General features: G+C 53.7%; 3 protein-coding genes and 1 long non-coding RNA gene across 11 annotated transcripts; 1 reads left to right on the forward strand and 3 right to left on the reverse strand.

The window, feature by feature from the left end:
• On the reverse strand, positions 2139 to 25958 carry ESPNL (espin-like). Its single transcript, XM_018040314.1, has 9 exons — positions 25595 to 25958; positions 24245 to 24435; positions 21829 to 22015; positions 19118 to 19300; positions 14449 to 14580; positions 8153 to 8267; positions 7052 to 7164; positions 5952 to 6149; positions 2139 to 3728 (listed from the first exon to the last, which is right to left on the reverse strand). Exons 1-9 carry the CDS (start codon positions 25925 to 25927, stop codon positions 2139 to 2141), a joined length of 3042 nt encoding a protein of 1013 aa, XP_017895803.1. The 5' UTR covers positions 25928 to 25958.
• On the reverse strand, positions 26916 to 56928 carry SCLY (selenocysteine lyase). Of its 6 annotated transcripts, none has more exons than XM_018040336.1 (12): positions 56775 to 56928; positions 53681 to 53793; positions 49073 to 49173; positions 44188 to 44368; positions 40718 to 40845; positions 40372 to 40536; positions 39184 to 39290; positions 33170 to 33206; positions 30507 to 30590; positions 29886 to 29985; positions 28551 to 28626; positions 26916 to 27847 (listed from the first exon to the last, which is right to left on the reverse strand). In XM_018040336.1, exons 1-12 carry the CDS (start codon positions 56837 to 56839, stop codon positions 27694 to 27696), a joined length of 1311 nt encoding a protein of 436 aa, XP_017895825.1. In that variant the 5' UTR covers positions 56840 to 56928; the 3' UTR covers positions 26916 to 27693. The 6 variants fall into 6 exon arrangements, with proteins under 6 accessions (XP_017895825.1, XP_017895816.1, XP_017895850.1 ...); XM_018040327.1 differs by having other exon boundaries at positions 53681 to 53796; XM_018040361.1 differs by having other exon boundaries at positions 56755 to 56890.
• On the forward strand, positions 57247 to 69434 carry LOC102173359. The gene is made up of 2 exons (XR_001917247.1): positions 57247 to 57409; positions 69149 to 69434. It is a non-coding gene; the product is annotated as an uncharacterized LOC102173359 (long non-coding RNA).
• On the reverse strand, positions 69259 to 115055 carry UBE2F (ubiquitin conjugating enzyme E2 F (putative)). 3 transcript variants are annotated; one of them, XM_018040378.1, is made up of 10 exons: positions 114922 to 115055; positions 110148 to 110281; positions 100824 to 100853; positions 96899 to 96964; positions 85448 to 85515; positions 78104 to 78174; positions 76266 to 76323; positions 74992 to 75024; positions 71965 to 72027; positions 69259 to 69976 (listed from the first exon to the last, which is right to left on the reverse strand). In XM_018040378.1, exons 2-10 carry the CDS (start codon positions 110263 to 110265, stop codon positions 69926 to 69928), a joined length of 558 nt encoding a protein of 185 aa, XP_017895867.1. In that variant the 5' UTR covers positions 110266 to 110281; positions 114922 to 115055; the 3' UTR covers positions 69259 to 69925. The 3 variants fall into 3 exon arrangements, with proteins under 3 accessions (XP_017895867.1, XP_005678827.1, XP_017895881.1); XM_005678770.3 differs by lacking the exon at positions 114922 to 115055 and adding an exon at positions 113986 to 114140 and having other exon boundaries at positions 69338 to 69976; XM_018040392.1 differs by lacking the exon at positions 96899 to 96964 and having other exon boundaries at positions 69338 to 69976.

Genomic DNA, 131128 nt, shown 5'->3' on the forward strand with positions numbered 1-131128 from the left:
GGGAGACCAGGCTCCCCTTCTCCAGTATCTTCCTGACTCTTCTGGAAGCCCCTGGTTCTGCACCTTGTGTCTGGTCACCTCACTGAAGTCTGCACACCCTCTGGATCCCTAGGTAGGGGCTCTGGGATCCTCAGTGGGGTTTTGACAACTGAATGCCAAGGTTAAAGGGCCCTACAGCTGAATGTGGCCTTGAGGGGCCAGCCCCCCCCCACACACCCATGGCAGTGGACACCTGCTTCCCACAGGTGAGTTGCTAGTGGGGTTCTGAGGTCACTGAGCATCAGAATCACTTGGAACATCTTTTAAATAGCAAACCAGTTTTCTCTGGCCCAGCCCAAGGGACTCAGGGTCCCTGGGGTGCTCTCAGGATACGGTGTATTTATAAGGAGGCTCCCAGGAAACAGAGTGCCTGCAGAAGGACATTTGGGCAGTCACCCGAGAATGCCCAACAGAGAGGTCCTTTCCCTGCGCCAGGCCTCACGCTGGGGTCTGAGCACCCCCCACCTAACCCTGGAGCCCCGATCCTCCTGGAGTCCTGGATGCTTGTGGGAACATGAGGCTCGGGGCCATGGAGGGCCTTGCCCAAGGCCACAGTGAGTGGGGGTCATGCCCGAACTCGGGTGTGCGGGCCTCCTGCGCAGAGTCTCCTGAGCAGCCCTGGCCAGCTGGCCACCTCTGGGACTGGGCTCTGCATCTGCTGCCCACCCTGCTCCCGCCTCCTCGGACAGCAGGGTCCTGTAGGTGGCCCAGGGGAGGGAGGCCTCAGAGCGCCCAGCACCTTCTGACCCCCCACCTCCAGGCTCACCTTGCCAGCCCGGGCAGCAGCAGCGTCCTGCGGACCAGCCCTTGTCCGGCTCTAAATGTCAAGCTTCAGGGCCAAGAGCCAGGGCCTCAACACCATACAGGATGCTTGTGGCTGCCTGAGGCCAGGGCCGTGCTCCTTAAAACACTGACACAGCTGGAGAGTGTCACGGTCATCCCAGGACAGAGACCCCCGTGGGGGCCTCAGTCCACCCTCGCCAGGACCCTGGGGCTGGGCGGGTCCACACCACACCCCCATTTCACAGATGAGAACATGGACGCCCCGTGGGGTAAGGATGCTGCTCTGGGGCTTCGGCTAAGCTGAGCACTGAGGTCTCAGTGTCCCCCCAGCAGGGCCCTCTCTGGGCTCGGGGCAGCAAGCACACATGGGAAGGTGGCAGGAGCGGGTCTTTCTTTAGCAAACTCACGTCCAGTGTCGACCCTGCAGGAGGGTTTGGAGCCGGAACCCAGTCCAGCACGGCCCCCCTGACTTGTCTGGGGAAGCCCCGACAGCCTGACACCCCCATCTTGTTTCTTCCTGAGCATTCCTCTCTGAGACATTGGGCCAGCGGCATGGGAGGACTCCCTGGTCCCCCACAGCTGGCCTGAGCCCTCCAAGCTCTGCAGGAGGGGAGGGACAGCCAAGAGAACTGTCCCGGGGGGCTTCTGCAGGGAGGTGAAGGCTGCGGAAGGTTCCTGAAGCCTCTTCCCCACTCCTGCCTGTGGGGCCATCGCGCAGCTGCAGAACACCTCTCCCTGAAGCTCCCTGGACTCCGCACGCTGACCTGGAAAATTCGGGAGGGAAGCCCAGTCTGACAGGAAGGCCTCCTGCCCACCAGATCCCGTTTTCCTAGCTCCTCCCTCACGTCACAGGACGGGGAGGGGGGCCCAAGGTCACCAGAAGGCATGGAGGCGGCACTGGAGGAGGGCAGACAGAGGCTCAGGACGTGGCCAGAGCCACAGGCACAGAGGCGCCGGGAGACGGGATGTCCTGGCGACTCAGCAGGGACTGGAGGGTGGCCAGTGGGGAACAGGCTGGCATCACAGGCGCCCAAGGGACGCGCAGGCCGAGGGCACGGGCGGGGCTGGCGAGTCATCCCAGGGCAGGGCGACTGGGGTCCTGAGAGGGCTTCTCGGACGCGGCGGTGACAAGGGGGGCTCTGAATGCAGTCTTGCAGCCTAGGAGGAAGCCATCGGGGGGGCAGACATGGATGGCGGCACGCTGAGTCCCTGACGGCCTGGCCTCAAGGCTCACCTGGCCACCAGGCGGGCGAAAAGGAAAAGAGAAGAGAACCAAAACCAGCCCCAACCTGCTCCGGGAGGAAGGCAGGCCCACGTCACTCCCCAAAGCCGAACATCTCGGCTTCCTTCTCCTTCCAGAAGGCGAAGCTCCGGTCGATGTAGCCACAGATGTCTTCGCTGTTGAAGCTGCCCCGCTGGGGGCCGGACCCCAGCCTCTGTGCTGCAGGCTCGGGGCCGCGGGGACCGGCGTGGGGCAGGGGCCTGAGCGGGGTCAGGCCCGACTTGCGGCCAGGCTCCGCGTCCCGGGCGGGACCGCGGCTGGAGCCGAAGAAGCGGGCTTTGATGTCCTCGAAGCCGTCGGTCCAGGCACGGCGGCCAGCGGCCACCTCATCGGTCACGGCCTTGTGGAAGGCGCGTGCCGCCTCCCAGCCGTGGGCGCCCAGGTGCTCGAAGACCTCGAAGCACAGCAGGTGGCGTGTCTTGCGCTCCTCGGCCGGCAGGTCGCACTCCAGGAGCTGGAAGTAGCCCAGCATGAAGAGGTCCAGCGTGAGGCTGCTGTAGGGCACGGGCGCCCCGTCCACGTGGGGCAGGAACTGCTCCGGGGACAGGGGCCCGCGGGGCCGCCGGCTCAGCCGCCGCAGCTGCCGGGCGGGCACGTGGGCCAGGATGGCCTTCCAGTGGCCCAGCAGCTGGGCGATGACGCTGCGCTGCTGCCAGAGGCGGCCAGGCCGCGGGCTCTCGCTGGGCAGCGGGGAGGGTAGTGGAGGGCCACCGACAGCCTCCTTCCCCTGCAGCCCTGCACGCTGCGCCTCCAGGGTCCTGCAGGCCACCGTTCTGAGTGCCGGCATATAAGCCGACTTCTTCCAGTGGCTGAGGAAGAGGGTGACGATGCGCTCCTTGCGAAGGCTGGCCAGGTCCGGGCCCGGCACAGCGCCCACCTCTGACGGGGCCTCCTCACAGCTGATGCCGGAGTCGCTGGCCTCCTCCGTGTCACCTGGCCCAGGGTTCTCTCCAATCGGGCCGCCGCAGGGCGGGACGGAGGCAGGCCAGCAGCCCCTCGGGCATGACCCCGGCTGGGCCCCCAGCTCGCAGGGGCCAGGGCTTGGGGTGCAGGGCCGGCCGGGGGCTGACTCAAAGTTGCCACGGAGTGTCCGCACAGACACCCCACTCTCTTGGATCTCGCGCTGGGCCTCGCTCCTTGGGGGGCTGCCCTGGGCCAGCCTGTGGGCCTCCCTCTGGGCCTCCAGGGGGCCCCTCTCCTCGCCCTGCACCAGCCCGTTCACGCCCTTCAGAAGCAGGGACAGGCTACGCACCAGCCGGGCAACGTGGCTGCACCAGAAGGGCAGGGGCTGCCCACCGGGTGTGGCCTGCGAGGCCCCCTCCTCGGAGCCCCGGGGCTCGGCCTCTGAGACCTCCAGCCCGGGCCCCGGGGACAGGAAGCGGCTGTTGACGGTGATACTGACCAGGGGCGCAGGCAGCAGGGCCTGCAGCTCGGCCGCCAGCCGGCCCAGCTCGTTCTCGTACTCCTGGCAGCGGCGCCGGAGCTGCAGGTCGGCGATCTGCTTCTCCAGGTACACCAGGTCGTCCTCGGTCAGCAGCTCCCCGAAGGGGCCCAGGATGGCCTGGTGCGTCTGTGAGTACCGCCAGGCCGCCTGCTCCATGGGGTCTGCGCGCCCGCCGTCGTCCTGGACACAGGGAGGGCAGGTCAGCGGGGACGCAGCCCACATGGTGTTCTCCTGCTGGACATGAGCTCCCCTGGGTGGCCTGGCCCCAGGGAGTCCTGGGGACCCTGGCTGGCCCCTGCCTGGGCTCAGAGGGTAAAGGAGGTGACAGGCCAGCCCCAGGCCGCAGCCCAAGGCTCAGGGCAGTTCTCACCCCGGGAAGAGCCAGCCTTGCCCTCAGAAGAGGCAGGGGTGCCTCTGTTCTGCCACCCCCGAGTCCTCCTCCTCTCCTCTGTGGTGAAGTCAAAGACTGTCCCCAGAACCCTCTGGTTCCCTGCACAGGATGTCCTGAGGGTGGGCAGTGTCCCCAAGGAAGGGCAGCCTCCGAGTTCTCATGGCGTGTGGCCAACTTCACCCCCAGAACATCACCCCTCAGGGCTTCCCTGACACCAGGATATAGCCCGACTCCCATGCTTGCAGTCTGTGGAAGACAGACACAGAGCCTCCCAGCTGGGGTCCCCCTGGGTGGCTCCGTGCCCACCCGCTCACTCTCCCGAGACCCCTGAGCGAGGCCCTGTGTCTTCCCCATCTCACAGGTCAGGGGCCTGAGCTCCTGCCTGGTTGCCAAGAAGCCAGGTGGGCACTCGGTATAATGAGCCCCCACGAGGCCCGGGGCAGAGAGGGGTGTGTTCGGACCACAAGCATCAGGCTGGGAACTCGCAGCCAATGGCCAGGCTGTGTCCAAGCCCATCCCCTGCCCCTTCGGCCTGTTTTCTGTTCTGTGTTTCCCTGAGTTCACACATCCTTGGTTCTGCCCTAAGGTCAGATTCTGAAAGGCCTCCGGGTTGTGGCAGGATGCCCCACCCACTCCTGCCTTGCTCCACCCCCAACCCCACGGTCGTCCTGACAGCAAGGACAGGCTGGGCCATTAGACCAGAGTCGCCCAACACTTCTGAGGGGGGAGGCATGCCGAGAACCCTGCAAGAGCCACTCCTCAGAAGTGCAGCTAACTCCGGAGCAGGGGGTTTCATTTCATTTGAAATAGCAGCTTTAAATAGCTGCAGCTGCTGGGACAGATTGAAGGCAGGAGGAGAAGGGGATACAAAGGATGAGATGGTTGGGTGACATCACCGACTCGATGAATATGAGTTTGAGCAAGCTCTGGGAGTTGGTGATGGACAGGGAAGCCTGGTGTGCTGCAGTCCATGGGGTCGCAAAGAGTCGGACAAGTTTGAATGACTGAACTGAAATAGCCACACATGGCTGGCCTTATGGTACCGGCAGGGCAGCTCTAGACCAAGGGTTGCAGAATACATCATTCAAGACAAAGCCGCACCCCGTCAGGGTACAACTCTAGAAGAGCTGTCCAGAGGGCGGCCAGAGGGAGCCAGTTAAGATCCAAGTCAGACCAGAGCCCTTCCCTGCGCAGATTCTCAGCGGCTCCCGGAAGGTCCTGTGATGCCTGCCTGTCCCCTCTCCGATCTCACCTCTTCACCACCTCCCTCTGCTTCCCACTTGAGCCCGTCCACCTTGCCTCTGGAGCCTCGTTCACTGTTGCCTCTACTCAAAATCGCTTGTCCCTCACCCCCGGAGGCCTTGCCTTTCACTTCCGCCTGACTCCGGCTCAAGAACACTCTCCAGAGAGGCTGCCCCCGAGCACCTGGACAAAGCAGCCCCTCCCCTTTCCACTGTCTTCTTTCCATAGCAGTTGGACCCTCCTCCCCCTTCCCACACCCCCAGCACAGTTGCCCAGTCACCCCGCCTTCCCTGATGGAATGGAAGCATTAAGGGGCAAGGCTGGTCCCCTTCACTGCCGAGAACAGAGCCTGATATGCGGTGGGCACGACGTACAGATCGTGAGATCAAAGAGCACTTGGGCAACACATCCCCAAGGCAGGTGAAGGGGCCCTGCTCACAGCCCTCTGATCTGGTTCAACCTCATCGGCAGGCAGAAGAGGAAGCTGAGGCCAGAGGGAAATGCAGTAGGGTACCCGGGTCTCAGGACTCGAGGTGTGGTCTCAGGAACCCACCTTCCACGTCTACCTGCGGGTACTAAGCCTCCTGTCCCGCTTCTGCCCTCTACACACTGGTCCCACCCGGGCCCCGCCCACCTTCCGCGACGCCCCGCCCCGCCCCGGTCCCGCCCAGGTGTGGCCCCGCCCCGCCCCGCCCAGGTATGGTCCCGCCCCATGCCTGATCCCACCCCACGCCTGGCCCCGCCCCCTCCCTGGCGCCACCTTGGCGGACCTGGGCCTCTGGCGCTGCTGGAGCTGTACCCAGGCGCGCCTGCAGCTTCCGCACCATCACCTGCCGCTTCCACTCAGGGATGGGTCGGCCGCGCTCATCCCGCGTGGGCACCAGCCCGTCGAGGTCGCCTAAGGGCATCCCGTCCAGCTGCAGCACGACCAGACTGTCCGGAGCGCCTCCCGTCGCCGTCTCTGCCCCCTGCGTGCACGCAGGCAGGTCACTGGAGGAGGCCCGTAGGAGCCTGCAGTTCAGGAGCAGCGGAGGGGAGGGCGGTCCCGGAGGAGCACAGCTGCGTGCCGCGTGGGGGCTGACCAGGGAGGACAGAGGAGCTGACCACTACCGTACCCCCAGCCTGTTCAAGTGTGAGGATTCGGAGCACAAGGGCCTCCTGTCCCTGTAGGACCCCGGTATGTGTGGGGAGGCTCGCAGGCTGAGAGTCCCCCCTCCTTGGTACATGACTGAGAAGAGGTTGCTCAGAGCATGCCACGTGGATGGGGAAACTCCTTTGGGGAACAGCTGCATAGTCTGGTGGTCAATCGTGGACTGCAGGACTTGTCAGAGCCTTTAATGTGCTGTGTGCTGTGACTGCACTTGCCAGACTTGCACAGAACATCGCGGGGTCTGGGAGCTCCCAGCCCCCGGTCAGTGAAAGGTGGGCTGGATGCATAAGGGACTGGTGCCCAGAGAGGAGGAGGAGGTGTGGGCCAGTGGGAATTGCCAGGGGGTGGTGGGGGGCAGACAGCAGTGGGCACCAGGCCCAGCCTTCCCGTGGACGGAGGCTTTCCTGGACAGTGGAAGCAGCATCTGTCAGGGTGAGGGGCTTGACCCACTGGGACCCCCTGGGATCAGAGACAGTGGCACGTCCACTCTGTTGGGTGGACAGTTGCTCATGGCCTTGAACTTCCATCTCCCCAGAAGCTGGGTTGTGCCCCCCACCCCAGGCCAGCCAGTCACTCCACGGGCCTCGTGGGCTCCACCTGGAGGGAAGGGCCTGGCTGCCCCCAGAGTGACCTGGCCAGGGCCGGCATTGGTGATGCTGAGAGGCCAGCTGGGCCTGGGCTGGGGGCCCTGGAAGACAGCAGCACGGCGAGGGCACTCACCGTGGGGACGGCCGTGGCACTGGCGGTGACTCTCGGGGTGGCCGTGTGGGCTGTGCGCTCCCTTGGAGGAGGCTGGTCTGGCTGGCCGGGCCAGGCCGGGCTGAGAGATGCTGCTGCCAGGAGGAAGTGGGAGCTGGTGTCGGAGAGGCCAGGGTTGGGGGGCAGAGGATCCCAGACCTGGGCACAGCCAGCCTTCCTGAAGGACCACTGGACTGGGGGCCAAAGTGGCCAGCCCCCTGACCAAGTGCCCTGGGCAAACTCACTCATCGCTGCGATCCCACGGATGTCCATGGGGCCAGCTCCAAGCCCGGCCAGCTGGGGAGCCTGCATTTTCCCTACCTCATCCCAGCCACGGCCTGTCCTGCCACCCCCTCCCCCCCCCAGCTGTCCTACGGCCTGGAAGGAGCTAGAAAGGGTGTAGGGGTCGGTAGTCTGGGGACCAAAGGCAGCCCCATCAGACGGCAAACCTGTCCTTTTATGACTCCTCCCTCCACTGCACACACAAACACACACACACACACCCCACGTGTGACTACATAACCACCACCCATTGCACCACACTTATCCTCACTACACATGGGGCCTGCTGACATTTTTCACGCTATCCCATTCTACTTCATTTTGATAAATGCTGGTCAGAGCCCCCCTGGTGGGTGGTGACCTGCCGTTTGAGGACCGCCCCCCCGCCCCCTGCTGGAGTCGCAGGAACCGCAGTGGACAGAGCCGACCTCCGCGGTCCCTCCGGGTGAGCTGAGGCCCAGAGAAGGGACGGGCTGCCTGGAGCCCCAGCGGCAGGAGAGCTGCGCTGCAGGCGCTCGGAGCTCACAGAGATGCCGAAGGACTGCGCAGGAGGCGGTTTACCTGTGGTCATGGAGCGCTCTGTCCTCACTTTAGCAAGGTGGCAGGACGATAATGGAATCCTGGAAGAGCTGAGGGGCTGGCCCCAGCCTGGGCCTTGGTGCTCTCTGTGCCCAGCTGTCCAGCCTTCCTGCTCCCCGCACCCCAGGCCCCCTCGGAGGACCTCAGAGGGGAGGCCAGCAGGGCCCAGTCCCTGCACCCCTAACCTGAGCCAGCCCCCACCCCTGGGATGCGTTTACTCACGGGTGGGGTTCCCGAGGCCTATGCCCCCACTTCTGCTTTCCTCCGGGGGATGTCTGGCAGCCAACAGTGGAGGAGGGGGGAACGGCGGGGGCGGGGGGGTCATCAGGAGCGGCACCTGGGGGCAGACAGGCCTGGTCAGCGGGAGGCGGGGTTGAGGGGGCCTTGATTTGGCCTGCCATGCGGGGGTGGGGGGCACCCAGCCCTGACCTGGTCTCCCTGGGGTGGGGCTAGGAAGGGGATGTGTGCGGGGGCGAGAGGTAGTACCCCTGGAGGTTATGCCCCCTGTGTCTCTCCACCCTGGTGGGCACACACACCTACCCCCACTGGGTGAGCCCCCATCTCCAGGCCCAGCTCGTGAGCTCCCTCTGGAGGCAGCTTAACTCTGGGCTCTGGGTCAGAGGCTGGCGGCCCCCTCATGCTCAGCACTCCTTGGCCTTTCAAGGGATACGTGCACACACGCACACCTGCGGGCACACGTGCCCATTCACGTGCACGCACACACACACCCCTTTGCCAGCTGTCCCGACAGCGCCGAGACAGACTGCCCAGACTTGCGCCCGTGCTCAGCCCTGGGCACAAAGGGAACCCCAGCAAACCTGGACGTGTTCTCAGCCCTGCACCTCAGAGCAGTGGCGCAGTGCCCAGGACCCACCCCGCAGTCCTGGGGAGCCGGAGGCCAGGGAGGTCCACATCTGGGCTGCAGGGGCCCCCACAATGCAACCCCACGTCTGCCCCAGGTCTGGGGCACCTCCACCATCCCCCCTGCCCCCAACACTGACTGGTGGGCAACCAGGAAGAGTCCTAGACCTGGAGGCATCCAAAACCTGTCCCCCATCCCCAGCGCAGCCCTGCGAGGCCTCCGCTCTGGCCTCTGACCAGCAGGTGCCAAGATGGCTGGCCGGGCCTGGCCAAGCAGAGACTGGGGTGCACAGGCCGCCGTGTGCGGGACTGCCCTCGCTGCCTGCCTTCCCAAGCCCCGCCTCAGGTGGCAGAGACGTTCTCCACAAGGACGTGAGCCGTCCTCCAAGGACTCTAGAGCCAGGCTTGCTGCCTTTGGGTTTAAAGCTGAGCGTCGCAGGCGGGCTGACTCCATCTTGCAGGTGGCTTGTCTCCTGGCTGCCCCCCTGGTAGCCCTGATGCCTGAAAACACACGCCCGCCCCAGCTTGGGGCTCCAGCAGAGGGCCACCACTCACCCTTGACCGTCAGACCGAAGCGCCTCAGCCTGCTCCCTCCCGTGGGCAGCGATGGTGGGTGAGGGCCTTGGGGCTCCCAGGCGGGCGCTGGAGAGAGCCCGGGCCGGGCGAGGAGCTGGATCAAACCTGCCCCACAGGGACGCGTGGTTTGGGCCCAGTGCAGGCCCCACTGTCGAGCGGGTGGCTCGATCCACAGCGCCATTCAATATCCTCTCCTCTCCCTGTCCTGAAATCCTCGATCAGTTTCTAACAAGAAGCCCACGTGTCCACTTTGCGCGAAGCCCTGCCTGTGACGACGTAGCTGGCGCTGCTGGGGTTAAGTCCCTCGGCCGCCTGAGTGTCCCCAGCTCCCTACAGGTGGGCCGGGTCTCTACCCCCCGGACGAGGAGGCGCAGGTGTCGGGTGGCTGCCCCGGCCTGGGGAAACCCCTCAGAAGAACCCCTGTGGCTACAGCCACTGCCTCAGGGCCCTCCGTCACATCCCAGGACCCTCTGCACTCTGGGGCCACCAGGAGGGGAGCCTGGGGCCCGAGCGCTTATCTGCCTGTCGCCGGCGCCTCCTACCTCTCTCTGCAGACACTGGTGCCCGGAGCCCAGGAGCCCGGCCTCGGCAGGAGCGTCTGCCAGCCCCCAGCCTGGGAGGACCCTTGGAGGCAGAGACTGGGCCGTGAGTGAGCACAGGGAGCTGAGCCGTCTGCAGCCGTCGGGGAGGGGGGGGGGGTGTCACAGCGCCCGCCCCCCGGAGCAGGAGGCGTCACATTAATATTTGAAGGCAGAGGTGTCAGGTGGCCTGGCGGGCTTTGGGCTGGTGTGGGATCCCTTACCACCAGGCCTTAACCCTCCCCCAGACAGGGGCCGGGGAAGCAGACCCTCCGGAGAGGGAGGGGAGACCAGAGCTCCTTGGTCGCACAAAAGAGACAGCACAGAGGGGTCAACCAGGGCAGCGCTCAGGCACGGCTGAGAAACAGATTCGGGGAGGCAGGGTGCCTTCTCAGGGGTCCATGGCAGGGACGGGGCAGGGCTGGGACCAGGATCCTACTTGAGACCACCCCCCCTTGCTCCTGCCAGGACTGAACCCCTCGGGTCACTGCTCCTTCAGTCCAGGACCACCAGCCTGGAGGGAGAGGCAGGCGAGTGGGCCTCTGGGGGAAGCCCGGCACCAGTGGGGTCCCTGGTACCCCCGCCGAGGATGCCAAGCCCTGGCTGCTCTCGCCCGCCTGCCTTGGCACAGGGGACCCAGAAGGAAGACGAGGCTGCGCACACTGGCTACAAGTCGGGGGCTCCCCGGCTCGGGGTTCTGCACTGTGACACAGATCTGCGTGCAGCGGCCATCTGCGCTGGGATCGGTCACCCCGGGACTTCAGGGGCGGGGTTCTGACAAAACACGCCGCCTGCTCCCTGCCATGTGCCACAGACATGGGAATCTCCGGTCTTCCAGCGTCCACAACGCAGGCATGAGGTGGCTTAGGAGCCTGAAGGAGGGTTGAGTCAGACCCCAGACCTGACGGCTGGGGAACCCGATGTGGATGGTCTGACGGACAGAGTGGGGCTGAGCCCCAGGCGCTGAGTCAGACAGAGCCTCCCCGGCCGCCCCCGCCTGGGAGCCCTCGTGGCGCACCATACCCCCGGCACCCCTGTTTGAATCTGCTCTCTGGGGTGAGGGGAAAGGGCCTCCCATTCCCGGCAGAGTGCAGGGCTCAGCTGGGGTGGAAGGAATAACGGAAAGGGCAGGATGTTGGTCCAGGGCCCAGGGGAACGGACCTTGGCCCCAGACCACCACGCCAGCAGCCTGGGGGGCCACATGCCACGGGTCCCTGAGGCCAAATTCTGCTGTAACTCTCCCCAGGGAGAAGCCCCGGGGAGTCGCTCAGCATCCCACAGGCCTCAGTTTCTCTGCCTTTGCTGGGACTTACCAGGAGCCCCTGGCAGGGCCTGGTGTACTGTGGCACACAGACCTCCTTGCCGCTGTTAGCATGGTGTCACGAGGATCTCTGAATTTTAAGCAGGATGGGGGTCTGCTGTGGCGGCCCCTGGTAACGGGAGTATTCAGAAAACTAGCCGAGTCTACGGGACCTGCGGGAGTGCTGCTGGTCTCTGGGTCCTGACAGCTAGGCGTGTCCAAGGCTGGTGGTCAGCCGGCCTTGGGCTGGTGACCTGCCCGTGGTCTGGCGTCTCTTTTTCTGTGTTTCTGATGAGATTTGAGCAGCGCCACGCCTGCTATGCATTATACATGGAGGACCGCTGTGGCGAGCCGGGTTACAGGCCTGTAACGCCACCCGGGCCGAGAAAATCATGACCCACAGATGGGTGCTGGACACCCAGGCACCATGGCTGAGATTGGGTTACGGACTGCCCTTCCCCCAGGGGGGAGTAGTCTGCCTCGGGAAGCCCCTGGCCCTCTCTGGGCCTCAGTTTTCCCATCTGGAGAGTGAAGGGGTCTGAGGGCCCCTCTGGACCCCAAGCGGGTGCAATTAGCCACTAAACCGGGCACTCAAGGCACCCCTCTAACCCCCGGCGAGGCTCCTCCGTTACGTCACACAGATGAGAAAACCGGGGCTCACAGGTGTTCAGGACTTGGGAGTGTTGCTGGGCCAAGAAGGGTCACTCCAAGTCTGGTGGGCGTGAGTACAGGGGTGGGGGGCAGCGAGCTGAGAGGCTGGGATCGCCCCTGCGTGGAGGGCTGTGCTCACCCCTCTGGGCAGCTGCTCCTAGCTGCGGCGGCCCGGCCGGTCTGCCCCTCACACACAGCCCACACCCTGGAGGTTTGGGGTGCAGGGAGCCCCCTCTAGCCACTGCCCAAGCCCTCCTCACTGTGCGGAGGTGACCCCAGGCCTGGGGAGCGGAAAGACGTGGCCAGGGTCAAGGTGGGGCGGCGCAGGCAGCGGGGGGAGCACCTGTCCAGCCTCACCCCCAGGCTGCCTCTGCCGGGACCCATGACACCCTGGGGGCGGAGGCAGGTGGCAGGGTTGAGAGGAAAAGACAGGCTTTCACCACCTACTCCGAGCCCAACACAGGAAGAGGCCGCGCGGGCGACCTCTGGATATCGCGTTTCCATCAATATTGCATCGGCCCCCGCCTCCCCCAGTCCGGCGGCCCCAGCTGATGGCCTGCGCTCCTGCGGGGCCGAGACTGAATGTTGGGGGTCAAGGGTGACCCCAGACAGCCCCGGGTGCAGCGGCTCATGGGGAGAGCTCATAGCCTGATGAGCCTGCCCCTCCGCCACACGGGCAGGGCAGGTGGATGGGCTGGACACTGCGGGCCTGCAGGCCGGGTGGGGAGGCTCCACGGACCGCCCAGGCTAGCGTGGGGAATCCCAAGTGGATTGCTGCCTCGTACCCCGCGGTGACATGAGGGGAGACCGCCAGCACTAGAAGGAACTCCAGGAAACCCGATGTGGGCTGGTCCCCACAACCGCCAGCAGAGGGGTCAGCCCAGAGTCCCCACCCCTAAAAGAGCCGGGCAGAGTGGCCAGGAGGGGTGAGCTGGTGTGCCAGGGCCTGGGGAGGGGGGCTGGGCACAGAGATCCTGCTCGGACAGAAGGCCTGGCCGTGGGCACTGCTGCGTGGGCTGGGGGCAAGCCAGAGACCCCCGGACACGGGCCAGGAGGCACCTCCCTGCTAGCAGAGGGGTCACCCAGCCCACCTCCAGGCTGGCCCCAGGGCCCACAAAGAGGCCGAGGACGTGGGTGCCCGGCCATCCCCAACCCGCAGACCATGGAGCTCTGTCCACCACACCAGGAACCCGCACAGTTCCTCCAACTTCTGGAACCCAAGCCAGAAAGACAACTCTTGTCAAGCAATAGCCAATCCAAAGAAAGTATGAAAGTGAAAGTCGCAGGGACTATACGGTCCATGGAATTCTCCAGGCCAGAATACTGGAGTGGGTAGCCAGCCTTTCCCTTCTCCAGGGGTTCTTCCCAACCCAGAGATTGAAGCCAGGTCTCCCGTATTGCAGGCGGATTCTTTACCAGCTGAGCCACCAGGAAAGCCCAAGAATACTGGAGTGGGCCGCCTATCCCTCCTCCAGAGGATCTTCCCGACCCAGGGATCGAACTGGGGTCTCCTGCATTGCAGGCGGATTCCTTACCACCTGAGCCATCAGGGAAGCCCATAGCCAATTGAAGGGTCAGTAAACAGTAAACAGATTGCTTCAAGCAGTGACTGCAGTTCCTGTGTCTGAAACTAGGCTACCGAGACAAACCAGGACTCTAATGCATGTGCCCTGAAGCACGCCCAGCCCCCAACCCCTGGCCACCCCGGTGCGGGTGTTGGGCGGTGGAGACCGGCTCTCTCAGTGGTGGCCGGGTGAGGACCATCCCACTGGCCCAGGGCCGGGGAGGAAGGCGGCTCTGCCTCCGTTGTCCTGGACAGTCCGCGGGAGACGCCCCGAGGGAAAGGGAGGCAGCCCGGGGTGGGACCCGGCGTGGGGGCACGGTGCCCCCGTGGGCCTCAGTGTTCTCACCTGAGGTGGGGGCCAGCCAGTCCCAGGGACACCTTCTGAAGGGGTGGCCAGTACAGAAGACTGCGGCAAAATCTGTGCAGGTTGGCAAGAGTCAGTCACTGCCCGGGGCTTGGCGGGGGCGCACTGGGGGGGGCCTGGACCCCACGCTGACGGAGCTGCTGGGCTCCCCCCTGCACACCTGCACACCCACTGCTCCACTGATTCAGCAAACACGTGCGGCCCGTCAAGGGCGGGGGGGCCGGGTACACGGGGTCCCTGCCCTTGCAGAGGCGAGGCTGGGCGAGGTCACGTGCCCAGATGGGAGCCCACCTGAAACTGTCCCCTTCTGGGCTGCACAGGGCTGGCCCGCCCCCTGGGGTCACACCCGCCCGAGGATCTGGGACCCCACTCCCACCCCCGGGGTGTCCTCAGTCTGACCCAGCCGTCTGGCCTCAGTGTGAGCTTGGGCTCTGTGGCCTGGGTGGCGGGCAGATCTCAGCGGAGCTCCAGCCGTGGCCCAGCCCTGGTCCCCCTTGTAGCCCCGGCCCCCTCACAGCCCAGGGCCAGGCCCTCCCCTGCTCCCTCCCGACCATGCAGTGTCCAGGTGAGCTTCCCGGCCATCAGCACAGGGGGGCCCTGGAGGGAAGGGGCCGAGAGGCTCACCGGCCGGGTGCTGTCCCGCAGGTACTGGGCACAGTCGCGGTGGCCGTGGTACTCCGCCAGCTCCGCAGCCGTGTAGCCATCATCATCCCGCAGGGCAGGGTCCACGCGGTGAGACAGCAGGGTCTGGCAGCACTGCAGGAGGAGGGCGGACACGTGACCACCGCCAACACCCTGAACCCCTCAAGCTGAGCCACCGAGGCCTGAGCCCCCGCCTGACCCGGGCCGCCCCTTCCTGGCGGCATGGGGTCCCGCAGGCATCAGCACTCCAGATCCGGGGTAGGAGCCCCAGGTGCCCTTGCTCGGAGGCTCGCTGAGGGCCCAGATGGTAAGCAGGCGGCACAGCAGGATCCCAGCCAGGCCACCCGACCCTGACTTTGCCTCTTTAGCCCAGGCCTTGGGTTTAAATATGGAGCTGCTTTCCATCTTTACAGCAACTCCTGTAGGGGTGTCCGTTCTCACACTAAGAAACTGGGGTGCAGAGGCTAAGAAAGATGGCTCCGCCCCCAGGTCTCCGGGCGGTGCCCTCGCCCGCCTCGCCCGGCCTGCTCCCTGGCCTCCCGCTCAGGCCTGGTGCTCAACAAGGCCCTCCTCTTGGCTCCGAGCCCAGGGTGAGCTCCAGCGGTCCTCACTCCATCTCCAGTGTCTCCATCTCTGACCGTCCCGCTCCTGCGCTGGCCTCACATGCCCCCTCCCCGGGTCAGGCTGGCGCTGGGCCCCCAGTTTCCCTCCTGGCTGGGCCCCCGGGACCGAGAGGAGAGGAAGGCGGGAGGCTCAGCAGCGGGGAGCAGAGGAGAGGATGGAGCGTGGAAAGCGAGAGGAGACTGGGCATGTGAAGGCCCTTTGTGAAGGAGGCTGCGGTGGGGGGGTATGCACCGCAGGAGCGGGCTGTCTATCTAGAGCCTGGGGGGCAGGGGTCACAAGAGAAGCAGAGTGGAGCGGGGGGCACTGTGGTGTGGGGCCTGAGCCTAGATGGGTCTGGGGCAGCAGCCCTGGGGACAGGGAGAGGAGGACTTCACCGCAGTGACGGCCACCAGAGCGGGTGGCTGTGAGCCAGGGGCCGGAAAGCAGATGTGGACCTGAGCAGAACGGTCTGTGCCCGTGCCTCCATTTTTCTACAAATCTGAAACAATTATAAATTCTTCTAAAATAAGAATTTATTTTAAAATACAGAGTGGGCATTATCAGAGAAATGCAAATCAAAGCCATCATGAGGTACCATCTCATGGCAGTCGAAATGGCTGCTATCAACAAGTCTACACGCAATAAATGCTGGAGAGGCTGTGGAGAAAAGGGAACCCTCTTACACTGTTGGTGGGAATGCAAACTAGTACAGCCACTATGGAGAACAGTGTGGAGATTCCTTAAAAAACTGGAAATAGAACTGCCTTATGACCCAGCAATCCCACTGCTGGGCATACACACCGAGGAAACCAGAATCGAAACAGACACGTGTGCCTCAGTGTTCATCGCAGCACTGTTTGTAACAGCCAGGACATGGAAGCAACCTAGATGTCCATCAGCAGATGAATGGAAAAGAAAGCTGTGGTACATATACACAATGGAGTATTACTCAGCCATTAAAAAGAATGCATTTGAAGCAGTTCTAACAAGGCGGATGAAACTGGAGCCGATTATACAGAGTGAAGTAAGCCAGAAAGAAAAACACCAATACAGTATACTAATGCATACATATGGAATTTAGAAAGATGGTAATGATGACCCTATATGTGAGATGGCAAAAGAGACACAGATGTATAGAACAGACTTTTGGACTTTGTGGGAGAAGGTGAGGGTGGGATGATTGGAGAGAAAAGCATTGAAACATGTATATTACCATATGTGAAACAGATCACCAGTCCAGGTTCAATGCAGAGACACGGTGCTCGGGGCTGGTGCACTGGGACGACCCAGAGGGATGGGATGGGGAGGGAGGTGGGAGGGGGTTCAGGATGGGGAACACATGTCCACCCATGGCTGATTCATGTCAATGTCTGGCAAAAACCACTACAATATTGTAAAGTAATTAGCCTCCAATTAAATTAATTCAAAAAAAAAAAAATTAAATAAAATACAGAGTAGCATGGGGTGATCATGTTTCCTGGAAGAACATAATTTTCTGGAACTGTTGACAAATTTAATACCCAAAAGGCGATCAATAACGTGTGGACTCTGCTTCTGTCCTGGCTACAGCACAACCAGAGACATGGATATGAGACGGGTATTGGACAGGCTGGAGAGTAGATGGCATGGAGAAGCTATCGTGGGGCTTCCCTGGTGGTCCAGCGGTCACGAACCCACCTGCCAAGGCAGGGCAACGCGGGTCCGATCCCTGGCCTGGGAAGACCATGTTGCAAGGCAACTAAGCCTGTGCGCTGCAAGTACCGAGGCCGAGTGCTGCCAGTACTGAGGCCTGCAAGCGCTAGAGCCCGGGCCTGCAGAGAGGCGCCGCCGCGATGATGGCTAGAGCCCGGGCCTGCAGAGAGGCGCCGCCGCGATGATGGGAAGGCTCTGCCCCCCAGTGAGGACCCGCTCCCACTCGCCACAGGCGGAGGAAGCTGGAGGGGTGGGGGGCAGCAAGGAGGACCCAGCACAGCCAAGGGCCGAGGGCTTCCCGCCAGACGAGGACGGAGAAGGAGGGCGGCTCTCAGCTCTGAGGCTTGGGTTCCCTTCCTCTCCCACCGAGGGAGCAGGGTGAGGGCCTCAAGAACCCTCGGCTTATCTGCTGAACCCCCTGGACCCCTATAGAACACTTCATTTGCAAAAAGACGATGCTGCTTAAAAATGAAGTTGGCAGGGCGCTGCTCTGGCCACCCTCAGGATTGTGGAAGCCGTGGCTGGTAGGGCAGGACGCTGTCTGAGCTACATCACACTGGCTCAGGGCCCTTCCGGCCACCCGCGGCCTCCCATCCCAGACCCCTCTGGACACCACCCCCATTATCTGGTCGGGTACAGGACACCAGGGACCACCCCAGGCCCCTCTGGACGCCACCCCCACCGCCTTCTCAGGTACAGGACACCAGAGACCAACCCAAGCCCCTCTGGATGCCACCCCCACCGCCTTCTCGGGTACAGACGTGAGAGACCACCCCAGCCCCTCTGGACACCACCCCCATCGTCTGCTCAGGTACAGGACACCAGGGACCACCCCAGGCCCCTCTGGACGCCATCCCCATCATCTGCTTGGGTACAGGACATGAGGGACCACCCCAGGACCCTCTGGACGCCACCCCCACCGCCTTCTCAGGTACAGGACACCAGAGATTCAACCCAAGCCCCTCTGGATGCCACCCCCACCGCTTTCTCGGGTTCAGACATGAGGGACCACCCCGGCCCCTCTGGATGCCACCCCCACCATCTGCTCAGGTACAGGACACCAGGGATCACCCTAGGCCCCTCTGGATGCCACCCCCACCATTTGCTCGGGTACAGGACACCAGGGATCACCCTAGGCCCCTCTGGATGCCACCCTCACCATCTGCTTGGGTACAGGACACCAGGGATCACCCTAGGCCCCTCTGGATGCCACCCCCACCATTTGCTCGGGTACAGGACACCAGGGATCACCCCAGGCCCCTCTGGACGCCACCCCCATCATTTGCTCGGTGAGCCCACAGGGCTGAATGCTGGCCTGCAGGGTGAAAGGAGGGGGTGTGGCAGGGGGTGGGAGGAGCAGGAGGGAGCCCTCAGGCTCCTGAGAGTCAGGAAGAAGTATTCAGCCTTGCTGCTGGGCACGGGGGCATCGTGCCTCTCTCAGATTTATCAAAAGGACCGCGTGCCTTCCCGGGACTTTGGGTGGCTGCCCTGTGCTGCTCATGGGCCACCTGGGCCCAGTAACACTTGAGGTTCCAGCGGGAAACAGCTGTCCAGAACCGAAGTCCAAAATGGGATACTGGGCTGCACCTCGATAAAACACCCGCCCCCTGCCCCTCGACTAGCCTCTCCGGGGCCTGCGTGGACAGCGACCAGCTGATCCGGGGGCTGTGGGAACGCCGTGGGAAGATCCAGGAGATGGTGCGGATGCACTGACCCACTTTGGAGCCCTGCCGGGTGGTTCTGGGGTGGGCGGGCAGAGGAGTCATCCCACTTGTTCGCCTCAGATGCACTCCACTCAGACATGGCCTTGCCTTTGCAGGAGGTCTGTGGGCAGGTGGCGCCAGTGCAGGGCCAGTGGCTCACGGCCGGGTCCACTCCCAGGGCTGGCCCTCAAGTGTCGGAACGCCGACCCCGCCTACTCCAGGTTTCCCGATGCTGCTTCCTGGGCCACGTGCGCCCCTAGGTTTATCTGGATCACAGCGAAGGGGCTGACCTCACACCCCCGCGGGGCTCTGCTCCCAGGCTGCTCAGAGCAGGGGGCCAGCAGACCCCTTCCTGGGAGGACTAGCGGGAAGACTGACCCCTGAGCCGGCACCCGGGGAGTCTCTGAGCGAAGGGAGGCATCCCGTGCTGAGGGCAGAGCGTGGGCTTTATTCCCAGAGAGATCTGAGTCTGAGTCTGCATCCTGGGCAATGGCTGCCCCTCTGGGGCTCGGTTTACCTGTCTGTAAAAGGGGCTAATAATGTGTATCCTATAGGGTTGTGTTGAGGGTTCGGTGACTCATTCACAGGAAGTGGTCCAGGACTGCCAGCTCCCGGAGGCTCCTCTGCCCACCCCCCGCCCCCCAGCACCTTACCTCCATCTGCCCGTTCTCCGCTGCATCGTGGAGGGGGGTGCCCCCCCAGGAGTCTCTCATGATGGGGGCGCCCATCAACAGGAGCCGGTCCAGAATAGGCGTGTGGCCGCCCCGAGCGGCGAAGTGCAGGACGGTGGCCCCCTCGTCATCCCGAGCTGTCAGGCCGACGTCGGTGAAGGTGACCTGAGGGCAGAGGAAGGGGGAAGGGCCAGCTGAGGCCGGACGGGGGCAGCCACTCCCTCCTCGGGGCAGGGGCCCCTGGGGACACGGCGGGCTCCTCTTGTGCGCCCCGGGCAGCCTGGGTCGGGGGGCAGCAAGCTTGGTGGTTTTACTGCGAGATTCCACAGCCCCCAAACTTGCCCCAGCCCAGATCTTAAGCTGAACACCCCCAGGGGCGTTCCCACTTCAAATAAAGAACGCCTTTGGGCAGCACCCCAGGCCAGTAAACAGGTGTTTGCTGATGAAGGGAGGACCTCCTGGCACCAGGCCTGTTTGCGTCCTGAGCATTACAGCTCCAGTGCCAAGATGCAGGGTGCTGGGGGGCAGGCCCTGGCCAGCCTTCCTCAGCACGCTGTGGCCTGGGCCCCATCCCAACGGCAACCTTCCGCCAGCCCTCCTCACAGCCCTCGTCGGCCCCACTGTGAGGGCACCCGTGGGCTCTGGCCAGCGGCCCCCAGCCTGGACCGCATGCCCCCAGGGCAGCCACGTGACCCCTGCGAACCCAAGGCCAGAAGGGGCTCTTCTTCCCGCCTTCCCGCCGGAAGGGCCGGTGCACGTGGCGTCACCCCCTTTTTCTCCCTCTTACTGCTCTGAATGCAGCCAACCTTCTCCATGAAGGCGAGGCCAGGAGAACAGCAAGGATGTGACCGGGTGTGAACGGCCTGCTGTGTTTCCTATGTGGAAGGGATAACCTTTCAGTGGTTTAATTCCCAGGGCACTGCAGCCAAATGCTGGCTGATTTGACATTCAAATGTGTCTGTCAGAAAAAGGACAGCATGCTGGGAGGAGAGCGCCTCCTATCAGCCAGCTCCCCCAGGGGAGCGGGACCCCAGCCCTGAGTGGGTCAGCCAGGCGCCTGTGGTCCATCCTGCAGGAGGCGGGGTGGGGAGGCCCATGTGGAAGAGCCTTTCTGGCCCTGGGACCCTCGGCCACAGCTGCTTCTTCCTGGGATGAGCCCCTGTGAGGCTGCCCTGGCCGGGGGGGGGGGGGGGGGGGGGCGGGGGTTGGGGGGGCGGGGCGCTGTGTGGACCTGCCTGCCACCCTCCGGCCCCTGGGCACCCCCACCACTCTGAGACGCCGCGCGTCCCGCCGACTCACTATGTGTGCTAAGCACATGCCGCCTTTGCACCCCGAGGCCAGACCAGGCCAGGACTCAGGCTCCCGCAGTGCTGGGAGTCCAGGTCTGGGGACAGGCACCTTTCTGAAGTTCACCATCTCAACTACAGGCGAGAGGGTGTAAGCACAGCTCCAGCTGAGGGCCAGGGCGGGGCCAACGCTGGGAGCTTTCTCCCGAGAGTGGGGCTGGCCCGGTGGGAGCAGCTGCAGAAGGGCGGCTGGGGGGCGGCACAGCCGGTGCAAAGGTGGGTGCCGGCGGGTGCTCCAGGGGCGAAGGGCCAGCCTGGGAGAGGCGGTGGTGAAGGCAGGCTGGAGTCAACTGCTGGGGGCTTCTGAAGCCAAGGGGAGTGGCGTGGCGGGAGGCCAGAGGAGATTACTCCTTCTTCCCTCACGCAGCACCCCACAGCTCTCACCAAGTGCCAGGCGCGAGGAGCGGAGCAGCCAGACTGAGTCCCTCCTCAGCCACCTCTTGTCCATCTGCCCCTCCAGGGAGAGACTCCCCACGCTGACCCTTGACCGGGTAACGGAGACCCTCTCCATAATGGAGACCCTCAGAGCGCCCGGACACCGCACAGGCCTGGTTTTCCAGGGCGGAGGCGGCAGTCCCCAGCCCTGGAAAAAGTCTTAAGAAAGCATCCTCCCCCATCTAGGTCACTCTGTGTTCCTTCTGGAAAGAGGCCCAGATGGTGCCTCCATGGGTCCAGAGGGAAGAAGCGTGGGGCTTGTGGGGCTCCCCGCCAGGGTCTGGGTAGCCGGGCATGGACAAGTGGCCAAGCAGCAGGGCCAGGCACTGCCTGGGCCGCCCACCCTGAGAACCCAGACACACCTGGACTCCTGGGGGGGGCCGCCCACCCTGAGAACCCAGACACACCTGGACTCCTGGGGGGGGCCGCCCACCCTGAGAACCCAGACACACCTGGACTCCTGGGGGGGGCCGCCCACCCTGAGAACCCAGACACACCTGGACTCCTGGGGGGGGCCGCCCACCCTGAGAACCCAGACACACCTGGACTCCTGGGGGGGGCCGCCCACCCTGAGAACCCAGACACACCTGGACTCCTGGGGGGGGCGGTCGGGAGAGCCCGCAGAGGGTGCTGCACACCCTCAGGGTCCTGCAGGGGCGGGTCCAGCCCACGGCCACCCCTAGTCGAAGCTCCCCGCTGTGCCCTAGACTGGGCCTGGCACGTGGGTGCTCTAAGGCGCGGCAGGCACATCTGATCCGCCCACCACCCCGTGGTCTCCGAACTTCCTGTGTGCGATCCGAGACCCAGGGCGTGGCGCCTCCGCCCCAGCCGGCCCCGCTTGCTAGGCGGGAGCAGGGGCCAGCCTCCGCGGACGCCCCTCACGACCCGCGCGCGCACGCGGCGCCCCCTTACCAGCCAGACGACGAGCGAGTAGTGGCCGCGGGCGGCGGCGGCGTGCAGCGCGCTCATGCCGTCGAGGGCGCGCAGGTGCACGTCGGCGCCGCAGTCCTTCACCAGGAACTGCGCCAGGTGCAGGTGGCCCTCCTGGCAGGCCAGGTACAGCGGGGAGGCGCCGCTGCGCGTCCGCCGGTTCACGCCGCTGCGGGGGAGGCCGGGCTTCAGAGCGCGCTCGGCCGGGGGTCGCGGGGAGCCGCTCCGACCTAGGACCCAGATCTGGGCGAAGTGGCCCGGCACCTGGCTCTTTGCGGCCCCCCACTACCCGCCCAGCTTGTGCGCACTCCAAGGAATCCAGCTCCCTCAACTCGCCCTCAAGCTGTGCGCGCCGCCGGGGGTTGGCCGGCAGGGGTCTCCTCTTAGGGTGAATGGCCCAGCAGGGCCCGCCGTGGGCGGCTCAGGGAACCTCCAGACCCGGGGCCTGCTCCGTGCAAGGGACCATTGTGAGCAGGACACTAGTCCTTCCTGGCGCTCGCAGGCATCCGTATTCCAGGCACCCCGTGTGGACAGACTGGGGTAGGGTAGTCAGGTTTCCGCATCCTGCCTTGCCTCCATGTGGTCATGGGGTCAGGTGAGTTCTCTGTCCCCTCTGAACCCCTGCAGGGAGCGGGAGCCCCCTCCCCCAAACCGGACCCCACCCCTGTTGAAAAAGACTTCCTCTCCGGCTCCTGTGGTCTCTGCCCCTGGGCATGTGGGCCATGGGCAGCGGGCCATCCCTGTGCTTGTGTGTGTGTTAATGTGAAATCACCCGGATTTCAAATGGCAGAAAGTACTTCTGATACTCTGGTTTTTCCAGTGGTCATGTATGGATGTGAAAGTTGGACTGTGAAGAAAGCTGAGCACCGAAGAATTGATGTTTTTGAACTGTGGTGTTAGAGAAGACTCTTGAGAGTCCCTTGGACTGCAAGGAGATCCAAGCAGTCCATCCTAAAGGAGATCAGTCCTGGGTGTTCTTTGGAAGGAATGATGCTGAAGCTGAAACTACAATATTTTGGCCACCTCATGCGAAGAGTTGACTCATTGGAAAAGACTCTGATGCTGGGAGGAATTGGAGGCAGGAAGAGAAGGGGAAGACAGAGAATGAGATGGCTGAATGGCATCACCGACTCAATGGACATGAGTTTGGGTGAACTCCGGGAGTTGGTGATGGACAGGGAGGCCTGGCATGCTGCAATTCATGGGGTCGCAAAGAGCTGGACACGACTGAGCAACGGAACTGAACTGAACTTCTAATACAGCCGGTCTGAGAGACACCCTGCGGCCGGCCAGCCCCGGGCAGCTGGTGTGGACTGTTTGGGGAAGACAGGCAGAAGCGAGTCTCAAAGGCCTTTCTTAAAGGCCTTGGAAGGGAGAGGTCGGGACGGGAAAGCCCAGGAACCGCAGCACTGTCACGGGGCGGCCAGGACGGCCGGCCAGCTAACAAGAGCCCCGCAGGAGAAGAAGTGTGGTCAGAGGCTCGGGGGAGAAAGGCCAGCTCAGGTGAGGGGTGGACAGAGTCCCTCTCCCAGCCAGGACAGCCCTCCTGCGGACAGTCGGCTGCGGCAGGCCACAGACGCCGCACCCCCAGACGGCCAGTTACACGCCCGGGTGTCTTCCGTGGGGCCAGGACCGCAGCCGGGCCCAGGACGGGGAAGGGGCGGGGGGCAGCAGGCCCTTAGCTGGGCCTGTCCCCTCCCTGCCTGTCGGCCTCGCCCATCCGCCGACTCGCGCCAGTGGGACCGGGCGTGTGGAGGGAGAATCCAGGTCCCCACCTGGGGGGCTCACTGCCCTCAAGCCCAGGGCTCACTCTGCTCCCTTCCGGACGCGTGAGCGGTGACCTTCGCGGCCCAGCGGGAAACGTTAGCCCCTGAGACGCCACCAGGCCGGGGGCGCGGTCTGAGCCTGCAGGGGCGCTTCTGCTCCAGCTGCGGAAGCAGCTTCCGGGCTTTCACTGTTCGCTCCGGCGCCGAGCCCACCCGGGTCTGCTCTCCGCCCGCCCCTGGCTCCAGGCCTCGCCCTCCGCCCCTCCCGGGGCCTGTCCCTCTCCCCTCCCCTCCCCCCTCGTCCTCCCCTCCCCTCCCCCCTCGTCCTCCCCTCCCCGCTCCGTCCCCACCCGGGTCCCGCCACCCCTCCCCCAGCCCTCCCCTGAGGCCGGTCCCCTTCCCCTCCGCCCACCTCTTCCCCCCACCCCGCCCTCTCCCCTTCTCCCACCCCTCCCTCTCCCCTTCCCCCACCCCTCCCTCTCCCCTTCCTCCACCCCTCCCCCTCCCGAGGCCCCGCCCTTCCCCCTCCCCTCCCCTTCCCGGGCCCCGCTCCCTCCCCTCCCCTCGTTGGGCCCCCTCCCCTCAGCCCGCGCCCCCGGGACACCCCGCCAGGCGGCGCCGCAGCCCCTCACCTGCGGTGGGCGGCGGTCAGGAGCTTCAGGCAGGTCAGGTCCCCGCTGACCGCGGCGTGGTGCAGCGGCAAGGCCCCCTCCAGGGTCTCCAGCGTGGCCGCGTGGCCCTCGTGGAGCAGCCACTCCACCAGCGCCGGGTGTCCGAAGCGGGCGGCCAGGTGCAGCGGGGAGACGCCCGACGCATCCTGGTCCTACGGAGGCGCAGGCGGCCGGTGAACGGGCGGCGGGCCGGACCGGGCCTGCCGGGCAGCCGCCTGGGACCGCACCGCGCGGACCCGCCGGAGAGCTCCCACCCCTCCACCTGGCTCCAGCGCGGGGGTGCGGAGGGGTCTCCTGGATTGAGCCAGGCCACCGGCTCCCAGTCAGCAGCAGGGCCGGGACCAGTCAAGGCTTTTGGGTCCAAACCCCTGATCCTGCACATGCGAGCCCCCTCCAGGCTGCAGTCCCGCCCTTCCCGCTCTCTGCTCGCCGTCGGGGAGGCACCACTAGCTCAGCTTGCTCGCCCAGGGCTGGCAGCCTGTCCAGGGGTGGTCCAGGGGCCTCTGCTCCGCCCTCACTCAGCGCCCACCCTGCGTCCCGAGTCCTCTTGCTGAGGCGCTTCTCCATCACCGGCATCGGCACACCTGGGTGTTCTCCCGGGCTCTGGACCAGCCCAGCTCCCGCCCTTGGGGCTGTGGGAAGAGCCGCTGAGGACGGCGGGGCTGCGGCTGTTGGACACTCAGGCTGTGTGACACATGGGTCTTCCCTCTCCGGGGACCCAGCGCTTCTCTGGGCTCCGGGAGGACTTCCTCTCTCCATCAGAGCTCGCTTGCCCACACCCACTGGGCCGACAGGGAGAGGGAGAGGCGGGCAGGAGAAATGTCTGCGGGGAGACCCTCACTGAGCCCCGGAGCCCCCACCGGGGTCCCCCAGCACCCGGGGTGGGCCAGCACCTCCTGAGCCCCGGTGCCTGCTAGGATTCTGTTTGCCCGGACCCTTTTCTAGACCCTTTGAAAGCAGGCCCCACGGATCAGGCTTGATAAGAAGGAGACCCAGGAGACCCCCCCCCCCACCAGCAAGGCCAGCTGCTCTTGGGTGGGGGTACTGGGTGAAAGGACGAGAGGGGCTGCTCTGTGCTGGGCCTTGGGGAGTACCAGGTGGTTCAGGGGGTGTCCGTGGCTTCCGAGGGCTTTGCTTGGGGCTGGGGAGGGCGTGGGGTGGAGACAGGCCACTGTGTGTGCTGTGGGAGTCGTGTGGCCATCCCCCCTCCCCCGCCGCCACCCCTGAGCAGCAGCCCAGGGCCCTGGGGAAGCCCGGGCTCCAGACCTGGCTCTCGGCTCGCGCCTCCCTGTGGACCCGGGCCCCGCTCACCTGCAGCCCGCAGCCGCCGTGGCGCACCAGCCAGCACAGCTCGGCCAGGCTGCCGGTGGCTGCGGCGTCGTGCGCGGGGCTGGCCCCGTTGTGGGCCCGCTGGTTGCCGGGCAGCTTGGCCCGCTGCACCAGGAACCTCACGCAGGCCAGGTGGCCGGCCCGGGCGGCGTGGTGCACCAGGCCAGCCCCCAGGGCGTCGGTGACATGCTGGCCCAGGGTGCCCGCCTCCAGCAGCTGCTCCAGGGTGTCCAGGTCCCCGTCCTTGGCGGCTGTGAGCGCCCGCTGCTCCTCCATCCTCCACCCCGGCCGCCCGGCCAGCTGTCCGAGGCTCATGCAGGCCCGGGCTTCCTGTTTCAGGATAGGACGCAGCTCGCAGCTCCGGTTACCCGATAAGCGCGCACAGGGCAGATGGGAGGCGGCGGGGGTGGGAGGGGGTCAGGCCTTCGGGACCGGGCCTTGCAGCCCTGCCCCAGCCACTTCTGGGGCACCCAGAGCAGGGGAAGGGCCCACATCAGGTTTGGGTAGGCGGTGGGCACTGCCCTATGGCTGGACCATGCCTCCCCTTCATGTGGATTGAGGGCTGGGACGGACTTCCCACATCGAGTGGGTACTCACAGTTAGTGTCTTTTCCAGGAAACAGTCAGAGAGTCTGCTTCCTCCGGTCGGGGGACAGCCTCCGAGGGCCGTGGTGGGCTGTGCAGAGGCCGCCTGGGAGACCCTCCCCCGGGAGGGCAGACCCATCCAAGCAAAGCCCTTTCTGGGCGTCTTACACCAGGTGCTGTAGTCTAAGCGTTTGGGCTGTGTCACCCACGGGCACCCAGGCCTGCTGCCCCCTGGGAACGCTTTCCTGGAGCCTGGCCTCAGCTGGCACTGGGGGCTCCACGCACCTCTGGGCAGCAGTGGCTCTGCAGACCAGTGATGGGCACAGGGCCTGGCACCGGACAGGAAGGCCTCTGAGAGGAGGGTGAGGGTCTCAGGTCCCCTCCCCAGCCCACCCTCAGCCACAGGGACCGGGGTTCATGGTCCCAAGCTCAATTTTCAGAGCTGCCCAGCGTCTTTTCCCAGGCTGTTATCTGCAGTGGGGCTGGACACCCACAGTGCTTGCTGGTGAACTCGGGGCACCCCAGCCTCTGCCTGGAGCCCGCTGGATGCTCTCATGTCAGGGAGCTGCTTTGTGGGGCTCCCGCAGACACAGTCTCAAGTTGAAGTCCTGGAGATCACGTGGGATTATTCCGTGACCTGTTGGTCTGGCCCCACCCCCACAGCAGGCACAGACGCCTGGTGCCCCCAACAAAGCGGAAACTAGAAAAACAACACAATGTACAAAACAAGATCGGCATCTTTTATTAGTTCATCTCGTTTCTGACGGTTGTTTCCTCAGTGTCATCATGAAGTTCTCTGCCCTTTTCAGTCACACATTAAATGTGTTGTTCAATTAAAAAAATCACTCCTATGTAAATGTCTCCACAGATGACATCTGACGTGAATCAGACATCACAGGGCATCTGTGGGGATCCGAGAATCCTCCCGAATACACCTGGGAGGGAAGGGGCATGAGGGATGGGGGCTTGCCCGCCCTGGGGATGACCCAACCACAGGGCGCCTGCGGCTGACAGAGGAGCCGAAACCCTGAGCACATGATCAGAGGGAAGAGGCGGCAGGGACCCGGGGCAGTGGGGAGGCGCCCAGTGGCCGATGGCCGAGGGACCGGCAGATGACCAGGGGGATGGGCAGGGCAGGAAGTGCGGGGTGCCCCACGGGGAGGGGGCCTGATCGCAGCAGCCTCCGCTTCTGGAAAGGCCTTGAGGAGGGTCCGGGGGTGAGGCAACACTGCCCTCTCTGCAGACAAGTGTGGGGAGGCCAGGACAGCCCCTGAAAATCACGCTTCCTATGTTCATGGTAGCAGCTGGTGACAAATGCTAGGATTTTATCTTTCGGATAAAAATGCCACCTTCTAGGAAGGGGGTGCCCGTGACAAGCTCGCTCTTCTTCCCAGAGGGGAGCAGGGAGGCGGCCACGGCGTTTCCCTTTCCTTGGGTGCCGCGGGGTGGCGGTGTTGGCGCCAGGCCCTCAGCACAGGAAGGGGGTTCCCGTGGGCACTAGGCCTGGCCCTCCAGCCGGGCCACCGCCTGCTTCAGGTCCTGCACGATGAGGTCCACCTCGGCCCGGGTGCTGCTACGGCCCACGCTCAGCCGGATGGCGTTCCTGGCCACGTCGACGGGGACGCCGCAGCTCAGCAGCACTGGGGACGGCCTGCGGGCGGGAGCCGGTCAGCCCGCAGGACTCAGCTCTCCATGCTGCCAGGGCGGTGGGGCAGAGGGGAGGGCTGTCTCCCTGAAGACAGCCACAGGCCCCTCCCTGGGAGAGGCCTCCCATCCCCGTGGAGTTTAACGGGCTCGGTTCTCAGAGGGGCCGCGCGGCCGCTGCTGAGGCTGGGGGCTGGCCTGCTGCACCGCGGAGGCTGCGGCCCCTGGTCAGTGGCGTGTGGTCTCCCACAGCCCCAGCCTTCCTCGAGTGAGGGCCCCTGCTTGTCAGGACCCCAGTCCTGCTCTCTCCAGAGCACAGGCTGCCTCATCCGGTTCCCCTCCCACCTGCAGGCCCCCTCCCTCCCCCCTTCCTCCCGCAAGGAAACAGACCCCCTTCCCTTCCTCCCACCAGGCTGCTCCCAGGGCCTGAGCCCCTACAGCAGCCCCTCCTGTCTCTGCCTGCTCCTGGCAGGGGGAGCGATTGGAACTCAAATCTGTTCCTGATTGTCTTGAGGCCCTGGGCCTCCAGCCCGCCCCCTGCCCCATACTGAGATGCTGCCCCATCTCCAGGGCCAGCCCCAGCACCCCCAGCCCTCCAGAGCGCCTGCGATGCCCCCTCACCCCCGGTCCCTGCCAGGCTGCAGAGCTCCGCGGCGCCTGGCACAGGGACGCACCCCAGATGCTGAGGCCACGCCGTGCGGAGTACTCACCGGTCCCCGAGTTCCGAGTGGCAGGCGGCCCCCACGCTGGCCAGCAGCGTCCGGCACTGAGCCAGCAGCGCGCGGCCTGGGGAGACAGAGCACAGGCCGCTGAGGGCAGGCCGGGCGGCACAGCCTCTCTTCCCTGCTGCCACCTGGCGAGTCCCAGGGCACAGGCCCCTCTGGCCGCGGGGTGGGAGGCCACCGTGGGACCCAGGGGAGTGCTGCCTCCTGCCGCCTCCTCCTCCTGAAACCAGCCTCGAGGGCGTGGCATCCTGACAAGGCTGGCATCCTGACCAGCCGCCTGTTGAGTGCTGTGTTGGCCTGGTAAGAACGTCCATCCCGATGTCTCTGTGTGTTAACAGTGGAGACACCGGGAGCTGCCTTTGTTAAGCTGCCTTTGTTAAGGCTTTCTTAAGCCTTCTTCCTTCACAAGCACGGAGATTTAAAAAAAAACCACACTGATGGAATTTCCCAGCAGTCCAGTGGCTAGAACCCCACGCTTTCCCTGCCAGGGCCCGAGTTCGATCCCTCGTTGGGGAACTAAAATCTCACAATCCACACAGTGTGGCCAAAAAAAAAAACACACCGATGACAGCTGATTTAAGGAGCCTGTCTGCTTTAAATTAACACAGGCCCTCAGGAAATATAAAGTCTGCCCCAGAAAAGGGGGAAAGGTACTAGAGGAACTCCCCTCCCACAGCCACCTTTCCAGAGAGGACACGTTCAGTCCAGCGACGGCCGCCCCAGGGCTCCTGCATGGTCCAAACATGCTGCCCGTTCCCCGGAGAGACCCAGGAGACCCTTGAGGCAACGACCTCAGCTAAGAAGTGAAAAGTGAGCTGCAGTTTGGTGTTCTCCAGGCCCCTGGAGTCCCGTCCCAGACAGACAGGATGCTCCGCGCTCTGGACTCCAGCCTCAGGGACTCGGGCGTCTGGGGGACGAGTCATCTGAACCCGAACCTGAGCCCCAGGGTTTCCGCCCGGGAGGCGGCGATGGCAGGAGCTGAGGAGGCCCGCACACCTACATCAGCTTCACCCCCAGCCAGGGTTCAGCAGCTCGCCTCTCCTTCCCTCACCCTCTCACAGCGTTCTGTAAAAACTGCAGCAGAGCTGGGCCCAGCGGCCTAACCTTTGGCTCACCTGACCTTCCCTTCCATCTTTGGCATGGGCCCCTGCCGCTGCTGAGGACCTCTGCGTCTGCGGTCTCAGTGCCCCGAGCCGGTCAGCAGCTGTGATCAGAGCCCCTCAGACAGCGCCCGGTGGGCCGATCCTGCCCTCAGCCCCCGACCAGCCCCCCGATGGCCTGAGCCAGGCCCGGCACCGCCCAGCCTGCCCCCCTCCTCACCTTGGAGCTGGGGTCCCTGGATGGAGAAGTTACAGGTGTTGGGGAGCCGCTTGGCACCTGGAAACTGGCTGTTCAGATGGAGTCTCTCACCAAATTCAGCCTGAAAAATGCACAAAATGTGTCATGTCTTCAAAGCCCCCCTCCTCAAAACTGTTTCAGACTTTCTGGAAAACAAAGCCTCACCCTCAACACGTAGAATGATTGTTTTTTCTTGTTGTTTAGTAGCTAAGTCCTCTCCGACTCTGTGGGACCCCATGGACTGTAGCCTGCCAGGCTCCTCTGTCCCTGGGATTCTCCAGGCAAGGATACTGGAGTGGGTTGCCATTTCCTTCTCCAGGGGGTCTTCCCGACCCGGGATGGAACCCACGTCTCCTGCACTGACAGGTGGGTTCTTTACCATGGAGCCCCAGGGGAGCCCCACAGAATTATTATTTTATCCGTAAGTATCTCCTTATAATACTCAGAGAGACTGAGTGTGAAGGGCAAGGTAAATTGGAAGAGAAAGATTCTGAGCACACTTGGATCTTCACAGGAGCATCCAGTGTCTTGTCCCTGGTATGTTTCGGTCCTGCCTCTGCATCCCCTGGGGGTCCAGGCTCCGGGCGCGACGCGGGCGCTCACCGCCAGCCTCTCCTCCAGGTAGTCGCGCACGCCCCGCATGTGGGCCTCGTAGGCATCACAGTTCTCTGCCACCAGCTCGGCTGCCTGCGGACACAGGAGGGTGTGGGGTGATGTCAGGGGCGGTGGGGGCGGGGCCAGACAGCAGTGGAGGTGCTGCTTCCTGAGGGCAGAGGTGGTCGCCTCCGACTGCTCCTCCCTGGACCTCACAGACACGTGCCGTGTGCCGACTGCCTGCCCTTCACTTGTCGACTGGCATCTGACAGCTGTCAGGCTTCCTGATGCCCGGGGCCCTGTGGAGTCCCCAGTCGGTGACCGGAGGCTCTCCCGGTCCACTCTAGAGACAGACGGACAGGACGGAGGAAGAGGCGGTCATGTCTGCCCTCGGGTGGGTGCCGTGAAGAAAGCGCAGAGCCCGGGGAAGGGCGCTCCAGGCGGAGGCCCGAGGAGGGAAGGGCGAGCACTCCTGGAGCGTTGTGAGCAGGAGGACGGTGCCGGAGGCCTAACGACGGCGGGCTCTGAGCTGAAACCTGGATGCTAGAGCTGGGTCTGAGCCGCCTGATCTGTGTGTTCACAGCTGGGTGCTGTGTGGAGCATGCGTGAGGCATCCATGCAAATGGTGGGGGTGGCCTGGCCTAGACTCAGTAGAGACTATGGACAAGGGGCAGGTCTTCATCTGTGGCGGAGGCTGGATGGATGGGACCAGCTGCCGCGTCAGGTGTGGGGGCAAGGACGGGGAGGACCGAGGGCACCTCCTGGGTTTCTCAGCAAGAGCCTGGGTGGCAGGCGGCACCTCGAGGAGAGAGCAGGGCACGCTGAGGGACGAGGAAGCTGGTGGGGACCTGGGTCTCCCCGGAGGTCAGGGTCTGTGGAAGACCGGAGCCCAGGCCAGTGTCAGACCCTCGGGGTGGGGGGGTGAGCACCAGGCCAGGAGAGGAGGCTGACGGGAGAGGAAGCAGAGAAGGCGCCCAGCTGGGGCGGGGGCGGAGAACTGGCCCCACATCTTCTGGAAGTCACAGGGCAACTGGGGGCCTTCTCTGAGGCCTCAGGGGAGCAGAGCACGCAGCAGACCAGGCCTCAGGAGCGGGGGGACGCATGCAGGCCACTCCATGGGGCGGAGGACACAGGAAGGGGAGCATGGGGATGGGAGGTGGGAAGGGGGCGACAGCAGGAGGGGCCTGCCTTCAGGCGCGTGGGGAAGGGGCAGAGAGCGCCAGGAGGCCTGGACTTGGCCTTGGTGGGTGAGGACACACACACCTCCCAGGGAAGGCGAGCAGTGTGTGGGGGGTCCAGGCTGGGCGAGGGGGCAACAATGGTGGGGCCCCCGCCCCAAGTGATGGCAGGGTCAGAGGGGCTGTGTGTGGCCAGGGAGGGGCAGGCTGCTGCTGGGCCGCCGTCTGGTCCTCAGAAGGAGCCTCCTTAAGAGGCTGCACTGTGCCCCCATCTTCAGGGGAGGGGCAGCCAGGTTCAGGCCGGGGGTGGGGGCTGGGGGTGGAGGGGGCGAGGTGTGTGTGTTGGGGGTGTGTGGGGGGGGTTGCAGCGAGCTGCAGGACCAGGCAGGAGCAAACCTGCGGGAATGATGTCGCTGTTTTTTATGTTAGAAGACTCGAGAAGAGAGTCTGTTCCTTTCAAATGCTAGGCATGTGAAACTCACTCCACGGATCCTAAAAAACATGTCTCCAGGTTGATAAATAAAATTCGAGGTTTCTCTTAATACATTGGCCCGTTTATTGGGGTCACAAATGTGACCTTCTCTGAAGCCCGGGCCGCCTACTGGAGTGGCTGGGAAACTGCTGTGAGCCCACAGAATGTGCCCTCTGGTCTGCCCTGGCCCTGCACTGGGATGGAGGCCTGGGAGTCTCCAGAGTCACCATGGCAGGAGGGGGCTGCCGTTATTCTAATTTTGGCCTTGGACTCTTGGTTCCTGATGCCGAGCTCCCAAGTCCCAGGAGTTTCCTGGATGACAGGAGTGCCTCCTGCTCTAATGAGGTGATTCTGGGTGGGCTTCTAGGTGGGGGCAGGTCATGGAACCGGAATTAGAAGCGTGGGGTTTTCAGTGCCCCGGCCCCACTTCCAGAGAGCAGAGAGGGGCTGGAGACGGAGTTAATGATTGAGCGAAGCCTCCACTAAAACCCCGGAAGGATGGCTTCAGAGAGCTTCCAGGTTGCTGAGCACAGAGGTGCTGCGGGTGGCGGGGGGCGGGGGTGTTGCTGGCAAGGGCATGGATGCCCCTTCCCACATCCTGCCCTTCTGGGTGTCCACCTGTGTCCTTTATCACACCCTTTCATGATAAACTGTTTATTGGGGTCAGTGGTCTAGTTCCTCTGAGTTCTGTGAGCTGTTCTAGCAGACTCACTGAACTCGAGGAGCGGGCCGTGGGAACCTCAGATTCACAGCCAGTTGGTCACAAGCACAGGTGACAATTGGCATCTGAAGTTTTCGGGGGTGGGGGGTCTTGTGGGACCGAGACCTCATCCTGAGGGTGGACAGTGTCAGGATGGAGCTGAATTGCAGGACCCCTGGCTGGTGCCACAGGTCCGCTCGGTGGGGACCCCGTCCCCGCACATGGGGTGAGAGTGAGGAAGATACGCAGGAGGAAGACTGAGGTTCGCCTGCACACTGACGCACAAAGCGAGCTGCATCCGTCCGAGGTCCCCAGGGCTTACCTTCCCAAGGCCGGCAATCATCGGGGTGTTCTCTGTCCTGTAAGAGACAAAGGATTCAGTCCCGTTTCCACGCAGAGTAATTAACCAACACCCTTGGAAGAAATCCCAGCCATATGAAAGTCAGGTGTTGGAGTAAAGACAGTGATGCCAACACCTCTCCTCCACGAGGGCAGCTGCCAGCCCCCAAGCCCTCCGAGGTTGCGGCAGATGCGGTGCACTGTGGGCAGTCTGCCCTGGCTGTCACTGGCCAGCCACATGATAGTTCTGTCTGGACCCTTACCCTCCCCACGAGAAACCCCCCTCCGGCCGCAGGCCCCAGAGCCCGTCTCCTCGGTGCCCCTGCCAAACCCGGCCAAGCTCCAGGGACTCAGTCCCCACCCCACTCCCTGCAGCCTCTCAGCTGTAATACGGGGTGGATCTTTGGTGACTAGAGATTTGGGGTGTTGTGTGTGTGTGCGCGCACGCAGGAACGTGCATGGCTGTGCAGGAGGGGAAAGGAGAACCGTCCCTCGTGCTGATCTAACTAAAACTAAGACGCTTTACTCCATTTCAGAAAAAACCAGAACAGTAACAACTTTCCGCTTTGGCTAAATAAACCTCTGGAGCTGTTTCCTGCTCGTTTACTAACAGAGCAAGATGAATGGACTCAGGTGAGCAGCACAGACGGTGTAGGACACCAGGTCCCACTGGCCTTGCCTGGACAAGCTTCCTGGTCAGGTCTGTCCCTGAGACGGGCTCTGACATCTAGAGGTGGTGCGGCGGGGTGGACTGGGAAGAGCCAGGGGCTCTGGGCTCCATCCAGGGCTGTGCGACCTCTAATGTCACACTCCTCTGTAGGACGACAGGGTTGGACCTGACGCATCGCTCAAGGTCTGACCTGGGATGAGCCCAGCCCCGTCCCCGCCCCGCCCCAGCACTCCACCCCCACCCAGAGCAATGCAAACCTGCTCCCACACCTGTCCACCCACGGAGCTGCCCTAAGACTCTGGCACAGCTGCTCTTTCGCCTCTTCTCCCTCCCTACCTTTTCCCTAGTATCTGTTTATTTGGCTGCATCAGATCTTACTTGTGGCATGTGGGATCTTTGTCAGGGCGCACACTCTCGAGCTGTGATGTGTGGGCTTACCTGCCCTGTGGCATGTGAGATCTCAGTGCCCGACCAGGGATCGAATCCATGTCCCCCACATTGTGAGGTGGAGTCTTAACCACTGGACCACCAGGGATGTCCTTCTTCTTCCTTTGTTTCCCCTCTCTCCCTCCTTTCTCTTTTAATTAATCTTTTTATTTTGAGAGAACATAGATTCACATGTCACTGGAAGAAACAGCACAGAGGCACTCTGTGTATCCTGAACTCAGTTTCTGGCACTGCAGGCCAGAGTCCCAGCCTGGACACTGACCAGACGCAGACAGGGCCACTGCTGCGAAGGCCCTCCTGCAGCCCTTCGCTAACCACGCCCACTCTTCATCACCCACACCCTCAGCCCCGTTCCCTCCTTAGCCCCGGAGGACGTTTCAAATTTTGTCATGTAAGTGATGTCACAGAGCTCATAACTTGGAGGGCTTGGCTGTTCGCCTTCGCCAAAATCCTCTGGAGGTGCCTCCGGGCTGTCGTGTGTGTCCGTGGTTCCCTCCTCCTCACCCCTGACAGGAGTTCCATAGCAGGCACGTGCCCCTGCTTGTTTAACTGTTTGCTTGTTAAAGGACATCTGGGTGGCTTGCAGTTCATGGCTGTGATGAATAAAGCTGCTAAACACTTCTGGGTACAGGTTTTGCTTGTGAACACAAGTCTTCATTTCTCTGGGATAAATGTCCAGGAATGAAACTCCTAGGCTGTATAGTAGTTGCATATTTAGTTTTTTGTTTATGTATTCTAGGTACCAGCCCTTTGGCGGATCTGTCATTTGAAAACATTTTTTCTTAATGTGCAGCTTGTCTTTTTATCCTCTTAACAAAGCCTTCTTCAGGGCAAAAGTTTAGATGAAGTTCATCAACTTTTCCTTTTATGGATGATTGTGGTGTCGAGTCTAACAACTCTTTGCTTAGCTCTAGGTTCTGAAGATTTTCTCCTAAAATTTTTACGGTTTTATGTTTTACATTTCAGTTCATGCTCTATTTTCAGTTACATTCTATAAGGTGTGAGACCTGGGCTGATGTCTGTCTTTACCTGTGGATGTCTAAGCGTTCCAGCACCAACGTTGTAAGGCTACCTCATATTAGGGGAATTACAGTAGCTTTTATTTTTTTGATGAAGTAGTCTACTCTTCATATCAAACTCATGTATGTGAGGTTCTTTGTAGCATTCCTTTATTCTTTTCGATAATAAAAAGAATTTTATTCTGTGGGCTCTTCTAGGGCCCACAGTGATATCTTGTTTCATTCTTGATAATGGCAATTTGTTTCTTCTCTCTTTTTTTGTCAGTCTTGCTAAACGTCTGTCAATTTTATCCATGTTTTCCAAGAGCCAGATCTTCAATTCGCTGATTTTTAAAAGTGATTTTTGTCCATAGTCTCACTGGCCTCTGCTCGCGTCTCTGTCACTGAATTCTCCCTGTTTGTTTTGGGGTAACTTGCTCTGCGCTCTCGGTGCTGCGGGTGGGGGCTCGCTGACTGGAGACGCTCCCCTCTGTCTGACATGCACTCAGTGCTGCAGGCTTCCTCCCCGCCACCCTGTGTCCCACAGATGTTGGTAAGTGTATTTCCATTCATTTCAGTAATCTGCCCCACGGATTACTCATAAGTGGGTTGTTTCTAAGTGTTTGGAGATTTTCTTATTATCTTCCTGTTATTGATTTCTAGTTTGATTCCACTGTGGTTAAGGAAAACACTCTGTGTAATTTCAGTGCTTTAAATGTGCTGAGGTTTGTTTGATGGTACAGAATATGACTTATCTTAGTGCATATTCCGGGGCACTTGAAAAGAATGGGTATCTTACTGGTGTTGGGTGGAAAGTTCCAGACGTGTTGATCAGCTCCTGTTGGTAGGTGCTGCTGAGTTCAGGCGTGTGATCAGCTCCTGTTGGTAGGTGCTGCTGAGTTCCTCTGCATCCTGGCCGGTTTTTGTCTAGTCACTCTCCCCACTGTTGAGGGATGGGTGTTGAAGTGCCCATCTGTACTCGTGGGTTTGTCTTCTTCTCCTTTCAGTTCAGGCTTTGTTTCCTCGCACATTTTGAAGCTGTGCTGTTTAGCGCATCCACGTTGGGGTTGCCATGTCTCCTTGGGGAACTGACTCTCTATTCCTTTCACCCTCTGGTAATTTCCTTTGCTCTGGAGTCTCCTTTAGCTAATGTTATGTACACAGGCCTGCTTTCCTTAGATTAAGATCTACATGATACACTTTTCCCCAACTTGTTATATTTGAAGTGAGTTTCTTAGAGACAGCATATGGTTAGATCAGTTTTCAAAAATTTATTCTGCCAGCCTCTGCCTTTTAATGATACATTTATTCCATTTACATTTAATGTAATAGTTGGTGTTCAGGATTAAGTCTGCCATTTTATTTTTTTGGTTTGTTCTATTTTTTTCCCCTGTTTCCTTTTTCCTATTTTTCTGTGTTACTTAAGCAGTTTTCAGAAGTTCAAGTAAAGAATAGAAAATGTACCTCTTTATATATGTTATTCTTCCCCATTCATAAAATAATCATCGTAAATATTTTTTCCACTTACATTAAAAAAAAATTATTTGTTTTTGGCTGTGCTGGGTCTCTGTTGCTGCACAGGGGTCTTCTCCAGCTGCCGCGAGCAGGGGCTGTGCTCTGCCGCAGCGCTCGGGCTTCCCACTGGGACGGTGTCTCTGCCGCGAGCAGGGCTCTAGGGTGTGCAGGTTTCGGTAGCTGCAACATGCAGGCTCAGGAGCTGTGGCACACAGGGTTAGTTGCCCCACAGCATGTGGGATCTCCCTGGACCAGGGATCAAACCCATGACCCTGCATTGGCAGGTGGACTCTTAACCACTGGACCACTAGCGAAGCCCCCTGCACATCAGACAGTGCTATGATTTTTGCCTAGGCCATCAAACGTAATTGAGAAAACTCAAGAGAAGGAAAGTCTATTTTATTTACCTATATTCTTGCTTATCAAGCTCTTTTCTCTCTGCTGTTCTAAGTTTCCTTCTTTTACTGTTTCCTTTCTGTATAAAGAACTTCTTTAGTCGTTTTTAGCATTAAGGTTTTCTGGTGACAAATTCTGTTAATTTTCTCTTTCATCTGAAAACATCTTGATTCCTTCTTTGTTCCTGAAGGATATTTCTGCTGGATGACATGACTGATTGACAGGCCTTTTCTTTGAGCACTTGGAAAATTTTGCCTTACTTCCTTAGGCCTCTGTGGTTACTGATGAGTAATCCACTAACATTTGAATTATTTTTTCCCTATAGGTAAGGAGTTGTTTATTTTTTTCTCTGGCTCTATGGAGGATTTTTCCTTTGTCTTTCATTTATGGAAGTTTATATTTTGTGTCTTAGACTTCTTTTGGTTTACCCTGGTTGGGTTTTGTTCAGCTTCTTGAATCTCTGAATTTGTCTCTTTCCAAATTTGTCTCTTTGCCAAGTTCTTTTTCCTCCCATCCTCCTTCTGCTCGCCCTCTTGGACCTCAGTGAAATGAATGTTAGATCTTCTATTGGTCCCACAGGTCTCTGAGGCTCTGCTCAATTTTTTCCAGTCTACTTCCTCTCTCTTTTTCATATTGGTTAATTCTGCTCTTTCCGCTGACCGAGTCTTTTCTGTTGCCCCTATTCTGCTGGTGAGCCTGTGTACGGCCTTTTTTCTTTGGTTGTTGAAATTGTTTGTTCTAAAATTTCAGTCTTGCTCCTCTTCGTCTTTGCTGACACTTTCTTCTGTTTCAGGTGTGTTCATAATTGGTCATTAAAGCATTTTATTGTTTTTGCCTTAAAACCTCTTGTCAGAGAGACAGTCTCTGTCGTTTCAGTGTCGGCATCTATTGAGAGTTTCTTTTCTTTGGTTTAAGATCTTTCTGGTTCTCAGTACGATGAGCAATTTTTAACTGAAACCTCAATGTCTGTATGCTATTTTATGATTCTTGATGTTTGTTAACCCTTCTGTAGTAGCTGGCATTTTCTGACCCTGCTCATCACCGCCAGGCAGGGTCAGACGTCTGGGCTCCCAGCTCAGTCCAGGTCAACACCTGAGAGGAACAGGCACCTTGCTGGTGACGGGTGTGGGCTGAGGCCCAGGGTCCCCATGGGGTCCAGCTGGTACCGTGGTGGGGGCGCACTGCTGAGGCGGGGCAGACGTCCTGGTTCCTCACTGGGCCCTGTCTGGCGCTGGAGGGGGTGGGCTCCTGTCACAGTGTGTGTGGGCGGGAGTCTGGGCCCCCTGGCACCTCCGTGGTGCAGGTGTGGGTGGAGGCAGGTGCCCATGGTGACAGCTGGAAGACAGCACGCATTGTCTAGAAGCCCTCCGTCTTGCTAGGGTGTCCTTTCCCTGCCCCCACCTGGAGAGTGGGCTCGTTGGGCTTTCTTTATCAGCCCTTACTGGTGTTTCTGAGTTGCTGGCTTCTTCTGCTCTAGTTCTGGATTAAAGGAGGCAAAAGAAACGCCAGGGACCCAGCGCATGTCTGGTCTCTCCCTCTTGTTATCATGTTTCTGACAACACATGTGGTGCTAGCCCCGCCCCCATTGCCTGCAAGTCTTGAGCACACAGGAGCTTTTGGAGAGGAAGCCAGATGCTCCCCTGTGGCCCTGCGCATTCCCACAGTCAGGGGGAACAGCACATCTCAGCCGGCGCTGGGGCGGGGTGCAGCAGCCCCTCTACTGTCAGCTGGGCCCAAATAACAGAAGGAACTTGACGCACTGAAGCAGCCACAAGACAGATTCCTTCATCTGCTTTGAACCCTCTCCGGCAAGATGGTGCGTGCGTGGGTCCCAAGTGCAGAGCCAGCCAGTGGGGCCATGTCGGATCAGCGGAGGCTCTATTGCAGCGCTTCCAAGAGGCGGGAGGGCCGCCGCCCTGCACACGCACGGCGCAGCCGGTGCCCAGACAGCTCGGTCACCTCCTGCCTTACCCTGGCCGGAAGTTCCGCTCCTGTCCGCCTCCAAACAGCATCGGGTACAGAGGGGTGTGCTCACCAAGCCCTCGGACGTAGAGCGCTCCGATCCTGGGGCCGTAGAACTGAAAGGAAAAGCCAGTCACTCATCCAGCAAGAACCTTCGGGCACCTTCTCCTGCACGTGCTGGGAGGGACACGGAGATGTAATGTGAGGGCCCTGCTTTCTGCAGTCTTGTGGCCGGGACCCGTCCAGACACGGGTGCGGGGCAGGTGTTGGACGCTGGGCCCCAGCTCAGGGGCAGAGGGCACCTGCCTGCCACAGGGGAGACTGATGGATGGGCTGGAGCCAGAGGTGGCCGAGGGCTATCCTGTGGGCGGCTCCCGCTCTCACAGCCTCATTAGGGAGAAGTTTTACGTGCCGGCGTGTCAGGTGGGCACACTCACTCCCTTGGGAACCAGCTGGGAAGAAAGTACTAAAAATACTCCCGGTTCTCTTGGCTGCTGGAGAGAGACACAAGAGCTTCAGAAGGGTCTTTACTGCTAACTATTAGTATTTCCTCAGCACAGCCTAGAGCTGAGGGTCGCTAAAACCACACCTTCGCTGTCTGAGCTGCCCTGTGAGTCAGGTTAGACAAGCCCTCCCTGCTGAGCCTGGCATCTTCCGTCCCTGGGTGGGGGTGGGGGTGGGCTGGGAGTGCAGAGAATACTCTGCAGCTGCTCAGTCATCCAATCGTGTCTGACTCTGTGCAACCCCATGGACTGCAGCCCGCCCGGCTCCTCTGCCCATGAGATTCTCCAGACAGGAATATGGAGTGGGCTACCGTGCCTGCCTCCAGGGGACCTTCCCGACCCAGGGACTGAGCCGCGTCTCTTACGTCTCCTGCACTGGCAGCCAGGTTCTTGACCACTGGCGCCACCTGGGAAGCTGTAGAGAACACTCGCTCCCGGGCTAAGCCCACCTGAGACCACCCCCTGACCCCCTTCCTCCCTACCTCCCCAAACCCCTCCCTCTACCCCCTCCACAGCCTTGCCTGGCCACAGGGCCACAGTCCGCCTGGCACCTCGACCCAGGGCCTTGCTGAGTGGGCACACCGGGCATGCCAGGTGAGGGAGGGTGAGTGGTGCCCTGGGCTCTGCTCAGGGGTGAGCCTCACGGGTGTTGAGGAGCCTCCCTGCGGGAGGGCAGGGGGTCAGGCAGACGAACCTTGTGACCCACGATGGTCAGGAAGTCCACGCCCAGGTCCCGCACGTCCACATGCTGCTTCCCCAGGGCCTGGGCGGCGTCCGTGTGCATGAGCACCTCCGGCAGCCCCCCTGCCGCCCGCTGCTGGTTCAGGGCTCGGACTCGCCGGCTGATCTCAGGCACCGGCTGGAGAGGGGAGAGCAGACAGCGGGCGGGTCACTCTGATTCCACAGAGCCGGAGTCAAAGAAATGAGCAGCCATGAGCAAGGGTGCGGCAGAAGTTCCCAGACTAAAGAATGGAGGAAAAGGGGAGGCTGGGCCAGAAGCCCACGTCCCCATCAGTCTCCCCAGGAGGACAGCGACTCACCATGACGACGCCCGTCTCATTGTTGGCCAGCATGATGGTCACCAGGCACGTGGCCGGGCGGACAGCCGCCAGGATGTCCTCAGCCTCCACCTGCCCATTCACCTTGGACACGGGGACGAAGGTGACCTCTGAGGAGTAAGACACAAACGTAAGGTCAGCCCAACAAGGCCTCCTCTCTGGATCGAGACACAGTGAAAAAGCAATTTATTGTGAAGTTTCAGAAGACTGAAGGAATATGAGCCACTCTTTGTCACCAGGCCTACAGACAGTGGCTTGCAGGCTTCACCAATGAGCCTCAGTGGTGGGGTCTCTCTGGGGACCCTCTGTTCTCCGCTGAGGGGCCTGTGAGCAGCTGAGACACCTTAGTTCACAAGAGCATCTTGAGGTGCCAGCAACGTGACCTTCACTCACTTGGCACTGACCCAGCCATCCTTAAGCCCCTCCTGTACCCAGCACTGCCCCGGCGCTTAGACCCCTGCTACTGCAGGTGGAAGACAGGCAGGGTGACTAAGCCCAGGTTTCTGGTGCAAAATGCTGAAGACGACATACCCGCTTCCCCCTCAAGATCCCACTGAAACGAGAGAATGGATATATTTCTCAACATGGGCAGCACCTTGCAGACGAGGAATTCTTAGCCATGCCCAGAATACACAGAGATGGTGGCATCAGGTTAATGTCAACAGGGAAGCCCACCCAGGTTGCGGACAGGTGAAAACTAACTCCACAAAGAGTAGGAAAGCACCCAGACGTCAGCTGAGTTCAGGGTGCACACGCGGAGAGCGGGGCAGGGGGCTGCCGACTGCAGAGGCAGGTGGAGGACCAGGTTCTGACACCCGAGGACCCCACCCCACACTCACAAGTGGGTGGCAGAGGCGGTGGCCTGGCCAGCAGGCCCAGGCGGGCTCCCGGAGTGGGGGTGGGAGGGGGCGGGGGGGCAGCAAAAGACGGCTGCTGCTGGTGCCTCCACTGTGGGACTCAGAGGGGAGCGATGAAAAGGCTACTCCAGCCAGGAGTTTTGTCTCTTTATTACGTACATGAACACCCGCTCCTCATCGTCAGTCCTCAGGGAGATGCAGATTAAAACCCACCCATTAGAGCCACCTGATACCTGCTAGGATGGCTGTAATAAACACTGACAGCAGACAAACGTTGGCAAGGACCCGGAGAAATCGGAAGCCCACCCCCACCCCAGGCACCAGCGGTGAGAATGTAAAATGGGGCAACTCCTGTGGAATACAAAGGTCAGGGTTAAACACGCAGAGCCTTCAGAAGGTGAAACACAGAATTACCACGTGACCCAGCAGCTCTACTCCTGGTAGATACTCGAGAGAAACAAAAACACACATCCAGACAAACACTTCTACACAAAAGCTCCCAATGGCATTATTCATAATATTAATATCAAATGTTCATCAATGATGAACAGATAAAATGTGAGTATCATTCAGCCATAAAAAGGGAGGAAATATTGGCACAGGCTACGATGCGGGTGAACCTGGACGACACAGTGCTATGTGAGAGAAGCCAGTGACAAAGACCACGTATCCGATGATTCCCTTCACATGACAGTCAGAATGTGCCAGTCTCCGGAGACGACTCTGTGGACCAGCTTGCCCAGGGGTGAGGGAAACAGTTACAGCCACAGGTAACGAGGTCCTTTGTGGGAACAGGAAAGGCATCATAAACGGTCGTGGTGATGGTCACACAACTCTGAATGCACTTTAAAGAGACTGAGATGCACACTTCAAATGGGCTCAGGGTATAGTGTGTGAGTTCCGCCTCCATAAAGCAGACATTCACGAAAGCAGACCCACTTGCACAGTGTGGAGGTGGAGGGGTGGGAGACAGGCAAGGTCAAGTCCCCGTTTCACACCAGGGAGTCGACAGACAGGTGCTTGAGTGACAAACCGAGAAATGGAGATGACATTTCTAAGCGCGTAAGTATTCAAGTGGAAGCAGCTAAAATGATAATACTGAGCGGGAGAAAGTATTGAAGGCAAACTCGAGGGCGGCTGCCTCAGGGCGAGGTCTGTCGGGGAAGAACCTTTGCTTTTCCTTGAAGCCTTTCTGCAGATCTTCACATTATTTCTATCCCTTCGTGTCTATACTTTGTAAAAACTTGTGTAATTTTAAAGGAGGTAACATGTAACAGTAACTAATAACAATGTATTACATTGCCTTTCCCTGCACAAGTGCAACAGGGATGAAAAGGAACTACAGTTTAGACAAGAAAGTCAGACCTGACTTGTTTCAGTTAAAGTGGTCCACTCAGGGAAGACCACAAAGAGAAAAACCTTTCCAGTAGTTGAACAGGAAAACAGTTAAACAGGAAAACCAGTAACAAGGCTCCCAGTCAGACCGAGCAGTTCTGTCCCACTCCTTGTCCTTAAGATAAAAACACTTTCCCTGCTTCTCCCTGGGTTTGCAGGCAGATCAGGTAATAAGGTGAACGCTGAACAGAAAAGCACTGTCTTATTCCAAGCAGAGTTCAACCTCTGCTGTTCTGAGAACGATGACTTTTAAAAACTGGTTTCGAGAAGCTAGTATTGACACCCTATGTCTCGGGATGCCATTTCACAGGAAAAGTGGAGGAAGGGCCGGAAGTGACCAGGACCACTGCCACTGCTGGGCAAGCCCCACCTGCCCTCAGACCCATGGGCAGGGGCACCTCCTGGGGGCCCTGGACCACCCCTGCCCCCCACCTGGGAGGCCCGAGCCTCTTCTGTGCCAAGAAGGGCTCCCCGCAGGAGGGCACTGGTTCTTGTTTTTGCCACCAGAAGTCATGTCTACTGTGTCCTTTTCCTTTCTACCAGATGGAGGAAGCCAAGATTTAATGATTAAAATCAAACAATGAAAAGCACAGTTAGCGTTTATAGATGTGCTACTAAATAAGCATTTACTTATCGTACCCAAAGGGCTTCCCTGCTGGCTCAGTGGTAAAGAATCTGCCTGCGACGTAGCAGATGCGAATTTGATCCTTAAGTCAGGAAAATCCCCTGGAGGAGGAAATGGCAGCCCATTCCAGTATTCTTGTCTAGAGAATTCCACAGACAGAGGAAGTGCAAAAAGTTGGACACCACCACCATACCATGTAAAGAACGCAGAGTTCATGGTGAGGTGGGCTCTGGATTGAGCAAAATGGTAATTCTTTGCAGGTCTTCAGGTCTTATGAGGCACTGGACTATGGGAGAGTAAGCAAGTTGGCAACCAGGAGGTGCTGTGTGTGTGATTATACATAAGAGTCTATGTATCATTAGATGATAAATGACCAGTCCTACACAATGATTATGGTGGTGTGTGTCTGTGTGTGTGTGATCACACACAAGAGTCTATGCATCCTTCGGTGATAAATGACCTGTTCCACACACTGATCGATTTGTCCCTCAGGGGAAATCTGGAAGAAGCACAGGCCGTGTAAGCGTCGCACCACAGCACGGCCGGCGGGTGGGGGCCAGCCAGCGGTCACTCACCAGCCTTGCGCTCCTCCCCCAGGTGCTCCAGCGGCAGGCGGATGGAGTCGTGCTCCACGGTGCAGGTGATGATGTGGGGCAGGGCCCCGTCCACCAGGCTGGGATGCCCGCCTGTGTCCCCGTTGGCAGCATGGACTTTGTGGAAGTGCTTCACCATGGACTGGATTACTAAATTATTTGACTGCAGAGACAGAGCAGAAAGGTCACTTACAATAACCACTCGAGGGGACCCGTCGAGTAAACAGCTGCTCTCATTTGTAGTTTCTTTTCTGGCTAATGTGGGAAAAAATGGGTCCCAAAGAAATTCAGCTCCTGAGCTGCGTCTTCTGAAAGACCCAACTGCAAAGATCTGGGGCTTTTCAATTTTCAGAAATGTTTCAGATTTTTGTTACTGTTGTTAAGCAACATTATACATTTAAAATTTTCTAAATCTGTTAAAAAAGCATATTTTGCCCAGGCACCCATCGCTGGTGGGAGTGTGAACTGGTGCAACCCCTGTTAAGGGCCGCCTGGTGCATCCATCAAATAAGCCCTCTGACTCAGGAGGTCTACTTCCTGGACTTGATCCTACAGCTCTGCTTGCACAGAAGCAAAGCGATGGACGTGAACTTGATCAAGTGTACAAAGAAGAAGCAGCAAAATCTTAGAAGCGCCTCAATGCCTATCAAATAATGGGACTTGGTAAATAATTACACATTGTTTAGTGAACACCAAGCAGCTGTAGCATCGAGGGGCCACTCCACAGGCTGATACCAAAGACCTCAAAGGCACTTGTTAAAGGAAAAGGTAGCATACACTGGAACCAGCATCCTACAGTCTGTATAAAAAGGGCAACACACACACACCCCTCCCCACCACATCCTTCCTTGAAGAGGCAAAAAGGGAAAGAGAGAAGGTAAAATTATCTACACCCATAGCTGCTTTTAAGGCAGAGACTGTCTCTGCAGGACTCGACAGAAACTAACAGCACTGGTCTCCTGTAGGGACAGGAAGTGGATCACTGAGGAGATGAGGTGGGAGATTTTTGTTTTAAATCTTTTTCTGTTATTATTATTATTGTTCTCATTATTATTATATATGGGCTTCCCTGGTAGCTTAGCTGGTAAAGAATCTGCCTGCAATGCAGGAGACCCCTGTTCGATTCCTGGCTTGGAAAGATCCGCTGGAGACGGGAACAGCTACCCACTCCAGTATTCTGGCCTGGAGAATTCCATGGACTGTATAGTCCATGGGGTCGCAAGGAGTTGGACATGATTGAGCGACTTTCACTTCACTCTTGTTATTAAATATAACGTACGTACATACCGAAGAGCATAGAAATGTTAAATTTAATGAGAAAGTATGACAGTGAACATCTGAGTAACAATAACCTGGATCAAGAGGAAAACCACAGCCCCCACTTAGGCGCCCCCCAATCACCACCTCCTCCACCCCAGCTAACACCACCCTGATTTGTATGGTAATCATTTTCCTGCTTGTCTTCCTTCCTGCGTAAGCATTCCTAACCGATTTTGCTTATTTGCCTCCTGACCTTCATATGAATGGAACTGAACTGAACTGATCTTTTTCTCAGCTGAACATCCAACCTATTCAGGTATCCGAAGGCACCGCCTGCGTGAAGGCAGGGGCTGCGCTTGCTCGGTGGTGAGGAGCCTTGTGCACTGTCAGGGACTGAAAGGTTCTGAGAGTATAAACAGGGGGCTCTGCAGGAGAATGAGGCAGTCAGTGCAGGGACCCCAAGGCCCGAGACGCGTCAAACTGGGTGGCTAGGGGAGAGGGCCAGGATGGGCGGCTTGGATGCGCTTCTCTGAGTGGCGGGTGGTTCTTTATAAAGTCCCAGGTCACCCCTTCTGAGAACACTGCTGCCTGCAGTGGTCCAGAAAGGGGGGCCCTCAGGTCAGAGCTGATCCGACCCACCGAAAGCTGACAAAGCTGCCAGGCTGCCTCCACTTGCGAGTACCGAGGGGCACGGGACCCCATGCCGAGTGCCCCGGAGGTGCTGGGAACACGACAGCCCCTGTGCAAACCAGTCGGCCACCACTGAAAATGCACCTCGTGCCTTCAGGTCAACAGGCTGCTTGGCACCTGGCCTCAGACGAGATCAAGATGGCCACAGGGCCGCTGGGGCAGCTGCTTTCGGGCCATCAGGAGTCTGGACCTGGTGTGCGGGGGTGGTCACTGCCCAGAGGCCTGTCAGCAGCCCCCCCCGCCCCTAACCAGGCCCCTCTGGCAGGGGTCAGCTTAGTCTTGGGCTGGCACCCTTGATCCACACCTGAGAGTGCTCCGGCTGCCACAGGGCACTGGCTGGTACCCTCCACCTGGGACTGCCCAGAGACATGAGCACCCGTCCGTGCTGTGTGGAGGGATGTGCGGGCCACCCCTGGTCTCCACCTGTCACGAAGGCGGCACGAGCGGCCCCACCTGCCCCTGGTGTCCACACGGCCCGTTCTTGGGCATGTTGCCAAGCGGAGCAGCTGGCTGACAGGGCGACACGGCCTCAGCTTCGCCAGGCGGTGCCCGCCCACCTTGAGCATGGTTTCCAGCCTGGGCCGCCACCTGCCCTGTGCTCGATACCTCCTGCCGTCGGACGTCTTACTCCTTCCATACTGACAGGGGGGCAGAGGCGCCCATGTTGCTGTTTTCCTTCGATTCTGACCAGCTATGAGGCTGAGAACCTTTTCCCATGTAGAAACCACAAGGGCATCTCCTCGGTGCACGGTTTAACGCGTTTCTTGCCCGTTTCCTCCTGGGTTGTCTGCAGGTGTGTTCTGGATGCGAGTCTTTGTCAGTTATTTGCTGCAAGCGTCTTTTCCCAATGCCTGGCTGGCCTTCTGATTTCCCTCAGGGTTCACTGATGAACTACAGGTTGCTTTGTGGTGGTGGGAGGATTTATCAATCTTTTATGGGTAAAGGTTTTTGTATTTAGGAAATCTATTGCTCTTCAGCATCACAAGGGCCAGGGCTCGCCACGGAACAAGGGCCCACTTAGGTGTGGCCGTTTCTGGCCCGGTGTTTCTCACTGCCCTAAGGCCATCTGTCTTAATTCATAGAGCAATTCACCGCATTCTTGATCTTCAAGAAGCCTTGGCTGTTCTTGGCATTTTGTATTTCTATACAGTGAGGCGCCATGAAAAAAGGAGTCAGAGTTCTGACCGACATCGCACTGAATCCAAAGATCTAAAGAGCTGACGCACTTACACCGAGTCTTCCCATCTGTGAACGTGGTACATGCTCCAGTTATTCAGAACTGCTTTGAAGGCTCTTGGTAATAAATTCTTTTCCTTTCCCAGTGTGTGTGTGTACTGGAGCAGGGAGTGGTTTACAAAATCTTTTTTACTAGATTTATTTCCTAAGTATTTGATATTTTTTGGTACTTTGATAAATATGCATTGTTGCTGATACATAAAAATACACTTGATTTTCTTAATCTAATAACTTTGTTAAATTTACTTAATAATAATCTAGCTGCAGATTCTTTTTTTTTTTTTTAATGTGGACAGTCACATCACCTGTGAAAGACCCTCAGGAAATGAGGTGGTAAGAATGACTTGAGTAGAGGACTTGATGCCATCATACTATCATTGAGAATCTTCTATCTGTTTAAAAAGAAATACCTTTCAAATGGGTCAAACCTCACACTCTTTTTTTTCAAAATCGGAGTATGGTTGATTTACAATGTTGTGTTGGATTCAGGTGTTCAGCAAAGTGATTCTGTTATACATACATTCTTTTCCATTACAAGTTATCACCAGATGTTGAATATCGCCCCCTGTGCTGTGCAATAGGTCTTTGTCATTTATCTGTTTTATACATAGTAGTGTGCATATGTTAATCCCAAATTCCTAATTTCTCTCTCCTTGCCCCTGCTTCCCCTTTGGTAACCATAGCTTCTTTTCTAAGTCTGTGAGTTTACTTCTGTTTCATAAATCACTTCATTTGGATCATTTTTTTTTAAAAAGATTCCATGTATAAGAGATATCATATAATACTTGTCTATCTCTGAGTTACTACACTCAGCATGTATTATATTTATGTACCATATCTTCTTTATTCACTCATCTGTTGATGGACATTTAGGTTACTTCCATGTCTTGGCTATTATAAATAGTGCTGCTGTGAACACTGAGGTGCACGTATCTTTTTGAATTAGGGTTTTCAGCTTTTCTGGGTATATGCCCAGGAGCCCAGGAGTGGGATTGCTGAATCATATGGTAACTCTATTTTTAATTTTTAAGGCACCTCCATAAGGCTTCCCTGGTGGCTCAGACAGTAAAGAATCCACCTGCAATGCGAGAAACCTGGGTTTAATCCCTGGGTCAGGAAGATCTTCTGGAGAGAGGAATGGCTACCCACTCCAGTGTTCTTGCCTGGAGAATTCTATGGACAGAGGAGCCTGGTGAGCTACAGTCCATGGGGTCCCAAAGAGTTGGACATGACTGAGTGACTAAGCACACACATTCTGTTCTCCATAGTGGCTGCATTAATTTACATTCCCACCAACAATGTAGGAGGGTTCCCTTTTCTCCAAAACCTCTCCAGCATTTGTTGTTTATAGATGTTTTGATGATGGCCATTCTGACTGCAAACCTCTTAATAAGGTAAATTTGGGGATATAAAGGAATGATTCCAGGGAAAAACGACGGAGAAGCTCTCTTTATTGAGACAGCAATGCAAGCAAGTTAATTCATATGTTAGGTAACAAATATCCTATCAGCCCCCTGGAATTCACTTATAGGATGAATGGTGCCTAATAATCAGGCTAATTTGCAAAATACCAGGACAAAGCATTACTCTTTCTTTAAAAGACATAATACCAAGAGGGCACCACCTCATCTTTTTTTTAATTACTGACAGCTGAAAGAACACAAGACTCTGGACTATTTACCTCGGTGCCCCCCGAAGTGAAGATCACGTCCTGAGGCTGCCCACCTATCATCTTGGCGACGTTCTCCCGGGCCGTGTTGATAATCTCCTTGGCCTTCCTACCTGGAGGAACCAAAGTGGAAATTCAGTAACTTTGCTGCACCAAATCCAATCAACACACATTTAAAGGAACGACCAGTCATGAGGGAGCGGGAGGGCTGAGTGGGCGGTTCTAGGACAACACATGTTCACCAACGTGAGTGACAGCCTAGATACCACGTGGCGAAGGGACAACAGGAAGAGGCCAGCAAATCAGGGGGACCCACTGAGATTCAAGGAACTTGGGAGGAGCTAGAAACAGCTGAGGGAGGAGGCCGGAGCCCTGAAATTCTGAGACGTGGCTTTCTTCTTACTCGATGCTACGAGAGAGGATCTGTGGCCATCTAACCCACTTCCCATTCGGGAAGATGGGAGAAGGAAAGGGTGGAGTAATAGATCTCGCTGCAAAACAACAAAAATAAGCAGAAATAGAGCCCACGACTGCTCGATACAAAGTCCAGCGCCGTATATCACAGTGCAGTCCCCTCGGTCACTAGTGAGATCACAGTCCCAGGGACACATTTGCTTTTAAACCTGGGCTCGGAGCCCAGCTACCCCTAGTTTCATGGGAGAGCAGGAAGCAGGAACTGAGCTTCACATGGTGGAGAAAGAAGGGCTCACGGCAGGAACTGTGGAGATGTCCATGATCATTCATACTTCGACTACAGACCAGTAGCCTCCAGGCCTTTTGACCATTCAGTCCTATTTATAAAAATACTTTTTTGAGCAGGTACCACTATAAGAAATATGTAAATAAGAAAACACACATAAAGATAGACAGGTAAAAAGATGAGGTAAAAATACATATACGAAGTCATCCACACACTCCCTAAGACTACTGCGTTAAGTTTTCATTATAAGTTAGGAAGGTCTGCGGTGTTTAGGAGACCGAGTCTGTTCAGTTAGTGATACTTGAAAGGCTGTGATAGCGTCGGTCAACACGGGCAGGAGCACCGCGGGGCACGCCGTGAGCCCCTCAGGCATGCCGCTCGGGCCCGTCCACCTGCTCCCTCCCCATCCTGCCCCAGGATTCTGTTGAGAAGCCCCTCAAAGGAGCCTCTGGGCTGATCCTCGGCCCACCCTGCCTCCCCTGCCCATGTGGTGTGTGGCAGCCTGCAGCCTTTCCCGACGCACTGACAGACTTTCATCTAAGCATTTCTTTTCTTTTTCCTTTTCAGAAGTGGGTTTCATAATTTACATACTGGTTTGCAAAAACTCCCCCTTCCACTTATCGACAAAGTCTTAGAGACCTTTCTTCGTAAGGATTCGTGGGGCTACCTCTCTACCGTCATGTGCCTATTAGAGCAGCTAAAATGAAAAGACTGGCCAGTCCAAGTGGTCAGGAGGTTGCGGAGGAAATGCAACTCTCATCACGCCGGTGGGAACACAAAATGGTACAAGCGCTTTGGAGAGAGGGCAGCGGTCTGATCTCCACTTCCCATCTGATCCCACCATCCCACTCCTAGGTGTTTATGGTGAACACTGTTTACCCGAGAAGAAAGAGGCGATGACCGTGACTCGTGCACGACATTCGAAGCAGTGCCATTTGCAGTCGCCAAGAACCGGGGACAGCTCACACGCCTGTCAGCAGATGCGAGCATGAACACAGCACAAGAGAACACCTCTAGGCAGGGAAGACAAACAGCGGCTGACAATCACACAGGTCAACCTCAAGGTAACTACGGTAAGATCCCATTTTCACACAAACACAGAAAATGCCCACCGCTCACAGGGCAGGACGAGAGCCTCTTCCTGAGGGTTATTCCTAAACCTCTTCATGACAAATGCTTTTTATTAGCACTCAATTGTTTTCCACATTCTCCAGTTTTATGCATGAGAAAGTTCAGTTTCTCTAGAGGAAAAATTAGCTACAAGGCAAAGTCCAAAAGATTAATCAGAATACAAGTACAAAATAAACCAACAATGAAGTTAATGAATGACTAGTATCTGATTTTGAAAAGGCTTTTATTTACCAAGTTTACTAAGCAAATGGACATGAAAACCCACAAAAGCCGGTAAATCTGTACACAAGTATTGCTAAGTCAGAGGCTTCCCTGGTGGCTCAGCAGCAAAGAACCTGTCATGGACTGAGGAGCCTGGCTGGCTACAGTCCATGGAGTTGGAAAGAGTCAGACATGACTTAGTGACTAAAACAACACTGCTAAGTCAATTCTAAAGGAAACCAACCTTGAATATTCACTGGAGGGACTGACCCTGAAGCTGAAGCTCCAATACTTTGGCCACCTGATGCAAAGAGCTGACTCAATAGACAAGACCCTGATGCTGGGAAAGATTGAAGGCAAAAGGAGAAGGTGACAGCCGAGGATGAGATGGTTAGACAGCATCACTGACTCAATAGACATGAATCTGAGCAAACTCCGGGACACTGGCTTCCCTGATAGCTCAGCTGGTAAAGACTCTGCCTGCAATGCAGGAGATCCTGGTTTGATTCCTAGGACGGGAAGATCTGCTGGAGAAGGGATAGGCTATACACTCCAGTATTCTTGGGCTTCCCTTGTGGCTCAGCTGGTAAAGAATCCGCCTGCAATGCGGGAGACCTGGGTTTGATCCCTGGGTTGGGAAGATCCCCTGGAGAAAGGAAAGGCTACCCACTCCAATATTCTGACCTGGAGAAATCCACGGACTGCATAGCATACAGTCTATCAGTACATGGGGTCGCAAAGAGTTGGACACTACTTAGCAACTGAACAGCAACAATTGTTAAACCCTATCCTATGAACTGAGGAGCCTGGTGGGCTATAGTCCATGGGGTCGCAAAGAGTCGGACACGCCTGAGCAACTTGGCATGCATGTGGCATGCATCCCTGATAAAACTTTAAATAAGAAGGCACAGCTTCAGCTCACCATCTGCAAAACACAATGTGACTCAGCCAAGTAACTACTGATCTAAAGCAAATCATTTTGTAGAACCTCCAACTTAAAGCTCTACATGGAAACAACAATAAATGAGAAACATATTTCCAACAGACTGTGGAAAATTCTTAAAGAGATGGGAATACTAGACCATCTGACCTGCCTCCTGAGAAATCTGTATGCAGGTCAAGAAGCAACAGTTAGAACTGGACATGGAACAAAAAACTGGTTCCAAATTGGGAAAGGAGTACATTAATGCTGTATATTGCCACCATGCTTATTTAACTTATATGCAGAGTACATCATGAGAAATGCTGGGCTGGATGAAGCCCAAGCTGGAATCAAGATTGCTGGGAGAAATATCAGTAACCTCAGATATGCAGATGACACCACCCTTATGGCAGAAAGCAAAGAACTAAAGAGCCTCTTGATGAAAGTGAAAGAGGAGAGTGAAGAAGTTGGCTTAAAACTTGACATTCAGAAAACGAAGATCATGGCACCCGGTCCCATCACTTTATGGCTAATACATGGGGAAACAATGGAAACAGTGCCAGACTTTATTTTTTGGGGGATCCAAAATCACTGCAGATGGTGACTGCAGCCATGAAATTAAAAGATGCTTGCTTCTTGGAAGAAAAGTTATGACCAACCTAGACAGCATTCTCAAAAGCAGAGACATTACTTTGCCAACAAAGGTCCATCTAGTAAAAGCTACAGTTTCTCCAGTGGTCATATATGAATGTGAGAGTTGGATTGTAAAGAAAGCTGAGTGCCAAAGAATCGATGCCTTTGAACTGTGGTGTTGGAGAAGACTCTTGAGAGTCCCTTGGACTGCAAGGAGATCCAACCAGTCAATCCTGAATATTCATTGCGAGGACTGATGCTGAAGCTGAAACTCCAATACTTTGGCCACCTGGTGCGTAGAATGGACTCATTGGAAAAGACCCTGATGCTGGGAAAGATTGAGGGCATGAGGCAAAGGGGACGACAGAGGATGAGATGGCTGGATGGCATCACCAACTTGATGGACATGAGTTTGATTAAGCTCCAGGAGTTGGTGATGGACAGAGAAGCCTGGCATGCTGCAGTCCTTGGGGTCGCAAAGAGTCGGATGTGACTGAGCAACTGAACTGAGGTGAAAGAACTTTAATTTTTAAAAAAGGAGGCCAGGATTCTATGTGATCCTGATTATGTAAAAGATCTAGTTTGCAAATTTTGTAAGGATGGATGGAGACAGATACGCGACAGGGTCTTATAAGTACTGTTATTACAAACAACTTTTTTTTTTCGATTGCACCTTGCAGCAAACAGGGTCTTAGTTCCCTGACCAGGAATCAAATTCATGCCTGCCCCCTGCATTGGGAGCACCAAGTCTTAACCAGTGGATCATCAGGGAAGTGCCCTACAAGCAGCTCTTAATAAGACATCTTTTTCATCTGGGAAAGGGGGACAGGAGAGCATGTTAAAGATGAAAGATGATGGTATCAACGAAGCTCAAATTTGGTCTTTTCAGGAAAAAAAACTATCCAGAGTTACAGCTAAAGACGTGCGGTTAACAGAAAATCCACTCAAAACCGAGCCATGCCATGTGGTGTAGAGTTCCTGCAAGAGTTCCCCTGCCCCTCATCTCAGATCTGGGCACGTCTTCTAGAATTACCTGCTGGGTAAGAGCTACTGGGATTTCCCCAGGCTTCCCGCATGGCCTCCGTCATGGCCTCAATCACTTCTGGCTCCAGGGGAGTGGTTGCATTATAGTCCATATACACTTTCCTGCTGGAGAGAAAACAAAGACGTGCCTCTTAAGGACAAGAAGATGAAATGTGGAAAAACAGCTGCACTGAGTCTATGCCGTCAGCAGCAGCAAATAATGTCAAGGTCAGGGGCTTTTCTGCAATTATGCTGTGTGCTTAGGAATGCCCACGTCTGTGTCACTTATGGAAAATGTATACTGATTTCTGATTATCTAGCATCCTTGCCTGGAGAATCCCATGGACAGAGGAGCCTGGTGGGCTACAGTTCGTAGGGTTGCAGAGAGTCGGACATGACTGAAGTAGCTTATAGGAGGAGGAGTATTTGCTTGTTTTCTTTATCACTGCTAGGAGACTGTCCACTTAGACTTCCAGAGCTTCTTTCCACCCCATGCTGCTTCCTTCTGATGGAAAAGGGGAACCTTGCAGGCCCAGGGAGTCACACATTCCTGAGGGCTTTTCCCCTGGTGTTTGAACTTCACCACTTCACTGGCAGTTTTCCTGTATTTCCTGGTGGTGTCTGTGATGGCCATGAGGCACGGGTAACCTAGGCTCCCACAGTTCCTCTCGCAGCCCCTCTTTGTCCCCCGCACTGCAGTCTCAGGGGTTCCTCTCTTTGCATTTTCCGTTTTCTTTGCCCATAATGAGGATGCCCTCTATCACTGCCTTACTTTTTAGGTCTTTGCTCAACTTGACCTCATGAGGCTAGTTTCTAAATGAAACTGCAGCTGCCCCTGCCCTCCTCTGCAGGGCTGTGTGTTCCCCTGCTTTTCCGCAGCATCCCATCATCTAACACGAGACTTGCCCCTTGTTAATTCTCTGCCTTGATAGAATGTAACTGAACAGCAGCTTCACGAGCTCCCATCTTCCTCCCAGGTGTGTCACCAACATTGAGGACAACAGCTGGCACACAGTAGGGGCTTGACATTTAAGGCGACGAATGTCATAAGAAAGTGCACAGCCCTGAAAGATTCCTAGGTGGAATTTACCTGTGTGTGTATATACATACACATATATATAAGGGGGCTTCCCTGGTGGCTCAGAGGTTAAAGCGTCTGCCTGCAGTGCGGGAGACCTGGGTTTGATCCCTGGGTTGGGAAGATCCTCTGGAGAAGGAAATGGCAACCCACTCCAGTATTCTTGCCTGGAGAATCCCATGGACAGAGGAGCCTGGTGGGCTACATTCCATGGGGTTGCAAAGAGTCGGACACGACTGAGCGACTTAACTAACTAACTATATATTATATAGTTATCAGAATCAAAAACTTTCAAGCACAGGGAACTACTTAATACTCTGTAATGGCTTATATGGGAAAAGAACCTTAAAAAAAAAAAGGAATGGACACATGTATATATATAACTGATTCACTTTGCTGTACACCTGAAACTAACACAGTATTGAGAATCAACTCCAATAAAAATTTCTGAAAAATCTCAGAAACGTTCATGAACGTATACAGCAGACAATCCTGTCAGATACTATTCATTATTTTACCTGATTTTTAAGTCAACAATAGTGTTTAAGCCAATTCACAAGAAAATTCAAACACAATTACCAACGGTGGCTGCTAAACACATTTTTTAAATCCATGGAGTGTTTGAATGCAACATCTTGTCTCTAACATGCCCAAGTACAGGGCTTTGGGGCTTGGGAAATCTGACCAGCATTCCTTGACCACCCTGGGATTAGGAATCCCTGCTGCTGAGAATTGAATCTGCTTGTGTCCATAATTTTGCTCTCACTTCCGGTATTTCGAAGTTCCTCATACTACTAGTGACCACACAGCTCTTCAATCTTCTGCTTGGCTGAGTTAATTCACAGCTTGAATTTCAGAGGAACGCACCACAGATTACTCTTCCCCAGTATATGCTGCTTCCTTAAAGTGTTATCAATATTGCATGGGAAAATTAAACTTTCCTTCCTAGCTCCCTTTTCTCCGTCCCAGGCAAATGAAACCGAAAGAGCGAGCAGTCAGATTTAGGCCTAGACCCAAAAGTTAAAGATACACACCCATTTCTCACACTCCGGTAGAGAGGATTACCCCCTCCCCCGCCAAAGTATTTAACAAATTCCTCGACTGAGGATGAAGACTCTCTCAAACACACGCCCAAAGAAAGCATTTCCGCCGCGCCCCACCCGCACCCAGGGGAAGAAGGTCCCAGCATCGGTGGACTGAAATATCTCCCAGTCTTGCTCCCCACTCCGCCAGCTGCTCAAGCCTGGGAGCTTCCTTCTTAACACTCCCACCCCGACTCCTTCCCTCACCCCACCTAACCCCCAGCCCACGCTGGGAGTAAGCATCAGCAAGTCGGGCAGGTTTTATCAGGTACATTCGGACTTCGCCACACCTGCGCCCGCTGAGGTCCACACCACCTCTGCCTCCCAAATGACAGCAAATTCCTAACGGGTTTTCCTGATTGCTGCAAACCCTGACTCCCTACCAAGCAGCCAGAAGGAGTCCTGTAAAATATACAACAGCAACCTATAATATAATTAGATTACATCACTTCCCTTATAATATAATTAAATTACATCTGCTCAAACCTCCAGGAGCCCCATCGCAGTGAAAATACGCCCCAAGTTCCCCGCCCCCCCGGGGTTCTGCCGGTGGACAGCTGCCCCAGGCCATGCGGTCCGCGGCCCCCGCCGCCCGGGACCCCGCGGGCAGAACTCGTGCTGCGGACTCCTGGGTGTCCCTGGGGTTTTCGGCCCGATCGTCACCTTCCCGGAGCCTTTCCCAGGCCCCGCCGTGCGCCGCTCGTCCTCCCGGCGGTCATCGCCGCCTCCTGCGCGGACTCTCCTGCGCGCGAGTGACCGGCCAGCTGGCGCCCCGCTCCCAGGGAAAGCCCCGTTCCGCCGACAGCGGCCGCCTGCCGCCCCAGCGTCCCTCGGGGAATGACCACCCGCCGGCCGCCACCCTCCGCCACCGCCACGCGGCGCCTGGAGGTCTTCTTGGAGGAGCGCGCCTACGGCTCTCCCTACCTTCCCCTCTAGGAGCGCACCTCTCGGGCGGGCTCTTCTCCGCTCGGCCCCGCGCGTCCCTGTTCCGCGCCCCGGCCGCCTCCATCCCGACCCCACCGCGGCCCGTTTCCAGCCCGCCAGTCCCCTCAAGCGAGGCCCAGACCCGCAGAGCCTGTCACGGTTAGGAGCGCCGCCGGGAGGGGGCGGGGCTGCGGGCGCCGGAGCGCGTGCGGATTGGCTGAGCCGTGCAGCTCCGGCCAATCCTCGCGCTGCAGCGGCGCTCCGCGGGGAGGCAGGGTCCCCGGTCGCGCGCAGCGAGGAGACGGGCTGGGGGCGGGGCTTCAAACGCGTCACGGGGGTGGTCACGTCGGCGGCGCGCGGGCGGGCGGGCGGCGCGCTAGGGGGAGGTGCTCCGCGGGGAGGCGGGGTCCCCGGTCGCGCGCAGCGAGGAGACGGGCTGGGGGCGGGGCTTCAAGCGCGTCCCGGGGGCGTGGTCACAGCGGCGGCGCGCAAGGAGGAGGCGCCCGACCCGGGCTGGCGGGGCTTCGGTCGCCGGTTTGACTAAATCCGCTCGGCTGGAGCTGGATCCGCGGTCAGCCGAGGCCGGTAGGCCGCACCCTGCGCCTCCACCGTGACCCGACCCTCTGCGTGGTGACTTCGGGCTCGTCTCGCGAGGGTGGGTCTGAGGGGCTAGGCGAGACCGGAGGAACACTGCGCGGGGCAGGGGTCTGGCGGGCCTAGGGAGCGGGGGCGCCACCGGGCACGCGGGAGCGAGGGGAGGAGTAGCGCCGGTGCGCGGACGGGAAGGCGCCCTGGCCGGCGGAGCACGACCTGTCGGATGGGAGTGTCTAGCGTTCGTGCATCCCGCCGACCGCCGCGGACCGTAACGCGAGTCGGTTGCGAAAGCGGTGAGAGGGCGACGATGCAGATTCCTGAATGCTAATGAGCCACCCACCGTCTCTTGCCCTTTTGGCAAGTTAACAGTTTCTGAGTTTGAGCGCCGAGCGTGTGCCAGGCGGTGTTCCAAGCGCCTTTCGTGTATTCACTGGTTTCGTCTTGGCATCACCTTTATCCAGTAGGTACCTGGTAGCTCCACCTTACACGCGAGGATGTCCAGTTAGAGGAAAGGCCAGCATCTTGCCCACCTTCACACGGGGAGGAATGGGGCCAGAATTTGAACTCAGGGATGCTTTGCCAAGAAATTGAATTTTAGCTGGATTTTTCGTAGGCTTGCACAATGTTATCTCCTGGCAGGATCCCGAAGTTGTCTTTTGCAGCTCAGCAAGCCTCTTTCCTTTCTGGATTCTTTATTTCCTTTCATTCCTGCATGCAAACCGAGCTCTTGTCTTGCCAAATGCAGTCTGGAGCAAAAGACGCATGAAAATTTAAGAAGCAAATAGATAAACAGAAGCTCAGGGCCAGTGAAAAGAGGAAACAGAATGAAGAGTGTCAAGAGCACAGGTAGTAGTTGAGAGGAAGTCTGAAGTGTCTACTGTATATAACGGGCAGGAGCTACTCATGGTTTTGTGAAAGGAAGTTCATGAGAGCTGTGGGGGAGGGTGAGAGTGCAGTGCCGAGGAAGCAAGGAGACAGGAAGAGGTGGAGGATGTAGTCAGCTCTTAGAAGGCTGAGGACGGCGGTAAGAAGGGGCACAGGATGACGGGGCTTCAAGAAGGCAGCTAACAAGGAGGCTGAAGATGAAGAAGAGGTAGAAAGTCCTGGAGACAGTGAGCAGCTAGGAGGTTAAGAGCAGAGGTGGGTGGAGAAGTTGACAGGTGGGGGGCAGGCTTCATTCTCTGTATGGAAGACTGTCAGGATGGGAGCTGGAGGGGACTGATCCAGCCCTGCTTGGACTAGTTAGGCAGCAGTTAGAGGTTTGTGGTTCCAGATGGATACATCGAAGGTAGTGATGGAGACTAGAGTTGAGAGTGCCCCGCACTCAGGACCATGGCCTGGACTCCACTCTTCCTAAAAGCGGTATCAACCACATGATAAGGAGTGGGCTGCTCACACACGCAGCAGATGCCTGCAGAGGGAAATTATGAAATCAGTGTCCAGTAAAGATCAAATGTCTGAGGAAATGCCATCTCCGTGGCAGTGAAATAGTAAATGCAGCAAACAGAGCTCACACCCGAGGGGGAAAAGTCATAAAGCAGAGTAAGTCCTCAGAGAGGAAAGGTCTACAAGGAGTCAGTTGTTAGTTCAGTCACTCAGTCATGTCCAACTCTTTGCAACCTCATGGACTACAGCACACCAGGCTTCCATGTCCATCACTAACTCCCAGAACTTACTCAAACTCATGTCCATCGAGTCAGTGATGCCATCTAACCATCTCATCCTCTGTTGTCCCCTTCAAGGAGTTAAGGGAGCATCTTATTTCTTTAAAAAGGCAGTCATAAGAACAAGCAACAGTTAAAAAAAAACAACTGGTTGAAAGCTATAATAATTGAGATTTAAAATTTCAATAGGGGGGACTTCCTTGATGGTCCAGTGGTTAAGAATCCGCCTTGCAATGCAGGGGATGTGAGTTTGATCACTGGTGGGGAAACTAAGATCCCGCATGCAGTGGAGCCGCTAAGGCCGAGCTCTGCAACTGCTGAGCCCGTGTCCCACAACAGGAGATCCTGCGTGAGGCAACACGGATCTTGGACTACAACCAAGATGTGACACAGTCACAGAAATAAATAAAAATTTTAAAAAAGAAAGTGTGAAAAAAAAACACTCAATAGGGTTGCCAGGGATAGGGAGTCAGACAAACATGAACAGGCAGAGCACAGAGAATGTTTAGGGCAGTGAAACCACTGTAAATGATACTGTAACAATAGATGCATGTCATTATACGTTTGTGGAAACTCATATAATGTCAGACACCAAGAGTGGACCCCAGTGTCAGCCAGGGACTGTGGATGATAATGATGTGTCCGTGGAGGTTCAGCGGTTAACAAATGTCTTATATCTGTGTGACGTCACTAATAGAGGAGGTAGACGGGTAGGGAATAGGGTGATAGGGGGACTCTGTTCTGCTCATTTTCTCTGGGAACCTTTAAAACTGCTCTGAAAAATAAAGTCCGTTTTTGAAAAAATCAATAAATAGGCTGAATAGAACAGGCATAAAGAGTGAATTAATGTGTTAAATGCCCAAGCAGAGGAATTCTGTCAGATCATTGGTCAAAAACACAGAGATGCAAAATATGAAAGGTGATTCTCAACCAGGAGTGATTTTTTTTTTTCCCCTCTGCTGCTGCTGCTGCTAAGTTGCATCAGACTTGTCCGACTCTGTGCAACCCCATAGACGGCAGCCCACCAGGCTCCGCCGTCCCTGGGATTCTCCAAGCAAGAACCCTGGAGTGGGTTGCCATTTCCTTCTCCAATGCAGGAAAGTGAAAAGTGAAAGTGAAGTAGCTCAGTTGTGTCAGACTCTTAGTGACCCCATGGACTGCAGCCCACCAGGCTCCTCCGTCCATGGGATTTTCCAGGCAAGAGTACTGGAGTGGGTTGCCGTTGCCTTCTCTGTATTTTTCCCTCTAGGGGACATTTAACAATGTCTAAAACGTTAGCTGTCCCCCATCACTGTGGTTGGTGCCTCTGGGATCTATTAATAGCTCGTAAGTTGACTCATTGGAAAAGACTCTGATGCTGGGAGGGATTGGGGGCAGGAGGAAAAGGGGACGACACAGGATGAGACGGCTGGATGGCATCACTGGCTTGATGGACGTGAGTCTGTGTGAACTCTGGGAGTTGGTGATGGACAGAGAGGCCTGGAGTGCTGCGATTCATGGGGTCACAGAGTCGGATGCGACTGAGCGACTGAACTGAACTGAATTAGACTGGAGGCCATATGTGCATTAACCACCCTACAATGCACTAGACAGTCCACCTGGGAGCCACATCTGGCCTAAGCGTCAGCTTAGTGTTGAGGTTGAGAAACCCTGATGTGGTTCCATATTCCCACTTGATCCCATGTCTGAGGACTTTGTTCAAAGTTCCTTGCAGTGTTCATCTGCTGGCATGACTCTCAGCTTTTGTACATATGAGAAACATCTTTATTTTGCCTTCAGCTTTGATACCTTCCCCAGATACAGAATTCTTGCTTGAGATTTTTCTTTCAATAAAGTTTTTTTTTCTCCACTGTTTCCTTGCTCACATTCTTTCCAACGGGAAACGTGCAACCACCCTTTTCTACGTTCCTTTTTACATGATGTGTCTTTAATTCTTGACTGCTTTTTAATATTTTTGCTCTGGTACTGATTTTAAGCAATGTAGAATGTGATACGATGTAGTTTCCCTCATGTTCTTGTGCTTTGAAGTTGTTGACCTGGTGTCTGTGGGCTTGGAGCATATATCGATTTGGAAAGCTTTTGGTAATTAAATCTTCAAATGCTTTTCTCTCTCCCCTGCTCCTTTGGAAACTCCAATTACAAGTTTGCTGGGCTGCATGAAGTTTGCGCACAGCTTGCCCGAGTTCTGAGTGTTTTCTCCTTAGGTATACTGCCACTCACCATCTTTCATTTTTTTCTTGCCATCTTCCAGTTCATAAATCCTTTCTTCAGCAGTATGTAACCTGTTGTTAAACCCATCTGGTATACTTTTCATCACATCTGTGTTTTTCTTCAGAAAACTGAATTTGTGTCTTATATTTTCCACATCTTGACTTAACACGAATAGTCTTTTCTTTATCATCTTGAGTTGTTTTAACGCTCTGATCCATTCATGCTATCATATTTGATAGGCTCTGTTTCTACAGACTGACTTTTTTCTCCCCTCTGACCATGGCTGTTATTTACTTGCTTCTTGCATACCTTGAAGTTTTGTGTTGAATACTAGGCATTGTAAATTTTACCTTCTTGGGTGCTGGGTGTATTCAGTTCAGTTCAGTCGCTCAGTCGTGTCCAACTCTTTGCGACCCCATGAATCGCAGCACGCCAGGCCTCCCTGTCCATCACCAACTCCCGGAGTTCACCCAGACTCACGCCCATCGAGTCGGTGATGCCATCCAGCCATCTCATCTTCTGTCGTCCCCTTCTCCTCCTCCCCCCAATCCTTCCCAGCATCAGTCTTTGCCAATGAGTCAACTCTTCGCGTGAGGTGGCCGAAGTACTGGAGTTTCAGCTTTAGCATCATTCCTTCCAAAGAAATCCCAGGGCTGATCTCCTTCAGAATGGACTGGTTGGATCTCCTTGCAGTCCAAGGGACTCTCAAGGGACTCTCAAGACTCTTAAGTAAAAATTTTATTGGGACCCTTACAGGTTTACATGCAGTTGTAAAAATGTTACGAAGTCCTTTAACTCAGTTTTCCACAATGGTAACATCTCCCCAGACCAGAGTAATCCACTCTGCAAATCTTTGTCTTTTAGTGTATTAGACCATTTACATATAATTATCAATGGTAATAAATCTTAAATCTACCATTTTATTATTTATTTCTGTTTGTTTCATGTGGTTCTCAACTCTTTTCTCTTTGCTTGTCTTCTTGTGGATAATTTGAACATTTTACAGTATGACACCTTCATTTCTTCATAATGTTCCATATACCATAAAATTGACCCTTTTAAAGTGTATGGTATTCCTAGGTTATGCAACTAAGTACATCTAGCACATTTTCATCACCCCCAGCAAGAAACACTGCACTCATTAGCAGTCAGTCTCCATTTCCTCTTCGCCATAGCCCTAGCAACAACTAGCTACTTTCTATTTCTGTAGATTTGCCTGTCTGGGTATTTCATATAAATGGAATCATAAAGCCTGTGGCCTTCTGCGTCTAGCTTCTTTCAGTTAGGATACTGTTTTCAAGGTTTCAGCCCATGTTGTAGCATGCATCAGTAATTCCTTTTTGTTGATGTTCACTGTTCCTTTGCCTGGCTATTCCATATTTCGTTTTCCCATTCATCACTTGATGGGCATTTGCAGTGTATCCAGTCTTTGACTATGATAAATTGTTGTGGTGCATGGGCTTTCTGTAGTTCCTATGCTCAGGCTCTAGAGCGTGCAGGCTCACTGGCTGCCTTACAGGCTTTGTTGCCCCTTGGCATGTGGGATCTTAGTTCCCCAACCTGGGAGTGAACCCGAGACCCCTGCATTGACAGGCACATTCTTCACCACTGGGCCACCAGGGAAGTCTCAGTGTGGGTCCTGTATATTTAACCTGAAGAACTCCCGGAATGTTTTTAAAAGGAGCTGCCCCATTTGCCATTCTAATCAGCAGTGTATGAGGATTCTGATTTCTCAACATCCCCAGCAACATCTGATGTCTGTTTTTTAAATTTTATTTTAGCTGTCCTCAGGGATGTGAAGTGGCCCTGATTTGCATCTCCCTAATGACTAACTGAAAGAGATGGGAATACCAGATCACCTGACCTGCCTCTTGAGAAACCTATATGCAGGTCAGGAAGCAGCAGTTAGAACTGGACATGGAACAGACTGGTTCCAGATAGGAAAAGGAGTATGCCAAGGCTGTATATTGTCACCCTGCTTATTTTACTTACATGCAGAGTACATCATGAGAAACTCTGGGCTGGAAGAAGCACAAGCTGGAATCAAGATTGCCAGGAGAAATATCAATAACCTCAGATATGCAGATGACACTACCCTTATGGCAGAAAGTAAAGAGGAACTAAAAAGCTTCTTGATGAATGTGAAAGAGGAGAGTGAAAAAGTTGGCTTAAAGCTCAACATTCAGAAAATGAAGATCATGGCATCTGGTCCCATCACTTCCTGGCAGATAGATGGGGAAACAGTGGAAACAGCGTCAGACATTATTTTTGGGGGCTCCAAAATCACTGCAGGTGGTGATTGCAGCCATGAAATTAAAAGACGCTTATTCCTTGGAAGGAAAGTTATGACCAACCATGAAATTAAAAGACGCTTATTCCTTGGAAGGAAAGTTATGACCAGCATATTCAAAAGCAGAGACATTACTTTGCCAACAAAGGTCCATCTAGTCAAGGCTATGGTTTTTCCAGTGGTCATGTATGGATGTGAGAGTTGGACTGTGAAGAAAGCTGAGCACCGTAGAATTGATGCTTTTGAACTGTGGTGTTGGAGAAGACCCTTGAGAGTCCCTTGGACTGCAAGGAGATCCAACCAGTCCATTCTGAAGGAGATCAGCCCTGGGATTTCTTTGGAGGGAATGATGCTAAAGCTGAAACTCCAGTACTTTGACCACCTCACGCGAAGAGTTGACTCATTGGAAAAGACTCTGATGCTGGGAGGGACTGGGGGCAGGAGGAGAAGGGGACGACAGAAGATGAGATGGCTGGATGGCATCACAGACTCGATGGGCGTGAGTCTGGGTGAACTCCGGGAGTTGGTGATGGACAGGGAGGCCTGGCGTGCTGTGATTCATGGGGTCGCAAAGAGTTGGACACGACTGAGCGACTGGACTGAACTGAACTGAATGACTAACTGAGACACTGTGATTTATGGTAAGGAATGTATTTTTTACCTTTTTCCCTGTTCCTGGCACAGAGAGGAGGTTAATCCATCTTAGCCACACGGACAAACCCCTCTGCCCTGTTGTCGTCTCTACAGATGACTTTTGTCTCTTTGTGTCCTTCCTGGAGAGCTAACCAAGTTTGTCTCCACATCACTGATCATTGTTGATCTATTTTGCCAGCATCGACCTGCCCTGTACCGTTGTGCATTTATTACTTTTTAAAAAAAAACCTGCTTTTGACTGTGCTGCGTCTTCGTTGCTGCGTGTGGGCTTTCTCTAGCTGATGAGCGGACGCGACTCTGCTGTAGCGTGCAGGCTTCTCGCTGCAGTGGCTTCTCTCGTGGAGCACCGGCTCTAGGTGTGTGAGCTTCAGTAGTTGCGGCGCATGGGCTCAGCAGCTGCGGTTTGCTGGCCTTGGAGCACTGGCTCGGTATTTGTGGGGCAAGGGTTGAGTTGCTCGGCTGCATGTAGACGATTCCCAGATCGGAGATTTGAGCCCGTGTCCCCTGCACTGACAAGTGGATTCTTAACCACTAGGTCGCCTTAGGACTTTTTGATTTGGGGTCAAAGGTGCCATTTACTGCATTTTCCTAAGGAGATGGATTTTTTTGCCCCCTGGAAAAGTTTCTTTAAATCCTACACTTGGTTTCCATTACCATGTTTATCCCAAGTCTGCTGGACATTATTCCTTCTTCCTCAGCAGGATTTTTCCAGAGGCCCATTTACTCAAGCAAAGCAAACTGTTGAGATGGCACCTGTCACTGAAGGTTGGGGGGTCTGTTGGCCCGGCTGGCCTGGGCTGGCCGGCATTTCCCGCCCCCAGGCAGGGGCCTGCGCCGAGTAGGCTTGCCTCTGGCGGACTCATGCTCTCAAGCTCCCGCTGCACCCACCTACCATCAATCATCATATCATAAGACTCAGTCACTGCCTGCAGTGAAGAGGAGGCCCTGTGCTCCAGGAGCTGACTGATGCTCGCACAGGCAGAAATGGACACACGGGCCGGCGCAGACCTCCCCTGGTGCTTCTGGAAGCCTGGGCGAGGTGAGGACACTGCAAGACTGTCCACCAGCCTGTGAGACCGGCCGGCCACACGGGGCACCACCTGAACTGAATCCAGAAGGAAGCCCCAGGCGGGATGCTGAGGCTGGGGTGGGACGGGCCTCCCCACGGCAGTAAAGCCAGGGTCCTGGGTGCAGCAGCAGGCAGAAAGATGGGCCCAGCGGCCGTGGGCTCTGGATGCCAGGCCGGTGCCTCTTCTGGAGGCGCGGGAAGGCTGTAGGAAGCCCCGGTGGCCACACGTGGGGCCACAGCCTTGCATCTGCTCCGGTCTCAGTGGGTGTGTGGCTGCCCACCCCCCCACCCCCCCCCCCCCCCCGCCACTGTTCTGCAGGGACTGCGGTCTGTGTCACACCCTGGTCACTGGTGCCGCCAGACACGTGGCCGTGACACTGTGCTCACCCAGGACACAGGCGTCATTTCTCAGACTCAACTTGAGGCCGAAGCTGTGTAGGAGCAGGAAGCAAGGCTCTTTCTCCTGAGCGCTGCACCGAGCTCACGGCACCCACCCTCATCCAGGTGAGGGGAGGGGAGGACGCAGATGAACAGGTTATTGACGGAGTAAATTCCATTTTTATGTTTTTATTTGGCTGCACTGGGTCCTAGCTGCAGGTGTGGGATCTCTGATCTTCATTGCGGCATGCAGGACCTTTAGTTGCAGCATGTGGGATCTAGTTCCCTGACCAAGGATCGAACCCAGGCCCCCTGCACTGGGAGCCTAGGGTTGTCACCAGTGGAGCACCAAGGAAGTCCCGGAATACATTTCAGAAAGAGCTGTCAGATAATGAATGGTTTACGCAAAATGATCTTTCGCCATCAAGCACCATGCATGGCCTGTGGGAGCGACTGCAGGGCCTCCCTGGGGCCATGCAGGGGTGAGCATCCTGGGCCCTGAGCTGTGGGGATGCCGACCCTCTCCCCGGGCCCCCAACCACCACCTGGCCCGGTCTGCAGAGCACAGCCCTGTCCGTAGTCTCCTCCAGCACTGGGGACTCTTGCAACACCAGGGATTCTTATAACTGCCCGTAAGTTTAAAAAGACAAAAACCAGAACACCAATGAACTTACCAGAAGAACTCTGGCCCAGTGTGACTGGTGATCAAAGTGAAAAAGCCCTAAGATGGATTTTAAAAAAGAGATGGTAATTCAGTTGTTTATACAGCTTGACATGAGGAAACAGATATTCTTAACAGTGCAAGGTCCCCAAATGCCTCCATCTCTGGGTTTTTTGAAGAACATTTGCCCAACCACAGTTCTTTTGGTAAGTCACTTTGGTAACCTGTGGAACCCCAGGGCATGAGTGAGAACTTCAGCGGGTGATGTGGACTCCTCTGAACTGGGCCCCTCCAATCTGCTGGATTTGTTTGAGGCAGGGCTGTAGGAGCAGGGAAGGAGAGGTTCTTCAGCAAAGGAAAAGGAAAACATTATTTTACTATGTATCAATAGCATTTTACTACACACACTTTATGAAGAAAATGAACTTGGAGCAAACCTGACTTTCCAAGATTAAACATTTTTAAGTGGATGGAAGTGAAATGATCCTGGAACAGACTATACCAGCCGCGAAGGATCTTGTTAAAGCTGCAGTTGTTGGTTAACGCCTTGTTGGGCTTCTTGTATGAAAAAATTCTGCTTGACTTGATCATCACAGCAAAACGTCCGACGGCAACCGGAATTTTTTTCCCACCCGCAGTTCAAGAAAGAAAGGGTGGGGTAACAGAGCAACCCAGGCTTGTCCCCTGAAGACACGTGACCCATCATGGTGGTCACCACCGCCTGGGAGTTTGGCCTCTGAGATAATTTTGCTAAGCTTCAGAGCCCAGCAAGTCGGTTCAATCTGTTTCTGGTGCCTCTGCCGCCAGATGTCCTGAGAGCAGACTTGGGACTCTGCTGAGACTGGCCTGGCTGTGGCCACACCGTGGGGAAGGCCTGCTCCCTCCTGGAACCGTGACGTCTTCCTGTGAGTCCCCAGGCATGGAACAAGGGCGGAGGAGAATACGCATGGAACACCGAGACTGGCAAACATGAAGGGACGCGTTCCTTCCAAAGACGACATTCCAAGTGTTAGCTACTGCAAACAGTCTGAATAGCACAAGGCCTTCCCACAGATCTCGTACTGCAGGCTTCTCCAGCATGTGCACCACCCGGCTTGGTCTGAGTGCCAGAGGTCAGATAGGCAGGCCTCTGGGGCTTTCAGGACTTGGAGAGGAGGGCAGGTAAAGCAGGGCATCTCGTGAAGTTACCCAAGACTGCTCCCTGAGGCTGGCATTGGGCAACACAGACACAGCAGCTGAAAAGCACACCAGGACACGTGACATCCTGGGCTGCAGGGAGAGACACAGCCAGGAGGTCAGTGCTCAGCACCTGAGTAACGCTGGCCCTGGCTCCTCCCAGAGGCAGCTGGCAGGCGGTCTGTCCAAGGGAAGGGAAGAGGGGAGATGCGAGCTTCTCCTCCTGCCAGGGCTACCCTGGAGCCATCTCCACGTAAAGTGTGCCTGAAAACCACGCAGCTGATGCATGCGATCCTAAGCAGCAGCAGCATGGGGACACGGCACCACCCCAGCTGGCTCCAGGGCCGTCGGGGTGCCCAGAGCCCAGCAGCCCCACCCCTGGCAGATGAGACATCACCAACTGCCCTGGGTTGGCAGGCACAGGCACTATGGCCAGAAATGTTTCTGTGGCCTAAGCGTGCGAAAAGACCCCAAGAAGCCAAAGTCCCAGAGATCAGTGTCCCACAGGCACCAAAAGCTGTTGTGGGGCCTGCTGGGCAGGCACCCAGGATGGCACCATGGGCCATGGGCCAAGCTGGGTGAGCTCTTTAACAAGATGGGGTGGGGTTGGGGGTAGGATGCCTCTGAGGGAGGGCCACCAGACAGAAAGGGATGATCCAGAATGTGGGAGTGTCACTTTTGAAGAACTGCTTGACCCCTGATGAGCAGAGACCTGTGTGAGGTCAGAACCGACAAGGAGCCTTATCCCTTTCACCCTGTCCAGCGAGTAGTGTCTGCCCCACATTACCCATGTTTCATTTCTTCCACCTCCATCTGCACCACCGGGCGGACTGGCTGGACAGCTAGGGGGTGTGGCCTAGGGAGTTGGGCGGGAGCTGGCAGGGAGCAGTGTGCCCGGGGCAGGTGGACCACCGGCTGCTGCTCTCCTGACCCACGTAGCAGAGGGTGGCTCTGTGGTCTGTGGGGGAGTTCCGTGATACTTTGGGTTCCAGTGAGAAGTATGTGACTGGGCTCCCTCTCCCAGGACACTTGTCCTGACAGGCCTGGTCAAAGATGCCACTGCGCGCCCCCCCCAACCCCCTGCTCCGTGCACCAGACACAGTGGCCCAGTAGCTGGGTCACCCTCCTGTCTAACGGGCAGGGTTCCTAATGACCAGTGGGAAGTGTGGCCCCAATTCCTTCCTGGACAGACTGATCTCATAATCAGAGATAATGTTATAAACTAAGAGGAACCAACCAGACCAGGCAGATGGCAGACGGGGCAGTCCAGAGGCCTGAGGAGGCTGTCAGTTAAACCTGAGCGTCTGGCAAGCAGCATAGGAAACTGATTCCAGTGGTTCTGATGCCTAACACCGCAGTAAACCCACTCACCTCTCTTCCCTGTTCTTACTTTGAAAGTGTGCCGCCTCTGACTCCTGGTTCGCCAAGGCTTAGGAGAACCACTCCGGAGACCCAGGGGCCTGGGAGCACGGGAATACCCCCTAAATCTTGCCAATACCTCAGAGGGCCACAGGTGCAGTGTCAGGGCCTCAGGCTGCTGCCCGAGGTCTCCCTCCAGGTCCCAGAACATAAGGCTCCCTGCACACTGGCTCACAGGCGGGTCACCACGCAGGAGCACCTTAGCCCCTGGGTGGGCTGGGCTGCAGCCAGGGTCCTCTGGGCAGCACATGACTTTGCTTTTCTTTTAAATCTTCCAGATCTAGCTGCAAAGGATCCCGAAGCTTCTTTGCCCCATCTGGACCTAGAAACGAGCTGATTTTTTAAAACCCAGATTCTTGGTGTATTTGGACACAATGAATACTGTGCCTTTCATATTTTCTTTGTATTTCTCCATAGTTGCTTGACCCAACATCTGTCTGCTCTATACAATGAAGATACAAACTAAATGAGAATAGAAAAAAATAATTAAAGCATTAAATTGTACAAATTACAAATCTGTTCCAAAATATACTTACATTAAATAAAATACGCATTTCAGTAAGAGATCTACAGTGAATGACTGCATTCTGGGAAGCTTCACGACACCTAGGCAGGGCCGACATTCGTGGGAGGAGCTAAGAGACTTCGCACCAATCACAGTTTGTAGCGGGTTTCTGACGGCCAATCTGCGGGCTACACTGAGCATCAGCATCACCTGCGCGGGACTGACGGGGGAGGGGAGAAGCAGCTCTAGCCTCGACGCTGAGTTCATTCTCATCAACAGCCTATACAGTACAGTTTCAAAAAAGTAAACATGTTAAGGTAAGCAGACAACTCTTTAGAACCCCAGACACATTTTCTGGCTGTATTTATGTGGAACTCTCCGGCTACAATGGGCGGTCGTGAAGAGGTTCTTCCTCAGGACAACACGGTCACAGGACTCGGAGGAGCCGGCGGGACTGAGGGGAGCTGAAGATCGGGGAGAGGCTCCTCTGGTTTCGGGTGGAGCCCATCTTCTCACGCACAGTCCGCGGCCCTGCAGTCCTCTCCCCGTATCATCTGGCATAGCGCTTAATGTAGTCCTCCACTTTATTCCGGAAGTCCTCCTGCGGGGTGGGAATCAGGGCCGTGAGTTATGGGAGAGTGACTCTCTGGGGACAAGTGAGGCACCCCCGAGCCAAGGGCCCCCGTGAGCTCTGGGGAGTGTGTGGAGGGCCCAGCCTCATCCCCCGGTAACCAAGGGGCAGGATGCGCAGAGACCCGCGGGCAGAGTGCTGCCTCCCTGCCACTCGGGGTGCCGGGGTGGGGATGCCAACACGCTCTGGGCGTAAGGGAACTGAAGACCCTTCGTTCTGCAGACGGGAGAGATGCCCAGTGCGGTCAAGGTCCCCACATGGGTCAGGCCAGTGCTCTGGACCGCAAACGGGTTCCGGCTGCTGCTCTCGGGAAGGCCCTGTGTCCAGATCCGCCTTCCCAGGACCCTCCTACCTACCATCCAGGTGCGGCGGGCCATCAGGGTGCCCACCCTGCCCGAGAGAAGAGGGGGCCTTGAACAGAGTCGCCTCCTTGGGCAACAAGCAAAAGCTACCTGGCGCCGGACTGATCCCTCAGGTGTAAAAAGGCCGTATGGACGCAGGCCCCTCCCAGGCCAGCACGAGCAGGAAAGCCACCTCCCATCTGAGCCAACGCCCCAAGTGTGTCCCTAGGTCTTCTCTCTCTAAGGTTAGGAGCAGAATTCCCCGGCCTTGCAGGACTGGGAAGGGCCCCGGGACTGTCTGAGCCACAAGAGTACTTGGAGCTCGTTCACCTCAGAAGGCCTGCCCGCGTTTGCTGGGGCAGCGTGTGAGCTCAAGGTGGGTTCCCAGCTGCCCTCCTCCCCGCACTGCTGCCCACAGGGTGCCCCCCTTCACCCGCATCCAGGGACACACACAGCCCGGGGCCTGACGAGCGCCCTCTACTGGTGACCAGGAGGCCTCAGCAGGGGCCACTAGGGAGGCCGTGAATTCACTCTGCAGGTGGGGGCGGACTCTGGGCTGAGGAAGGGGAGATCTGTGACCGGCACCAGCTGGCCCAGGGCTGCGCATGGAGCCCCTCACCAGCCCACAGCCGACACAGGCTGCACGGGAGCCCTGGCCGCCTTCAGCAAAACTCACAAGATCCACGTCCACAGCGCCCCGAAGCCCACAGTACCACCTGCTCCCGGGGCCAAAGCTCTCAGGGTGGAGTGATGATCCCACCGGCAGCCCCGCCCTCAGTGTGACCGCGGGAGCACAGGTGCCCCGGCTGAGCCCGAGGCCCTTCTGGTCTCCACGCCCCCCCAGATGAGCAGTCCTCCCCAACAGGCCCTGCAGCCCGCCTTGCTCCTCTGTCTGAGGCTGCCCGAGAAGGCCAGGAGCTCCGGGCTTAAGTCCCGAGCTCTGCCCCCTCCTGGCGGGTCCTCTCCCTTCTTTGTGGCCTTGCTTCCTCACAGCAAATGAGGGACAAGGTTAGCCCCTCCCGCGTGGAGCTGTGGGCCGAAGGAATGGGTCTTGGGGCAGGCGCGACAGAGCCCGCAGTGTGAGGGTGAGGGCTGGGGGCCGCCTCCATCCTCCCGCCTGCACTCCTGCACTGTCACGGGGTGAGGCAAGAGTTGCCTGTTGTCAGTCACTCACTGAACTCTGCTAGGAAATCACACCTTATAGGAACACCCCTGTCTGACCTGGGATCAAACACTTTCCTGAGACCAGGCACATTGATTATAACACATCAATTATAAATGCTTTAAGCTCCAATCCTGGGTTCCACCATTCTCAATTTCATCCTTATCTACTCAAGGGGCAGTTAATTCTCTTTTCAGGCTTCCCAGGTGGCACCAGGTAAAGCATCCGCCTGCCAATGCAGGAGATTCAGGTTTGATCTCTGGGTCGAGACTATCCCCTGGAGAAGGAACCGGCACCCCATGCAGTATTCTTTCCTGGAGAACCCCATGGACAGAGGAGCCTGGAGGGCTACAGTCCATCGGGTCACAGAGTCAGATACAACTGAGCGTACGCTCGCACACGCAATTATATTTTCACCAAACGCATCAACCTAGAATCTTCTGTGAATAGCTTACCTTGTCTCGCAAATGATGTTCCGCAGCTTCAATATTCAGTGGATCATCAAAATTCAACAGATCCTTAAAAAGAAAGTCAGAGTAAACAGTGGAAAGAACCTGTTTTTCTGCTGTTACCATTCTTCATTTTATGAAACAGGCAACAGAAATTTAATCAGCAAATGTTAGAGTGACCCAGAGAGTTGAGAAAACTGCCGAGAAATAAAGTTCTTTTGATGCAGAAGCATTGAACGTGAGACATTTTTTCCAAAATGGTGATTCATGGTTGACTGAGAGAAGGGTGGAATGTGTACAGATGACTTTCCACAGTCTGGTGAGGAAATAGCAATCACCTTAATTTCTAATGCTATTTCTTATAATTGGGGAAGGACAAACCACTCTCAATATGAGCATTTATAAATAAAAATTGCTTTTCCTTAGAAACTCATTTTCCCCTTGATTTTGTGATTAACAGCTGTGCCTGCTATGCTTTCATTCTGGTCTTGCCTGGGTTCCCCTTCATCTTTTAACTCATCTCCACAAGCACTGTACTCAACCCAGGAGGAATGATGTCTGGACCCAAACTGGACAGAGGACAGTGCCGTTAGGTCAGTGTTCCCTGGCCTGAGGAGGAAGCACCTTCCCACCTCAGAAAAGCCCTGGGAGAGCTCCCCTCCTCCCGTCCTTCCACTGCCCGCCTCTCCACCAAGAATAATAAGCACAGGTCTCAGATTGGGGGCCACATCTAATCTTCATACTATCTACTCCTCTTCTGAAAGACCAGGGTAGAAAGATTTGTCCTTAGGATAAGTCACTGCTTTCCAAAGCCATCAATGGATCATTGTAAAGAAACTGTATTTCTCCTCAGCAGAAATGTTTAACCTGGGGACTGTATTCCTGATTTGGAAATAAACATGGCTGTGACCAATATGTCACAAATAGAGCAAGGAAAACCTGTAATGATCATTTACAGCTGGGAAATTAGATTCCAAGTCCTAGAAACAGGCAAAAGTATGAAGCATATAGAATAGAAGACTATACCAAACACACGGCATTCTTCGTCTTCTCGACTGTATAGTGAATATATGAGGCATGGAAGAGTCTCTTGTGAGGCTCTGGGTGTTTGATTTGCTCAAGATGACAGGGCAAGGATGCAGGGGACTGTCTTGTGGGCTGTCCAGGATGGGCTTATTTTCCTGGAGGGACCTGAGGTTTTACTCAAAGTAGCACAGCTTTTTCTTGCCCAAGGACAGGTCTTTGAAATTTATTTCTTTTAAAGCTCCTTTATGATCAAATATATTTAACTTATATGCAGAGTACATCGGAGAAGGCACTGGCGACCCACTCCAGTACTCTTGCCTGGAAAATCCCATGGACGGAGGAGCCTGGTAGGCTGCAGTCCATGGGGTCTCGAAGAGTCAGACACAACTGAGCGACTTCACTTTCATGCATTGGAGAAGGAAATGGCAACCCACTCCAGTGTTCTTGCCTGGAGAATCCCAGGGACGGGGGGGCCTGGTGGGCTGCCGTCTATGGGGTCGCACAGAGTCGGACACGACTGACGTGACTTAGCAGCAGCAGAGTACATCATGTGAAATGCCGGGCTGGATGAAGCACAAGCTGGAATCAAGGTTGCTGGGAGAAACATCAATAATCTCAGATATGCAGATGATAACCTTATGGCAGAAAGTGAAGTGAAGTGAAGTCACTGAGTCGTGTCCGACTCTTTGCGACCCTGTGGACTGTATCCCACCAGGCTCCTCTGCCCGTGGAATTCTCCAGGCAAGAATACTAGAGTGGGTTGCCATTTCCTCCTCCAGGGGATCTTCCCGACCCAGGGATCGAACCCAGGTCTCCCACATTGCAGGCAGACGCTTTAATCTCTGAGCCACCAGGGAAGCCCCCAGAGCCTCTTGATGAAGGTGAAAGAGGAGAGTGAAAAAGTTGGCTTAAAGCTCAACATTCAGAAAACTAGGATCATGACATCCGGTCCCATCACTTCATGGCAAATAGATGGGGAAACAATGGAAACAGTGACAGACTTTATTTTTGGGGTTCCAGAATCACTGCAGATGGTGACTGCAGCCATGAAATTAAAAGACGCTTATTCCTTGGAAGAAAACTATGACGAATCTAGAGAGTGTTCTAAAAAGCAGAGACACTACTTTGCCAACAAAGATCTGTCTAGTCAAAGCTATGGTTTTTCCAGTAGTCATGTATGGATGTGAGAGCTGGACTATAAAGAAAGCTGAGCACCAAAGAATTGATGCTTTTGAACTGTGGTGTTGGAGAAGCCTCTTGAGAGTCCCTTGGAGACTCTCAAGGAGAGTCCAACCAGTCCATCCTAAAGAAAATCAATCCTGAATATTCATTGGAAGGACTGATGCTGAAGCTGAAACTCCAATCCTTTGGCCACCTGATGTGAAGAACTGACTCATTGGAAAAGATGGTAATGCTGGGAAAGATTGAAGGCAGGAGGAGAAGGGGACGACAGAGGATAAGATGGTTGGATGGCATCACTGACTCGATGGACATGAGTTTGAGCAAGCTCCAAGAGTTGGTGATGGACAGGGAAGCCTGGTGTGCTGTGGTCCATGGGGTTGCAAAGAGTCGGACACGACTGAGCGACTGAACTGAAATGATCATCAAAAAGTCAAAACTCAAAGGAACAGCTAACTGTGAAAAGCCTAAAGGTTGGTGACTACATGCTCCTTCATCCAAGCCAGGGCACCTGGGAGTGAAGCAGAGTGGAGTGTGGGGCGGCCAGTCCCCCGGGGGAGCCTAACCCAGTGGAGGAGACCACAGGGAACGGAGCTGGCTTGTGGTGCCCCCGAGGCAGTGGGGACACTCTCCTCTCCCCTCCCTCTGCTCTCTCCCCACGGGTCACTTCAAAGCACCCTCAGTTCTTAACTCACTGTTCTTCTGACTCACAAAAGTGCCAAAGAAGAGAGGGGTTTAGTAATTCCCTTGTGTTATCCTTAATCCTATCTTTAAAACCGGCAGACAGAAAAATTTTTTAAAATTTGGAATTTTGGTCAACATACTTACAGTAAACAAAGAGTTTAATCCCCAAACAACATCCTGAAATGAGAAGAAAGAAAAAAACAAGTTTCAGGTGAGGGTGGTCTCCAAGAGATGAACCAGTAAGTCAGCATATTATGAAGGTTAGATTTTTCAAAGTTGTTTTAAAAGGCAGGGCCTAGAGAGTTAATCAGCAAAGAGCCAGGGGGAAACGGAGCCTGCACACAGGTCCAGTCCTCTCAGGCCCCCCTCGCCACCAGGGGCAGCAGCCAATGCCGCAGCTCCACGACCAGCTGCTGCCCGCGTCTTCCGGCCTCGGCACAGACTGAGGCCTCTGAGCGGTTCCAGGGAGGACGGCCTTTATTGTCCATACCTCACTGAGCCAAGGTGCCGTGTGTGAAAATGTTACCGGAGAGGGAGGCAGGGAGACAGCGTGTGCGCTACGACAGGCAGCCCAGAGCCTCAGACAGGCCGACGTGCTGCCCGCGGCCCTTCAGGTTAAGAGGAGGGGGACGGTCACAACGAAAACGGCCTTGCTCAGAAGGCCACATCTCTGCGCTGAAGCCAAAGGCAGGCTGGGAACACCACTGCCCCCAGACCCAGTCTGAGCCGAGTGCTCCTCTGGGCAGGACCGACCCCACGGCAGACAGGCAGGGGCTGTGACACCGTGGAGCCACTTCACTACTCAAAGAAAATGGTGGAAGTCAGGGAGCTGCTTGCCACTCACTGAACACTGGCCAAAAGCCGGGACACTGCTGCTAAGGGTCAGCGAAGAAAGTCAGGGGGCCCGGGGGCAGCAGCATGGGAGAGCTCGGAGAGGATGCACAGCCCGTGGCGCCACGTGGGTGCTCAGGACACACCCCCCGAAGCCCACTCGAGCCACGCTGGCAAAATACCTGGGGCCACTTCCTGAGCCCCTATGGCTCCCCGATCACCCCCCGCCCCAGACAGGCGCCCCCTCCAGCACACCTGGCCACGTCCGCCACCCCTCCTCTGTCCCCGCCCACTGCTAGCAAGTCTGCACTGAGTTAGGGGAGACCACTGTGCAAGCCTGGGGAACAGCAGGATGAGCAGGACAGTGAAGCACTGCAGCGCCCGTGGCAAAGGGCAGAGAGGGCCTGCCGCCCCTCCAACCCGCTCAGGGAACCGGGGCGGGGGAGCCCCAGGAGGGCCGGCAGGCGGTAAGGGCAGCGGGAGAGGGGAGGGCGGCCAGCCGTGTGGACGGGACAGCGTGCACACTGCTGTCCTCCCGGGAGGCTCCTCCCAGACGGGGAAGCCCCGGGCAGAGGCCTGCACTTCACCTTCAGCGTCCTTGTGGGGGCCCAGCCGGTGCCGTCGATCGAGTGTTCTCTCAGTAAGCTGAAACAGACGGAAAAGCGGAGCGGTGAGTGAGGTGCGGCCAACAGGCCCACCAGCCGCAGGTGCGCAGCTGGGCGCAGTGGCACGGAGCGGCTCCTGTCCGCTGGGCCCTTCTTTTCCTCTGTGGTTTGAAGTCTCCGTATGGCTGAAGGACCAGGGAAAGGTGTACAGATACACGTACCCTCCAGTGGAACAGGAGCCTATCCACACACATACGCACGCTTTGCTCCCTGCCAGCCTGAGAAGTGGCGAGCAGCCTCCCCTTGCTTCCAGGTGCTCGTCTCCCATCGCCACGGAGACCAAGCAGTCCCCGACGCGTTCTGCCCACTGTGTGCCTCCTCCTCTGAATCCCCTATTTGGAGCCAAAGCTCATTTTTCCAGTGAGGGGGGGGCATCTTTTTCGTATCAATTGCAAGGACTGTTTACATACAAGGGGTGCAATCGTGCTGATACTTTCTTTTTCAAATTGTGTGTTTTTAATTTTAACTTGGCTAAATCTATCAACTATTTCCTTCATGGTTTCTAGCTTTTGCAGCAGGTGACCATCTGTTAAATTCCTATTATATTTTGTTAATAACCTGATTTCTCAGAAGATGGCAGAAGTGACCAGAGAAACGCCCTCTCTGGACCCACTCTCAGTGGAGGAGGGGAGACAAGACACTTAGGATCTGAAACTGAAGATCACAGATTTCTGAAGTTTCAATACTTAAAGGGCAGATAGTTAAAAGGGAAGATGTTTTTTTAAAAAAATACACTCATAAAATGTATTTTTCACTATCAAAAGCCAAAGTGGATGTGAAAGTGGGTATCCTCGTGCCTGCAGGGAGGACGGTTACAGTTTGCACACGGCCTTTCACAGGTGCCGATGCTCTCTGCGGGGAGAAGAGGGTGGGAGGACAGGACCCAGAGGCAGGGCCTGAGGATGAGCTCACAGCAAGGGAGCACACAGCACGCCGGAGACCTGCTCCAGATGGAGCGGCCGGGCTACAGGGTCACATGGCTGCCAGGGGTGGGCCAGGACTCGGCCAGGGAGCCAGCTCCAGAGCCCTGCAAGCTGCCTCACTGCCCTGCCAGAGAACGTGCGGGACACAAGACAGACACAGCCCACAGGCTAAACTGACTTGAAGACCACCTTCACCCCCACCCTACACGACTTCTTCGGTTCTCTACGTTAGCAAGCTCTAGAAGCAGGAAATGGCTGGTTCCCGGCCATCTGGCCCTGGAAGGGCAGGGCCCCAGGCACCACGGATAAAAAGCTCCAGGCATGTGCTCCTGCGCTCATCGTTTTGGTAAAGAGGACGCTGAGAGAACTGCCTGGCGGTCTAGTGGTTAGGACTCCGCACTTTCACTGCCAGGGCCTGGGACTGATCCTGGCCAGCGAACTAAGATCCCATAAGCCACGTGCGTGCGGCCAAAAAAAGTAGAAAAGAAAAACCACAAAAGAGGACATTTAAATATAAGTGGGGCAGTTTTCTGAAGCCTGCCATCCACATTCTCCCACTGTGAATTCCATTAATCATAGTTTCCCCTTTTATCTAAAATCAACCATGTGGCGGGAGTATGCCTCATTAAAATAAGAGGGGACGGGGTAAAGGTCGTTAGAGGGGGCATCCTGGGTGGATTGCAGAGGCCAGGTAGGGATGGGGGAGCCGAGAGACTGCTCCAAAGCCTCCTGACTCCAGGCCCAGCCTCAGAGTGTCCTCTCGGGGGAGGTGACCCCTGGGAAGCCCAGCCTCAGGCAGCGCTCAGAGCACAGGAGACAGGAGGGGACAGAACTCACCTGAGACATATCTCACCGGTCTCGGTGATGTTGGGGTGCCAGATCCTGGTCAAGCATTTCACTTTGGGAGGCTGCAACACAGAAGGAAGAGATCACAGGCGCGCCAGAGCCTTCTGCGCCCCCATCCAGCGCCGTTTTACCACACTCCCGGCTTGTCAGGCAGCAGCCCCAGACCCTGCAGCAGTGTCTGCACACCGCGCACAGCGCTGGTCTCGCTGGGGGGGCTGCTGTCCCCGCACAGGACCCCTCCACACTCCGGGGCTGATGGCAGATGGTGCTGGCCGCTGGGCTTCTGCCCCCTGCCCCTCCTGGTGCCCCGGCTGTGAAGGAGCAGCCACAGAGGCCTGGGGAAGGAGCTCTGCGCCCCCAGACCCCGCCGTGAACCAGGAGCCCCTAGACTCCCTTATGCTACGTGGCTGAGCAGCTGGAGTGCTGCTCCCTAGAGCAGCGCTGGCGCCCTTTGCGGATGTTTCTAAAGACGCTGCTGTCATTTTCCTGGTCTAGATGTAAGTCCTGGTCCACTTAACACTTAAAAGAGGGAGAGAGACTGACAAAGATCACGTGGGAAAAAGACACATCGACGTTACTTAGGATGGAGCATGTTTGGATAATGTTCTCTTAGTCTTACTCTATTTTAAAACCGATCACACTCATCTAAAAAAAAATAAAACGAAAGGTACTCATATGTGTGTAGACAAAGATATAGCAGTCTACCCAGAATAATTCCTATTAACTATGACGCACATTTTGGAGCCTTTCTTCGAGGCCATACACACAGGTGTGTGTGACGCAGTCATTTTTCTTTACAGAAGCAGGGAAGCGTGCTGTACATTTTTTCACATTTACTCTTGTCATCTCAGACGCCTTTGGGCGTGCATGCATTCCATGGCACAAACACTAGCATTTAGCAAGCCAGTCCCGTGTGACCCAGCACTTCGGTTCTTCCCACTTCTACTACGAAACTGCTCAATCAACGCTATCCTCACATCGGAATGAAATACTTCACTGGGATGAAGACCAGGAACTGGGTGGGGGGTTCTGGCCAGAGCACGGCTGTGGATTCAGTGACAAGCGCTCTCGCCTCCAGGGAGGTCACACGCCCACTCTTGCCTGCAGTGGGTAGCCCCTTCCCCAGGCCCAGTCCACTGCAAGGTCACCTTGGTTTGAGGAGCATGACAGTCGACTCTCAGAATCTCACCAGACAGGTCACCTCACAGATACAAAATCTTTGTAATGAAAGTTTTTATCTTTGAGACCAAATCTAGAGAATATATCACCATCCAAATCTTCTGTACTTTTTCTAGTACTTTAATAGTGTCACCTTTCGAATCTGTATAAAACAAATATTTTTAAACACTTTTTTTCAGTACCCTCATTAAATTTTCTTCCTGATTTCAAAGCAACATGACATCAACAGATTCCCCTGAATGATTAGTCTGACCAAGTAGAGGTGGGTATCTGAGGATTACAAACTTTAGGATCAGTAGGAGCTGAAATCAATCTGAACACTCTCTAACTTGCTTCTCTGCAGGTAAACAGGGATGCATCTGACAGAGCAAATACTAGCAGAGCCTGCACTCTCAGCAAGGCCTTCAGGCTCAAGAGGAAGGCCAGCCCTGCTGGCACTGTGCACGTGGTGGATCTACTGGGCACAGCAGCCTGCAGGGTGGACGGCACCACTGGCTCAGCGTCTGGAAGGACGGAAGGCCCCTCCCTCCTCTGAGGCCCCGACACATTGTCACCTGCCTGGTGTCCCTGCAGCTCCAAGTGTGGGGCTGCACCTGCCCTCTCCCCGCATCCCTCACACCTTCCACAGCTGGAGGCTGTCGACGGCCCTCTTGACAGCAGTGCCCCAGAGAGCGAGCAGATCTCTGCACCACAACTGGGGACCAAATTCTGACACACACTTTTCACCCTTTTTCACTTTTCAATAGTCTGTGAACTACTCTCACAGACCCCTACCACCTCCAAAACCAGACTAACAAGATGCACTCAGCTCCAGCTCCTACCTCGGGGGCTGGCATCACTAGCCATCCTGTCACACAGCTCAGGGTTTGCACATGACAAAGGCCACACTGCAAATCAGTGGTGACAGGGGTGCTTCAGGGGTTAGCTATTCAGAAAAGTACAGTCAGCTGCTCGCAGAGAGCTTTACATAACATAAACAACACAGAACTCTAAGAGTACCAGAACAAACACAGATGAGCTACCTCGGGGTCTGAAGGCCTGTTATAAGCATTCCACAGCATGAAAAATTCAAGAAGGAAAAGTAGATTTGGCTACACCTTAAAACAAAAAGCCACAAGCTTTTACAGAACAACAACAAAAAGACAAATGAAAACGCGAAAATGTTTATGACACAGCTAAGTAAACTAAGAAAAAAGTTTCATTTAATTTCTATATAGGAATGCTTATAAGAAAAACAAACATGACAGAAAAAAAAAAGGGGGGCCAAGCACACAATAATAGCCCATAAAAGACATACACAGTTAATAAGGAGGAAGAAAAACTTAGCATCCTATTTAAGAAATGAAAATGCAAATTGCATTTAGATATTATTTATTTCTTTCCAAAAGAGCAAAAAGAAAAAAATAATGAAAACATCCCATGTTGGTCAAGGTTTAGAAAAAACAATTTTCACACACTGATGATCTCTGGAATGTAAATGAATCATATTGATTAAAAAGCCTTAAAATCAGCATCAACAACTCAATACCTGTGATTGCACTTCTAAGAATTTATCCAAAGGCAGCAAGCAGCAGGCTCGCGTGTGCTGCTGCCCAGGACCTGTGTCACAGCACTGCTCATTCCAGGGGCCAGCAAACGACAACCCTCGGACCCAACAAGCCCGAGCTTGATTCCAAGTGGCCTATGAGCTAAGTGCAGTCTTTATATTTTTAAAGGGTGTTTTTGTTTTTTTTTAAAGAATGTATGACAGAGATCATATATAGTCCACAAGGCCTAAAATATTTACTGTTTGGCCCTTTACAAAAGTTTGGCTTATATTATCAAACATTGGTCACCCAGTGATCAACCATAAAGGATTAGTTTAAAACCATGATACATCACACAATTCAGTGCTCCTACTAAGGATGACATAATTATACACTAACTGACAAGAGAACATGCGTTCTTATGATCTGATGATATACCGTATTATGCTGCGGCTGCTGCGACTCTGCGACCCCAGGGACTGCAGTCCACCAGGCTCCTCTGTCCATGGGATTTACAGGCAGCAGTACTGGAGTGGGGTGCCATTACCTTCTCCAGAGGATCTTCACTGTCCAAGGAGCGAACCTGCATCTCTTGCACTGGCAAGTGGATGCTTCACGGCCGAGCCACCAGGGAAGCCCACGTTGTACTACACTATAACGTTAGAGCCCCCAAGTCGCCGAGCTACGTGTAGCATGATGGCACTTGTATGTGTGGTTAGATATCATGCATAACATCCATCAGAAAGTTAGTGACGACCATCTCTGATGCTGGAGAGAGACAACAGATGACTAATACTCTGTTTTTGCAGGTGATTTTTTTTCTCAATTTTCCATGGAGTATATAAATTACTCTAAAAAGAAGAGGGGCCAGTGGGCAGCCAGGTGCTGCTGGTGGTGCCTCCTGCTCGCCTGGAAACGTGGCAGGAGCACACTTCCTGGCCCCTTTAGGGCTGCCCGCAATCATGCTGCCTGATGTGGTTCTATCACATCACCTCACTTCCAGGAAGAGAGAAAAGCCACATTCCTGCCTCCTGCCTCAGGACGCGGTTTCCTCCCACGGCTCAGGTGACACACCAGGGGAGCCGCGTGAGGCCCCAGCGTGTGAGACCGTGGCCAAGCTGCTATCTGCTCCCAGGCCTCCTCCTGCTCTGCGCATTCCCACACTCTGGGGTGTCACCATCGCCGCATCACCACCCTGGCTTGTCATCGTTTCTGGGTCCAGAGGCTGAGCCTCTTCAAGGCCTCCTGACTTCTCACCTCCAGCCCACAAGGCCTAACCCAGAACCCAGAGCATTTTAGGAGCTCGTTAAACATCACTCCATCCTTTCAGCCAACTTCTAGAGCTGAGAGAGACTGCGAAGCAGCTGGAGACTGTGACATAAAGTTCAGGGATCAAAGGACAAAAAATCAAAGGAAAATCTCCATTTTAGCTGCTGGGGCAGAGAGCTGGGGAGTGGGGGGGCAGGGGGTGAGGGGATACCAAATAGGTGTTTTCTTTTTAAAAAAGTTTATTCTAAAATAATGATGTACTGATGCTTAACTGATTAAAAAAGCTTCATTCACAATCTTAAAAAAACTGACCTTGATTGCAGGAACCGTAAGCATAAGGGGTTTTAAAGAAAAAAAGTCCTTATAAAGTACAGAAATCCTATAAACTGTGATGTAAAAGCAAATGAGTTCTGAGAAAACTCCACAAAGCCCTTTTAGGCTGACTTGCTGAAAACCGGCTGTCTCTCCTCACTCCAGTGAAACGCGAATTCCTTAAAGTCTGCTCTCAGAATCGCTACTCCACATGCCTGGAATCTCTATATTTTCAAATGCTGGTTTATTTTCCACACCACAAATTTCTTGGGGGCCGAGAATGTACCAACCACTGAACAAATGTGAGCCACATGCCTGGTGTGGCCACCTCCGCCCAGCAGTGGAAATACAGTGAGATCAACGCACCCCCAGACTCCTCCTTCGGGGAGCAGACAGTCCAGTGAAGAGAGACAGTGAGAACCGCACAAAGGTGAACTACTAACAAGGGGAACACCGCCACCTCTGCATCTACGAAGCACACCACCTCACATCTCCGGGGACAGGGCCGCCCTCTTCGCCCTGCAGTGAGCTCACGGCTCTGGCTGGCCCCTGCCTGCAGAGAGGCAGACAGAACACGCAGAGGCCCTCCCGGCAGCAGGGTGGGGTCTGGATACACCCGAACGGCCTGGCCTCTCAGTACTTCCTGGCTGGAGAACACAGGTTTTGTTCCCAATGAAAGAGGACCAGCCCTGTCACTTAGAAATTTTCCAAAGGAGGCAGAAACTAAAATAGAAAAATGTGAGATCTTTATAAGCCACCAGTTACTAGAGGGAATGTATCTTTGAGGCTCAATGGTTTTCTATTCACTACTTATTTCATTTCTGACTTCATTTCTTAAAGAAGTCACAGGGACAGGGGAGTATGACAAACACTTCTCACTACGAAGTGGCCACCAGATGTGCTGGGAAGGGCACACGTTAGGAAGGCGGGCAGCTCTTGACAAGAATCGGCTTTGGCAATGGAGACACTGAGACCAGCAAGGCCAGCTAGGTAAGTTCTTACCTTTCCTTTCGGAGCCCTAACTTCCTGATGGGTATACACAGGAATACTGAGGTCACCCAAACGACTAGAGTATGACCTAAGCAAAATGAGCGGAAGCACCTGACACGTGGAAGCCCGAAACACACCTCTGTTCCTCCCTTCCTGTCCTGACTCTCTACTCTCTCCTTACACTGGGAAGAAGACACTCTGCCACCAAATGATGCCCGACGCACGCCAACAGCAGTTCTCAGCTTCCTCGAGGCTTGTTTGGAAAGTTCACCAGCTTACACTAAACCCTGTGATCTATCCTCCTCCCCTGAAATTCCCTGCTTTTCTGAACGCAGTATCGCACCTACGACCTTTACCTCTCTTCAGAGAGAGGGCGCATGTCCAGGAAGCCAGAGCCTGGAGTTTTACATACTGCATGTCTGGTTGTTTCCAGAAACCATCAAAATAGCCCCACATTCAAAACATCTGCCTGTAAAGCAAGTTCTCACACTGCTCTTGCCTGAGGAGGTGCAGGTTCCCCTGTCAGGGACCAGGGCAACAGGAAAAGTCTCAGCGGGCAGCTGGATGGATGGGTCGACAAAGGCCTGGAAGGCGTATCTTCCTATCTTTGTGTAACATTTAAATTTCCTTTCTCTTTTTCTTAGATTGCCAACTCTTCCATATCCTCCAAAAGGGCTTTGAACATAGTAGCCCAGTAGAGATCAATTTCCATACAGAAAAGTTTGGCTTTAAATAGATAAGTGTTAGAGCCACTGAGCTAGACAGCCGGGGTCGGGGCTGGAGAGGAAGCACAGGAGGAGGGGGACAACCCCACTTGTCAGAGAGGAGGGAGCTGTTGCTGAGGGGAGCAAGGGCCTGAGCGGTGCCAACTCCCTCAGCCTCAGACTCACAGGAGACTGAACTTTACCATCAGACTTTTCTTTGCTGCTCAACAGGCCTAGAGAATGTGAAGAAACATGGCGGGAAATAGACATATCAATATGCAAAATCTATAAAATCGGTAGAGCTGGCCACGTGGCAACCCGGAGGCACAGAGCCTGGGCGGGTGTCCCACGCCCTCTCCTCAGGGGGGTGTGGGGTTGTTCGGAGCCCTCACGGATTTCTCACTGCTGTAATGAAAACGCCCCTCAAAACTCACACCTGGGTCTTCTCACTTCTCCACTATTTCCTGACCCCAAGTCTTTTTTCCTCCAGTCAACCTGGTCAACCTGCCCTGTACAAAGGCTGCCGGTTCTCATTTCCTCAGCTGCCAGCACAGCAGGAGACGGGTCTTGTTACCCAGAACCCCTGCCCCAGTTGTGCTCGAGCCGATCCAATTCTAGCTCTCCTCAGACCCTTAACTGGCCCTGACCACTTTCCAAATATGACCTTCTCTCTTCCTTCTCTGAATTCTCCAGTTTCCTATTGTTGACCGATTATCATTGTCTGCTACTTACTACTCTCAGCACTTTAGATTAATTTTCTACCCTTTCTCTCACTTTCCTACTTGGTCAGCACATTCCTAAAAGCAAAGACAAAATGTAACTGCACCGGGCACAGCTACTACTGGAGGGCCCTTGAAGGATCCGACATGTTTACAGGGGTGTAAACAAACACTCATAGTTTAAAACCATGGGTTGTTTTCCTTTTCCAAAAATCTAAAACACGTTTTATACACTTCTCAAACTTTGGTGTTATACCATAAGCAAACGTACAGTTTTAAATAAAATGCTCTTTCCTCCAGTGTCAGAATTTAACAAGACTTGCATGAGATACACGGGCAGATCCCTGTAAACGTGTGGCCTCAGGACAGTGATTCCAGCCTCAGTAGAGCTGCACCCGGCACAGACTGCCCAGCACACAGTACTTGCAAATGTGCGCTGAGAAATGAACCTCTCTACTAAAACCCTAAATACTGCTGGTGAGGGGCATTAACCGCACAAGTGCCAGCCATTCCGTGCTCAGTCCCAGGACCGGGTGGGCCGCATGTGGACACGATGCTGGGGAGGGGACTGCCAGGCCCAGTGACAGCCAACCGCCACGCGAAGGGGGCACAATGACTCAAGAGCAGGCTACTCACCACCATGTTGTATGCGTCAGGAACTTCAGTTTCAAACTGAAATTTTCCACCCTGGTAGTAACCCTCATCTATCAAAAACACAAAACAAAACAAAGAAATCCTTTAAATTAAAAAAAAAGTAAACAAAAGGCAAGCACGATGTTAGGATATGGCATATACAGAGAATTAAGTGTTTAAAAAGAGGACTGCCAGGCTCCTTTGTTACTGCAAGCTCACCCCTGAGCTGACGGTACGGGTGGGCCCGCTCTCCTCCTGGTGGGCAGTGCCCTTGGGAAGGGGGAGGCATCTTCTGGGAGCCTGGTTCCCCTCCTCCTCCGTCCCTGGAGCAGCCCAGCCCTAACCGCAGTGCTCGGGGCCTCCCCTCAAGCCTCTGGCACACCTCACGACAGGCTGCTGTCCTGCCTCAGCTCTTGGTCGTCTGTCTGCTGCTGGCCTCCCCATGAGAAGTCAGTTCCAAGGGGCAGGCAGGTAGATGGCCGTGTCCTTTCCCACCTCCCTTTCACAACCTTTCTCCTGCTCAAAAGAGAAGGCACGCTGCTCATCCAGCCTCTCCCTGGGGCGCGCTGCACCAGGGGTGATGCGTGCCCACAGCGGAGCACCCTGAATCCAGGCCCAGCGTGGGCTTGTGCTTCTCTCCATCTCACACCCACTTCTGTTCAGGGCACAGGACGGCACTAGAGATAAGATGTCACGGTTCACGCTGGAATGTCTTGAATTCAGATACACTGTGGAGCCTGATGGCAGGGATGGTTAAATTTCATTTAGTCACTTCAATCCTAAGACTGCTGTAAAGGAAAGTATCACCCCTGTGAGGAGCAGCAGGCAAAGCGGGCGCCAAGGAGCACAGAGAGGCGCCCTCCCCCACATGGTGGTCAGCCCCACACCGCACCTCCCCACTAGGGACTGAGCGTGGACGTGGGGTGGCTGTCAGATGCGTATCTCCAAGGTTTTAAAAAGTCAAGGCCCACCTGAGAGAGAGTGGTTTGACAGAACTGGTTCTGTCTATCGATGCAGATATTTCTGATAAACTGAATGAGCTAAACCTGCATTCACAAGCTTTTGTAAGGCCCATGTGTTTAATATTGTAAGGGTGTGATAATACTGTAATGGTATGATAAAATTACTATCAATTTTCTCAGTGCTTCCTAGTATTTCAGGTATAATGAAATGAAATGTCATTGAAGAAGGACAGGTATGATGAACGGTCAGCTAGCTGGTGTCAGGAAACTGGTTTTGGGGCAACCTCAGAAAATATGACACAAAGGGACTCCAGTGACCCGGTCTGTAAAGCCATTTCCAACCAGCCGGCTTTCAACTCTTTGCAATCAACACAACACAAGGAACCCAACCTGGTCGTCAGCTGAAAGATGACGACTTATCAAACCCCTTATATGATTTCTGGCTCCTGACTCTGAAGCCCAGTGACACAGCAACAGTGACAACTAACGCCTGCCATGCCTGCCTACTTATTCACACGAAGTTTTCAGCGGCTACACCTAGAAAGACAAAAGGAGGGAAGGAAACGGACACTGAGTGAGCCCTTCTTTCCAGCATTAAGTGATACTATTCACAAACACCTAACTGAATCAGAAGAAAATGCCAACAGTAACCTCATCATTCCCAGATGCATTTCAGATAAACTGCTACCTAGTGTAACAACCATCAAAGCTTGCAACATATTAAAGTCATTATTTACTGTACAACATTTGAGGAGCACCTACTATGTGCCAGATACTGTTCTAGACAAGGGTTGACACACCAGTAAGACACCTCCCTGGCCTCGTGAAGCTTAAATTTCAGAGGAAAGGGGACAAAGTAAATAAGTAAATCATACAGTAGAAAGTGAAAAAGAGCTAAGGGGCTAGGAGGTGGGAGGAACTGCAGTTTAATAGGTCCTGAAAGTGAAGGCTTAAAGGAGGAGGAGGAAGGAAAGCAAAGTGAGACCCCTGAGAGGGCTTGATGCATTCCAGGGACTTGGCAGAGGCCAGAAGGCGAGGCAGGAAGGAGGAGCTGAGGCTGGAGAGGCAGCAGGCCCACCCGCAGGCCACTGTTAAGCACACCGGCTTTTACTCAGAGTGAGGCTGCAGGGGGGCCTTGGGCATAGGAGGGGCAGAACCACAGAAACAGTGCAGGTGAGACGGTACTGGTTAAGACCAGGCGAGAGCTGCTGAAGCAGAGGTCTCGTGAGAGGGACACTACCAGGATCTGTGGACAGAGGAGGCTGGGCAGGGAAGGAAGGACCAAAGTGCCGGCTCTCTGAGTGTGACGGAAAAGGGCAGAGCTGCCGCCTCAGAGACAGATAGCCTGTGGAGGGCACAGCTGCGAGACTTAACATCGGATGTGAGATCCACCTGAGACTGCATGTCCACATCCTCATGGAGACATTGATGGGAGCGTTGGGGAGAAGTTGGGGCTGCAGGAGCATGGTTGGGAGCTGTGCATGGAAGCATCCAGACTTCATGAGCTGGCGAGGTCCTCAGGGACCTGACTATGGTGGACCAAGGACAGGACGAAGCCCTGAGGGGCCCCCTGCTTAGGGGGGTTAGAAGGCAGGACAAGAAGGGCAGTGGTGGCAATGGAGGAAAACCAGGATCTAGGAGCTGGTACAGACAACTGTAACAGTCAGTCACGAGATCAGGCTCAACACCCAAGGATCTTACATTATAGAACTTCTTAAATAACTGAATAGTTACAAAAGAGAATGAGAGGCTGTAAAAATTCTTATAGGCAGAAAAACCTTTACTTCAGGATACAATTCTGTGTGTATGTGCTTAGTCACTCAGTCCTATTGGACTCTGTGCGACCCCTCTGACTGCAGCCCGCCAGGCTCCTCTGTCCACGGGGATTCTCCAGGCCAGAATACTGGAGTGGGTTGCCATTTCCTTCTCCAGGGGATCTTCCCAACCCAGGGATCGAACCCAGGCCTCCTGCACTGCAGGCAGTTTCTTTACTGTCTGAGCTACCAAGGAAGCCCCAAATTCTGTGAGACAAGAGAAATAAAAATATGAGTGCGTGGAGAAAAAGTAGCAATGAACATCTCCCAACGATTAAAGTAGAGCTTGTTCAATTTATTTTTTAAATGCATGATGGTAGGTATATCCATGGTATTTAGACTCCACTGGAAAGATTTTAAAGAGTAACACAAGACTTTCCCCTCTTAAAATGTCAATTTTTACAGCACACTGGAATCACATGCTATGCAAATTTTAAGCTCGAAGGAAAAATACAATCCCTGCCAAGATGAGCCTGTAGATAGGAGGTCTGCAATCTCTCTGCGAAGGGTCAGGCGCTGCAAACTTTGGGTGGAAATAGAGAAGATCCACAGTGAAGCACACGGAGAAAAGTAAAACAGAACCGTGTGGCCCACAGTTCACGCGTAGAGGGTATATACAGGCAAGATATTACCATTCATACACATAATTGGAATCCCACAAATGGCTTATGGATAAAATATTTAAAGAAATGTTGGTCAGTTATTTCTAAATTTGATGACAACTGTTAACTCACAGATCCAAAAAGATCAATAAACCCCAAATGAGATAAACAGGAAAAAAATCACATCAAAGCACATCATCATAAAACTGTCAAAAACTGTGACAAAGAGACAACGCATATCCCAGAAAGTGAAACAAAGAATCACCACTAACTTCTTACAAGAGGAAAAAGAGCAAGTCAGAAGGCAGAGGAATGATAGCCTTAAAATGCTGATACTGTCAACTTAAGAATTCAACATTCAGCAAAGCTGGAAGAATTCATCATCAGCAAATCTGCATTACCAAAAAAAAAAAAAAAAAAAATCAAGGAGGTTCTTCAGGCAGAAGGAAAATAACAGATGGGAACTCAGAACTACAAAAGGAATGAAAGCTGTAAGTGGTAAATATGTCAATAAATATATAAAGAAAATATAATTATCTAAAACAAAGATAATTACATTTGTTATAACCCAAAATACACTGTTAAGTAAATGTGACTATAAAATAAAGGTCTGAATGGGGAAGTGGAAGTTCACTATTAACCTGGCTAAACTTCCACCTTAAAAAATAGAAAAAGAAGACCAAATTAAACTGAAAAAAGGACATATAAGGAGAAAACTAAAAAATATTAGAAGAGAATCAATGAAACCAAACACTGGTTCCTTGCAGAGACCAATAAAATTGATAACCTCTAGCTAACTGGATCAAGAAAACAGAAATTTTCAACGCCAGGAATTAAGGAAGGTATATCAACACAGATTCTATAGAACTTATAGGGGTCAGAAGATATTAAGAGCAACCTTACATTAATAAATTCAAAATGCAGATGATATGAACAAATTCTTTGAAGGATACAAATCACCAAAGCTCACCCCAAAACAAGAAATCCAAGTAACTCACACCTATTATATTCATAGTTAAATTCCTACCACAAAAACAAATCAACAAAATGGTAGACGTAGTGGTTTTACTGGTGAATTCTATCATTTAAAAAAGAATTAATAGTAACTCAACATAAAACTTCCAGGAAACAGAAAGGAACACTTCCCATTCATTCCAGGAAGAGTAAGGAGGGGAGGGAAAGAAACTAGAGCCTCATCTTGCACCACATGCAAAAATTCACTCAAAATGGTTCACGGACCTAACTTTAACACCCAAAGCTATAAAACTACCTTTAAAAAAAGGGGAAACCTGCATTTCTTAGACAAAGATTTCTTAGGACACAAAAAGCACTGTGTTTGCTGCTGCTAAGTCACTTCAGTCGTTTCCGACACTGTGCGACCCCATAGACGGCAGCCCACTAGGCTCCCCCGTCCCTGGGATTCTCCAGGCGAGAACACTGGAGTGGGTTGCCATTTCCTTCTCCAATGCATGGAAGTGAAAAGTGAAAGTGAAGTCGCTCAGTCGTGTCCGACTCTTAGCGATCCCATGGACTGCAGCCTACCAGGCTCCTCCATCCATGGGATTTTCCAGGTAAGAGTACTGGAGTGGGGTGCCATTGCCTTCTCCGCTGTGTTTGCACTGTTGCTGTAATAGATTAGTAAATAAATTATTATAAACTCAGCAGCTTAAACAATAAAAACTTATTATCTTTCGTAGGTCAGAAGTCTGAAACCAGTCCCAGCGGCTAAGAGATGGCAGGGCTGCAGCTCTTTCTGGTGGCTTGAGGAAAAATCCATTTTTCATGCTCCAGCTTTAGGCAGTCACCTGTGCTCCTTGGCCCAGGGCCCCTTCCTCCACCTTCAAAGTCACCGATGGCCAGTGGAAGTTAATACCACAGACAACAACGTGGATGTGTAAGTGAAAGAAGCCATGTGCAAAATGCTACATCCTGGTTGGGGCCATTTATGTGACTTTCTGGAAAAGACAAACAGCAGGGCAGAAATCAGATCAAAGATTGCCAGGGGCTGGAGGTGGGGAGAGGAAGCTCACTAACAAGGGGCCCGAGTTCTGAGCTGATGGACACACTCTGCGTGCATTTCAATTGTGCCAGTGCTTATACAACTGTTATGTATTTGTCATGATGCAGAGAACGCTACACCTGACAATGGTGAATTTACTGTCTGTAAAGTTATGTCTCACTAAACACGATTTTTGAAAAAGATAAAGCCTGCTACATGAAAGGCACTGTTAGGTGGTACAGGAAAATGAAAGGGTGCTAGCAATTTTTACAATGCCAGAGAGCTTAACATTTTTACAGCATGTCCTCTTAAAAAACATTTTATATACAATAACCATCAGAATATATGTTTAACTATGATAATAATGGCTTTTAAAACAGTATGTCAGACATTTAAATTCATACTCACTCCTGGAAATCTGAGCATCCCAAGAGAGAATCTGCCTCAGAGTTTTACGTGCGAGGCAGAGGGCAGCAATCTGTGAGCACAGTGGATACCAGATAACACATCCCCTGCTCAGTAGGATCTAAGCAAAGACAAGGAGGAGAGCAGGGAACGTTTCCCTAACAAAAGTTAGCTGGTGCTGAGGGAGGGAACTGGTTGTCTTGAGCGCCGACACCGCATTTCTACTATATATGAGAGGAGATTGACTGCCACTGTGTTTCTAGGGTTATTTGAAAGAAAAGACACCATCAGGAAACAGGTCTCCTCCTCTTCAGATTCTTCTCCTTGCAATGGTTCCCAGAAAGCTAAAAATCAACCTAGAAAGACCCAGGGAGGAGGGCACACATTCTGTGTGTCTGAAACCTTGACTGAGTGAGAGTAAACTACACTCCAGCTACCAGGAGACCAGGATGGTGGTCAAGCCAGAGGTCTTCAGTGCTCTCATCCATTTTCATGCCTTTAAACATGTTCATGATCATTTAAATGTTGCTCCAAAATATTCACGTGTGGGACCAAACCTATGCCTCAGGCTTACTAACCGTACTTCTCTGCTGAGAAACTGGGCTCTTACTTTATTTCACATTTAGAAGCTTTTCCTTCTGTAACTCCAAAGCTGCGAAACAAAGTTAAGAATAAATAAGAACACAACATCACGGGGTAATAGATAATTTAAATTCCACAACTCAGTGTAGGGTGCACTTTTATTATCAAGCTCATCAGTTAGGGAGCTTTTTATAAATTATATGTTCAAATTAAGAAAACATGACTAATCTGACAATCAACACATTTAAAACACACTTAGGTGAATATATACCTAAATATACAAGATTTACAATATATCTATGTAATTCCCTAATCAGAACTTTTATCGTATGTAACAATTTTTAAAAAAGGATATTATTCACCATTAAAAAAAACTCCCACATATTTAATAAAAAACATATACCCAGAGGATGAGATTGTTGGATGGCATCACCGTCTCGATGGACATGAGTCTGAGCAAGCTCTGGGAGTTGGTGATGGACAGGGAAGTCTGGTGTGCTACAGTCCACGGGGTCGTAAAGAGTCGAACACAACTGAATAACTGAACTGAACTGAACCCAGGTACATAAATCTCGCAACTCAATAATGAGACAAGCAACCCAATTTTTAAATGGGTAAAATACTTGAACAAAGGAGACATAAACAGAGCAAACAAGCTCAGGAAAAGATGCTCAATATCTTTGATCATCAGGAAAATGCAAATCAAAGTCCCAGTGAGATACACACACACTGGAGTGGCTAAAATTGAAAAAAGTGATGATACCAGCTGTCGGCAAGAAGGTAGGGTGACTGGAATTCTCATTCATTGCTAGCAGGAATGCCACACACTTTCTTTTTGGAAAACAGTATGCCAGTATTTCATAAAGCTAAACTTATTCTTATCATCACTAATTATTAGAGACATGCAAATCAAAACTACAACGAGGTGTCACCTCACACCAGTCAGTACTGGCCATCATCAAAAAAATCTACCAATAATAAATGCTGGAGAGGATGTGGAGAAAAGGGGACTGTTGGTGGGAGTATAAACTGATACAGCCATTATGGAAAACAGTATGGAGATTCCTTACAAAACTAGGAATAAATCTATCATATGACCCAGCAACCCCACTACTGGGCATATACTCTGAGGAAAACCATACCTGAAAAAAGACACCTGCACCCCCATGTTCACAGCAGCACTGTTTAAACAGCCAGGACATGGACCCAACCTAGATGCTCACTGACAGATGGGTGGTAAAGAAGCTGCGGTGCATATATACAAGAGTATTACTCAGCCGTAAAATGAATGAACCTGAGTTCCAGTGAGGTGCAGGAACCGAGGGCCTGTTATACAGAGTGAAGTAAGTCAGAAAGAGAAAAACAAATATAATATATTGATGCATATGTATGGAATCTAGAAAAATAATATCAATGAGCCTATCTGCAGGAAAGACGCAGATGCAGAGAACGGAGGGAGAGAGTGGGACAGACGGGGAAAGCAGCATCAGCATGTATTCTATCAGGGGCAAGATGGACGGCTGGTGAGAAGACGCTGTGTAGCACAGGCAGCCCCATCTGGTGATCTGTGATGACCTGGAGGGGTGGGGGGAGGCAGGGGATGTAAGTGTAATTATGGCTGATTTGCACTGTTGAATGGTAGAAACCAACACAACATTGTAAAAATTAAAAAAAAAACCCACTGGCAAATGACGACCTGCACACAAAGGTTTACAGCAGCTTTTACGCATGATGGCCCCAAAGTGGAAACAGCACAAAGGTTCATCAACAACCTGGTATAAATACTGGTATACACCCATACAACAGAATAAAACCCATCAGTAAAAAGACACAAAATACAACACAGGTGAAACTCAAAAGCATTGCGCCAAGTAAAATAATGTAACTTATACCTCAATCAACATTGCTTTTAAAGAACTTTTAAAAATCAATCTACATTTCCACCTTAAGAAGGTAGAAAAAGAAAAGCAATTTAAACCCTAAGTATAAGGAAGGAAATAATAAAGAGCAGAAATCAATAAAATGGGTAGACAATTCAGAAAAACAAATGCTTGCTCTTTCCAAAAGAATAAACTGGATAAACCACACGCTAACATGAGCAAAGGAAAGGGATGTCAGGACAGATCCCACAGACACCAGCAGGCTGATAAGAAGACATTCTGAGCAAATTGGGAAGGTGTGAAAATGCCAAGAGCAGTCTTGCTCATAATAGCCAAAGGTTGGAAAGAATTAAAATGCCCATCAATACGAAAATAACTATATTCATCATATTCATACAACAAATACTGCTACCCAGAACAACACATATGAATTTAAAAACATGTTAACAAGAAAGAAGCCACTAAGAGTACATAGAATGATTCCATTTAAATGAAATTCAAAAACTCAAGGAATTTAAGGACTACAATAAGAGAAACCAGAAAGCAATTTTGGGTAGGTAGCAGGGGTGAGGAACTGACTGCAAAGGGGAAGAAAGGAACTTTGGGAACGCTGCAAAATCTTTACTAGGATTATGGTTACACAAGGGTACATGTCTATTTTGCAAAACTAATTGTGCTCTGCAGTTCAAATTAGCACACTTTATTGTTAATAATTTTATACTTCAGTAAAATTTATTTAAAAAGTAAAACTTGAAATAAAAACTGTCTATGGTCCCCTCTGCCTACAAGTCTCCATTCCACAGTGGGAGCAGGCTGGGGGGACCTCCACAAGCCAGTAGGCCCAGTTTTTCAAACCATCCCTCTGACTTCACAGACGACACCAGGGGGGTATTTCAGCCAGTCTTTAGATTTTTGCTTTGTTTCATTTTCCTTTCTAGTATTGTTTCCTGTTTTGTGAGCTAATACGGAGATTTTTTTTCTTCCAAATTTGGTTCTTTTCCTTTCTTCCATCACCTAATTACATTTCCATCTTTTCTCTGAAGAGTGCATTTATTCCCAAGCATGAGGGATATTCCCAAAACAAACTAAACTACAAAAATTGTACCAAGTACAAACAGAGACTATCTTGCCAAGCGCCAGAAGAAGAAGAGATTTGAGCTTCAAATGCAGATGCAACTCTTCCCCCCTGACCACCTAAATATCCAGATCCTGTACGTTATTTAGTTTTCATCCCCAAGATTACTGGCCCAAACGAGCCAGTTTCAAAACCACCTGTTCTATACACTGTTAAAACACTGTTACTACTCGGGCCTATCTCTATATAGTTTCTCTTCAATACTAAAGACAGCATGACTCCAAAAAGTTTTTATAAAAAACCAGGATACTGGGTAAGCTTTTGGGGTTGGCAGATGTCTGTGATGCTTCTGTAAATAATCCAGGGCAAGAGAAATAGCAGCTTCCTGCCCCAGTGACACCACAAAACACGAGCACACCACACACAGCTCCACGTGCACACGTCCACAGACATGAACACTCAACCACCAGGCAATTACAGGCACCAAAATATAAGTTACTTTTTTACCTGATGGAAGAGTGAACACAAAAACTGTAACTGTTGTGCTACAGTTCCAAGAATAAGAAGAACATCAAAGATGGTGTCAGAGACATAACCTTAGTAAGAAGGTTCACGTCATTCAGTAAAAACATTCAGTTGAAAAAAAAGGAAAAGGAAACGCTTATCCAGAGGTTGGACTCGACACATGTAAGAGAGCGACAAACCTGCAAAGCAAACAAGGTCTCTCAAGAGCTGAGAACCACAAAGCCCAAGCTTGGGGAGAATGGCAGAATCCATGAGAGCCACTGAAAATGCTTAAAAAGGCGGAGGGAAGAAAATATTTTCACTACAAACACACAAGAGTGAGACTACTTAGTAGACAGAGAACCAATCTTAATCACCACAATCATTTCTGAAAATACCTTGCAGTGCTTAACAGTGACAGTGATGTTCATAACGGTGCCCTCTGGCCACCAGGAAACATTAGAGTGTGCTGAGTACCTCTTGCTAAACACAGCAAACCTGTGACATCTTTGTGAAGGCGGCCAAGGGATGTTAGAGCCTCCCTCACTTCACAGGTAAAAGTCCTCTCTGGAGGTCAGGTCCATTTCTGGTGACAGCGTCCTGGTGCTAGGACCTCTGCCCTGAGTGAACTCATGGATACGTTCCAGAGCCGCCCGTGGAGGCACCACACAGATCACGTGAGGTTTTAAAGATTCAAGCACATGTTGAAAGCAGGGTTTCTCCTGTTGCCACACATCATCTCCCATCTCCCATGCAGGCAGACAACGCGAGGGCTTATTTGTGGGCTCATTATCACCCGCTGAAACTCTGCATTCTGCACTGTTTAATTAGCTAGTGACTCATGATTCCCAGTTTCCCACTTGCCTTCCACCTCCCAAGTAAAACACCGCCCTCTACCTCCTCCACAGCACTCCTACCCCTTGCTTAATTCTCTCTGCCCCGCTCTCTCCTCTCCTCAGCCAGCCCGCCATGGCACAACGCCGTCAGCATGAACTCTCGTGGGCTGCAATGTTGGAAGCTGTACTCCCCCAACTGCACTGTAACTAGGAAAGACCCACACCCTCTCTCCAGCTGCTCAGTATGACCAAGGAGAAACATCTGCCGGCCTGGACACCTATCAGTGCTAATGAGGACAGCTGGTTGTCTGCTCGTTTCCTCTGCTAGACCTGGGCCGAAGTGCCTCACACACATTATCTACCTAATCCTCACAAGTGTCCCAGGAGATAGGCTCTATTTGATCCCCGCTTTGCAGCTGGGTGGGCTGCAGCTGGGAGAGGTTACTGAGCAATTTGGGCATGGCCGCGCTGCTGCAAGTGGGCAGAGCAGGGTCTGGGCGCAGTCACGGCCTCGGAGCCCGTGCTCTGCACTCCGCGCCAGCAGCCTCCACAGTTTTTCCCTCACGCTGTTAAAGCCGGCACCAGTTCCTGGAGCACGTGCCGCACGTCTCAGAGCACTTCATGATGCTTTATCTGACCACGCGGCATGCATCTCCTCTGCCTCTGGAATGCTCACTGCTGTTATAACTTACAACAAGTTAGAGGACAAATCAAACCAAAGATTATAGACTTGGAAAATCTTTAGAATTTGCTGTCTGAAAATCACTTCAACACTTACACATATAAGAATATTACCTGGGGTGACAGTTAGCTGAAAGCAATGAAGCTTGTTTGGATCAGGAAAATGCACTTTACACGTACCTGCAAAAGAAACAGCTTGTCAGGAAGGCTAGCGGTAGGCCTCACATTGAGGCGAACCTCGAAATACATGGAAAGTTTAACGCTGCTGAGGCGCCGACAGGCTAAGCCAGCAGATTTCCTCTATTTGTTTGGTAATAATCGTGCCAGCGTGCTCAAACTGCAAACCACTGATACCTGTATTGTGCTTTCCTCCTTACAGGCTTTTATTAGTTAATTCCAAATTGACCATGTTGTCTTTCACCCTTTAAATGGTTCCTAAAAACAGAGCTCTTTCCATTAATGTCAAGACTGGTGCTACTTTACTTTGAGAAGTCACACCTCAGGAAGATTAATGTATGTGGGTAAAGGCAAGCTAACATAGAAAAACCAGGAAAAGAGCCCAGGCCACACTCTGGTCTGTACCCACCAGGGCACACAGAAGTTACAAAGAACTGTGCCAGATGAGGAAGTGCACACCCAGGCCACAGCATTCTTTTATTTTTCCCTAACATCCTCACAACCCAACTGGTAACTCCGCTTGGTTTGCTGGTAGAATGAGGCTCAGCTGACTCAGATGGTGACACTTGGCCCACGTGAGCCGCACCAGAAGGGTCTGGATTAGGAGACCCTGTGGAGAGACCCCCAGAGAGCGCTGCTGCGGTGAGGCGGACAGGGTAAGGTGGCCACAGCCGACATCTGCCGCCTTCAAACAAATGACACACAAGAAGAGCAAATACCCAAGGGATTAAATAAAGAAGGAAGATGGAGGGAATATAGGTAAAAATTGTATTTTATAAACCTGGAAAACATTATGCTAAATTCCTTGAGTCGTCTACTGACAATTTCTTACAAGTCGTACTGAAAATATCTGCCTAGTTTCACCGGTATGAATTTTCATCCAAAAGAGAAAGATTCTACTTTAGCCTGGGACACAGCCTTAGGGACCATCTAGCCTGACATCACTGACTGTGAAAGATGACACGAAGGCCCAGAGAGGTTCAGTGACCGGCCCAAGACCACGCAGGTTATCAAACAGAAGGAAGTTTAGCTCCCAAATTAAAACTAGTTTATGCCTCATTTCATTACTCCATGAACATGCCAGATATGACACACAGCAACACGCAGAACTGTTTGTGGGGGGTTTTTGGACCAATCCTTCAGAAAAATCAATGCAGAGTGAAAGGTAACTTAGTCTAGAAAAGCAGGACAGGGTCTCAGAGATCACACTGTCATTTTCTTCGTTTTTGAAACAAAGAAATCAGGGACTGAAGAACCCAAGGTTTTCATCCAAGACACACATTTGTACCATGTGCAGTAGTTTAAATGGGTTTTGTTTTTCCTAATTCAACTTGAAAAGATAAATGCCATTTTTCTAGTGAAATATATGCAACAAAAACATATGACAAGAGTGTGGGGAATGCTTCATTAATTAGATAAAGTTGGCACCATCCATTTGTCTTTAATGCTTCATATTCTCATTTAATAAAGGGACAGATATAGACATCAATCCCTCTAATAGAGACTGACCCACCAAGAATAAAGAAATCATCAAGATGGGTTAAAAGGAAAAAAAAAAACACACAGTAAAACTCCTAAAAAGAACCAAACCTTTTTAAAGCTGGAGAGAAGTCTAAGCTCCTACAATGGCAGCAAAGCATTAAAGTCAGGTTTTTGTTTTAGTTCAGTGTAGGGGCTTTATTGGAGAAGGCAATGGCAACCCACTCCAGTACTCGTGCCTGGAAAATCCCGTGGACAGAGGGGCCTGGTGGGCTGCAGTCCATGGGGTCGCTAAGGGTCGGACACGACTGAGCGACTTCACTTTCACTTTCATGCACTGGAGAAGGAAATGGCAACCCACTCCAGTGTTCTTGCCTGGAATTTCCCAGGGACGGGGGAGCCTGTGTCTATGGGGTCGCACAGAGTCGGACACGACTGAAGCGACTTAGCAGCAGCAGCAGCAGCAGCAGGGGCTTTATTAAACTGGAGAAGGGAACGGCAAACCATTAACTACTGAAACTCCAGAATTAAGCTTTTTCTTTGTATGTAGACATAGGCTAAGACTTTCACAGTATTTCCATCTAATTGAAAGGGATGTTTTTTATTTTTTGCAAACAGAGAAACCTCTATAAACTTGCAGGTACAGAGTTCCAAACTAGTTCTGAATAATTTCTAAGCAGCATTGCTCTATGGCAAGTTATTTTGTTTGCCTTAATATTTTAGAAAGATTATGAATTAGACAGGAAAGATCTGTTCTTTCATGGCTTCTTGTTTCCTCTTTAGAATGAGCTATGAACTTGTGGAAAACCCGGCTGTCTGTATAAACTGATTTATACTATATCCACTAAGACTGGGAAAGCAGGTAGGAAGATGGAGAGGAGAGAAGCACGCAGCATATAGTTTGTTTAACCTGACACCACACCTGTACGGCCTGGGGAGATAGGTCACGCCTTTTTCAAACCTAAGATACACAGTTAAAATCCTGGTTTGAAAGCCAATTATAGTTTTATTGTTTTCAAACTAACCTTTTAGATAAAGCTGAACTATACTCTATGGGTTACTAACTGACAATCTCTGGGGTTTTTACTGTCTTTAATTAAATGTCTGCATGAGTATATATGTTCGAGCTGGGGGCTAGTGGGAAGACATGATGGGGGCTGAGAACAGAAGGACCACGTCATTTCCCTCTTTAATTGGATTTTCCTAGATTCTTACACGGCCTGAAAGGCACAGGGGAAGGACAGAGTGGGCGCAGTGTGGCCCAGCCGCCCCGCCTCAGGAGCTCACCGCCCTGCTCCCTGCCCTGCCCACATGCCGCTGTCTGCCTGTCCTCCTGGGGCGCTTGCAGCAAACCATGCGCAAATACTCCATAGGTAGAAAGATAGCCTCTTCACAGAGTCCCAAAGTATTTCCTTCTTGTTCTGCCTGGAAGGAAACTTTGAAGTCAAGCAATCCAGCCACTTTTAAGACATTCTTGACCAACACTAAGAAATATATTTTAGCACAACCCACTATACTCACATATAAATGTTATATATTTAAAAGAATTTGTCAAGGAGTATGTACTAACCCTTACATACTGGTTGCACAACCACTGAAGCACTGCACCCCACAAGGATCTTTCCAACTTTCGGTGGGGCTGGAGAAGGCCATCTCTCACCCTGTGTGAGACAGGCCTCTGTATCAAGCTCTCCCGAGCATCTGCCCAGACTAGGAGACCCACGTAATATTTCACTGAAGTCGTAAAAGTCCTCAGCCTTAACCAAGTGTAATGATAAAAAGTTCTAATTCCAAAAACCACTACAGTGGTCAAAGCCTTCAGACTCTGATGGTCTTGCACACCATTAAGGGCTTGGGAAGGCATCAAGGACACGTATCGCAGGAGTGAACACTGGGTGGGCAAGCCTGCTCATGAGCGAGGCCCTCAGTCAGGCCCATGTGTCGGGCGGGAAGGACCAAGCAAAGGGAGGGGACCTGGAGACATAAAGGCAGCACAGCTGTCCAGCCTTGGGCACCAGGGCCACTCACAAATAAGCACTTTCTGGATCAAAATGCTGGTACCATCACTAACAAAAATAGGACTGTCCATCACTGATTCACGTGCCTCTTCACTGGAAGGGGACATGGGACGGAATGTGTGCAGGACAAACGAGCCCTAACCAACGAATTCCTGCGGCAGTAAGGAGGGGCAGTAAGTTGGCTCCCTTCTCCTTCCCAGGGCCTTGAAAAAACCCTGCTACCTGTTTGCCCAAAATCCATGCTTATTCCTAATACACATATTAAATAGGCTTTTTGCTATGTAGAGTTATTAAAACATACAACAAGCTTCTCCATGCAATTTACTTTATAGCATTTAATGTTTGGTTGGGGATGCTATACTTACAAGGTAAATTAGCTTCAAGTTCTGCAACCTCTGTGGAAACAAAGAGATTACTGTTAATATTAGGTAATTACTCCACATAAAATCACCTGCTTTAAATTGATAATTCCCTCCAAAACACTGAAAGAAAAAAAAAATGAATTAACCAAAATCTACACTTGGGTCTGACACTTAGACTTTAAGCCATGGAGTTGCTTTCAAATACACACTGACTTGCAGGATGCCAACAAGTGCAGTCAAGGGCCCTTGAAATTTTACTTTAGTACAAATGAGAAATATTCAAAATTAACGGAAATTACCTATGGGTAAACAGTCACTAAAGCAGCTTTGAAAATCTCGTTCCCCCAAGTAGTGGAACTACTGCCCTCAAAATCTGATTTATATTTATAACTCTGCCTCTTCCAGTTTTTCCAGATTCGTCTTCCCGCGAGGGCTCGCCCAGTTTGCGCTTGAAGTTTTCCAGTAATAGAAGATGCTCTGCCTCCCGCCGGGGCCGTGCAGCGCTGGCCCCGCCATCTGTGGGTGCGCCGATGCCCAAGGGAGCCTCCTCTCGAGGCGACGCTCCTCAGCCCCAGCGCTCTCCTCTGGCACTCTCCATCAGGCATGCACTTGGCGCTCAGGCCCAGCACCGCTCTGCCAGGATGAAGCTGCAAAGCCCCCACCAACCGGGCAGGCAAGCCAGGCAAGTAGCCTGTGCTCCTGACATATCTGAAGCTTTCCCTCAAAGGCACAGCTTTAGAAAGGGCAAAGTGGGGGCCAGGGCACCTGTGAGGTGGGTGCTCCTGACAGGCAGGGACAGCTAGCAGGCCCGAAGTGAGGCAAATGGAAGGATGGGCCAACTGTGGGGGTGCGGCTGGGGGCCACTGAGGGGGAGGGCGATGGAGGTGGGACAGAGGGAGTGAAGTCTGGGCTCATGACCAGGGCTGGGAGTCCCTGCAGCCATGCCACCTGAGAGCATGAGGCCCACAGAGGGGAGAGGCTGGCAAGAAGAAAGGCCTCTGGCAGAAAGCAGAGGACAGGAGCAGGGACAGCCACCAGCGGAAGTGCAGGAGCGATTCAGCAGAGGGCACACTGGTCCGGTGGAAGGAGGGGGTTGAGGCCCGAGGGAGAGCCCGGGATGTGGGTCAGACCCTGTGGAGTGCATCCAAACCAGGAGGAAGGTAAGTTGGAAGATGGAAACCAGACTACAAAACACGAAGGAGCAAATAACTCCTTCAAGTGAGGAGGTGGGAGGGGACGGGGGGGAGGGAGGGGACCCGATGTTTGCAGAGTTGCGTGCATTCGTGGGAAGACCTCTTCAGCTGCTAAGCCATATCTGAGTCTTTGTGACCCCATGGACCGCAGCACGCCAGACTTTCCTGTCCTTCACCGTCTCTGGAGTTTACTCACATTCATGCCCACTGAGTCGGTGATGTCATCCAACCATCTCATTCTGAGGCTGAGGGTTTAGGGAAGAGCCAGGCCTCTGGTTTCAGCTAGTTGACAATCTGGGTAGAGACAGTTGGCCCACTAGACGTATTAGCTCTGGGGTCCAGGCATTTGGGATAGGTAACCAGGAAAGTGAGGTGGGGCAGGGGAGGGAGGAGCCAAGAAACGAAACAAGGGCAGTCTGGGATCACATGCAAGCCTGAGGTCTATCCTCCGGGCAGTCCTGTGCTGTGGTGCGTGAGAACATTCGCACTTAAAACAAAATGCTGCTGACCCGCTACGGTTCATTGGCACCATCCTTATCAGGCCCCTGAGGGCCTTTCTTTCTGATTGGTGCACTCTGGCCCTGCCATGGGCTTCCCTGGGAACTCAGCTGGTAACGAATCAGCCTGCAATGCAGGAGACCCTGGTTTTGATTCCTGGGTCAGGAAGACCCCCTGAAGAAGGGACAGGTTCCCCCTCCAGGCCTTCCACAGAGCAGGGCACTGGGCAAAGGAATGCTCTGGCGCGGCTCACACGGGCCTTCTGACCAGGCCGGGGTCAAGGGCCTGCTCCAGCGGTGCACACAGGGCATTCATTTTATCACAAAAGCACACATCTGACCAAATGAGTTATGTATATTAATCACTTCTAAATAAACATCGTCCATATAATGAAATCTATGTGGTTTTAAGGCAAATAATATTTATATATTTATTATATTATTAGCTTTTGGTTGACCCTTTGGTTGGCCCTTTGGAGAGACTGAGCTGCCCCCTGGGACCCGGTTTTCTCTGGCACGCTTATTCTGGCTGCTGTCATAAGAGCTCTGGTCGTCAGTTTTACATAAGCCCAATGAAACAGAAGACGTGCCCAGAGGACGTGAAAGGGGGCCACATGACAGAAGGGAAATACTTGAGAAGACAGGCTGGCACCAAGGAACAGGGAAGAGGTGAGGTCTGGGCGCAGAAGGGCAGAGAGGCGCTGGCCAGGGCATCGTGTTGACCGAGCAACAGAACAGACCCTGCACACAGGGATGGGGTTGGGGGGACGAGAGGCTCTTGGCCAAGGACGCCTCAGGCAGCGCAGGGATTCTCCGCCATGACTGCACACAATTATCTAGGGCGTACAATCCACGTAGTGTAAACAGACCAACCTCAAGTGTACAGTTCAGCAACTCTTAGTAAAATTTGGAGCTGTGCATCCATCCCCACAATCTAGTACCTGCTGAGCAACCCTTCGCCCCCTCATCCAGACCAATTACACTGAAAAGCCTGGGTGGGGCCGAGACCACTTATTATTATTATATTATTATTATATCTTATATTATTATTATATTATTATATATATTATTATATTATTATTATATCTTATTATTCTCTCCAACTGTAGGAAGCCGCTGTAGGCTATTCTGCCAAGCTATAACATCTACACACAGCTATTTTCATAGACGGATTTAATAATTTCACATCGTGGTCTAGACTCAAACTCCGAAGAAGAGTGTCACGCCTGCACTTCCCCATTCAGTGTAACTCCCTCAGGGAAGGAAGGAGAGGGCCAGGGAGGGCAGCCCCCAGACCCAGTCCAGTGATGACCACAACCACAGTCAGGGCCTCTGGTCCAAGAACCAGTGTGTGCAAGAAACATGACCTTAGAGGCAGAAGGGTTTCATTAAAGAAGCTGGACACTTTGGTCCGGCCCAGTACAGAAGATAAATGAACTACAACGTAGTGTTCCTCTCAGGGAGGGGTCACAAATGACACCTGCACACTTCCAATGAGGGCAAACAGTAATTCACTAACAGCAACAGCAATTAACTCAGAAAGTGCTGAGCCTCTAGGTTGTGTCCAACTCTTTTTCACCCCCATGGACTGTAACCCACCAGGCTCCTCTGTCCATGCAATTTCTCAGGCAAGAATACTGGTACAAGTTGCCATTTCCTTCTCCAGGTGATCTTTCCAACATAGGGATTGAACCTGAGTTTCCTGCACTGAAGGCGGATTCTTTACCACTGAGCAAGCAGGGAAGTCCAATTAACTCAGAATTCACATACAAAAAGGCTATGACCAAAGAAACGAGCGATCTGCTTTACACGCCTGAAAGGCCTCTTGGCAGAGCAGCAGTCCTGCCCTGCTTGAAGGACACTCACTACCCCCACCTGGAAGGTACCAAGAAGTTAGATATTTGTAAACTGCCAGAGTCTTGCCTATTCCAAAGATGCCAACACCTCTCTGGCTCACCAGCCCAGCTTTTGGAGAGATACCTGGCACCTTGCACAATTAAGTGGCTGCACAACTTCCTCCTGAGAAATTAGACTCTTTTCCTTTCTAACTAAAGACCAAACCACAGAGCCCACTTGAAGCACAACTGCACTGAAATGTCAGATTATAAAATCCACCCATTACCACAACGGCCCCCACACAGCATGGACCCCCTCCTGCTGTGGGCTGCTCACAACAGTGCTCCAGCTGCTTCCGCACTGCCCGCCCCTGGAACCTGCATGTTGTCCACGGTGGGGGCTGTACATTCCGATCTGGCCCTGGGACCCTAGTCCCTGGGCCTGAGCTTGGCACACATGGGGTGTCTGGGAAATGCCCACCGAACAAGCACACTTCCAGCAGAGCGGCAGCACAGCGCGGACGCCCTGAGGCATGAGGAGCCTCATTCTTCACACAGCTGGCGACCGAGCCGTTCCCAAGGTGTAGTGGGCTGAGCTGAGTCCCCTGCCCACATTCATATGCTGAAGCTCTAAACTCACGTGATGGTATAAGGTGGGGCCTCTGGGATGTAATTAGGGTTAAATGAGGTCATGTGGGTGGGGCCCTCATGATAAGATTAGTGCCCTTACAAGCCAGGAAGCCCTCCCTAGGAACTCAATCTGCCAATGCCCTGGCCTTGGCCTTCCCCGTGTCCAGACCCCCCCACCCCCACATCTGTGCTGTTCTATCATGGTAGCCTGAGCTGACTAAGACCAAGCCCAATCACAACTGCCAATGGTTCTTGGCAGGAGCCAGTTCCTGTCAAGAAACCCAGACAGGACAGCTGTGCCCTCTGACCCAGGCAGGGCTGGCAGCTGCTGCCCAGATGACTTGATTACCTCTTCTTACCTCGATCACCCATATTTCTTAGGTTTCTCAATCTAGGACTTTATCTCTTAGCTTCCTGTCTGTCTTTACGCCTTATGTGCCTCTTCTGCACTGCCAGTGTTCACGAACAGTGCCCTTATGGGCAGACACCGGCCCCAAGGGCATCATCCCACTCCCAGAGATGGCACTGCCACAGCTGAGGCCAAGCCACTTCCACTCAGTCTAAGGGCCCTCCGGCAGCACACTGCAGAAAGCAGGCCCACAGGAGAGGAGTCAGGGCCACACCACACTCTGGGGCAGCAAGGATGTAACCCTGAAAACCAGCAGAGTCTGCAGCAGAGACTGCTCTGGATGGGAGTGGAGCCCCACGCCATCCGACCACCCACTCTCAGCATGAGCAGACAAAGCTGACTGGAACCCTCATTCCTCTTGCACAGATCCTCCCCACTCCCACCGGCCCCACCACCCCCAGATCCAGGGCTATTTAGGGCTATTTGGCAAGCCCAAGGGGGCTGCCACATTCCCAGGCAGTTTCACTGGTGTTTAAAACCCTGTAAGAAAGCATTAAAGGGGAGCCATGGGCCACCACCTTACCCCATGTTAGTAGGGCTCCTCCTCTCTGGGCCACTGCCCTAGTTTTTTTTAAACACATTCTGTAACACGTAGCCCACAGCTTCACATGCTGCTAAATGCTCTGGACACTCTGCCAGCATGGCCAGCCAACCCCGAGCCCACCTCCAGAGTCCTGGGCAGGGCTGGCAAGGACAGAAAAGCTCTGGGGAACAACAAATGCTTCTCTCTCGCCCATTCTTCCAGGAAGCGCCCTGGACCAGAGCCCTCCCTACACCACCACAGCGCTGGACTGCTCCGGTGGCACAGAAGCACTCAACCAGGGAGGCCACACGTGGCCCCTTGTGGGGATACCTGCACCTTGGATGTTGGAAAGCCCACGCATGTGGGCAGCCAGGCCCCTGGGCTCAGCAAGCCAGGCCAAGAGCACAGAGAGCCGCCACAGCCACGGCAACAGGAACACCAGTGGCCACATGGGGCACAGGGGCTGAGGGGACGAAGGCTGCAGAATCAGTCCCTGCAGTTCCCGACTCCAGACCTGGCCCTGAACTCAGTCAGCTCAACTCCAAATCCCCACATCTAGCAAACGCCTCCGACCAGCCTGCCTGGAGCCCCTAGAGGTCTTCAGGGGTCACTAACAGGCGGCTGGCACACACCGGGCACTAAAATCTTTGTCAAGAGAATAAGTCAAAGGACAGGGAGACACACTGACGTGTTCCCATTATGTGAGAAGTAAGCTTCAGAAAGACAAGAAAGTAGGCCATTCTGCCCAGAGGCTTTCCTGGGAGGTGGGGGCATCATCAGACTCAGAACTAATGGACCCAGTGGAGCCACAAAAGCCCATCAGAAAGCAGCGCCCTGCCCTGTGGCTGAGGACACAGGGTACGGCCCCCAGCCAGGCCCAGACCTGAGCTGGGGCCAGCAGGAAATGCAGACCCAACACTCTCCCCCCAGCTCCCCAGGACTCAGGAAAGACAGTCTTTGCCCAGAAACACTCAACTGCGCTACCTCAGGGACTGCTGTCGCAAGCACCTCTCCAGTTCCAGACTGGAGGCTGTCCCTGAGGGTGACCTGAGGGGTGCAAATGAAAAGCTGGTGTGGCCCAGGGGCCAGCATGACAGAGGCCTCATGCTGGCCAGCTGCTCCAAGGCAGGCCCCGGCGCTTCCAGGGACAGCCGGCTACACCTGTCACCTTCTGAACCAGGCCCACAATTCTTTAGTTGTGCAGCCACCACTGGCCCTCACCACTGGGGACAAGTGTCCCTGTCAACCTCCAACCTCCCACGTTAACCCCACAGCCATCTGCACCAGGCAAGATCCCCTACCGTGTAAGGTCATCCAAGCACGACAACAGACCAGCTAAAAAAATATTTTTGCCTGGAAGCGTCTGTGGTCTCTCCTCTGGGATATGGGGTACACGGCCCAGATGCCCTCTCAGTGAGGGCTGACAGCAGACGGCCTTCCTTTCTCAGTCCCTCCAGGAACCATAAGCTGCACAGAGCCCTTGCCTCGGGCCAGACTGGTTGACACAGAGCAGGAAGGCCTGACCGTCTCACCGGTCAGGCAGGAGCAGGAGCAGACAGACAGGCCCTTGTCTGTCCTGGGGCCTTCCATCAGAGCTCTCCCTCCCCCTGCTCCTGCTTGCTCCACCACCCTCCAGAGGGCTCACCCTTTAATAACTTCATGGCACACCAAACTCCCCACTTCCAGGAACTCAGCACATACTACTGAGTCCCACAGACACATTAACACACTTTCTACAACTTATTGATCCTCACGAGTATCACTTTCACATGAGCCAGAAGCAAAGCCACAGCCCCGGGTGACTGTCCTGACTGCAGCAATCCTGCTGAACGCAGACAACCAACCTACTTTTTTCCAAGCCCCAAAAGAGGAGTTTCACCTAGAAGGGATTTTTGCAATTATCACCCCTCCAAGGACCTCACCAGGCCCACAGGAGCCATGGCCTCCACCAGACTTCACTTCCACCATCAGAAATCCCCAGAATGAAGGCTGTGGTCACATCTAACCAGGAGAAGCAGTGCTTCAGGTGTGGACCAAGCAATCATCACCCTTCAGAGAATCCTCTATCAGGCACCTCTTGCCACAGCTTCCCCTCTCAGGACAGGCCCACCCTTCCTCTCCACCTACCCCACATCAGAAGCCCAAACTACTCACCACTCAGTCAGCCTGGCCCGCCCTGGCCTGGCTGCCCCCCGAGACTGAGGGAGAGAGCAGATCACACGAGGGCCACGTTACTCTGAGCTCTGCTGCACAAACACCCATCAACTGCAAGTGCTTTGGGGCCCAGAACCCTAATAACCCCCAGTGTTTCTGGGAGAATGAACTGGTGGCCTCACGAGGACGTTCCGCACCTCTCCCTGATGAGGCTCACATGAAAGGACCTCAACCCAGCCTGTCAACCCAGCCAAAGACATCTCCTGTCCTAGGACCTGGGGCAGAGTCCAGTGCTATGGGCCTCAATGGGCTCCCTTGGGCTGTGTCAGGCCCTGGAGTCACCTGAGGGTTCCCAAGGGAATCCCTGAGCAGGAGAAGGTGTGGTGGAGACTTTGTGCCTCCCTGAATTCTCTTTTCTGTGGACTGGCACTTCTGTTCTGCTCCTTCAGGTTCTGCTTGCAAGGTCTGCTCCCCAAGTGCCTGCCCTACCCCAAAATGTGGGTCTGGCTGTCTTGCTACAATAAAGCTGAAACCTGGGCAAGTTTTTGAACCCCTCTAAACCTTAGCTCCAGTTGTAAACTGAACCACTCACCTGGCAAGGCTTAGTGAAAGTCAAACAAGCACTGCCCTACAAAGTCCCCAGCAGAGGGCCTGGCCCCAAGTGCTCAGTGGACAGCAGCTGCCATCAGCCATGAGGAGGAGGTGGAAAGAAGGTGGCATCATCTACTGTGCCAGTGCCCACCCACAACTGCTCAGCTACAACCCCCCTCATATCAACTCCCTGGCATTAGAACACCCTCCCCTTGAAGGACCATAACCTCAAGCATCAAACCCCTTCCCTGGCTTGTTTGTCTGGCTCCTGGCTTCCTTTGTGGATGGAACCCTAGAGCCAGCAGCCAGGAAAGTCTTACCAGGCCTTCCAAGTAAGGGGCTACAGCCAGGCCCCACCCTCAGTTCCCACAGGGTAAACTTCCTGCATTGTGACAAACCGCAGTCCACGCACTCCCTGACATAGCAAGTACTATCAAAATGTCAAAAACGATCCTTACTCCATCTTTAGCCCATCATCCTCCAGGCTGGGAGAGCCAGAGTTCAGTCAGGACTCAGAGGCAGAGAGAAAGCAGGGACGAGGGCACCACCTATCTCCCTGAACCCGACGCCTCTGTTCACAGGCTCAGCGGTGCTTTGTTTCCGAGAAGGCCCAGCACGGAGCACTCACGCATGCCAGGTCTCCCTGATCAGATCTGTTCCTGGACATGCAAACGCCAGGAACCCCCACGGTGTCCACCTAATGCAAAATGAATCAGGCGGTTCTAACAAGTTCCTTAACACTCTGTGCTTCCTGGAGCCTCACACTTACAAAATGTAAACATGTGTCTCAAAGTAAAAAAGTGCTGCCAGCTATAAGGTCCTTCAAAGAAGAAACCGTTTCTTCTTCTTCTGTGGGTCTCATGATCCTGGGAAACTGCCTTTTGCACTCAAGAGTTGCAGCTCTGTTCAGTCACTAACCACACAAGTTTCTCACACACACACACATATCCATCCGCACATACACACCCCCCACACTACATAACCCTTCTCCAACACTACACAGCTCTAGGACACCTTTATTAATTCTGTGAAGAAAATCAATTTTGCACAAGGCTCTCCTAAGGCTGTGATTTGAATAAGAGAAGGACCCTAAGAAATTACCCTCCCTCTAAGGATGAGTGAGATCCTCTGGGGCCGAGGAGTCCAGGAGAAGGGCCGCCCCCCCAACACCTAAGACGCCACTGAGACCAGTCATGGGTCTGCTGTCCCTGGCGCCTTACTCCTTCCACGAGCACTCTGGTGGCCCCTGCAGAGAACACGCCGAGTGTGTCAGATACACCACAGTCCTAATACCATTTTCCTGCCATCGGCATTCCTACAGTGTGTGCACCGTGCAAAGTCCTTCTGTTGCAAGTGATGAGAAATCATGTTTAAAAATATTTTCAAACAAGTATTTCTATTTAGCAGCAACAGGCTGCTTCGTAACCCCAAAGAGCCACGTGCCAGACATCGTTTTGTTGTGGGATATAAACACAGCTCACCGGGTGGCCCTTACCTTTAACAAGCAGCCTGTCCCTCACAGACACCCGCCGAGTGGAGTCAGAGGCTGTGGCTGACGCCCGGGACCCTTTGAGACCATCATCCCGCTTCAGCTTGCTTGCCAGCGTCAGCATCACTGCTGCCTTTTTCCTGAAAGGCCAAAGGCAGGTTAAGCACCCATCTCCAGACACTGAGACAATGATGTAAGGTGATTTTTAATTTTTTCCCAGAATTCAGTTGTAGAAAAATGTAGCATGTAAGATAGATTAACAAGACTGCATTCCTCCATAACGAATTTGGGTAATCTCTATGTCTCTCTAAATCTAATTTTTTAAAGTGTGACTGAAAAATCTGAAAGGAGAGCCAAGCATTTAACAGCCACTGAGCAGCAGGCCCTGGGATGTGGAGCTCATGCCTAGGGCAGCCTCCACTGACAGGTCCCACATGGGCCCAGCACTGTTCACTGCCCTCCCCTGCTGCGGGGACCGTGCCTCTGAGGGTGTGGCCCCAGTGTCTGGCCCATCGCAGACCGAGGGGAGAGTCCGCCCCTGGTGAGGCGGGAGCACCGCAGTGCTTTCTTCCCTCCTTCGATAAGGGTGTGGCATTTTCACATTTGTGTACGTTGTGCTGTACTCACACTGGAAGGCAACAGCAACTTAATCAAGTTATAATTATGCCCCAGACTACATCCTTTTCACTTGGCTGCTTCCAGCCCACTTGTGTTTCAGGTTCCCTCCCGGACAGCTCACTGGGAAGGACAATAAAAACCAAGCATGGGTGATGCACCTGACTACTTGGGAGGAAGGACTTAAGTGTCAGCAGTGTTTACAGACACAACTGTCCTCCAGCATCGCCTTCCTTATGTACACAAATTGCCGTTCCTGACGGGCCGCCTGACTCCTCCTGCACGCTTTACCAGTCACAGAGGAATTCTGGAACATCTGACTGAGGACAAAAATTGATCACCAGCTCAGTATTTTCATAATTTCCTTTGTTGTTTTAATATCATTTCCTTGCAATATCACTCTGATCATTTCCAAGAGAAAATGATCCAGAATTTCCAGATTAAAAATTTAAACCTATGTAAGGAAAGAACTTAGTTTGAGGCCAAGACCCTGAAAGCCAAACTATAAGAATAACTCTCTCCCTCCAAAAGTCGTATCTTTTGGAGAGGGATATGGCAACTCACTCCAGTATCCTTCCCTGGAAAATCTCATGGACACAGGAGCCTAGTAGGCTGCAGTCCATGGGGTCACAAAGAGTCGGGCATGCCTGAGCGACTAACACTCAAGTAATATCTTGAGCCAGTTTAATCCAGTCCCTCACTTTTCACATCATCATCTGTGTATCTCCCCACCCCACAAAGACTGTAAGATTTTCTATTATCAACACAATATATTGAATATGCTCTTCTGAATTACACAGGACCTATCACTCACCTAATCCCTTTAGAAACCATTGGTCTCAATGCTTCAAGAGACAGTTCTATTACACATCAGCACTCATGAGCTCCTAGAATATCAGCTCTGGGAAGGACCCCTTCCCCTCACTCCCACTTTTTCATGGATGTGGATTCTGGAACAGCTGGGGCCTGGGATCTGGATCGTGTGGGGCCACTCAGGTTCTAGAAGAGGTCACCATAGAAACACTGGTTTCCCCCGAGTAGATGATGGGGATGTTTCTATCCTGAAGGTGGTGATGGTTCCAGAGCTATATACACACATCAAGACTGATCAAATCATATGATTTAAACACGTACAGTATAGTGGACTTCCATTGTACCTCGACAAAATTGGTCAAAATGTGATACCAAGCCATCACTAGTTTCCTTATTCCCACTATACCATGCCGTCTCCTCAGGTGGACCTACAGAGAGGATATAACCGTTTAACTCACATCTCAGCTTCACCCAGGGTGGGGGACTATCGCTTCAGCTTACAAAGCAATCTCACGACGGAGGGCTGGGGTGGCGTCAGGAATATTTGTGGGCTCTAGCCCACAAGCTACCAGGGACAGCAGCACCATCTACAGCCTGGGGCTCCTGGTCGCCCCCCACCTCCCCCAGGCCCACTCCAGGGAGCCTGTCATTACTCCCTCAAGCAGATCTGGATCCCAAAGCAGTGTCAGCCTCCTGACCAAACCCACTGCCAGGCACCCAGACTTGAGGACATCAGTCTTGCCACATCCACAAGGCGGCCTGATGATGCGCCAAGATCTCCGTCTATCACAAAGTCCACTTGGTTTTTAAACTCTAGCTGACCTTGGTAACACAAACATGGCAAACAATAAAAGCACAGCCTGTGTAAACAGAGTTCGGTGGGCAGTACCCTAGGAAAGTCATAATAAAGAGCCCAGTGGAAGAGTGGGTCCCAGGGCACACGACTGGCCCACACCCAGCTCCCTGCAGACCTGCACTGAAGGGGCTGCTCAGAGCATCCGGCAGGACCGACTGACACACAAAAGGCTCACACCAAGATGTTTCTGTGTCGCTCAGCCTGTGGACTCTGCTTAATCATCTCACACTCCTACCCCCACACTAAATTCTTCTCTGTGGGCAGAGTATGCCCCATACGCAATTCCATTTAGAGTCAGATTCCTGGTTTTCGATATTCAACAAGTTTGTGACCCTTAATAAAAGACACTGGGCTCTGATTAAGCAAGATATAAAAACTGTGATGTCCTGTTTTTCCATAGAAGACAAAACATATTCTGAACATTCTAAGAAATCTAATTATATAATGAACACCTATTTCTCCATCATCTGCATCATTTTCATACAACACTTTAGGGACAAACCAAAGGTCTAATTTCGGCATGTTCCATAGCTGTTAATTTAACTCTGTGCAAAGAGATATGAATGAAAATAAATTATTCAAGCTGTCAGGTTAACTGAACACCTGTGGTTTGCTTCAGAATTCTCTTTTCCTTCGTCAATATGCTTCACCCTTTGAAGACCTGGTTTAAAACTAAAATTTCCCTTTCACAAAAAATTACACTTTGACCATGGCAGCATTTTCAGTAACAAATCAATTACACCGAATAGCACACTCAGTCTCTAAATTCCTTAAGTTGTAACTGGCCCATTTAAGTTCTTCCTCTGGGTAGGACTTTATTGCAACTGTTCAAAGATTTTTATGTGCTACTTACTGTGGTTTAGTTGCTAAGTTGTATTTGACTCGTTAGCAACCCCAGGGACTGTACCGATCAGGCTCCTCTGTCCACAGGACTTCTCAAGGCAAGAATACTGCAGTGGGTTGCCATTTCCTTCTCCAGGGGATCCTCCCAACCCAGGGATCGAACCTCAGTCTCCTGCATTGCGGGCATTGTCTTTACCACTGAGCCACCAGGGAAGCCCCTGTGCTGTTTACTAGGCTCACCATCAAGAAGTATTTACTCAGCGTTCTGGCCTGCAGTGGCAAAATCAGGCCAGGCCACCTGTACAGCAGGGGCCAGTCAGCTCCTGGGGTGGAGTACTCCTTACCTAGAATTCTTCCTGCCTTGGCAGAGTCCCAATCTGAGTGTAAAAGATGGAACTGCATGTCACTAGGGGTCAACCAACTCCACAGTCAAAAAGGGACCCAGATCAGGACATAAAAAGGTCCACACCGCACCGTCCTCCTTCGGAAGGCCAGGGCCCAAGGAACCCACCCACCTGGCTTAGTGGTTGGCTGCCTGATAACCTTTGGAGTCCAACCCTTTTATCTGGAGCGATAAACCGGCCTCCCCCTGCCCTGCCTACTACCCGAGGGGCAGTTTGTCCAGGTGGAGGTCCTCAAGCCCGGTACCAGTTAACCTGCTGGTGATTCTTGGAACATCTCCCCCACATGGGCCCTTCCCCTGCCTCATCCCCTTACCGGCCTGGAACCCTCCGTACAAGGTAGATGGGCCTCCTCCCTGTTCCTCAGCGACACCTCGCTCATTTCTGGAAGCTTCTGCTCAATCTGACATCCCGGTCTGGATGCCCTGCCTCCCCTCACCACCTCATCCCGCTTCTTCCTTCGGATAACCAATGACTATGCAGCAGATTCCTGCACCTCCTCCAAGAAGCCTTCTCCCGCCACTCCGAAACCGTCCCGACCCGACTTGGGAGCTGGGGGGAGGGCAGAGGGGCGGGCCCGATCCCGCGTATGACAGATGAGGGAACCGAGACCCGGGGCGAGGAGGGCCACACCCAAGACTCCACAGCAGCCGGGACTCAGCGGCCTCAGGGATGGGTCCAAGATATCCTCCCCTCACCCTCTGCCCCGGGAAGACCCTCCAAACCGGCCACAGTCGCCCCCAGTGGGAAGCCGCAGGCACGCCGGCGAGGCGGGCGCCCGGCTACTCCGCACCCTCAGGGGCGCCCCCCAACTCCCTGGCCTAGCCCGATTCCCCCGGACGTCGGGAGTCCGGCTGCCAGCGTCCGAGTCCCGCCGCCTCCAGCCACTTTGGACCGGTGACCTTGAGCCAGCTGGGCGCTGCGTTTCCTCGCGGACAATGAGGCTCGCAGCTTCCCCCCCGAGACGGCGGGCGAGAGAGGGGGGCCGCGGCGTGCCCCCAAAGCCCGGGCTCGGGCAGGCTTGTCCGTGGAGCCCAGAGGCCGCCAGCGCCGCGGCCCCGCACTCCCCAGCCCGCGCCCCGCGGCGCCCGCCGGCCCTCCGGCCCCCGACAGCGCCCGGCCGGGAGGAGAGGAGCGGCGCGGCCTGAGGCGGCCCCGCGGCCGCCCGCCCGCCGGGTGCACCGGCGCCGAGGGAGCCAAGCCACCCTCCTGCGGCCGCCGGCCGCCCGCCGCAGGGCCGCGCTCTTCTCACCTGGGCACCCCGAGACAGGCGAGGCGGGCCCGGCGCCCAACACCATGCCCCAGCCGGCCGGCGGCAGCGAGACGCGGCCCCTCACAGCCAGCACCGGCTCCGGACGGCGGGACCGGAAGTGGCGGGGCGGGGACTCGGCCGCTCTCGCCTGAGGCGGCGGCGGCGACGGCGGCGACTGCAGCGGGCTCTTTAAAAAAAAAATTCAAAGGCCTGAAGAACTTTATTTGGAGCCTGACACAAGAACAGCAGTGTGCACTGCGGCCGATGGGGCCTCGCTCATTGGCTGAGGGGCGGGCACTGATTTTGCGACCCTCGCTGATTGGCCAGTGGCGACAGGGGGGCGGGTCGCCCAGTCAGTTCCCGAGCCTGCGCGCCAGAGCTCCTGGGACCCGGAGCTGTGTTCCTGCCTCCATTCATTTGGTCCCGTGCTGGGTCTGGGCCTGCGGCTGCGGATCTTCACGCGGCGTGGGCCGCTGGGGCGGCCAGGCTGATGCTGACTCCTCGGTGGATGGGGCGCCCGCTGTACGCCCATCAGCGTGCTCAGAATGCAGAGGAGCGGCCCAAAGCCGGTCGGGAGTGACCCGGGGCGCGGCTGTCTCAGACCTGCAGCTTCCAAACTCCCTGGTGTGCTCCTGGGGCCCGCAGTAGAATCGGTGGGCCCTTTCCTGTTGCCCTACGTTTTTTTATTCCTTCTTTCATCGCTTCATTTCAGTTCAGTTCAGTTCAGTTCAGTCGCTCAGTCGTGTCCGACTCTGCGACCCCATGAATCGCAGCATGCCAGGCCTCCCTGTCCATCACCAACTCCCGGAGTTCACTCAGACTCACGTCCATCGAGTCAGTGATGCCATCCAGCCATCTATCTCACCCTCTGTCGTCCCCTTCTCCTGCCCCCAATCCCTCCCAGCATCAGAGTCTTTTCCAATGAGTCAACTCTTCGCATGAGGTGGCCGAAGCACTGGAGTTTCAGCTTTAGCATCATTCCTTCAAAGAACACGCAGGGCTGATCATCAGAATGGACTGGTTGGATCTCCTTGCAGTCCAAGGGACTCTCAAGAGTCTTCTCAACACCACAGTTCAAAAGCATCAATTCTTTGGTGCTCAGCTTTCTTCACAGTCCGACTCTCACATCCATACATGACCACTTGACTAGACGGACATTTGTTGGCAAAGTAATGTCTCTGCTTTTGAATATGCTATCTAGGTTGGTCATAACTTTCCTTCCAAGGAGTAAGTGTCTTTTAATTTCATGGCTGCAGTCAGCATCTGCAGTGATTTTGGAGCCCAAAAAGATAAAGTTTGACACTGTTTCCACTTTTTCCCCATCTATTTCCCATGAAGTGATGGGACCAGATGCCATGATCTTAGTTTTCTGAATGTTGAGCTTTAAGCCAACTTTTTCACTCTCCTCTTTCACTTTCATCAAGAGGCTTTTTAGTTCCTCTTCACTTTCTGCTATAAGGGTGGTGTTATCTGCATATCTGAGGTTATTGGTATTTCTCCCGGCAATCTTGATTCCAGCTTGTGCTTCTTCCAGCCCAGCGTTTCTCATGATGTCCTCTGCATAGAAGTTAAATAAGCAGGGTGACAACATACAGCCTTGATGTACTCCTTTTCCTATTTGGAACCAGTCTGTTGTTCCATGTCCAGTTCTAACTGCTGCTTCCTGACCTGCATATAGGTTTCTCAAGAGGCAGGTCAGGTGGTCTGGTATTTCATCACTTACTCTTTTTGAAAGTACTTACTTTAAAAAATCTGTTTCAAATTGTTCTAATTTCTAGCTTCTTCATTTCAGTTGCTCCGTCGTGTCCGACTCTTTGCGACCCCCATGGACGGCAGCACGCCAGGCCACCCTGTCCATCACCAACTCCCGAAGCTTACTCAAACTCATGTCCATCGAGTCGGTGATGCCATCCAACCATCTCATCCTCTGTCGTCCCCTTCTCCTCCTGCCCTCAATCTTTTCCAGCATCAGGGTCTTTTCCAATGAGTCAGTTCTTTGCATCAGGTGGCCAAAATATCAGAGCTTCAGCTTCAGCATCAGTCCTTCCCATGAATATTCAGGACTGATTTTCTTTAGGATTGACTGGTTGGATCTCCTTGCAGTACAAGGGACTCTCAAGCTTCTTGAGTACACACTATTTTCTTGTCCCTTTGAGTCCTGTTGTAGTTGGTAACAGGCACTGTGGCGGGGATGTGCAGGGCTCCTGGAGGAGTGAGCCATCTGAGAGAAGAGGTTCACCTCGTGGACAGGGAATAAACGGCCAAAAAGTTAGAATTTTATTTTCAGAAGCCCCATTGAGAGGCGTTAGGGGGTGGTGTGACAAGATCAAGTTTCCTTTCTAAAAGAGGCTTCTGGTTCTGAGAGCTGGTGGAAGAGGGGACAGGCAAAGAGGAAACCTGGGTCAGCAAGACCAAAGAAAAAAATTCATGGTGTCACTTCTGTTTGGGGATAGTTTCCTCCTTCTTTACCCTAATTTTTTTTTTTTTAAGCTTAGACATCACTTTCTCAGAGAGGGCTGAAAGCTGGGGAGGCGCAAGTGCCCCTCTGTGACTTTGCTGAAGCTCTGAGCTTCCTTGTTCCTGGTGGGCAGGGCCAGTGCCTGTTTCCATCAGCTCCTTTTCTGTTTCCCATCGTCTGACCCTCCTCCCCCGTCCTGACATGTAACAGGTACCAGATAAATACTACCCGAGGTTGTTGCAGGAGTCCTGGAGAGAGAAGATAAGGCCTTGAAGCAAGGCAGCAAGTGAAGGTGCTGTGGGCTGGCCTGGGTACTTGTCTTGCTGAGGAGCACTCTACAGGACGGCCTGAGCACACACAGGCCCATGGTGGCCACACCTCACCAATGCAGATAAATGAAGCCATTCCTAACTCCATTTCATGAGGCTGCCTCATGCCTTCATCTGAGCCTTATTTAGGGACTTGGTTGATTCCTATAATCTTCACAACAAGCTAATGAAACAGGTGTTTTATTATCTCTGCTTTGTAGATGAGAAAACCAAGGCACAGACGTCATCTACCTGCCCAGGTGCAGCTGGGGGTCTGCCCTCAACCCGTGCACCATGTCCCTTAGGTGTCAGGTGCTGCCATCGGCCAAGAGAAGGGCAACGCTGGCCCTCCTGCTTCCTAGAGAAGCAATTGGTTTTCATCCATAATCCCTTCAGAACCAAACTTTCACTAACTTCAGTACAAAAGACTTAGAAGACAAGATATACATGTGGAATCAATCTGAGGAGGAAACTGGAAGCCTGGCTTCTAGCTCTTAGTGGCTCTGAGTCTTGGCCTCTGGGGACTGGCCTTGTCCTACCAGATGCTTCTGTGTAGCTGGGGCCTGGCCTCAGATACCTCTTTACAATCCAGGCTATGGAAGGGCAGTCGCTTCCCTCCCAGCCTTCCGCGTGTGCATGTGTGTGCAATTGCCAGTGTGTGCACATGCCCGTGTGTGCATGTGGGCACGCGTGTGCACATGCCCGTGTGTACGCGCATGTGTGTGCAATCGCCTGTGTGTGCACATGCCCGTGTGTGTGTGCATGTGGGCACGCATGTGCACATGCCCGTGTGTGTGCATGTGGGCACGCATGTGCACATGCCCGTGTGTGTGCATGTGGGCACGCATGTGCACATGCCCGTGTGTGTGCATGTGGGCACGCATGTGCACATGCCCGTGTGTGTGTGTGCATGTGGGCGCCCGTGTGCACATGCCCGTGTGTACGCGCATGTGTGTGCAATCGCCTGTGTGTGCACATGCCCATGCACCTATATGTAAAGGCAGAAGGGGTAGAGGACCTGTTGTGAGCCTCTAGTAGGGAAGAACCTTTGTATTCTCTTACAAGTTAATCATCGAAGGGATATTGCCTATAAATTTAAATGATGCATAATGGCCCATCCTTGGGAACCCTCTGTTCCCAGGGAATGAGCATTAACCTAAAAGTCATTTGTTTAGCTTACAGGAACCATCCTGACCAGGCTCACAAGTGAATGACTACAGGAAGGAAGAAATTAATACATCCCCTCCAGAGGCTGATGGGGACCACGAAGTGTTTGACTTTACCCCCCTCCACTTTTAGTGTAAAAGAAGTCTGAATTCTAACTTGGGTGGGATGGTTCTTGGGGACGCTGGTCTTCTTGGTCTGCTGGCTTTCTGAATAAAGTCACTATTCCTTGCCCCAGCAACTCCTCTCTTGATTTATTGGCCTGTCATGCAGGAGGCAGCATGAGCTTGGACTCGGAAACAAGCCTCTGAGAATAGCAGGGTGCCCAGGGATGAGCAGATGGACACAATTCTTCGGGTGTCCTTCCCACCTCCTTCATCCCTATCCTGAGAAGCTCAGCCCAGGGTATCTGGCTGAAGCATGGAAGGGGAGATATCCCTTATCTTTTCAGCCATCCCAGACTCTGGACACAACTGTACAGGCTGCCCCAGAAGCTGTCCTGGCCGGTCTGGGACTCACTTCCCTGGTGACATGGTACCACCAAGGTCTGGGCTCACCAGGGCTCTGGACACTCTTCAGCCTGGGGCATCCTGTAAACTGGTTAATATCACCTGGGACAAGGGCCTGGGTGCCTGTTGGGTTAAGGCCGGGCCTCCTGGGCAGGATAAGCCTAGGGGAGCCCTAAAGGGGTTGCTTTCCTTAGCCATTCACTCTCTCTTCCCTCCCACACAGTCTGTGGATGGAGCAGAGCTCTCTCATGCCCGCAGCACTCCATCAGGGTAGGCATTCCTGGCTCCTGGCTTCATTGGAGGATTGCTCCGCCCACCCTGTTCTGTGGACTCCAAGCCCTTGCCAGGGCAGGACCTCAGCGATGTTCCCAATCCAGCCCCTTGTGTGGACTGGGACACAGCCCTCACACTGGATGCTGAGGAGACGTGAGTGGAAGGGTCTGCCCCAGCCCTCAGCTGATATCTGCTCCAACCTCTTTGGTGGTTATTCCAGGGTGCGCATCGTTTCCTCCAAGGAGGCCCGTCCTCCTAGGAAGCAAGATTCAGGGCACTAATGAGCAGGCCTGGACACACACAGGCCCGTGTCCCTACAGGGTCTCCTGAAATCTATCTCAGTAAGTCAAGAACTGTGTGATGGGCTTCCCTAGTGCCTCAGTGGGTGAGAATCTGCCTGCCAATGCAGGGGACCCAAGTTTAATCCCTGGTCCAGGACGATCCCACATGCCACGGAGCAATTAAGTCCATGTGCCCCAACTACTGAGCCCACGAGGTACAACCACTAAACCTGTATGCCTTAGAACCTGTGCTCCGCAAGGAGAGAAGCCATCGTAATGAGGAGCCAGTTCCCCTCGCCGGAGTCTCTGCCCGCTGGCCGCACACAGGAAAAACCCCACACAGCAACAGAGACCTAGCGCACCCAGTAAATACATAAGTTAATTAAGTTAAGAAGGAAAAGAACTGTCCAGGGAGCATCTGTCAAGTGCTGACTGCCGGAAGGAGACAGAATGTTTAAAGCGCAGACCCTGTCCTCCAAAACCATGAGCTCCGTGGAGAACTAGTCCTGGTAAATCACTGCAGGATGGGGGGATACACCTGTGACTCAAGGTTGCCCACACACAGGGGGTCAGAGTCTCTGCAGTCTCCCTTGAGAGACTGCTGGAGGAAGGATGAAGGAAAGACAGCGATGCTGACCACGGCCCTGGCCTTAGAGTCCAACCGGAGAGGCTGAAAACAAATGCGCAAGAGCCAAGGTCCTCCTGGTGCTTTCTGTTCTCAAAAGTGGAGATGGTACATTGTTATTGTTAGGAGAAGATTGGCGGGGGCTTTTAGAGTGAAGGGTAGTGTGCTAATTTGGACAGGGGAGGAGGAGGCAAAGATTAAACCAGACAGTGGCTGGCAGTGCTTCTCGTGTCCTGGCAGGGAGCTTATCTTAACCAAGACTCGTCAGCAGGCTCAGTCAACCAGTTCTGGGATCCTGAGTAACACGAGGGAGGCACAGGCCCCCTGTGTAATAGTTGGGCCGGCCCAGGGTATGGCTGATGACGGCTGTCGTGCTGCTGCTAATGGAAGCAGCTATCCAGGCAGCAGACAGTTGGACTCTTAAGTAGTGTGACTTTAATCACATATTGAGTACAATTAACTTTTGACTGGCCCCCAGGGAAAGCATCATGTTTCCTTTTATTCCTTTAAAATAATAATGAAATGAGCTATGACAGCTTTCCTGAAAAGGGGCTGAATCAAAGTGATGTTTTGAGTATTACAGGATTGAGATTTTCTCACTCACCCCAAAGCCACACTGGGCACATTTTAACAAGGGCTATGCTTTGTAAATGGAGTGCAGATGTCTGCCCAGTCAGCGCCCTGTGGTCCCCGCCCCCCTGCCTGCAGGCTGCACTTCTGTGCTCCTTTCCATCAGATCAGGCCTCCATGTGACAAAGCCCTGGGTGAACGTTACACAGGAGAGAAGCCGCCTTCCTCTGAGCCTTTTGCTCTTGCTTTATAGGGAAACATACGAGAATCATCTGCCTTTGGCACACTCCTGTTTTGCATTGCATATTCCTTAGTATGACTCACTGACTAAGGCCCATTCATCTTTTCAGGTGTTTTTATGCTACTGGTGAAAAATGTTTTATAGTTTAGTTCTTGGTAGGGGACATAAATAGTATGGATGTGTGTGTGACCACACATGATAGGCTGAATAAATAGCCCCTTGAAGATGTCCTTGAACTAATTATTGGAACCCGTGAATATGTTACTTTACATGGTAAAATAGACTTTGCAGATATGACTAAGCTAAGAATTTTAAAGATGGGGAATGCTGTAGATGGAATGCTTATGTCTCCTCATATATTGAGATCCTAGCCCTCAAAGTGATGATGTTAGTTTAGGATGTGGGGATGTCGGGAGGTGATGAGATCGTGGGGGTGGAGCCCTCAAGAATGGGATTAGTGCCCTCATAAAAGAGACTCAGACCACTCCCCTGTCCATTCTATGGGAGAACACAGAGAGAAGGTGGCCAGCTCTCAATCAGGAAGTGGAACCCATTACCAAATCTGCTGACACCTTGTCCTTGGACTTCCAGCCTCCGGAACGATGAGAAATACATTTCTGCTGTGTATGCCCACCCAGGCTGCGGTGTCTTGTTACTGCAGCCTAAATGGACTAAGATGGGGAGAGAGTCCGGGATTATGCAGCGGGGCCATCACAATCACAGGGTCCTTACAGGAGACTCAGGGCATCAGAGTCAGTGGTGGCGGCCGTGACAGCGGAAGCAGAGGCAGGAGTCCGAGGAAGGGGCCCGAGCCAAGGAGTACGGGTGGCCCCCAGAAGCTGGGAAAGGCAGGAACACGAGTCCCCTGAATCCTCTGGAAGCAGCAGGGCCCTGTCAACCTCCTGATCTTCGATTTCTGACTCTCAGAATCGTGAGAGAATAAATACATGTTTTAAACCCTCGTTGGCTGTGGCACCCATAGGAAGCTGATGCACAGTGCCTCCAGGAAACATGCCAGGAATGGTGGCTGGGGGCTTCAAGGGCAGCCTGGGATCTGGGCATTCAGGAAGCCTTCCTGGAGGACCTGGCCGGTGCCATCAGCCCAGGGCGTGTTCACAGGGATGCAGGATGCTCAGACGGTGCTTGCGGGAGGTGCTGCTGCCCGTGTTACATACGTTGTATAGTACCTGTAATTTTTTCATTGTTCCGAGTATCTGACCACGTGCACTTCAATGAGTGCTATGGGGGAGAAAAGAGCCAAAAACACTATTTTCCCTTAAAAAAAAAAAAACACATGGCTGAACATGTATATCCATGAGAGTTTATGTAAACTCTCGAAGGAGGAAGGCAGGAACGCAATCTGGAGTGACCACGCCGTGTTCTGAGCATCTGTAACAGTCCAGGGTGATGTCCATTGGTCTGGGTCTTGAGCTGCACCCTGCCCCCCAGCTCGGGACCACACTAGGGTCACCTGAGGCAGTCAGCTGGCTCATCAGGGCAGTCCCACCTCCAGAGACAGCCACTCCCCTGCAGCCACGGCTCTCTCACTAGAGACTGGGGTGAAGAACCAACATTCCAGGAACTCCTCTCCACACCCTCCTGACTGACATCTGATGGCAGAACTCCAGTGACGCCCACGCTGTGGTTTCTGCTTCTGAAGAGGAGAAGCCTCCGTTCAGAGAGGACCTGGGCCCCTGCTTGCTCTGCTGGCGTTAGGGGACCCAGCACAGCCCTTGCCCAGCACAGCCCTTTGAAAGAAAGTGAAAGTGAAGTCACTCAGTCGTGTCAGACTCTTTGTGACCCCATGGACTGTAGCCTGCCAGGCTCCTCTGTCCATGGGATTTTCCAGGCAATGGTGGGCTGCCGTCTCTGGGGTCGCACAGAGTTAGACACGACTGAAGCGACTTAGCAGCAGTACTGGAGTGGATTGCCATTTCCTTCTCCAGGGGATCTTCCCAACCCAGGGATTGAACCCGGGTCTCCAGCATTATAGACAGATGTTTTACCCAGCACAACCCTTTAGTAGGGGGGAAAAAAAAAACAAAACAGATCCTAAAAGCCTTCAGATCTTTTGACCCAGTAATTCCACTCTAGGGACTGACCTGGTGAGTAATCCAATTGTTGCAGAACTTGGAAGCAACCTCAAGCTCAGTATTGGGGGGAGGGTAACTAAATGACCGCTCATTTGCTTACAAGAATATGACACTGTGATTACGCTTGATTGTTAGGCAGATTATGTAGAATCTGAACATACTTATTAAATTGAATAAACAATCAACATTCAGATTGTATAAATTCAATGACCATCATTCTGAAAAACCAACAAATGGGCAGAGACTGGAACTAAATGAACAAGTGAATATAATTTTTGTTTCAGACTGGTAGGATTTTGAGTGAATTTTCCTTCCAAACTTTATTTTGTCTTCAGGACAATACAAAGGTCTCTTCTAAACATGACTGACCCTTACCTTGAGCACAGGTCTTGTGTCAAATAAATGATTTCACTGCTGCTACTCACTAGAGAAGCAAATAGGAAGCAGCATAAGGCTTCCTTGAACAGATGGTTTAAAAAACCAGGCAATGCAGGGACTTTCCTGTGGTCCGTGGTTAAGACTCTGTGCTCCCAATACAGGGAGCTAAGATCCCACATGCTGCACCCAAAAATAAATAAGGAAGAGAAAACTGTTTTGAAGTAGATGGTGACTAGTAGCGATCATATATGAGTTTTATGTCAAGTCTACATGGTTGTATGAATGCTCCTCCTCCATATGCTAAGCATACAGTACAGTCAAGTCCAACAGAATTCTGAACATGAGGTTTTCTACAAGAAAAGACGGTCTGCCTCACGGCAGCCCCGAGACACACACTGCAGGGAAAGGTGAGAGGCCGGGACGAAGACCCAGGGAGCACCAGGGCAGGTTACAGTGGAGGAGGAGGGGGGGGAGGACACAGAGAACAGGATGGAGAGAGACGCAAAGGCAGCCACGCTCACCATAGGTACTGCCTATTATTCTGGAAGTTCCGGCTGACTCAGTAAGGCACACGCCAGGAACAGGAAACGGGCAAGAGAAAGGAACAGGCCACATGACCAGACCACGTGATCAGAACCCTAGTGCAGATCCCGAGGCAGCTGAAAACCACAAACAAGTAAAACTGAACACACTGCTCTGTATGAAAAAAATCAATAGGCATGTTTCATGTCCCAACACCAGCTGGGAAGTTATCAAGAAGTCCTTTTCAGAGTCATGGGGAAGGGGCTGGGAGAAAGACATATGAAATATTTAAGTAAGCTTAAAAGAGGCGTGACTTGGGTAAAGGAAATTACAAACTCTCTGCCTCTCAGAATGTAGATGTCTGGATCAGGGAAGGGTTCAAAGACACCGTCTGCACGGAAAAGCCCACGTTGCTAGAGGGGACCACCGAGAACCAGCTGCCAGGGACAGGGGTCCCCAGGGCTGGTCAGAGCCTGCACAGGATGTCAGATGGAGGATAGGTTAATATCGCCCCATCACTGCTGGCCTGTTCTCAGCAACATCAGCCAGGAAGCCACCCAAGTCTCCACCCACAGGTCCTTGAGAAAATAGAGGGCATCAGCAAGCCAGAAGCTGGGAAAGGGCAGCTGCTCACAGAACCAGCGGACAGGCACCTCCTGGCACAGAAAAGTGTCCATTGTCTGTCACAAAATGGGAAACTCAGTGGCGTAATTGCCTGAATAGTATAATGACGTTGTGTCAAAATGGTCTGTTTGGATAGAGATAAGTTTACACACTAGCAGAAAGTATTTAGAAGCATATTGTATTAGCTTTTCTAGAGCCGATGAAACAAATTACTGAAAAAGGCGTGCCTTGAACAGAAGAAATTCATTGTCTCTCAGCTGGGAGCCTGGAAGCCCGAGGTCAGGGCGTGGGCAGAGTCGGTTGCCTCTCTCCCAGCTTGCGTCTCCTCCCCTTGCCCTCCCCTCATCCCTCTGTGCCCAGATGTCCCCTCCTTACAGGGACACCAAGCACGCTGGACTGGGCCCCGCCCCAGTGACCTCACCCTATTTCAGCTAGCTCTGTAAAAGCCCTATCTCTAAGGTCACATTGTGAGGCTCCAGGGGAGTTAGGACTTAACATGAATTTGGAGGGGACACAATTCCACTCTTGACACTCACACACCAACAGTCGCTCTGGGCTACAGTGTTAGAGGGAAGCACCCTGACTGAAACCGCCCCACCCTGGCCGGGCACCATAGTAACCATTTGCGTGAGTTATTTTACGACAGGGGCTCCTGTTAAGGAACACGGAACTAATAAGCCACCACTAACTGGAAGAGTTCAGGAAAGGTCAAAAGGAGACACCACATGACTGACCACTTCCCAGAATTCTTGTCGCTGGCTTCCATCTTGGCTGAGCAACACGTGCACCCCCAGGAAGGACTCTGGGTCAGAATAAATTGGCCAAAGACCACCAAGGGGATGACAGAGGATGAGATGGCTGGATGGCATCACTAACTCAATGGACACGAGTCTGAGCAAACTCCAGGAGACAGTGAAGGACAGGGAAGCCTGGCGTGCTGCAGTCCACAGGGTCACAAAAACATGACTGAATGATTGAACAGCAAGGAGCGTGGCAGAGTCCTCTGAGGCAGGCCGTTATGTATAATTGGAATGCTGCCACTGCTGCTGCTAAGTCGCTTCAGTTGTGCCCAACTCTGTGCAACCGCACAGATGGCAGCCCACCAGGCTCCTCAGTCCCTGGGATTCTCCAGGCAAGAATACTGGAATGCGTCGCCACTTCCTTCTCCAATGATTAGAATAACAAAACAGAAACAATAAAAAATGAGTCAAAGGAACAGTTCCAGCATGGAGTCAGAGTCGGCTTCTTCTCTGTGCCTAACCTCTAAAGAACAGCCCACTAATAAAATGAGCATTTTCCGTGCCTTTTAAAAATGAATATCATAGGTCACTGGGCTGAAAATTGAGAGAGGAGCTCTGAAATTCTGCTGCTTCTACAGAGCAGCAAAAAATTGGCCCAAACAGTCACAGTCCATTTTATGAGACTCTGGAAATTAACCAGAGACTGGCAACAAGTCTGAACAAGACTCAACAACAAAGCGACAAGTCAGGAAGCACTGATCCCAAGGAGCAGGTGAATCTCAGCGAGCGCAGTTGGAACCTGTGGGGCCCATGTGTGCTGGTCCTATCCCCTGCCTCCCAGCCCCGCAGGAGCCGGAAAGCTAGAGAGACTGAAACACAAGCAGACCAGGAGCAGCCTGGGTACAAAACCAGAACTCTGGCCACAGCCTGCAGCGGCGGCCCAGGACCCTGACCCGCTCCCCACAATACACGGCCCAGGAAACAGCCTGCTCTAAGTCAGACTTGCAAGGAATGGGATTGTTTTCATTCTAGGAATCTAAACAATTACTTCCTAACAATCTGCCTCAAATGGCCAGGACCGGATGAATAACTGACAGCTTCCCTAAATTTTGTCCCCACGTCCAGTTCAGGACCAATCAGAGAAAGCCAAATACACTCATCACGTGGGCCACCCAAGGCCCACAGCCCCAGCAGGCACTCTGGAGGCTTCCTGTCTCCCAGCAGAAAGCCCTCTTTCCTCTGCCTGCCTTTGTGTGTGTGTTTGTGAATGCTCATGTGTGCACACTCGGTCATGTCCAACTCTTTGCGACCCTATGGACTGCAGCCCACCAGGCTCCTCTGTCCATGGAATTTTCCAGGCAAGAATACTGGAGCAAGCTGCCATTACCATATCCAGGGGATCTTCCTGACCCAGGGATCGAAACTGTGTCTCCTGCTTTGGCAGGCAGGCTCTTTGCCAGCTGAGCCACCTGGGAAGCTCTGCCTGCCTTTGAGTCTTTGCAAACACAAGTAATGGCGGCTGGCCCTCTTTCTACAGCCAGCTCTGAGTAGATACGTTTTTGGTTTTTTTTAGGGATGTTTAAAACATAACAATGTGCACTTAAGGACTTGCCTTGAGATCCAGGGGTTAGGACTCCACGTTTCCATGGGGTGCGGGTTTGATTCCTGTTTGGGGACTGAGATCCCACAAGCCTCTCAGAATGGGCGAAAAAAACACAGACCCTTACACTTATTAATAATTACACTACCTATGCCTAAATATAGCTGAATATAATTAATACTATGGAATGGACATATGTGTATGCGTGTCTGTTATTGTCTGTCTATACTCTCTACTTATCGTATGCTTTAATGGAGGCTTTGCTCTTCTCATTGGTTGGTCTTTCCTGATTTCCATAAAAATAACAGCCCATGTTCCCGGCAGGGGAAGAACAGATCTTCATAAAGAATTATCCTCTTTTGACTTGTCTGGTAACTAACTCCCAGAAAGACAAGTTCAAATGATTTATCCTTATTTCCTGACTTGCACCTTGGCCCCAGGGCTTAAGCCACAATGTAGGGGGCATTTGTCAAAAATATTCACAGACAAATTGTTGCTGCCTAAGGCAATGGCACCCCACTCCAGTACTCTTGCCTGGAAAATCCCATGGACGGAGCGGGTCAGGGTCCTGGGCCGCCGCTGCAGGCTGTGGCCAGAGTTCTGGTTTTGTACCCAGGCTGCCCCTGGCGGTTCCCTGCGGGGCTGGGAAGCAGGGGATAGGACCAGCACACATGGGCCCACAGGTTCCAACTGCGCTCGTTGAGATTCACCTGCTCCTTGGGATCAGTGCTTCCTGACTTGTCGCTTTGTTGTTGAGTCTTATTCAGGCTTGTTGCCAGTCTTTGGTAGGCTGGTAGGCTGCAGACCATGGGATCGGGAAGAGTCGGACACAACTGAGCGACTTCATTTTCACTTTTCGCTTTCATGCATTGGAGAAGGAAATGGCAACCCACTCCAGTGTTCTTGCCTGGAGAATCCCAGGGACAGGGGAGCCTGGTGGGCTGCTGTCTATGGGGTTGCACAGAGTCGAACACAACTGAAGCAACTTAGCAGCAGCAGCAGCAGCAGAAAGGCAATAGTTAACACCTGGGGCAAAGGATATGTGTGCTAAATCATTTCAGTCATGCCTGACTCTCTGGGACCCTATGCACTATAGCCTGTCAGGCTCCTCTGTCCATTGGTTTCTCCAGGCAAGAATACTGGAGTGGGTTGCCATGCCCTCCTCCAGGGGATCTTCCTGACCCAGGGATCAAACCCAAATCTCTCTGCTGCATTGGCAGGCACGTTCTTTACCGCCGGATCCACCAACCAAAGAGCTTTCTTCCTTTTCTTGGAGAGTTGTATTAGAAATCAAAATCTGGGTGCTGGGCATGCCCGTCGCCACTGGGGTTTGGACCTGGCTGGAGAAGTTATAGGTGCAGCCCACTGGATACCGGATAGGTTTGCTGGTTTCTCCTTGTCAGAACGGGTCTGCGGTCACAGAGCTAGCAGAAAGCTGTCCTCCAGAGGTCCGGCTGAGAATAGGTAGCCATCAGCTACGAATGGCCAGGCGCACAGACACACAGAGCGAGTGGGGCTAGCGGGAATCCTCCAGGGTGCAGGTGGACCCAGGTAAGACGCGGTGAGGGACCAGAAGGTGAGAAGAAGGAATCAGCATGCTGGTGGGCCAGGAGGCATGGAGAGCGTGGCGTCTGTACCAGGGGGACCACAAGGAAACTGTCACCAGGCCAGGCTGCAAGGCTGCTGAGCAGCCCTGTGTTCTCAGTACATGCTGGGGGCAGAGCACCACCCTAACGGCCCATCAGACAGCTGTGCAGGCAGGCGAGCTCCTCTTCATGTGTCCCTGTAGCACCCTCTACTGGGGCCTTAACACTGTGTTCACTGGTAGAGGCAAAAGGCTTCAAGAATTCTTTCACCACTGCAGAGCCGGTACTGAAGGGTGAATTTGGAGCTGGGAGGGGATAGATTGATCACCGGCACCAATCAGGACAGCTCCCTAAGTATTCCTGCCTATTAATCCTAACATGGGCATCAACTGCCCATCAGTTTCAATTCACTGGTTTTGTTCACATCAGGGTCATATTTTCCTGTTTCTCTGCATCTGGTAATTTTTGCTCGGAAGCCTGATACTGTGAATTTCAAGTTGTCACGTGGTAGATACTCTGTAGTCCTAGGAATATCCTTAGCTTTGTTCCAGGATGCACTTACACCCCATGTTGGAAACAGACAGATTCTCCTGGGTCTTGCTTTTAAGACTTGTTAGACTGGATCAGAGAAGAAGGCAATGGCACCCCACTCCAGTACTCTTGCCTGGAAAATCCCATGGATGGAGGAGCCTGGTAGGCTGCGGTCCATGGGGTTGCTAAGAGTCGGACACGACTAAGCAACTTCCCTTCCACTTTTCGCTTTCATACATTGGAGAAGGAAATGGCAACCCACTCCAGTGTTCTTGCCTGGAGAATCCCAGGGACAGGGGAGCCTGGTGGGCTGCCGTCTATGGGGTTGCACAGTGTCGGACACGACTGAAGTGACTTAGCAGCAGCAGACTGGATCAGGGGGCTTTCCCAGGTGGTGCCAGCGGTAAAGAATCCACCTGCCAATGCAGGAGATACAAGAGACGCAGGTTCAATTCCTAGGTTGGGAAGATTGCCTGGAGAAGGCAATCTCCAGTAGTCTCGCCTGGAGAATCCTGTGGACAGAGGAGCCTGGCGGGCTACGGTCCATAGGGTCGCAAAGAGTCGGACATGACTGAAGCGACTTAGCACGCAGACTGGACCAGAGCCACGCTCAGATCAGGGTAATTATTTCTGTTACTGAGCTAACCCCCCAGTGTACTCTACCCAGTGTCCCAGGAGTCACAACGTCTTCCGGGTTGGCTGGTGGTAACTGGCGATTCCCAGGTTGATGTGAGCTCCAGGCACCATTCCCCCTTTGGCTGGTTCAGCTTTGGGGGCTCCCCACACCCCACACCCGTGTGCTGGTCGGCGCTCTGCAGAACGCTCTGTAGGTCTCCAAGCCTTCCTCTGCGCTCTCGCCTCCCCAGGGCTCTGTCCTGAGAACTCCGGTCTCCCTGGACTCTCAGCTCCGTCTCTCAGCTCAGGTCCATCGGGCTCTGCTTCAGCCTTCCTCTCTGTGCTGCAAGTGGGAGCCTTCCAGGCAGAGAGCCGGGGCCGTGGTAGGGGTCCCCTCTCTTGTCACCCACCTCTCAGAGGCTACTGTCCCCGTTGTCTGGCATGCAGTGTCTTGAAAGCTATCTTTCGTATTGCATATATTTCGTCTGGTTTTCTCTGTTGGTGTTCCAGGTGGCTGTGTAAATCTGGTCCCTGCGACTGCATTGTGGTTGGTGGGAGTCTCCTAAGAAGCCCAGCAAACACCCAAGTGGAGATACTGAGGCCATAGTTAGACGTATGTATTTGGAGTTGAAGGAAGATGTTCAAGGTGGAAGAATAAATTTGGGAGTCTTTTAGAAATAGATGGTATTTAGATCCGTGAGAGGACTTCCCAGGTGGCTGCAGTGGTCAAGAGCAAGCCTATCAATGAAGGAGATGTAAGAGACGCGAGTTCAATCCCTGGATCAGGAAGATCCCCTGGAGGAGCGAATGGCAATCCACTCCGGTATTCTTGCCTGGAGAATCCCATGGACAGAGGAGCCTGGCGGGCTACAGTCCCAAGGGCCGCAGAGTTGGGCAGGACTGAAGCGACTTAGCATCATGCACGCAGATCTGTGAGAGCAACTGAGATCACCAAGGACTGAGTGCAGATCCACAAGGGATTAAGGACCAAGCCTTGGGGCACTTCAAAGTTTAGAAGGCGGTGAGATGAAGAAGGTCCAGGAAAGGAGGCTGAGAAGGAGTGACCAGTGAAACGGGAGAAGAAACAAG

Source organism: Capra hircus, chromosome 3 (genome assembly GCF_001704415.2).
Source record: "Capra hircus breed San Clemente chromosome 3, ASM170441v1, whole genome shotgun sequence".
NCBI classification, from domain to species: domain Eukaryota; kingdom Metazoa; phylum Chordata; class Mammalia; order Artiodactyla; family Bovidae; genus Capra; species Capra hircus.

Coding starts and splice junctions, on each gene's coding strand:
- SCLY (XM_018040327.1), bottom strand. CDS start 56,839: ATGGAGGCGGCCGGGGCGCGGAACAGGGACGCGCGGGGCCGAGCGGAG. Junction 33,207..39,183: donor GAGCGGAACTTCCGGCCAGG/GTAAGGCAGGAG, acceptor TGTCTCTTACAG/GACAGAGAACACCCCGATGA. Junction 29,986..30,506: donor ACCTGGAGGAGAGGCTGGCG/GTGAGCGCCCGC, acceptor TGCATTTTTCAG/GCTGAATTTGGTGAGAGACT.
- UBE2F (XM_018040378.1), bottom strand. CDS start 110,265: ATGCTGACGCTGGCAAGCAAGCTGAAGCGGGATGATGGTCTCAAAGGG. Junction 76,324..78,103: donor ACCGGTGAGATATGTCTCAG/GTGAGTTCTGTC, acceptor CGTCTGTTTCAG/CTTACTGAGAGAACACTCGA. Junction 69,977..71,964: donor AACATCATTTGCGAGACAAG/GTAAGCTATTCA, acceptor CCCACCCCGCAG/GAGGACTTCCGGAATAAAGT.
- ESPNL (XM_018040314.1), bottom strand. CDS start 25,927: ATGAGCCTCGGACAGCTGGCCGGGCGGCCGGGGTGGAGGATGGAGGAG. Junction 19,301..21,828: donor ACTCGCTCGTCGTCTGGCTG/GTAAGGGGGCGC, acceptor CTCTGCCCTCAG/GTCACCTTCACCGACGTCGG. Junction 14,581..19,117: donor CGGAGAACGGGCAGATGGAG/GTAAGGTGCTGG, acceptor CTCCTCCTGCAG/TGCTGCCAGACCCTGCTGTC.